At 32.5% G+C, this 144,179-nt stretch overlaps 14 protein-coding genes, 1 non-coding gene and 1 pseudogene across 15 annotated transcripts; 5 read left to right on the forward strand and 11 right to left on the reverse strand.

The window, feature by feature from the left end:
* Nucleotides 1-3,910: 3,910 nt before the first annotated feature.
* On the reverse strand, nucleotides 3,911-12,155 carry LOC131851867 (uncharacterized). Its single transcript, XM_059202430.1, has 2 exons — nucleotides 12,025-12,155; nucleotides 3,911-4,556 (listed from the first exon to the last, which is right to left on the reverse strand). Exons 1-2 carry the CDS (start codon nucleotides 12,110-12,112, stop codon nucleotides 4,414-4,416), a joined length of 231 nt encoding a protein of 76 aa, XP_059058413.1. The 5' UTR covers nucleotides 12,113-12,155; the 3' UTR covers nucleotides 3,911-4,413.
* A 2,492-nt stretch (nucleotides 12,156-14,647) lies between these two features.
* LOC131851866 (uncharacterized) lies at nucleotides 14,648-16,130 on the reverse strand. The gene is made up of 3 exons (XM_059202429.1): nucleotides 16,073-16,130; nucleotides 15,860-15,935; nucleotides 14,648-15,163 (listed from the first exon to the last, which is right to left on the reverse strand). The coding sequence occupies exons 1-3, from the start codon at nucleotides 16,073-16,075 to the stop codon at nucleotides 14,652-14,654; spliced, it is 591 nt and encodes a 196-aa protein (XP_059058412.1). The 5' UTR covers nucleotides 16,076-16,130; the 3' UTR covers nucleotides 14,648-14,651.
* Nucleotides 16,131-17,156: 1,026 nt separating this feature from the next.
* Nucleotides 17,157-18,164, forward strand: LOC131851865 (uncharacterized). The gene is made up of 2 exons (XM_059202428.1): nucleotides 17,157-17,369; nucleotides 17,683-18,164. The coding sequence occupies exons 1-2, from the start codon at nucleotides 17,204-17,206 to the stop codon at nucleotides 18,132-18,134; spliced, it is 618 nt and encodes a 205-aa protein (XP_059058411.1). The 5' UTR covers nucleotides 17,157-17,203; the 3' UTR covers nucleotides 18,135-18,164.
* A 7,560-nt stretch (nucleotides 18,165-25,724) lies between these two features.
* Nucleotides 25,725-40,377, reverse strand: LOC131851821 (uncharacterized). The gene is made up of 6 exons (XM_059202385.1): nucleotides 40,308-40,377; nucleotides 39,207-39,932; nucleotides 32,519-33,363; nucleotides 29,194-29,249; nucleotides 27,778-27,884; nucleotides 25,725-26,458 (listed from the first exon to the last, which is right to left on the reverse strand). Exons 1-6 carry the CDS (start codon nucleotides 40,375-40,377, stop codon nucleotides 25,755-25,757), a joined length of 2,508 nt encoding a protein of 835 aa, XP_059058368.1. The 3' UTR covers nucleotides 25,725-25,754.
* On the reverse strand, nucleotides 32,489-34,029 carry LOC131851836 (uncharacterized). Its single transcript, XM_059202399.1, has 2 exons — nucleotides 33,960-34,029; nucleotides 32,489-33,363 (listed from the first exon to the last, which is right to left on the reverse strand). The coding sequence occupies exons 1-2, from the start codon at nucleotides 34,027-34,029 to the stop codon at nucleotides 32,489-32,491; spliced, it is 945 nt and encodes a 314-aa protein (XP_059058382.1).
* On the forward strand, nucleotides 38,264-38,996 carry LOC131851837 (uncharacterized). The gene is made up of 2 exons (XM_059202400.1): nucleotides 38,264-38,391; nucleotides 38,505-38,996. Exons 1-2 carry the CDS (start codon nucleotides 38,313-38,315, stop codon nucleotides 38,948-38,950), a joined length of 525 nt encoding a protein of 174 aa, XP_059058383.1. The 5' UTR covers nucleotides 38,264-38,312; the 3' UTR covers nucleotides 38,951-38,996.
* A 2,407-nt stretch (nucleotides 40,378-42,784) lies between the features above and the next one.
* Nucleotides 42,785-43,649, reverse strand: LOC131851878 (ATP-dependent RNA helicase A-like). Its single transcript, XM_059202441.1, has 2 exons — nucleotides 43,577-43,649; nucleotides 42,785-43,443 (listed from the first exon to the last, which is right to left on the reverse strand). The coding sequence occupies exons 1-2, from the start codon at nucleotides 43,647-43,649 to the stop codon at nucleotides 42,857-42,859; spliced, it is 660 nt and encodes a 219-aa protein (XP_059058424.1). The 3' UTR covers nucleotides 42,785-42,856.
* A 6,183-nt stretch (nucleotides 43,650-49,832) lies between these two features.
* LOC131851877 (uncharacterized) lies at nucleotides 49,833-50,908 on the reverse strand. The gene is made up of 2 exons (XM_059202440.1): nucleotides 50,839-50,908; nucleotides 49,833-50,131 (listed from the first exon to the last, which is right to left on the reverse strand). Exons 1-2 carry the CDS (start codon nucleotides 50,906-50,908, stop codon nucleotides 49,833-49,835), a joined length of 369 nt encoding a protein of 122 aa, XP_059058423.1.
* Nucleotides 50,909-51,791: 883 nt separating this feature from the next.
* Nucleotides 51,792-53,067, reverse strand: LOC131851822 (loricrin-like). Its single transcript, XM_059202386.1, has 2 exons — nucleotides 52,998-53,067; nucleotides 51,792-52,864 (listed from the first exon to the last, which is right to left on the reverse strand). The coding sequence occupies exons 1-2, from the start codon at nucleotides 53,065-53,067 to the stop codon at nucleotides 51,792-51,794; spliced, it is 1,143 nt and encodes a 380-aa protein (XP_059058369.1).
* A 2,167-nt stretch (nucleotides 53,068-55,234) lies between these two features.
* LOC131851886 (uncharacterized) lies at nucleotides 55,235-56,454 on the reverse strand. The gene is made up of 2 exons (XM_059202453.1): nucleotides 56,385-56,454; nucleotides 55,235-55,533 (listed from the first exon to the last, which is right to left on the reverse strand). Exons 1-2 carry the CDS (start codon nucleotides 56,452-56,454, stop codon nucleotides 55,235-55,237), a joined length of 369 nt encoding a protein of 122 aa, XP_059058436.1.
* Nucleotides 56,455-57,535: 1,081 nt separating this feature from the next.
* Nucleotides 57,536-88,106, forward strand: LOC131851824 (ATP-binding cassette sub-family A member 17-like). Its single transcript, XM_059202387.1, has 32 exons — nucleotides 57,536-57,636; nucleotides 58,693-58,922; nucleotides 61,194-61,300; nucleotides 61,641-61,814; nucleotides 66,625-66,780; nucleotides 67,465-67,681; nucleotides 68,135-68,314; nucleotides 68,433-68,602; nucleotides 68,732-68,842; nucleotides 69,029-69,152; nucleotides 69,549-69,709; nucleotides 70,387-70,560; nucleotides 70,661-70,726; nucleotides 71,044-71,179; nucleotides 73,191-73,449; nucleotides 74,096-74,178; nucleotides 74,619-74,734; nucleotides 75,350-75,454; nucleotides 76,041-76,126; nucleotides 77,604-77,679; nucleotides 78,285-78,392; nucleotides 79,246-79,398; nucleotides 79,634-79,747; nucleotides 80,844-81,000; nucleotides 81,599-81,721; nucleotides 82,166-82,360; nucleotides 82,621-82,896; nucleotides 83,592-83,833; nucleotides 84,286-84,433; nucleotides 85,535-85,745; nucleotides 86,532-86,733; nucleotides 87,637-88,106. Exons 1-32 carry the CDS (start codon nucleotides 57,536-57,538, stop codon nucleotides 87,985-87,987), a joined length of 5,112 nt encoding a protein of 1,703 aa, XP_059058370.1. The 3' UTR covers nucleotides 87,988-88,106.
* Nucleotides 63,696-63,768, reverse strand: Trnaf-gaa (transfer RNA phenylalanine (anticodon GAA)). The gene has a single exon. It is a non-coding gene; the product is annotated as a tRNA-Phe (tRNA).
* A 1,223-nt stretch (nucleotides 88,107-89,329) lies between the features above and the next one.
* LOC131851858 (BLOC-1-related complex subunit 8 homolog) lies at nucleotides 89,330-91,685 on the reverse strand. Its single transcript, XM_059202421.1, has 3 exons — nucleotides 91,513-91,685; nucleotides 90,341-90,518; nucleotides 89,330-89,858 (listed from the first exon to the last, which is right to left on the reverse strand). Exons 1-3 carry the CDS (start codon nucleotides 91,562-91,564, stop codon nucleotides 89,573-89,575), a joined length of 516 nt encoding a protein of 171 aa, XP_059058404.1. The 5' UTR covers nucleotides 91,565-91,685; the 3' UTR covers nucleotides 89,330-89,572.
* Nucleotides 91,686-94,086: 2,401 nt separating this feature from the next.
* LOC131851857 (putative nuclease HARBI1) lies at nucleotides 94,087-96,204 on the forward strand (annotated as a pseudogene).
* A 607-nt stretch (nucleotides 96,205-96,811) lies between these two features.
* Nucleotides 96,812-99,290, reverse strand: LOC131851825 (uncharacterized). The gene is made up of 4 exons (XM_059202388.1): nucleotides 99,285-99,290; nucleotides 97,874-98,059; nucleotides 97,575-97,760; nucleotides 96,812-97,059 (listed from the first exon to the last, which is right to left on the reverse strand). Exons 1-4 carry the CDS (start codon nucleotides 99,288-99,290, stop codon nucleotides 96,835-96,837), a joined length of 603 nt encoding a protein of 200 aa, XP_059058371.1. The 3' UTR covers nucleotides 96,812-96,834.
* Nucleotides 99,291-101,467: 2,177 nt separating this feature from the next.
* LOC131851804 (epidermal retinol dehydrogenase 2-like) lies at nucleotides 101,468-113,060 on the forward strand. The gene is made up of 6 exons (XM_059202364.1): nucleotides 101,468-101,594; nucleotides 101,937-102,021; nucleotides 102,773-102,976; nucleotides 110,824-111,153; nucleotides 111,731-111,975; nucleotides 112,681-113,060. The coding sequence occupies exons 2-6, from the start codon at nucleotides 102,019-102,021 to the stop codon at nucleotides 112,871-112,873; spliced, it is 975 nt and encodes a 324-aa protein (XP_059058347.1). The 5' UTR covers nucleotides 101,468-101,594; nucleotides 101,937-102,018; the 3' UTR covers nucleotides 112,874-113,060.
* Nucleotides 113,061-144,179: the final 31,119 nt, after the last annotated feature.

Raw genomic sequence — 144,179 nt, forward strand, 5'->3', positions numbered from 1 at the left:
AATATAATACAGCCTGTGTATTTTCCACGCATAGACAGTACGTTATTCGTAGCGCGTGCGCTTCTCATTGTAATGTACGTGCGCGTCTTTGTCTATGAATAGATTGAATTAACACTTTTTCATCTGTTTTACACCGACACAAATTTGGAGCTTTTACATGTTCAGATTAATAAATATTAAGAAAGATTTTTTTGTTTATTTAATTGTATTAGCAATGGCAAATAAGCAAGTTTACCCTGCATTATGGTTTATGGTCTATTTAGTTCAATAACCCAATAGACATCACGTTATCATGTAACATTCATGCGTTGCCATTCCAGAGGATATCAAGCTTTTTATTAATTATTTACTACCTAGTCTTATCGTTGCTTTATAAGATTGAGCTACCCCCCACTGACGACTTCTTATAGTCTACCTCTAAAATGTTGTATTTACATTATCCCAACTCTTATTCATAAAAACTACAAAATCATATAAAATATGTTTTATTTATTAAATTGTTTATCTTTTAAAATAAAATGGGGAATCACAAAAATAATATATTGTAGTATAGTATGTCCTTTTGTTTAGTTTATTTTCTTACACTTTATCTTATTCTTCATAGGTATTTTTGATCTCAGTTAAGCGAATACAACAAGCGAACACAAAAGATGCTGAGAGACATTAAGAGACGAAAAGAATGGAAATGTATACTGTTTTTTTTTATTTGAACAGGTACATCATGTATAAATATGGTGCTAAATGCACAAAGCACAGTTTTATTGTTGTGTACATTAAAACGTATGTAAATCCTAAATTAAATATAACAGATGTTGGTGGGATCGTACATTTAGTCAATTCCACTGCCTTCCTTGATATTATCTTGGAAGAGAAATAAGTAGGTATAACCTTAAGAGCAGAGTGTTCTGTTACTCTTCTCGGCTGTAACTAATTTCCGAACTGACGGTATATTTGACATCATAGATTTTAAAACTTTTTTTTTAATTTAATTATATGTTATATGATGTAATATGTATGATGTATATATGATGTATGTAATTTAATTAGATTATTACGTATTAATGTTAATTAAGTAATCATCTTGATAATAAGGCAATAGCTAATATTAAAGCAATTGCATAACACTGGTTATATTGTCGCGGATAGTAATTAATTGCTATTAAATAATTCACAGGCGTATATTCTTAACTCTAATATAATATTTTAGTATATTCTTTTTTTTATATATGTTTAGAAACGGGTCCTTTATAACTATTATTCCTATATAAAAAGACTGTTGACTAGTTACAAAAAAATATCTGCATAATTAATGTCGTACTTACATTAACAACTAAATTAAGATATATTGTAATATAGTTGCAATATATCTTAATTTAGTAGCTTTTAAAAACACGTTCAAAGTGACCATTATATTAGCTATTGAGATAAACATCTGCGCAATAATACTAATTCACTTTGTGATTATAAATTCTGACTTTATTGTACAAAATGCATAATTAACATTGCGCCTACGATGCTTGAATAACAATTATCTCTATAAGCAATTATGCTGAAGTTGGTTACATTTGGCCATAATTTAAGATTTAGATAAAAAACGACTTCAATTACCTTAAAATCCAAATGTGACCAATATAAATGTTAGAGACAAATTTTTACTCCGACGATATGTCAAAATTTAAGTAATATATTATAAGTACCACGTAGGTAAGGTAAGTTGCATATGATCTATTCTCAGTTCTACTACCATCCTTATTTTTTTTAATTAGGGTTTTGTGATCCAAATACTAAGATCTATAGGACTGCGACCTACGATAGATCTATTGCACTCACCTTTCAAAGTTACCTACATAGATTCGTCTGGGACAGGAATTGAAGAATATTCTTAGGAGCGATGGGTTTTTTCTCCTCAGGATAGAGTATACATTTTCTAAAAGAGATATTTCGTTTCGTTACGTGTATGGACTACAACCACATAGGATGTGTAGTGGCGTTTCATCTTCAGCTTGGCAAAATCTGCAGAGATAACCATCCTTAACAACCTCACTATAGAACATGAGTGTCTTTTTGTAAGGTTTACTAGTTAATTAAAAAGATTAATATTTTGGCTTTATTGCACTGGTTCGGTAATTTAGCACACTATATATATTTGTAAATATAAGTTCTAAGCAGTGTGCAAAACAAACCATGTATGGTTGGTTTTGCACACTGCTTTACTACTTATGGTCGTGGGTTCGATTCCTCGGACGGTACAGACATTTGAAGTCATGAGTATGATTGTTTGTGATCTGGGTGTTTTCTATACATATTATGTATGTAGTAGGTACTAATAGCACAAGTTTTGCTTGGATTGTGACTAGATAGCGCTGTGTGAATTGTCCATGGATATTATTATTATATTGTTTTAATAATTCTAATTCAGAAAAGATTTACAGGATAAATAGCATCCTTGGACCAGAACTTGGATGGATTTAAAGGGAGAGGACAACCAAAAAAAAGATGAATTGTGTGAAAGATCATCTTATATATAAAATTCTCGTGTCACAGTTTTCGTTCCCATACTCCTCCGAAACGGCTTGACCGATTCTCATGAAATTTTGTGAGCGTATTGAGTAGGTCTTGGAATCGGCCAACATCTATTTTTCATCTCCCTAAATGTTAGGGGTAGTCCACAAAAAAAGCCGGGACAGCTAGTGATATATAAAAAGAGAGTAAGCTCACATATGACGGCTGTTAGGTAGCAGTAGAAGAAGAGAACATAATGCGCCGACCCCAAAAAATGGATAAACGCAAGGCAATGATGATAAAATAGCACCGTTGTGTTCCTACTCCGTTATCACACGGAGATTTTGTATTTATTATTATTTACCTGCAGTAACACTCAATTGCCAATGTGTACAAGTTTATAGTTCTATCGACCTATCTGAGGCCTATTGCCAAGTGCGCCAAAAGACCAGTAAATCACTCAATATTGACATATGGTTAGAATACAAATTACAGATATTTATGTTTCTTTAATTTTTATCATATTTATATAACAGCGAAAGTGTGTCTGTCTAACCGTCTGTTTGTATTTCACGACTAAGTAAACAAGTGTACGGATGTTAGAGAAATATTTTATATCTGACTAGCTACTCGTCCCGGCTTCGCACGGGAGTACATGTATAATATGTTTATATATAGATTTTATATATTCCTCTAGAATCGCTCTATCTATTAAAAAAAACCGATTCAAAATCCGTTGCGGTGTTTTAAAGATTTAAGCATACATAAGGACAGAGAGCGACAGCGACTTTATTTTATACTATGTAATGATAAACTGCAGTCAATTTCGGGGAATATACATATATTTTATTTAATCATTTTGCAAAGTCCATTTCATCACTTGATATATTTATATTATTTTGTTTAATTCGCGGTTTAACACACCTTTTACTTCTGATAGTCGCGGGTTTGATTCCTCGCACGATAAAAAACTTTTGTATTCATGAGATTGATTACATGTATCGGTCTGAATGTTTTTTTATGTATTTTCGTACGTATATATACAAAAAAATGTATTTAGATATTCTGTAATTTGTCTAGTACTCGTAACACAAGCTCTATGGTTATTAATATTATCTTCGTAATAGACTTCAAAATAAGTTTTTAGTTTTTGTACTAATGTCGCTGGAGTATTTCATATAAATTGTGTGAAGGACAAGGTAAGGGATATTTTTAAGTACAGATAGAGAAAGAGAGATAATACCTATAACAAAATTTTATTTTTTTGATTTAATATTTGCTCTTACTTTATTACATACAATACATGTATTATTAATGTTAAATAAACATTAATTTCAGGCTTTAATTTCAGAAACAACTAAATATGTACTTTTAGTGTTACAATATAGGTACGAGCAGAGTGCCTTAATCTAGTATTAAAAATTAGATCTATATCAGGGTGATTTGTTATCTACGTAATATTGTCTTCAACAGGTAAGATATAAAGGTAAATTACACATTATTGTAAAACGAAACGGAGTGTATGCTGGCGCATAGTTATAAAACTACAATAATTTAAATATCGAATTATTTTATTCTTCTCTTTCGAATATTTTTTTTTATGAATTAGAATAGCAAAGGAGTTGTTACTCGCTTGATAGTGACAAACGACGTCTACATAAATGACTATGGATACAATATAATCAACCTCATATTATGGTTCCATACCATGTAATTTTAGTGCCACGTTTCTAAATCTTCAACTGAAATTTAGCTTACAAAACAAGCTGCAGCTGTAATAGGTGAAAGAGAGGTATAACACAGACGACTTTGTATAATTTTTTTTCTTAATTTGTAAGTTGTGACAAAACACTCCAATAGTTTATATGGGTTTGTTCGTGATTGTAAACAGCTTCTTCTTTTTATGAACATTTATTGCTTCGACTCTGCGACTCTGGTGCCATCTTGTAGGTTAGTTTTAGTGTTGGTGCGAGCCTGCCGCTCGGTGAGAGGGTTCTTAACATGAAGTGTTGACTCTACGACCACTTCCTCGATGAATGGCTGGCCATCTGAATCTGAAACGAATATTATAAAACATTTAAATATTTTCAGAAGTAATATTGGATCACAAATTACAATATCTTGATACCCTGCTTATTCAAGGAATCTAGCATGATAAATAGTGTGATATCAATGAACATCATAGAATAAGTTTTAATTTAGAAGTGATGTGATGTTTGTATCTTCTTATATGATGATCGCCACAGATTACCATAATCAAACGACAACAATAAATAGAGCAGTTTTAAATTTGACGCGATCATTATCACATTCATATATTATCATTAAAATCATGGGATTTTACCACGTTTTATTCAATAAAAAATAAAAATCACTAAAACGTGGTAAGGTCCCGTGATTTTTTATAATTGTACATGTAAATAAATAAAGCGTCTATACAACGCCACCTATTATTTGATTACTGAATTAATTAATAAAATTGTAGGTCGTATTTAAAGTTTCACAAAATAATTTGAGCGACCCTTTTGGATATGTCTTTTAGTTTTCTTTAGTATAAATTAACCCATATATTTTCTGTGTAAATTTTATCCCTATTCCTACGACCTTTTTTATAATACGCACACAATAAATAGTAAACAAACAGATAGTTTCTTCTCCTTTATGATTTTAAGATTGTATTCTTCTTATTATTGTGTGCATATATAATATTTGCATTGGAAATCCGCTTTATGTCCGATGGAAGCAGGTACGATTCCTCACAAACATTAGTCTTAAGTATGACTGTTTCTTTTGGTCTGAGTGTTTTCTATGTATACTATTTATTTATTTATTTAAAAAAAAAACTATTCTATCAATCTTAAACTAGATGACGCTGTGTTGATTCCCCTGGGTTATTATAGTGTTCACTTATTTGTTATTTATGTCTTCTTGTATGTAAGTTGTTATCGACGTAATATCGGCTCGTTAGCCATAGCTCCACGTCTTTACTCCGCGGCGCTTGCGCAGGGACTCCCTTCCCTCTTGCGCACGGCGGTCCGTGTACGCTCGGCTCGAGACGATAGATAATAAACTGCTAGTGTTTCCACATACACTACATCTCTCTCCTTTTTAAGTTTATTTTCTTTTCAAGCATGAATCAATCCACTCTATTAGGTATTTGTTCCTTGGAGGCATGTGTGCTACGTTACAACGATGGTGGACTCATTTTGACACTATACTGCCACACATAAGCCGAATGCCTCTAGTGCGATTGGCCTTTCCAGCGTAACCAGCACCGTGATTTTTCCTCCTCTTTTGAATATAAATTACATTTATATATTAACTCCAATTTACTCTGTGTTTCACATACTTCACCTTTCTTCTTTTATATTTGTTTTCATATAATCGTTATTCCACTTTGTTATTGTGTAATATTATGTAAGATTAGTATAAAGCACTTCTGAAAAAATGTTGTATGTTTATGACCAGAATATCTTTATCATAGTAGTCACTACTTTATATTTTGTAGGTTTACGGTAAATACTTATATTTTTTTTCCATTCTATCTGTCTCATGCAATGTGTTATTTACATGTAGTATTTTTCTTTATCATGTACATTTGAAAACTGATTATCTAAAACATAATCTGGAATTTCTTCAAAACTCCCCACTATTTATTATTATCATTCCATACAATATTGATGGGTCCTGTGGTGGTATACCAGAATATTATTATTATATCAAGAGTTGCATCAACAATTGCAAACGACTTTCCACTATATTCTGTCTACACATCTGATATCAGTCCATGTAGTATTAATTGGGTATAACTATAACCATTCTTCATCGTACAAAATTATCTCTCTTATCACCTGCATTAATTCAGTGCTAAAATATTAGGAAAGGTTGTCAGACCAGTCTTTGAGCGATCGACATATACCACATATATCACCACAGCGACTCTACGTACTCCAGCAATCGTCAATTATATTAGTTATAGAAATTATATTTTCGACCAAAATTAATTTGTGTACTATGACTTTTGATTTATTATATTTTACTGAATCCGCTCCATTTCACTCCGATAATTAATATGCATTAAAACTGGCAATTTTTTATTACTTATATTCAACCGCAATTTAATGCAACATTCTATCAATTTACCTTTAATGAATAGGACACCATTCATCAATACACAATACAATGCTTGATGACCCCGCCAAAGACAATTTAACACAAACTGGACGTTAATACGCAATTTAATGCTTAACGACCCAGCCAACGCAATTTAATGCAACCTGTCCGCCAATACGCAATTTAATGCTTGACGGCCCAGTCCAACGCAATTTAATGCAATCTGTCCATCAGTTCGCAATTTAATGCCTGATGGCCCAGCCAACGCAATTTAATGCAATCTGTCCATCAGTTCGCAATTTAATGCCTGATGGCCCAGCCAACGCAATTTAATGCAATCTGTCCATCAGTTCGCAATTTAATGCCTGATGGCCCAGCCAACGCAATTTAATGCAATCTGTCCATCAGTTCGCAATTTAATGCCTGATGGCCCAGCCAACGCAATTTAATGCAACCTGTCCGTCAATACGCAATTTAATGCTTGACGGCCCAGTCTACCTTACCTCTGTAGCTCCTTTTTTAGAATATCAATGCCATTGTCACCGTCATTATAATCCATTGAACTTCTAAATTCATCCTCTTTAAGTATTGGTTATTAGTATTATGCTCATTGTTTTTCTTCCTTTGCTAATTTCTTTAAGGTCATCTGAGCCAATAGTCACTTTATAAGCAAATCATGAACTCCTGCAAAACACCAAATTTTATAATTATAGCACAATTAAACGCCACTCTTATCCATTTAATTTTCACAATATATACATTTATGACTACTAATATTAAACATATTTCAGATTTATTTACTCCACAAGAATGTCCAGTAAATAATTCTAATCTAAAGTATGGGAATACTAATAGTATCCTCAGAACTATTTTTTTTTTCCAATAATATATCGTTAGTAATTGTTACTATCATGCATCATGGTTTACATTATTATCTAGTAATAATAATAATAATTGTGCAGCCATAATATAACGCACCTCATTCACAATAATATACCTCGTATATAACGACTTCCTTGATTTAACTAATTCTTTGTAATCCCTTGGATTTTCCATAAGAATCGATGTAAAATATACCTTTACATTGCGACATTATTATTTTTTTTATTTTTTAAATTTGGAAAAACACCTCTTTCTAAGGAATTTTCTTAACCCAAAACCTTTATATAATGTTCCCACCAATGGTATGACTCTAACTCTACTTATCTCTTATCTCATAAAATGTGATTCATGTCAGGACATGTTTCGACGTACTTTTGTTCGTAGAACAATAATTGTTGTTCGATGGAAAGTAATGTAAAGTTTTGTAAACACTGCTGCTCGTCACTATTGTTAAAGATTCAAGTGAAATGAAATGGCTTAGACAGGTTTTTTACCTTTTTATAACGAAGTTTAGACCAACGTACCTTCAACATAGTAAATCTCAGTTCAACGAATTACTTGATATACTATATATATATATTTTTTTTTCGATTTGTTTTATCGAGGTTGCACTGTAGTACGTATGTAAAAGTTAAAACACGCTAATTTGTCTAAGCTACCCTGCAATGCGGCCAAAGTATTTAGAGAGCGACCAACACCAGTACTATGACGATAAACAAATACATGTATATATTTTACAACTACTACAATGAAGCAGGTATCATTTCCTATTAGCTATCTCAAAACTCAAAACCACATTAATACACTTATTTCGCGTATCGCGACACTACACAATTCCAGCCGCAACTGGATTAACTGTCAATTAAAAATGACTCCCCATCGCTCCAACATCCCTGTCAAATTCATATAAAACAGCTGTCAGCGCTGTCTGCATGTGATAACAAAACAAATTCTAACTCCATTCCACAGCTACTAAATGCGGTACATTAATGCAATTATGGCTATTATTCCTATTATTTATTCAAGCTTCTTTAAATAAAGAATATTCATATTCTATTCCATGTTCCCGAAACTTCAAAGAATATAAAAACATTTTTTTTTTCCACTCTAATAACCCCTTCACTCATCCGTATAATGCATTAGGCGAGTAGGTACAATAATTCAGAACTTAATAGTAGTTCTATTTCATGTAACCATTATTGTGCAATTTCTAATTTACTGGTATTTTTAAATTAGAGAGAATCTTAAATATGATTCCATAAAGACATACTCACCACCACTGTACTATACTATAGCTTATTATTAAAAGTTAATCACTGTCCTTTCTGTAAAATAATAGAATAATTCTATATACATAATTAGGTATCCTTTTTCTCGTTCCAGTGTTACTGACTATAGAAACCACACACCGCGTACAGAAACAGCACTCCTGTACCTTACATCCGGCCATAACTAGCGACACACTTCCTCGCAATATAATAGTCGGCATCTCAACCTCTTGACTACGTTGTTTTTTGTTTTTCTTCAACAAATTCATTAGACACTAAATTCACCAAACCAAAAGATTGCCTTCTAGGTCGCAAGTTGTAGATGCGCGCTTCATTTTAACACAAAGCACAAATTGTTAAAAATATGCCATACAAGTAGATAGGCACCTTGCACTACACAACATATATAGTAGACCCCAACATAATATATCAAACTAATAATTAATCTACATTTAAAACCTTCCTATGTAAAACAATTGCAATTCCCACCGGCATCCATTGGAATGCTCACTAATAATTATTATTTATAAATTACATAATCCAAAAGCCAAATCCAATCCAAATAAAACATTTTAACCACACTACTTCGCGGCTCTGCTCGAATACCAGAATAAAATAGTCTGCAGGTATTCCGAACAACTCATCCACATCGAAATGTATGGGACACTGTTACCCAGATACTTCAACACTTGCAATCAATTAAGGCAAATATAAATATTGTCCACCAAGCACTGCTCAAACCGTGTGTGTCACCCCACCTTAGATTTTACTATTGTTGTACAAAACAATATACATATACAAATATAATACCCAACATCAGTACTATAATGCAGGTACAATTGTCAGCTCACCATCATTTGTAATGATATCGTATCACCCGACAACATCGTAATATTATCCCGTACAAAATGTAATATTAGGTTATCATGTGATCATTACAGTTAGAAAGAGGAACTTTAGACCACTTTCATTTGCAGCAATACCCTAAAAGAAAATAGTGACATTTGAACACTAGTCACCACATCTGTATAAATACAATAAGGCGGCCCTATTGCCAAAAGTAATTAAAGTGCATCGACACCTAGAAAAGATAAAGCAAAACAAACGTGTCGTCCGCACAGTGCTCTATTTTATTTCATATCCACAGGTCTATTGCATCACGTAATATGATGTCCCACTAAACATCTCACCGTCACCGTACCCTCATGAAACGAACATGCAGCGGCAACTACAATCATTAGCGATTTTTATTTCAACACGGAAATACGGAAGGAGGAATGGGATTGTTAAAATAATCCCACTGCTAACAATGTATCACGCCAGAGGGACCTCCACGCGGTTCCCCCCAGAAACAATCGCGACAAATTAACACGAACCCACCACGACGGGCCAACCGATCCTATCCCCCCCTCCGCTCATTCTACCATACTCCATCAGTGCCACGCCAGCGCAGGCAGTACACCATTATCATACATTAAAAATAATAAATCACGGATATACGTAAACATATTACTACAATGATTATTAATACGACTATTCCTACCAGCTAGAGACACTATAGGTATAGCAAGTACAATTTATAATTAGGTACCTACTTACTTGGCGCAAATCGATCGTAAACCGATGTTACCCAGCTATTGTTTTTTCTGTATAGGTCTATATAATTCGCTCCCCGTGCGGCCCCACCATAATCCTTCTAAATTTGTAATTACTCCGTACCCGTAGGTATATGTATATCTTATTAAATGATTTTGTACTTATCTTTATTTATATCCATTTTGCCTCGTCGCCACATATAGTGTTCACTTATTTGTTATTTATGTCTTCTTGTATGTAAGTTGTTATCGACGTAATATCGGCTCGTTAGCCATAGCTCCACGTCTTTACTCCGCGGCGCTTGCGCAGGGACTCCCTTCCCTCTTGCGCACGGCGGTCCGTGTACGCTCGGCTCGAGACGATAGATAATAAACTGCTAGTGTTTCCACATACACTACAGTTATTATTATTATTACATCTGTTTGTAAAAATAAACAATTACTATAGACACCACAATGTATTACAGAAATAAAACTACTTTACGATATGACATCACATTAATTAAACTAACCATATGTTTTGTTGTTTATTTCCTCAAATGATCATTATTAATTACAGACAATTTAAGTCTTTAAATATTAAGTTGAACTTATTAAGTATTATGTTTAATATTGCTATTTATTTAAACAATAAGTTGAATAATGACTTATTTAAGTATATATGACTAATATTGCTATTTAAATGTCACAGTTGCATACATACCTACATAACATAATAATTTTATTTAGGTACGTTATGTGAATTAAGCAGTAAGATTGCACTTTCACTTGGAGTTTTACTTTAAAGGCATCTTTTACATTATATTGTTTGTATAGGCAGTTTTTTCTATAATTATTTTTAACATTACTCTTATCATAAAGAAAATATATTCTATACTAGCTGTGCCCGCTACTTCGTATGCGCGCTGTAGTGACCTTGACTAAATACGAAAAAACAATGATCTAACCCAAAAATGCCAAATAAAAAAGTTTCATCGTTCTAGCTTCCAAAAAGAAAAATTTCCATCAACTTTCATCCCCTATTTTATTTTACCCCCGTAAGATTAACATTTTCACAAATTTTGAATGTCATATACATTTATATTTAATCAACAGCCTAAAAAATAAGTTTCAAGCTTCTAGCTTTAAAAATGATGATACTTCCATACAAAATTTCACCCCTTTCAACTCTTTACAAACCTTTTTTCGTATTAAAAATTGCCTATGTCCTTTCTCCAGGTCCAGACTATCTATGTAAAAAAATTTCATTTAAATTGGTTCAGTAGTTTTGACGTGAAAGCGAGACAGGCAATGTTATTTCACATTTATAAGTAGGGATAATAAGATTAATCCTCAAAGCAATTACACAAAACATCTAGTTATCTATATATATAATAAATGTGTAATGATCGCTGTATGTACAAGAAAAACATGAGATAAACAATTATTGGGGGACGAAATATAATTCAAAAACATGATTGTTAGAATTATGCGGTTTTTTCACAATTGACTACTTATTATTATTATTAATATCCTGCCGCAAGCTCGTTTGTCCCCTGTACTATAAAAAAAATCATTCGCAGTTCATTGTATTTCCAGAGGACTTGGATATCGTGTCTCTTATTCTATATATTTTAATAAAATGTTTATTTATGAGTATGTGAGTAATATATCAGGTCACTCACCATTGTCTCCAACTTGCAGGCTAGACCTGGAGAACTGTGGCGCGGCACAGCACACGGTGACAAGAGCGAGTAACAGTAGGGCGCGCATGGTGACACTGTCGCAGCCAACACTGCGAGTGCGCTGCCGTGACGGTTTGCCGTAAATGTGTGTCATTTGGTTGGAGTTATTCTATAATTAAGTTCCATCTATGATTATTGTAATTATTTTTCACTCATTTGTTTCGCTTACACAAATACATCTAAGATTAATTGAAATAGGTGTCTATATTTATCTTACTAATATTATAAATGCGAAAGTTTGTGAGTATGGCTGGATAGATGGATGGATGGATGGATGTTTGATGAAAAGAATGTTTGATGTTAGATGTTTCAAAAACTACTGAATGGATTTTGATGAATTATATTGCTTAGACATCAGAATAATATATAGGTTACAAATTTCATGCGGGTGAAACCACGGGCACAACTAGTGTTATATTTTGGAAAGTATTTTTGTCTGTATGTCTGTATGTTAACTTTTCACGATTGATTGTCTCAACGGATTTTAAAGGAATTAAGCGGAGAAGTAGTAGTTCAGTCGTTTAGTCCTAAAAAAGTTAACAAGACAGACAAAATAGATACACAGAAACGCTTTCGGATTCACAATAAATGTTATATATTATAACTTTCATAAAATAAATGTAATAATTTCATAATAATATAAAGAAATCTTAACCGAAGAGCATATCCCACGCTCTCTTCAGGAACAATTAAGAGACCCAAGATTTTTTTGCACTATACGACTACATTCAAGACATATAAAATAAACTAAGAAAATCGAAAAACATACAGTCATAGCTGTATAAGCGTAGTTTCCTTTGCTTTTCCTTTAAAGGGTAAATAAAATAAAAAAAATCTACAGTAGCAATGTTTTGGTTCAGCAGTAGTATAGAATGACCCTACTCATTACATAAGGTGTAATGTTTATATGGAGTGGGTGTACGATTTCTAAATCTGATATAACCTCCACGTTTGGATATTACCAGTGAGGCAAATAAGGTAGACAGTTTCGTTTATGGGCTACTAGCTGTGCCCGCGACTTTATCCATGTGGAACATTACCTTAGATACCATTATGTTTTACCCCTTTAAGGGTAAAATTTTTACAAACATTTAATGTCATATTTATTTATATTTAATCAACAGTATAGACATAAGTATCAAGCTTCTAACTTTAATAATGACGATACTTTCATATAACCTCACATCTTTACTTTCAACCCCTTACAACCTTTTTTTCGCATTAAAAAGTAGTTTATATCCTTTCCCAGGGTCTAGACTATCTGGGTATCAAATTTAAATTAAATCGGTTCAGTAGTTTTGACATGACAGACAGACAAAGTTACTTTTGCATTTATAAACATATTATATGATGGAATGGTAAATCCGCTTGCCTTGTTGGGGGCCACAATTAGAAGATAGGATAAATAATAAAAATAATAAAAAAGAAAACTCTAACATATAAAATCCTCCTGTTGCAGTGTTAATTGTCATTCTAATCCGAAACCGGTTGACCGATTTTGATGAAATTTTATATATATACTCGGTAGGTCTGAGAATAGACAGTTATCTATTTAATCTACCTCTAAGTGACCAAATAAACGTTTATATGTATAATACATGCGTGTTATAGTATAGAACAAACAGAGAAATTCAAAGATTTGTAATGCACTAAACGAAAATGTACGAAACCGGGACGGTCAGACATAAAAAAAAGAACTTCGATATATTACCTGCCTAACCTTGTAAATCGGTACTAAACATCAGCTAAAAATAGTTAAAATACATACATTTTTTTTGTATTGTTGTTATTATATAACATTTGGAAAAACATATTATTGTTTAAGTACTGTAGTTATTTATAATAGTAAAATATAAATTTATTCCCTTATTTATATTCTAAGCAGATACTTCAAATTTACTTCTAAAGTTGTCAAAACAAAGGTGTTGTCCTTAACTGATCTCAAAATAATGAATTAATTTGTGACATTTATGGCTCGGTTCTTGACTATGATAATAAGATGGCTTCGGTGGTCCAACGTTTAACACAACGTCTTACTGCCGATGGTCGCGGGTTCGATTTCTTACACGATACAAACATTTGTATTCATGGTGACGTATATATTTATATATATTATGTATTTATATTAGTAGTCTAGTACCGATAAAACAAGCTTTGATCGGGTCTAGATGGCGCTGTGTGGATCCTCCGTATCCTGGATATGGATCCTGAGATTTTTCTTTGTGGTTAAGATCAGGATAGTGTCTTTGTTTTTATATACATTAGTAAACAAGTACAATCTAAATATTGAAGGTACATACTTCAATCTTTTGTTACTTGATACTTCTATAACTACTTATAATCACTGTGTTGGTAAAAAATTTAAAGCTACTTTTTACGGATGCATCAAAGAGCAATGGACTTTTTATAGACGATGAATATAGATCACGTCGAGGATAATAGCTTAACGGTTAAACTAGTAAATTAGCTATAATGTATCAATCTTAGTAGATACGTTAGAAGAAAACAACGAGAACAAATAAATACTTTACTGAAACAAAATAATCACAACAAGCATTTATAAATAATTAACGCCATATATTGACAAAAGGATTGAACGTTGGATAGAGCCAATTATTTCTGAAGTGATCAATAGTCGGTGGTACAACAGGTTTAAATATATCCTTAGGAAACCAGGCATCTAAATGTCTCGGAACATTGAATGGTTCTAGATCAGGGTGGTTGAAAATATCTTCTTCGAATGGTACATTAATTTTTCCAGGCCATGGCTTGATATTCGGTCCGTACCCAGATCTTGCTGATACAACTACTGATTCAGGATAGATTTGTATGCTGTTGCTTGCGAATTTTCCATCACTCTCTTTAGAAACCGTTATTGGATAAAAGAATTGCCTCGCGTTACTGTTGCCAACGTTAATTGGTCGGTTCATTGTAGGAAATAATTTGACTCCACTAAGCGTTGAAACTTTTCCGTTTCTTGATGTAACATCAGCAAAGCTAGCTACACCGTTTATCCCATTATTTAACTTAAAAGGTGAAGTGAAGACTTCTTGACGTTTGGTTTTCAGTTTTTGCTCATCTGAAAAATGTAGGATTGGATTATAATTTATCAAGTTTATATCTATCGCGTGTTCAGGTAATGACATCAAATGATAGATATTGTAGAATCTAGTCTAAGCTTGCTAAGCTTCTAATCTAAAGTTGGACACAGCTTTAGATTTGTAACTGTGTTATTTAGTAATTGTTTTAAGTTTTTTAAAACTGTTTGCTTTCACAGTCATGTGATAGTAGATTTTTAGTTGGTTAATAAAGGGAGAGAAGGGTATTTGTAATAAGAGTAATATTTCTACCACGCGTGTTTTTTAGAAAGAAACACTATAAAAAATATAAATAAAAACAAGAAATTGAGAAAGGTTTACTCCTAATGGACATATTATATCTCTATATACAAAGTATCAAAGAAATTTACGTAATCTCAACATTAGTCCCAATTCCCTTCGAGGTCTCTACTGCCTGTATGGAGCAGTCGTCATGGAGAATTTACCAGATCCCAACATTATTTTGAACTGAGATGGTATATTTTTTGTATACTACGAGGTCGGCAGACAAGCATACAGCGCATCTGATGGTAAACGGTTACCGTAGCCTATGAACGCCTGAAACAACAGAGAGGTCACGTAGGCGCTGCCGACCCTTAAGAAACTTAATACTGCTAGTATCTAGTCTCCATTACTAAAAATAGTATTCTAAAATATTTTGTGTTGAAAATACGTACTGTTCCACGCCGCGGTGACAATGGCAATGCTGCAAAACAGCACGCCTCGGGATAGTGTCCTCATGGTGCAAATTCTCTGTTGAAATGCAAGCGGGACAATGATTTCTCACTTTATATTCATAACAAACGGTTCTTAATAAATACAAATGGCAGTTGGACGACAGATCAATTTTCTTCGCGCCCGTCTCATGTCTATAATTCTTCCAAAATTACCATTTTAACACCTGGAATTAATTCCAAATATTTATGCGCAGGCGTTAAAACACTGTAATAACGGTCTTGCAATTGTTTAAAGCAATCATTGGCTTTTTGCACGATGTTAAGATGTTACGGAGTTTTGAATAGCTTAACGGTAAAATAGAATGCCAGGTGTTATATCGGAACCGGCTTGGAGAAACGTGCTTAAGCATTTTTTTCAGCTATATCGACATTGCTGTTTAATTTTAAGTAATCCCAACTTGATTTACGATTGTCTTCATCAATAGAGAGTATGTTAGTATATAAGAAAATCTTGAAATCACTGTTGCAAAAAGTAAAAAAAAAAGATATTTACATCTTAAATTGATTAAAATATTTCGTTATACACATAAGTACGAAGTACTGCAGAAAACTTTACCCGAGTCGCATAATTAAATTATAATAAATAAATACATCTATCAATTAAAATAAAAGAAAATTCAATATTTAAAATTATTAAATGTAATTACTTAATTAAATTATATTTTAATATATTTTTTGCGACAAATACCACAGACATACGATGTGGTGTCTTGAAGTCTAGTCGTGAATTCAAACCAGTCAATTGATAACTAGAGATACAACGGTATATGTATATAAATGTGTGAGTGAGTTGTATGGCTTCGTATGATGTATAGATATATCATACATATAAATCAAGAGTCAGAACTTAAAATATATAATAAATTATCTTTTTTTTTATTAATGATCAGCCATATGTTCTTTTATTTCTACTTAAAAATCCATACGACACAAAAAATAGAGAATGTATTTATTTTATTGAAGGTGACATATTCATTTATTTTACTGTTGAACCCACTGTTGATAAACTGTCAAAGGTCACCACATTAGTCATATTATAATATATTTGCGTTTGTATGTAGGTATTTGGAATATAAACTGAATATTGGATATCTAACTGTAAATGATCAAGAATATAAGGCCTGCGGAATACGATTCAACAGGCAGTTAATTTACTTTATTTTTACAGATAAGTGCAAATAAATCAACACAGCACTTGTGTGATAACATTCAATAATCTACACCAGTCTGGGTTCAGTGATCCCAACAAATGCTCCTTAATTATTAGAATTATAGAGCTGGTCGATGCGAACCTATAAAAAGCTGAGTTTTATACGCTGTAACAGCATTTCTTCAACATTATTATTGAACATAATAGTATCCACTTCAAATATGTTTAGACTTGGTTTAATATTATTTTTATTTGTTACAATGTTTAACATAGCTCGAGGAATTCCTATCTTATTGAAAGGTAAGTATTGCATATAATATGAGTAATAAATGTGTTCTTAAAATTATATGTACTTTATAATAGAAGAATAAAGGAGGATATATAAAAAAATTAACAAATTGTCCTCTACGTGTAATACGTAAAATACTACAATAATTAAAAAAAATCTATCACCAATTAAAGACGCTCTTTTGTCTGATAACATAAACATATTAGTATAGAATCTCTAATGTTTTTTTTATTAAGATTGCTATATTTATTACATCCGTGCTTGGCTAAGGCAAATGACTGTTTACTAAATTATATTGACTATTTATTAATTCATTTGTTTCAGGATCATCACCTTCCGGTGATGCAGTGGTGACGATATCATCTAACGATCCACAAGTTGTAAAATATATTGAATCCAAATATCCATCAAAGCCTGGCGTTCCACGAAATATTGTGACCAACAATCCAGAGGACCTTATAAGAAGCAGCTTCAGTTTCGCCGGGCCAGGACATGCGGTTGCCGGCACTGGCCGTAGCATAGTATCTGCAGCGTCCTTAAACTCATTTGTGCCACCCCTATTCTTTGCACCGTTGAATTTAGATAGTCTGGGACTTGGTGAGTTTGGACAGTTAAACAACTGGTTCAGGGGTGTCAACGGATTCCCAGATACAAGGTTTGGAGGCAATGGAGAAATAAACACAGTTGCAGCTATAAATGACAACGGCCACATATATCGCAATGTGAAAACAGTGACTTTTAACAGACCAAAAAGAATAATTAGTAAATACAATTAGATTATAATATTCTGTAAATTATTATGACTTGCGGTAAAATAAATCTTGTACCTAAAATATACTTTTATTTGAAAACACCTGAGCCTGAGATTTCGTACTTGCATAATTTGATGTAAACCCATTAGAGTAAATCTAAATAAATTTTTCAACAATACTTTAGTGATACCCCATACAAATAGGTATTATAGAGATTAGTGTGCAATAATTTACAGATAATAATTGTTTTTGGTTTTGGTTCTATTACGACGTCAATGTAGTTGTCGCAATAAAATTATAAAATAATAGCTTTTTCTCATGTATCTTCCATACAGGGTCACTTATCATATATATACTAGCTGTACCTGCCTTCGTCCGCGTGGAAATTTACTTTAATTTTCTATAATAAAATATGTTTTTAAAATAAAAGTATCGTAAGTTACCTTATTACATCAGCTACCTGCCAATAAAAGTCCCGTCAAAATCGGTCCAGCCATTTCAGAGATTAGCCGGAACAAACATACAGACAGACAGACAAAAATTGTAAAAAATGTTATTTTGGTATATGTACCATATGAATGTAGTAAAAAACGGTTATTTCTATATTACAAACAGACACTCCAATTTTATTTATATTTATAGATGAAGCAAAAACTTTGTACCCCTTTACGAAAATTGCATGGCATGTACTCCTCGTATGAAATTTCACACACTTATGGTTTATATAGAGAAGTAGTACAGAATGCTAATATTTTTTTTAATTATACAAAAAAATATATCATATCAATAAATAAATAATTACAGACACGACTATCTGTTTGACAAAGGCATTTATACTCTTTTGTTTATTGTTACGACAGTGGTCAAATTTAGAATAGATTAATATTGTTTATATGTAATATTATTTATCTATAGTCTTAGTAAATGTCAAACATAACCATAATAAATTTATTTATTAGAATATATAATAGTTATTAGTTAAATACGGCACGCTCTATTAAAAAAAAATCTCAATATAAAATTATAAATAGATCCTAGTTATAAATATAATATAAAATTTCAATATGAATATTTGTGTACAAGTAGCTAATCTGAATTTGACCTTAATGTTCAAATTTATAATTTAAATTAATTATGGTCGAATTTTTTTATTTTTTTTTATTAAGTATTTTACGGCCCTGGAAATTTCCTTTCAGCCAATGGTCGAATTTAGACCACTGTGTGACCACTACTAAATAATCAAACTTTATACTAGTGTTTTATAAATTTTATTAGGAAAGAATAGAATAGAATAGAATAGAATAGAAAATCATTTATTCAAATAAACTTAATTTAAGCACTTTTGAATAGTCATAACAATTTGTTTTTTATCTACCACTCGTTCGGAAAGCTGTCTCATCACAAGAAGAACGAGCAAGAAACTTGTGTGTTGCTCTTTTAAATAATCCTTGTAAGTTTACATTTACAAGTCGAAACGTGTGAATACAAACTACCAACAAGCACTAATTTTTTGGGTCAAATATAATCATGCAATAAGATTAAATCAGTCGTAGTGATAAGAGCAGACCAGTCCCTACAAGCAGCACTCGTTCACGAGTATGACGGATGAGCCAGCCATCACTGCGCTCGACCATATTTTAGGGAGCCCATTGACCCGGCCCACCACGCCGCCACATGTCTGGACATTTTAGTGAGCATGACTACTCATTCCACACGACCACGTCACAGCTACAAAAATTACTATATGGTAGTTACAGTATTCGCACTTTACATAAGGATGCATGCGGCAATCAATACAAAAGCCGCTACGCTATCATATATCAAGAAAGCAGTATGAAAATTAAAATTATAACGTTGTCCGCAAATAAACTTATTCTTGCTATATATTGCTATCATCTATAAATTCATCTATCTTATAATAGGCTTTTTTACATAACATTTGTTTAATATAAGATTTGAATTGCCTCTCTGTAAGATTTAGCGTAGACTCTGGCAGTTTATTATAGAATCTTACGCAATTACCATAAAATGAATTACTAACTTTGTGTAGACGGCATTTAGGTAAAATTAGCTTATTTTTATTGCGTAAGTTTCTACTTGTACAGTCTTTAAGTTTCTTGAAACTATCTAAGTTTTTCCTTGTATACATAATATTTTCATAAATGTACTGTGAGGCAACGGTGAGGATATTTGATTGTTTAAAGCATTGACGTAATGACTCTCTAGAACCCATACCATAAATAGAACGTATGGCTCTCTTTTGTAAAATAAATATAGTATTTATATCGGCAGCTTTACCCCATAGCAGTATGCCATATGACATAATGCTATGGAAATAACTAAAATATACAAGTTTTGCCGTCGCCACGTCTGTTAATTGCCTTATCCTTCTAATTGCATAAGCAGCAGAACTAAGTCTACTGGCTAATTTTGAAATATGGGGCCCCCATTGTAACTTCGAGTCCACTGTTATTCCTAAAAAAACTGTATCATTAACAAAATTTACTATTTCATCATTAAGCAATAGCTGCGTATTTACTTGTTTTACATTAGGCAGCGTGAATTTAATGCACTTAGTTTTGTTGGAGTTCAATAATAGATTATTACATGTGAACCAATTTAGTATAGCAGAGATAGCATAATTTACATCGTCTAATTGATTACATTGGCGACCAATTTTAAACACTAACGAAGTATCATCCGCAAATAACACTATATCTGCAACTTTCTCTACCATGTAGGGAAGGTCGTTTATATAAATTAAAAAGAGAAATGGGCCTAATATTGAACCTTGAGGAACGCCCATTTTTATATTAGTTCCCTTGGACTTTACACCATCAATATCTACAGTTTGCACCCTATCCTCTAGATAAGTTTTCATTAGACTTAGGTCATTATCTCTAATACCATAATGTTTGAGCTTGTACAAAAGTGTTTCATGATCTACGCAATCAAACGCCTTCGACAAGTCACAAAAAACGCCGAGAGCATCCTGTGAGTTTTCCCATGATTCGAATATATGTGTAATAAGCGCTACACCTGCATCAGTAGTAGACTTGCCGGCAGTGAAACCATATTGCTGACTGTGAAGCAGTCCGTTATCCCTGAAGTATTTTAACATTTGGTTAAACATAATCTTTTCAAATACTTTACTTAGAACTGGCAAAATAGAAATTGGTCTATAGTTGCCTAGCTCAAATCTATCTCCAGATTTAAAGAGTGGAATTAATTTGCTAAATTTCATTAATTGAGGAAACAGGCCATTATCAACACATTTATTGAAAATAGTAGCTAGATAAGGAGCAACAATATCTATGAATGAACTAACTACTTTAACTGACATGTCCCAGAGATCTTCCGTATTTTTTAAATTTAACTGTTTGAATATTTTTATGACATGAAAAGGGCTGACATGTGAAAATTTAAATGTTAAAGAGCAAGGGCTGACATTAGCCTCCAGTAATGTTTTTGCTCGAATTGGAGATGAGTCTAGAGAAGAGGTAATATCAATCGGAATATTAGCAAAAAAATCTTGGAAAATATGAACTATATCTTTTGTTGCTGTTATTAACTTATTGTCATAATTTAATGAGAATAGATTGCAGGCTTTTTCAGACCGTCCAGTTTCTTTGTTTATAATTCCCCAGATGGTCTTAATTTTGTCAGAGGACTGATTAATTTGTTTATTTATAAAATTAGATTTAGCTGCAATACAAACTTGTTTGAAAATTTTAGAGTAATTTCTCACATAAGTCGTAAATTTGTCATCAAATCTATATTTTTTTTGATCATATAAATCAAATAAAATGTTTCTACTTTTAAGTATTCCTACTGTTGCCCATTCTGTAAATTTAGATTTAACACAATATTCTCTTTTCTTGAAAATATTCTGGTATTCTTTTGACAAAAGACTAATTAACTTGGTGTAAAGAATATCAGGATTATTAAGACTGACAGATTGTAACTCTAAGTCTAATTTATATTTAACCGTGCTTTTGTATTTATTAATATTGTAAGCATTTATTTGTCTTTTTGATCTTTTATTATTGGTATTTTTTTTAGTCTGATTACTAAACTTAACAACTTGACCACAGTGATCCGAAGGAAGTTTATTTATTATTAATTTTTCAATATACTCACAGTTACAAAAAACATTGTCAAGACAAGTAGCAGTCGTAGCGGTTACACGAGTGGGTTCCTGAAAGACATTACTCAAATTAAAAGACTGAAATAAACTAATAATTTTTGTACATGTGGGTGTATCACAAAGAATATCAACGTTAAAATCACCACACACAATGATTTTTTTACTGCTATTAAATACTTTTTTTAATATATCCTCCATCACCTCTTCAAATACATTATAATCACTATTAGGAGGCCTATAAACACATATAAGTATATAATTATCTAGTTCTATACATGAGATTTCTGTACAACACTCAATAGAAAGTCTAACAATGTCAGCACGTTCCTTTACTTTAATATTATTTCTTGCAATTATCATAGACCCACCTCTGTTAACTGACTTTCTATTGAAGCAGCTGACAACATTATAATTATTTAAACTGAACATCATATTGCTTTCTTTAAGCCAATGTTCAGTGAAACAGATAATGTCAATATTGTATTTTTCCAAAAATAATTGTATAATTAATTCACTGCCGGGAAAACTTTGTATGTTCTGATGAACAATTACCAATTCTAATTGCTTTCCCTTTGTCTTTGTTAGCAGTTTAAATCTGCAGTCAAATTACTTATATCACTATTTAAACAAAAATTAATAGAATCATTTGTTATGTCACAATTTTTATATTGAAGTTTACCATGTAAACTGTTCATGAAGTCAATATTATAAGCCACTAAAGTGGCTATTTTATTCTTAGAAGATTTAGAAAGATACATTGTATCTTTTGTCAAATAAAAATCACTAATAAAACTATTAGTGTCAAAAAATGTAAAAACGTCACTATGACGACATGTCAATGTATGTAATAAATTATTAAGGTAATGTACCTTATTGTTAATTTTTATGATAATGGCTACTTGTATAAGGAAGAGCGCACAATACAATCTTATATACATTCAATTGTAACAAATATTGAATACCTTTAATTATATCCTGTCTATTTAATTTAATACTATTACCAAAAAATAACACAACTGTGGTCATTTTATTCATTTTAGTAGATTTAATTTTGTTAATAATTTGTGCAAATGATGCCCCTGGCATACAGTAATTTAATACATCACCCTTAAGATGATACTTCAATATAGACCCAAAATTACAGCCTATTCTGTCAGAAAACACCATTGTGCTACTTTTAGGATTATAGTCACTGACACAAATCCCCTGAACTTCATTTATCTGCACAGTTGAAACTGAATTATTATTTGGCAAAGTTGAATGATCACATGTACAATGTTTAGTTAACGACTCAAAACGGTCAGCATTGTATTTACTGACATCAATCAAATCATCCATTGCTAAAATATGCTCCTGGATTTGTTTTTGTGAGATAGTATACTTGTTATTTAAATCATGAAGCGATGATTCTAAACTCTTTATTTTTGAAGTTAGGTAACTTGTATCCATGTCATATAACTTTTGGCTTTCCACTAGTTTATTATTATACTTATTAATATAATCATGCAATTTTAAATTGTTTAAACTAGTTTTTTTCAGCAACTGACCATTTTTGGAACGTTTATATAATATACTCCGAGTCTTAGTTATAAACTTTTTTAATTTTAAATATTTTTTTAATTTATTATGACTCAACATACATATATTATTATTATAGTTGCCCTGTGATGTGTCACTAGTAAGGTCAATCACAACTGGATGGCTGCATGGAACTGAAGTAGAAGGAGGCATACAGTCGACACTAATAAGCTCATCATATAAATTACTAATCTCATTACTTTGTTGAGATTCAAATTTTGTGTCAAGATCATTAATTTTAAGATATGCCTGCTTTAACTCAAGCTCCAACTCAGTGATACGCCTCAAGGCTTGCTCATGTGTATCACTACATTGGTGAAAGCTACTTAATAGGCCTTGAAGCTGATCCCGCTGCTCAATAACTTCCTGATGACTATTATGAAGTTCTGATAATTCAGATTTTAATTGTGTATTTTTATTTATAATTTTTAAAATTTCATCTTCACTCTCTTCTCTCTCCCTGATCAACTTGTCACTGAGATCTTTGGATGCCTGAAGTTCTTGTAGGGCCACTTTAAGCTTCATCTCTGTCTGCCGTGCAGTTGTGGAACGGGTAGATAGTGACATTATTAAGAATATAAATAGTTACTAGGGAGAGTAAAGTGAGCTATTTCTAAAAGAAGCTAAGTATTACAACGAGAACAGCAGCTGAACCTTACTATACAGTTTAAGTGTTAAAATTGTGAATAAATTCTCCTAGGTATATTATATACAAGTTATATTTGATAAATTGATAATCTAAATAAACGTTTTAACTGAATAACGAAATAAATGTAGATAAATTGTGCTCTTTCCCTTTAAATTATAATAATACAAAATATAAAAAGACTTACAATTAAATTAGTGGGTATTTTTTTCCTTCGACGTATGCAACAACCGAACTTCACTATAATTATTATTAATTTAACTTAATATGAATATTTTATGTAAAACTTGCAATGATTATGAGTTTCTTGGGATAAATCCAACAAACAATTGCAAAATAATTTTGAATAAAACTTAGTTGTTCACGAACAGTTTGACAGATGGCCGGTACACTATTTGTAATGTCGATTTTTGCAAGTAATACACCACTAAACTGTACACAAACAACAATCGACACTAATTACACTATTAGATCACTAATAACAATATTGAAAATATAATATTTGTATGATAAACAATTAAAATTTATTTATTATTACGGCCAGCTGAAAATGACAATTGTCGTCGGTGTTGCCAGTCGAAGAAAAGAAGAAAGAAGGTTGCCATGAGATCGATGGATTCCCTCGGGAAATTAAATTACAATATTAATCTGATTAATATTGTAATTTGAATTTTATTTACACGAGATTGTCAATAATTGTGATAGTTAGAATTATAATTATATTTATACCTCTGTACCATTTGATCTCCAGTCAAAGTTAATTTCATTTTAATTTTGCACATATATGTACATGCATATTTGTTGTTTATTTACAAATACCATAGTTACCACTAAGTAAGTATTTCTATATATGTTTTATCTTTTACGTTACATTTTAATAATTGTAGATATTATTACATTTACAACGATGATCGAAATCGTTTTTGATAGTTTGATAATTGCAAGAGTTCACTATTTTTTGGCTTGACTATTAGTAGTAGTAGCAATACAATGATGAAATTTAAATTAAAGAATGCTAATTCTTTAATTTAAATTTTGAACTCTCAAAGAATGCAGAGTCTGTTTGATCTGTGTGGATCAGACAGACTACTACTACTACCAGACTACGAATTTGTTAATAGAATAATTATTTCTTAGAATATTACCGATATTGCATTTAAAATAAAACAAAATGTAATTACTACTAAAAATTTTAATTTAATGAGTTCATTTAAATAAATAATTTAGATAGGAAGATCAACCGTTTTACTTGCACTTCGTTTTACTTTATTCTCTAGTAATATCCAGCGTTGATGGCGTGAGATTGTGCTGATTGTATGCCGGGTGCGTTGACGCTGGTGGCGCCGCTGTGTTGTACCCCTGTACCATGATGCTGAACAGCCTGTGCAGTGCTAGCCTTTAGTCCACCGATGTTCTGAGCCGCAGAGGTAGCTGAGCCGAAGTTTGAGTACCCATTATGCGATTGAGCGTTCGAGACAGCGGAACCATAATCCCTTCCGTTGTTGGCAGCGGATATCGCAGACTGATACCCGAGTCCCTGTTGGTTTTGTGCTGCAGAAACTGCCGACTGGTGGTGATTGCTGTTTTGTGCAGATGAGACAGCTGATTGATACTGATTGACTGGTGTATAGCTTTGTAGCCAACCGTTATTCTGTTGAACTTGAGCAGCGGAAGCGGCGGACGAGTATTGTGGATTGTATTGCCTTGCGGAAGGTCTTAGGTAGTAAGCGGATGGTCCTCCGTTTGTCTGGCTTGTTCCTCTAGCGTATGTATTGCCAGTACTTCCAACGCCGGAGCCGTATGCTTGAGAGTCGCCAGTTGAAAATGAGGAGCTGATGCCAGAGGAATGTCGAACGCCAGCGATATCACTGCTGAATCCGCTGCCGAAGCCAAAGGCTACGTTTGGTGATTGTGGAATGGGAGGAGTGATAATTGGTCTTTGAGGCAGACCACCGTTAGCTACAGCGACACCATCAGCTGTAACAAAAATACTTATAAATACTTGTATATACTTTATGTACCTACGTATATATGCATATAATGAAAGACAAAAGAGAATACTCTTTTATCCATTTATAAATTTACAAAGATTGCTAACTATCGTAATTCTATGTTTAGTGGTCATGGTGCTATTAACAGATTATGGAAGAATTTAACATTTGTTTGGTGATAGTGTTGATATTGCTCTATACATAGCTTATAGCCTAGGAAGACTATTTGAAATTGAATTAAAATAATTTAATGCCAACACACTTAGATCTTATTCTTTATCAATAAGTGACTATATAATAGTGCTCTATAGTACTGTTTTCAATTTAATAAGTGACAATGGATATTCTAAAGCATTGTTTGAATTGTTCTTCAAGATTGTTGTACATATCATAACGGAATATTTACCGGGATTACTTTGTTTATAATCTCGCTATATTTTGATGCAGCATCGGTACTAATTACGTATCGCTTTTGCAATGGTTATTTTCAAAAGTATGACATTAAAAGTGTTGCGTCTGTATTATTTATTATTACAACAGTTTCAGTTGTGTAAAGAATATAACATGCTTTTATATTTATTTTTATTTAATATATCTGCCACTGTTATATGTTACAATAAAACCAAATCAAAATATCTTTAATCATTTAGGTCTATTTGCAGACGCCTATGTGAAGTGAAATATATTTTTGTTCTGGAAGTAATATACTAATACATAATTCGAAAATTAAATTATTTTCTTCCTTTTAACATAAGAAACGATTCAAACAGTATTATATAATCTAGCTTTAGATCAAGAACTCACAATAACCTTATGTAGTTGCAGCATATTATAGATAGAGCATTTATAGAAAATAATGTATTCCCAATAACTTATTAAACTTTTATGATACAACAATTGATTGTAATGATAATGTATTATCTAAAATACTACATGTAACTGTTCCCAATGTGTACAATGTTTGTGAGGAGAAATAAAAATAAAATATTATTATTATTATATAAGAATGAAAAATTGCTTCTAAGCGATTATTAGTTACTTGATTGTGTATTTAATATTTCGACTATAATGAATTAGTGCTAGTTTGTACTTTGTATTCACAAATTTCACCTTGAAAATATAAAGTTACAACAATTATTTAAAAGAGCAACAAGTAATTTTCTCGGTCGTTCTTCTTATGATGAGGTAGTTTCGCGAATGAGCCGTACATAAAAAAACAAGTATGGTTATTCAAAAGTGCATAAATTTAAGTGTATTTGAATAAATAAATTTTTATTGTATTCTATTCTATTCTACGTAACTTACCGAAAATCTGTATAGGTACAGCCTGCGTGAGAGCAAAGGTTGTGAATAGGATCACAAATTTGATTGCCATTATTGTCTTGTAAAGTATTGAGAAGTTGATTAAAATCCTTCGATAATGCTTGTGGATAGCTCAGAAGCATTTCTCCTGACTTATATACTAGAAATGTTCTCCCCCCACTATAACTTGACTAGGCATCCAAAATAATAACGATAACCATAACTGAATCTATAGTTAATTTTTCATTTAAGCTTTTTTGCGGACTTGAAAGGTACTTATGCCAATGATGAGATGCCCGCAAATTAATTTTAACCTGCTCAAGAGCGATTTTTTTTTGTATCCCAGGATCTTTGACTGTTATTTTTAATATCTAATAATATAACAAAGTCGCTGTTTTCGTGTGTCCGTCCGTTTAATTTTCCGTTTATTTCAAAATTATGAAATCTATTTTGATAGGATTTTCTGATTTTTATATAATTTAGAAAGATTTATTTGAATAATACACGTATGTGGTTATATATCGTTACTGCGACCTTCGTCACATACACTGTACGCCCGTGCGAATTCGGGAGTTTAGCTAGTTTCTTTTGTATATGACAATTAAGATTGAAAATAGATAGAATGTATTGTCAGGTGAGTGTTTTAGTTCGATTGCTATATAGGTATTAATTAATGAAGAAAAGATAATCATATTTTGTTAAATGTTAGTCCCGGCCTTACCTGCTGCTAGAACTAGTTCAGTTCGTGACTTCGTATGCATTTATTTTGTCTTTAAAGCGATTAGAATAAAATAAGGATTAAGTTTTAAAATAATCTTACTACTAATAATAATCTTACTAAGTTTTAAAAGTTATACATTAGTGAAACTGCATTCAAATTGGTTATGTTCTTTCTGAGATTAGCGCGTATAAGTGTAAAGACGAAGTGACATACATTTTAAGCATCATTAATTTTTATTGTGTTGATAAAGTCTTCTTATTATAGAAGACTTTACCTTTTGTAGGATATTCGTCCATGTAAACACAGCCATTAGTTACATTTTAATTATAATAATATGTGTTGAAGAAACATGGGTTGTAACTCTAGACTGATTGGCGTATTATAGAGACGAACTTCTAGAATTCGATGGATTCACCGTGCGGGAACCAGATAGGTCCATCGTGTGGCAGGGAGGGAAACTCCGACCAGTTCCCGGGACTTGTGACCCGGGTGTAGATTTACGGGATCCTTACCGACATACATACGTTAACACTCATCTTCACCGCTCGTGCTTCTCTTCCTGCCCTGCTAAATCGGATAAGAGCCTGCTTAGTGTAGCTGTAGACACAGGTACTAGTATAGAATTTACTGTGGTTCTAAACAGGCCAAGATCTTTTATAAGATTATAGATGAGAGATAGAGAGATGTCGCTGATATACCTCTCCCTCTTACGTCGACGTTCTTTGGTTCCTTCTTTGATTTGATTTGATTTGACCTAAATATAAATTAACCAAATAGCTATTTTTAGTCAATTTGTTTATTAGTTCGTAATATTTATTTATTATTGTATAGTCATTAGACATTTGTAGTTTTTATATTAAATATATTACTTTTACTATGAATAAGAATGTATGTATAAATTTTTGCTAAAGAAATTGAATTATTCATATTATTACGTAGTTTTATATTACTTTCTACTTGGTGTACATTTGATTGTTTAGCGTATATTTCATGCATCTATATAATTTAGGTTTTAGGCATACATAGAGATTTACAGAGTTTACAGAGGATACAGAGAGGAAGAATTTTACTAGGTGCGTGTAATTGGGTACTGGATTATTATAATCCAATACGATTATAATATAATGTACTCCAGTACCCAATTACACGCTCCTAATAAAATTCTTGTACTGATTGTAATGTTTGTGTGCTAATAAATAAATGAATGTATTTATTAATAGTCTTAACGATCAGAGACAGCCTGTCCACGCGGGCGAAGCCTTAGTCAAAAGCTAGTCTATAATATGGATCATCTGTGCGCCGGAGTTGATTTACCGTTAAACTTTTTAAATCTGACTAACAACATATCTGAACCTGCAATCATTAATTACAATATTTGTATGATTTAAAGACTTGCAGCGAGTTTGCTATATATATATATATATATATATATATATATATATATATATATATATATATATATATATATATATATATATTATATGTTATCTCAGAAAATCTTAGATAAGAGATATTTATAGCTACATCCAAATTAATTTAATTGAAGGCCGAGGTGGTCTAACGGTTTAGAACACCGCCTTATTTCCGATAGTCGCGGGTTTGATTCCTCGAAAGGTATAAAGATTTGTTTGTGTGTTGATTTGATTGTTTGTTTCGGTCTGAGTATTTTCTTTTTATATTATGTAAGTGTTTACAAAAAATATTTGTATGTATTTGAGTCAGTTTTCTAGTATCCATAACATAAACTCTGCTTAGCTCGGAATCTATGCATGGCTTTTTTTACTATTACTATGCTGTTGGCTACAGCTGGCCTCTAGAAAGAAAGAAAAATATTTTATTCAGTGCAATGTAAAAAATACAATACAATACTCTACAGCTTCACCGGACGAAGCCTGCGAAAGGACTTATGGAACTGTATCTGAAAGTTAACTCCTGCCAAACGGAGACGACTTTAGTCTTAGGGAACCGCTAGGGGTTCGAACCTCGGCTCAGGCTGTCGTAATTTCGATCTTCGTTTGTATTGGACAAGAATTGGAATTGGACATTCGACCGAAGGGGGAGATCGGCCGTGTGAAATTATTATTATTATTATTATTACATTAAATTTATTTGTATCTTTGGCTATAATATTGCTATGCATTTTTAATGACAATTATATTGTTGAATTTTATGTATATGTTATGCTACAATGACAAAGAACAGTCAAGTTTAAATAGAAGTTTAAAAATTATGTTAATTTGTTTTGTGGTAAGGAGTGTGAGCGCCGGCGTTTTAAACTAGGCCCAGCCTAGTCCTTGGGCACACAAAATTTCGGGGCCCTTTTGGAAAGTAAAAAAAAAAACTCATTAGGTATAAGAACATAGGAATAGGCGATGTAATCGGTATAGTGGGGTAGAATTTGCCTTGAAAATGCCTTATGATAACATTACTGATTTGTGAAAAAAGTGTAGTGTGCCCGACAAAAATATTTTGAGATTAAATGTGTGAAAAAACTGTCAATCATTCGGGGGCCCTCCGAGAATGGGGCACGGGCCCCGTGTGGCCTTATGGTAAAGACGGTATTGAGTGTGATATAAATCAAATTTATGACCTCTTCTCATGAATTTTAGTAAGAATTCGGCAGTATTAGTACTTCTAACTCGTCTATTTCAGTCGCCAGACATCTTAAAATACAAGCTATGTTTCGGTTGAGGCATGACATTTTAGTCCTTTGGAATGGTTAAGCTGAGTTGTATCACGGTCATCGCGGATAACGGAGTATACGTAGTGCTAGTCATGTATATAGAGTATACATCATGTATATACAGACGTCGGTTACCACTTACCACCAGGGCTGGCCGCCATTCTATTAGTTACATTAATAAAAAAACCAGTATCCTTTCGTATAAAGGCTGACACATAAATATTGGTTACTGTTTTTATATATTATGACATGCGTGGACATTGGTAGCATGGGTTCGATTCTCTGTTCAGTCATACGAAATATATTTTAAAATAAAAAAATATAGGTATACAGATTTCAGTAAGTTCTTTTTTTTATTATAATTTTTGTAAATACATAGAGACACTTAGATCCATACAAACAATCATACTCATATATACAAATGTTTGTACCGTGAGAAGAATCGAACCTGCAACCATCGGAAGTGAAGCAGTGTAACCGCTTGACCACCGAGGCCGTCATAATTGTACATGGATACTAAATCAAAGGTTAATGATCTTCGATGATGCAATACTGGTTATACTGTATCGTTCAATGACCGTGAAGTTATGACTCTTATTGTAAGCTCGTTATATTACTTAGTAATGTTACGTATACATTTGTTACGTCAAGTTTTGTCATTAATAAACATTATGGTATTAATTGGGATAATTAAAACTTGTGCATTGTCTCTAACAGTCTTTTATTTTTATTAAAGTAAACTTACATACAAAGTATAAATAAATTAAAAGTTCTACACAGTTCTTGCTTATTTCCAATAATCTCTTCAAAGATATTACTGATATCAAAATGTATCAATAGCGTTTTGAGAATGTTAATTCCAGGATTATTCTACACATAATATTATTTTGTTGTACTCCTACATCCAAAATCACATATAAGTATAGATCCCCATGATCACCATCCATTTTAAATACAAGTTGTAATTTTTTAAATATTATTCATATTTTTTATGTATTATTATAATGTAATTTACATGTTTCATTTATTAATTATGAATAAAAAAGCAATAAATTGAAGTAAATATGTTCAAAGTCTGATCATACTAATATTCGTTTAGTCATAAATAGTTGCATTTACAAATATGAATATATCCTGTATTAGAATATCACTTATCGAGGACAAACGAGCTTGCGGCTTACCTGATGGTAAGTGATTACATTCACCATCAAATGCGTTGCCGGCCTTTTAAGAAGGTATAAGCTATTTTCACTTTATAATCATTACATCACAGTAGCAATTCACCACACTGACCTTATCTGACTATATTATTAGTGACGGTAAAATCTAGTATTTATCGCATGAGATTGGGCCGCTTGTATTCCAGGTCCACTGATGATTGTCGCACCGCTCTGCTGGAGACCACCACCACTCCGCTGGATAGCCTGAGCTGTGCTCGCATTAAGATTGCCAATGTTCTGAGTTGCTGAGATCGCAGACCCAAAATTGGAGTAACCATCGCCAGACTGAGCGTTCGAGATTGCTGATCTATAATTATCTCCGTTCTGACTTGATGATATCGCCAATTGATAACCTGGGCCCTGCTGGTTTTGAGCCAGTGATGTAGACGATTGGAAGTTGCCAGCATTTTGAGTAGAAGACACTGCAGATTGGAGTTGACCATTGTTTTGTCCGTAATTTTCGTAGCTCTGTGGCCACTCGTTTGATTGAGAGGGATAGTAGTTTAAAGTGTTTTGCTCTTGGTCATTTGTTATGTAGTTATTATCATAATCAGGTACAGGGTTCCCATAACTATCGTAGCGTTGTTGGGATGATGTAAAAGCTGGGAGGTATGAAGTGGAAGGGGCTGCATTAGCTACACCTATTCCTGAAGCGTATGTGTTCCCAGTACTCCCGATTCCGGAGCCGTAAGCTTGAGCATCGCCAGTCGAGAATGAAGAGCCGATACTGGTGGAGTGTTTGATTCCGGCGATGTCGCTGCTGAAACCGCTTCCGAACCCAAAAGCAATGCTTGGCGTACGAAATATGGAATTGATAGCTGGTCTGATAGGTGTGACGATAGGTGTAATTGGTCTGTTTATGGGTTGGTTGACGGGACGGTTGACTGGCTGATAAATACCATTGATTGTCGGTCCAATGGGCTGTTTCAGCGGTACACCGCCGCTGGATACAGCGACCCCATTAGCTGAAAATAAACATATTTGTAGGTCAAACAAAATGATATATAGAAAATAGGGCAATGACCTAAAATTTCTTATGAAGTTATATAAGACAAATTGTACAGTGTCATTTATTATTAATTACAAAATAAGTAATAAATGGTATCATTATCAAAAACATCATCAATAACTGTTACTTGATTAAGTATACCTAAGAAAAAATAAGGCCGTATTTGAATATCTAATACTAAAAAAACTAATAAACTTAATGAAGAGAACAAGAAACAGCTTGTTTTTGGAAATTTTATAGTCTTGTCACGCACGGAGACAACGATTTGATATTTAATTGGTGTAGCAGATACAGCAGGCACTATAAACCTAATAATAACTATATTATATTTATAGAATATACTCATTATTAACTTAACAGATGAAGTGCATGGAACAGCATAAAAAAGTCGAGAGGATATAATTAGTTTAATATCACGGCATTTTTGCATAAACGCTGCAGATTTTGCCGGCATTTCATAGACACTTATTAACAACTAAAATCGTAGTTTTAGGAGAAAGATTAAATAAGTAATTTGCATAATTGCTTGGTAGATTTACATAATAAACTTACAAAATATTTGTATGGGCACAGCGTTAGATAGCGCGAAACTAGCAAGAAGGACTGCGAGTTTGGTCAACATTGTTGCCCTATCAAGTCTCGTATTTTGATGAGATCACCTCTTTCGCTAATATTAGTTTACGATAGCCCGGAGTCATTTCTCAAACCTTATATACCCAAAACACAAGTTCCCCCACTCGATCCCTGATCACCACAACATCTAAAAAATGCTACCGATACCCATAAAAAATATCCACTATTTTAGCATTTATGATGTTTCTAATGCAAATTTTATGTATTTCATCATTAATGTCGTATACGAACAGTTATAAAGTAAAAATTTTATCTCGCATTATTGGAGCAGAACTTTGTAGATATACATCTAAGGAAATGTCGTATCTATGTGTTAATATGTATAGCAAAAATTTGTACCCCTTCTGAAAATTTCGCGGACGAAAGAATATGAAATTTCGCATACTTGTAGTTTATATAGGCAAGAAGTTCAGAATGCTAATGTTTTTTTAATAATATGCATAAAAGTACATTAAATCTTTAAAAAAAGATATTTCATTTTTGACACACACACACATATATACTCCTTTGATTATTATGAAAGTCTGTGGTCAAATAAAAAAAAATCATAAATAATGTTTGTTTTTAATATTATTTGTCTAACTGAATATCCTACATTACCTCTGTGATTATCTAAATATATAGTACTCAAAGGTGACTGACATAGTGATCTATCAACGCACAGCCCAAACCACTGGACAGATTGGGTTAAAATTTGACATGCAGGTAGATATTATGACGTAGGCATCCGCTAAGAAAGGATTTTGATTAATTCTACCCCCAAGGGGATAAAATAGGATAGGAAATTTTGTATGAAACTTTGTCAATTTTAAACCGATCGGGCTGAGACTTTGCTTGCATAAAACTACTATGACGTAGGCATCCCCTAAGAATGGATTTTGATAAATTCCACCAATAAGAGGATAAATTAACGCGAGCGAAGCCGCGGGCAAAAGCTAGTAAAAGTATAAGTCTTTGACAATAAAAACTTAATAATGTTCTAACTTATATTTTAAATCATTTGTGATCGAATTTCGACCAGTAGTACCTACTTATGATTTTATATTCGACTAAGTTTTACTTACAGTTACTTAAAAAGACTACTTAAAAATATGGATACATAGGTTACGTTAGCAAACTAAATTTTAAATAAAATGAAATACAATCAGGCAAAAAAGATTAATTTATTAATAACTACATGTGCTTTCGACTTCGTACGCGTGGTATTTGTAATGACAATAGGTTTCCGGTAAATAGAGCGTTTTTAGAAAACACGTAATATATATTAAATAATAGATATTTTTTTTATTTACGTATAGATTGGTTTGCAATAACCATGAAATGTTACAGGAAGCTTGATATAATATACCACTGAAAAACTGCATTTAATTATTATGATTTATGTCATTTCTAAGATTATCATGCAGAAACGCATAGACTAACAAAACTACAAAAAAATGTAATCTACTCTTTGATTTCGTTCACATAGAACATGTACATTTCTTTGTTGCTTTATGATTTTGCTACGATTATAAATATAATTCAAATTAAAATTCAAAATATTTTTATTCATGTAGGTCTATTACAGACTCTTATGATTTGACAAATGTACCGTCAGTTCGGAATGATTTCGAGATGAGAACACGTGCTCGTATTCTTTTCAAATAAACGTTAGGTATACATGGTTATGTTTACAATAATACAAATTCATTATAAATTGAAATTTGGGAGAATAGAATGACCACCAGTATATGCTACTGCAAATGCAATGGGTTATGAATGTTGATCCGATACTTTATTTGGTATAAGGGATAAACAAGTTTGGCTCATCTGGTGGTAAGTGATTACTACCGCCTACCAGTCGAAGAGTGGCACACTTGTTAATCGCCTGGTAAAGCACTCGTAACACCAGGGTACGTGCAAGGGCATTGCCGCTCTTTTGAGAAGGAATAAGCTCTTTTATTGAAGGTTACATCGGATCGGTGCAAATTTACTAATCAATTTTAGAAATAGTATAATTTTAGAAATATCCAAACCGGGAAGTAACAGAACAGAGGAAGCCGCCGGATTAGTATTTCGTATTCTCAATTCTAATTAAAAATCTCACATATTCATGCCATTTTTTATAAATTCATAAGCTCCGTTATCATTTGTCAATGAGTTTAATTTCATTAATTATGTTAAGAATTATATACATTGTTCATCGTATCCATTATCACATCATTGTTAAGAGAATCCATATTTCTTTTAATTTATCTTTTTTCTAAATTGAATAAAGGTGTAACTTCTTTCGGCTATTAACCCAACCCACGAAGAGAATTTGGTATACCTAAAACCGCAGTTGCGGATGCAAACCGGAATTCAATAAATGACCTAGGTCTGTGGCTATATATACTATTTTGTGTTATCTACACATAAAAGTGGAAGATAGGCGTGGCACCTACAAATAATAATTTACTGGACATTATTTATGAGCTGCACGATATAACTGTTAGTCGCGACTTTGTTTGCTTATTTACAAAAGATAGCCTTCGTGATGCAATCAATTTTATATTAAATTTCATTAAGATTAAGGTAATAAACAATCAGATATACACTGTGTATGAGATATAATAACGCTTATAAATATTAGACGTAGCAGGTAGGTTTTATAGAGTATAATTATAATTAATATTATAAACGCGAAAATTTACATATGAGTATAAATAAATAAATATTATTAATTATAAATAAACTTGGATTAACACAGCGCCATCTAGGCCCATGATAAGAAGAGGTTGTGTTATGGGTATTAGTAAATTAAGTTTATTTATATGTACATTTTATTTGCTCTTTTTTTTCGTGTGTTGTTTATAAAAATATAAATATTTTTCTTTCTTTCTTTCTTTCTTTCTAAACAACTGTAAAAATATAAATACTTAGATACATCATTTTTTGTACATAATATTCATAGAAAACTCTCAGACCCAATACAAACAATCATACTCATAATTACAAATATTTGCTCCGTGCAAGGAATCGAAGCCGCGACCGTTGAAAGTAAAGCGGTGTGCTTACTAAACTGCTAAACCACCGAGGCGGTTAAAAATGTATAACCCTAGCCTATTTAGTATTAATACCTTACTTATCTTGGATAGCATTTCTAATTATTTAGGCTAATTATAAAAAGCCACAGAAAAAAGTTTTAGAAATGGCGTTCAAAAATGAAGGTAGATAAATAAATTTTAGATAATAAATTTTAATGTCATATTTTTAATGTTATATTTAAATATATAATTAACAGTCTAAAAAATAATTATTAAGCTTTTATTTTTAGGAATGAACACACACTTCCATACAACTAATTAATATCCCCTTTTAAAACTTTACAACCCCTTTTTCCCAAAAAAGTATTTTCTCAGAATCTAGACTACCTGTGTACCGAATTTCATTTAAGTTCAGTAGTTTTAGCGTAAACAGACAGCGCGATAGACAGACAGAGATACTTTCGGAGTTATAATATTGGTAAGGATATAGGAGTATGGATGGATGGATAAGATATTTGTTACTCTTTCACGCAAAAAATCCTAAACAGAGTTTGATGAAACTTCATATAATATAGCTTATAGAATAATACGGATGCTATAAATTTCATGCGAGTAAAACAGTAGACACTGCTAGTGATTTAAAATATTATTATTATTTTACTTTTGTATTAATATCGATATTGACATTAACATCAATTTATACAAAATTTCAATTATATATTACGAACTATAAAATACTCGACATTAAAATTTTGAGTAATCATAGATTAAGAATTTTATTTGTAAACGCTTAGCATGATAATATAAAGAAACAAAAGAGCACGGACGTGTGGAGCAAAAGAAAATAAAATTAAAAACAACATGCTTTTTATTGTAGGTCTTCAGCATGAAATTCAATGTTTTTTGCCCCATTATAACATAACAAAAACTGCCAAAGTTCGCATGATCGCATCATATTGATTGATGACAAGTACATAAAATTTATCGTTACCAAACGCCTCAGTCGCCTGTCAATCAATACAGTAACTTTAGTAATTGCTCCTAACAGTATGTACACTTTTTATAATGTTGTTAGACTCCAACCGACTATATGTACACACCAGTTCACTGATCCCACACATATGCTTATTTAATTACAGGAATTATAGCCCAAGACCGCACCAACCTATATAAACCGACGTAATAAATCTACAGACTCATTTCTTGCAATACTGTCAAAGAGGTCGAGGATTTTTGAAATTAGAATATTAAATTAACAGTAGTTAACATGACCAATTTTTTGGACATTACATTTTTATTACTTTTAATGTTATATACAATTTTAGCAAATCCTATTGTCATAAAAGGTTCGTTATTATATTTTATACTATATTAGACAGAGTACACGTTTTGTTTACTAATATCAGTATAATTTAAGGTATTGTATTGTGTAAGATTATAACAGATAAATTACTTGCAGGATCATCGCCCTCTGGAGATGCAATAGTCGCTATTTCGTCTAATGACCCGGAAGTTGAAAAGTATCTCAGATTTGGATTCTCATCTAACCTCGGCTCCAATCAAGATACTATTGTAACGTCAAGTGTTGAAGATATTGCACAAAAAAGTGCTAGTGTTGGATCTTTAGGCCAGCAAGCAGCTGCTAGCACGGGCCGCAGCTTTGTATCTACATCAGCATTCAATCCTTTCTTGTTACCTTTATTCTACATGCCGTTGAACTTTGAGGGTATTGGACTCAGTGACTTTGGATCCTTAAATCATGACAGGTTAAAAGCTGTTGAGAGTTTTTATGAGCCTAATTTTGGTGGCAACAGTGAAATCAAGGCTGTAGCAGCCATAAGCGATAATGGCCGAGTGTATGGTAATATAAAAACTCTTACTTTCGATAACAAAGGTATTAAATAGATTCATAAGGTTTAGGTTAAGGTTGTTTTATATTATAGACATTAGAAAATAAACAATGAATTTTACAGCAGTCTTTTATTAATAATCTCAACATAGAGTTATATAAACAATGTATGTAAATTTATAATTAAATTATTATAATGACAGTGAGATAAATACCTTTAACTAGTCATCTCAGCATCGTTATATCGTATTGATTTATATTAATATCACTTGTGATTTGACATACTCGGACCGTTGGCAATTTAGTAGTAACCGGTGTTGACGGCATGCGATTGTGCTGCCTGGATTCCAGGTGCATTAACACTGGAGGCACCGCTTTGTTGAAGAGCACCACCGTTTTGCTGAATGGATTGGGCTGTGCTTGCTCTGTATCCTCCAATATTCTGTGCTGCGGACACTGCAGCGCCGTAATTGTTCAAACCATTACGGGACTGAGCAGAGGAAAGAGCAGAGCCATAGTTGTTCGCATTCTGAGCAGCGGATATAGCTTGGCCATATCCGTTATTGCTGTTGGCAGCGGCAATTGAAGAATCATAGCCGAGATTTTGAATGTTCTGTGCGGATGATATGGCTGATTGATAGCGGGCTGGACCAGCATTTTGAGCGGCGGATACAGCTGACCCGTACTGTGGCCCGTTTTGTGATTGAGCGGCGGAGACAGATGCACCATAGTTTCCTCCATAATTCTGGGCTGAAGATACTGCAGATCCGTATGAGCCACCGAAGTTATAAGGATTGTAAGTGCGGATGTAAGGTGATGGAGCAGCATTAGCAATGCCTACTCCGCGGGCATAAGTGTTATCACCTGAACCGCTAATACCAGCCCCGTAGGCTTGACCATCGCCTGTAGAGAACGAGGATCCGATACCGGATGAGTGGGCGATACCACCAATGTTGCTGCTAAAGCCGCTGCCAAACCCAAACGCCACGTTTGGAGAACGTCCGATACGCATAACAGTGGCGGGGTAATATTCACTACCTGAAATTATATTAATATTTAGAATCAATAAATGAGCCATATCTTTATTTTCGTTCTGCTATATAATTAATAATTATGTCATTTTTTATGCGACGAGGATGATAATAAAGCTTACGATACCCTACCGAACATATATACATATATGCATCTTTTGTGGATTTCCAACACTTGTGACACAAGGCTTCTAACAATGCATACTTGAAATCTGCTGAGAAAAAGAATTAACGAAGAAAACAGAAAGAAATAAAGTAGTGTAATAATTAGTTTCTTTGAAATACAGTAATACATTTTCTGATTTAGGACCTTACTTGCACTTAACAAAACAGAACTTGTAATGTGTAGTATACGATTGATTTTAGATTAAAGTTGGCTTACCGGTGATCCATATTGGCACAGCGTTAGCCGCCGCGACAGCTGCTACCAAAACTATGACTTTGAACACCATTGTGTCTTTTATTTTGATTTCTTCAAGATCAACTTACACCTTTCGCCAATAGTTATGGATGTCTGTGAATCATTTCTCCGAGCTTATATACTAGTATAATCATAGCCCCCACTCGGTGCCTGACTAGGTCACTATGTATGGTACCAATAAGCTATTGACATTCATAAATAAAAATTATCTTGGAACGGTAAAATAATTTGATGTGTTCAGGTAATAGGATCTCATAAATTGGCAGTTACTATAGACACATGAGAGGCAAGAAGCGATCGTAGAAGTCATTATATTTACAAGCCTTTACAAATAAAGAAGAAAGATTGGATTAAGACGCATTTATATAAAGATGTTTAAGATCAAATAAAGATCCATGTACATGTTTTCTAAGAAATAATTAACACAGCCTTTTCACATATTCAATCAAATAATTAATGGTAGTAATTATAATAGAATTACTACACTATGAATGGCTGCTTCTAAGTTGCGCTTATAAACAATGTTCTCACTAAATGACTTAATTATTATACTTACTTGCTTATTATACAAACGTAGTTTTAATTACTGAGTTAAAAAAATAGGAATGTTGGTATAATGATATCTATTACTTATATAATAACAATACTAGTTGAACCCGCGACTTCGTGCCGGGTTCTACTTAACTTAATATAATATTACAAACGTGAAACTCTTTCACGCAAAAAGTACTGAACGGATTTTGATGAAACTTTACAGTAATATAGCTAATGTATCAAAATAACACATAGGCCATATTTTACATTGAAATTTAACTCGGGGAACACGCGGGCACAGCTGGTTTCTACATATATGACTTTTTCTCATATGAATATTCGATAAAATACTTATAAGATATCATCTATTTTTTATTGGTTAATTAAATATTAAAGTAGTTGGTGGCATATTGAATATTCACAAAAATAATTATTTCTCCCTTTTTTTATTATTTTTCTCAACTTTCTGTAGCCATTATGTTGCCCATACTTAAGAATATATTCAAAATATATCCTTATTTAGTCGCTGTATTTAAATAAAAACTTAACAATCAAGTAGATATACGTCTCGGTATTATTTTAATTACTTTTTTTTGTGTGTATTTACGAAGATTACAAGAAAAATGTTCCAATTAAAGTATATTTAAAAAAAACGTAATTTCAGTAGGTTATACAGAATTGCAAAGTGAAAAGATTAGTTTTTGATGGGATATGAAGATGGGATAGAAAGACTTTTAAGTTTCATAATCCTAGTTGTTTTGGTTCAAGTTCCAATATATATGGTACTTAATTTATTTTTTATTATAATTTATAAATATGTTTATATTATAAATATGTATTACTACAAATTTTATCACTGTTTCTAACATGTTATACTAATGTATCATTAATATAACATTTATTCCAATATACAAAATTCTCATTTGGTCAAAATAAAAAAAGGTGAAATTATTTGTCAATTAATCAATTTCACATTAAATGTGATCATCATAAAATTTAATAGATACCATTTTTTAATATTGATTCTAAATATTTGAAATCTGAGGTTATAGACCCCAAAATAAATGATCTAAAATTTTTATTACTGCGGAAACTTGATGTCATTATTTAAAAGGTAGGTATAATATTTGTTAGGCACATCTTTGATATCGAATTCGTTGCAAGCAATGTATTTTTCGTATTATGCAAAACAATTTCTTTTCTTCTTTTGTTATTTTTGAAACAATATTTTCCTGCGCTTGGGTAAGGAACATACCCCAGGGTAAAATAACAGTAGGTAGCATAAAGTAATGCTGGGTTATTTTTCTTTTTTTTGTTCTACTTACCTCTATGTAACAGTAGTAGTAAATATATACTACTAATTATTAAATTATAATTAGAATTAGAAGAAAGGAAAGGAATTCTGACACGTTCTCATTCATAAAATCCTTAGCGGCACTTGAAAATTTATATACCAACAATTTACTGTCCCTCTTTTTCTCTCATATAACAGTTATAAAGATTGAGAGATATGAATTTTATTTACAATTGGAAATAAATTACAATTTCAATTAGCTTAATAATAAAAAAAATATTTATAATAAATAATTTATTTAAAATCTATAGGTCACACATTTACTTAAGAATACACAAATCTGCTAGACAGATGAAGCTCACAAAATATGTAAAGATTTAGTATTCAAAATTTATAGACCTGAAGGTGGACTTTCGCTAATCAAATGTGCATTATAAAAAATGATCCGAATTGATAGGAGCTTAAGTGAATAGCAGGAGGTTGGGATTTCCTGAATATACCATTCGTATTATAATGGGGGATAGCGGCGAGTTAATTTATGTATTCATGCTAATGTTATATCATTTATAACTGCAATTAATTTACATAAATATAGCTTTTGTGTAGAATTATCACTGAGTTTAAGCAATGTGGACAAATATCACATTTATATTATTCTGCTATATTTATAGACTACTAAATATTATTCGTTTCTTCCGCCCGCTGCTGCGTAACTTCCTGCAATTGCCAAGTTTCTGGCACCATTGTTTAGTTGTCCTTGATTGTAACCATTATTATTCTCATCGCGTTCATGGTCGTTTCCTTCCTCATCAGGAGTTTCATCAAAGAATGGTCCCGATGGTCCTTGGAAACCATATCCACCTCCGTTTCCACCAGGGCTGTAGAAGTTTCCGTTAAACTGACTGTTGTATGCGCCCTGACCATTGTTGAAGTAACCAGGCTTCTGGTAGCCACCATATCCTCCCCTGTACGGGAAACCATGATTAGGGTAATTATATTGATAGTTATTGGGATAATATCCATTACTATATCCGCCGCCTGCTTCATTAGCCGAAGACTGGGATTGACTAATTGCTATATTTATTGGAGGAACTTGTCCAGGATAACCCTGTTGTCCATATCCTCCTTGGAACCCTTGGTGACCACCCTGGAAACCACCCTGGTAACCTCCACCTTCGCAAATTCCATATTTGTAGCACAATTTCCGCTTAATTAGACCACGTGGAAGCCGCACGGTGCCGCTGACCGCTCCACTCTCGGCTGTAGCATCTGCAAATTTAGAAACACAAAGGGTCCCATTACGCGCAATTATCTAACGGTGCTGATAGAGTCGATATCGCGAATTTATGGCGCGATCATGACAGCACGCTGAGATTATAGAGTAACGATAAAAAATTACAACCTTGGGCCATGGATGGGCTCCATCCCATAGACACGATCGCAAAAAAGAACGGTAACAATCGAAAACTGGACATGTTTTGATGAATATTCCTTTATTGGGTGTGTTGATTTTTTTTCGGATCAAAGCAGTTTTATAGTTTGGTACGAGGCCATCCCCCACGTCTCAGATGCAGAGACATTGAAGTTTTATTTGTTAAAATCTCACGGAAACAAGTCGTAAACAATGCAAATTTGTAAACAATACCGTCATATGGAGTATGCGGTTTCGGAAGTATATTATTCGTTTAGGAAAACGATAGATTTTATTGCCTTTAATAAATAGCGATTTAATTATAAACTTGGACCACGATTTATGGGCCAAGCATAATGTTATCAATTAAATTGGGCGGATGAGCGAATAACTGGTGATTTTGCTAATAAATTGCTTTGGTGAAATGAAGATCTAAGATTTAAAATGTTTATAACTATATAATTGGTGGTTTTATTAAATTCTAACGTTATTAATAATTATGGTTATTTGTCTTTGTAAGTAAATTTAGTACCTACTGTGAAATATATAGTCTAAGTATAGAATTATATAAAAAATATAGAGTAATATAATATGTGTCTATTATTGTAATGGTAATTTTATGTAAAATACTTTTATTTAATCGTCCTGCTTATCTTTCATTTCTAATATTTATTGAGTTCATAATAATAAAAATTTATTGATTACTATTGCTTCTCATCAAAACAGACAAAAGTATTTTTATATTTGGTATATTATCTTAGTTTTATGAAAGAAATCTTATTAAATTGAATTGTTGAATAATAAACCTTATTACTACAGTATGAATTTTAAAATATATAAATTTTGCAGAATGTACGTACATTTATCTTATAATACAGAGGAAATAATAGTTTTCCCATACTATTAACACAAAGTTATCACAATTATTTCGTTTAAAATATTTAAAAGCTCTTATGCAAATTATTTATTAAAAAAAATGAAACTTAGTTTTGTAATAGAGTTATAATTAAGTTTAAATATATACTAGGGTGTATTTCAAAATAAAATTGTACATAATTTTATTAAATGCACAATTAAAACTGATTTTCAGAGAATTATTCTTTTTCTTCTTGTTTTTATTATGTCCAATATTTCCTTCGTACAGCACGATAGTAGTTTGGGACGGATCCGCAAATCTCCTAAGCAGTGATATCTCATTCGAGCAAGTCATGAATATTAAGGGCTTCCTAAATATAGCACTGCAGATCTGGGGGCAGCCTTTTTGGCTTGTAACTTTATTATTACAATAAAAACTAATAATTATTTATTTACTTATAAACTAATAAGCAAAGTCTTAAGAGTTCTATTTATGACTTATTTTCTATATTAATGTATGTGCTACTAAAATACCAAATTCTTACAAAACCTATATATAGTGTGTACACATACTGTGTTTGACTACTTATCAGGTCATTAAAAGATGCATACACTTTGTATTTAAGATGGGCGGAAAATATTTTTTTCGATAATCTATGTATTTTAATTTCGCGGAAAAAATCACGGGCACAGCTATTAATAACCGGAAGTGTAATGTTTTGTTTCCTACCTTGAAATAAGGTTTTGTATAAATTATTCGCGATGTAATTTTTGCCTATAACGGAGATAACAAGGCTCTGTGTGGGCGTAATCTTTATTAAGTTGTTTAACCAATGTCAAGAGATAAATATCTTTCTTTTATATGCTCTTAATAAATAGTAATAGTCTATACATAAAATTGGAGTGTCTGTTTGTAATATTGAAATAATCGTTTTTTACTACATGCATATGAATATAAATACGGTACATACACCACAATATTTCTTTTACAATTTTTGTCTATCTGTCTGTTTGTTCCGGCTAATCTCTGAAATGGCTGGACCGATTTTGACGGGACTTTTATTGGCAGATAGCTGATGTAATAAGACTCCTTATTACATCAGCTATCTGCCAATAAATAATAACTTAGGCTTTTATTTTAGATAAATTATCTAATTAACGTTTTGATTAAATTCCACGCCATTGTCAAAAATAAAGAATAGTCGTCCACTTTTTTATTTTAGACAAAGCAAGCTAAGCTAAGCTTTGCGGGTGAATAAGGTGAGACTGAAGTGAGAAAACTCGCGCTGACGATTTTTTACAGTCTACCTAAAAATAATTAAAATAAAAGAGTAATTGGAAAATTTGAAAGCACACATAGACAGTAAATGATATATAACTACCTGACATATACAACAACCTTTAACTAATAAAGATTTTAGTGATAGGTCCTTTTTTGGGGGGAGTTTGGGCTATTGTCAGATGCTTGGACCTGTAGCACTGCGATCCACATAGATCTATTGTGCTCGCCTTTTTTCAGGGTTGGCTACCTGGACAAGAATTGAAGGATATTCTTAGAAGCGATGATTTTTAGCTCCTCAGGATAGATTATAGACTTTCCAAAGGAGATAATTACGTTTATGCATGAGTGGGCTGCAACCATATAGATAGGATGTGTAGTGGCGTTTCGTCTTCAGTTGGCAAAAATCTGCAGATTTTTGTTGTGCACAAGTCTAGGTTTGTTCAATTTGCAGTGTTCTGTGAGGGCCCTAGTCATGATGCAGTCATAAGAAGCTGAAGTAATTTTTTTGTTTTAACAAAAAACTATGTTGTTTTTATCTTCTTTTAGGTACACATGTGCTCACATTATCTCTAATAAATATTATTACTGCATCCGAGCGTTTGCAATAAAGTGTTCATATAGAAATTGAAAGCATTTATTTATTGAAATCTATATATTATCAAATTGAAGGTGGTCAACAAGCTTAAGTTTGTACGTTCATAACCTTGAGTGTAATGAACTTGAACTTAGATTATATAGTGCGTGGTGCAGTGACGTGTCGGATGTTTTGAGATATTATATTACTGTTGTTCCGTACATATTTATGATCGATAATTAGTAATTGTGTATTGTGTATTGGCCTCAGTGGTCTAGTGGTTTAGCACACCGCTTTACTTCAGATGGTTGCGGGTTCGATTTCTCGTACAGTACAAAAAAATATATTCATGAGTATGATTGTTTGTATGGGTCAGAGTGTATTCTATGTTCAATATCTATGTATTTATAGCGGCATTTAGTCCCAAGACAAGCAGAGCTTAAGTTATGGATATTAGACAACTAATATAAATATTTATATGTAGATTAAACTCTTTATCTTTTATATGTATTTATACATAATTTATATTTTAAATAAGTGATTGATAAATAAATTGTGTTAATTGTTAAAATAAGATACATTCATTTATTATTTTGTAGCTGTGCAGTTTTACTCGCGTGAAATTTAGGTATAGCCTGTGTTGTGGTGGGGTTCTTTTGTGTTGAGAGGATATGTTTACTAATAAATAATATGTACGTTTGCAGCAGAAGAATTGTAGTGTGTTTTAATAATTTCCTTTTACAATAATGTCAATCTATATTTGACAACTAAACTATTATAAAATCGTAATAGGTGAGGAGGCTGTATATACACCTAACATCCTCCCGTAGACATGAAGTGCTATTCGGATAGCCTACAGCAAATGAGCTTCCAATACATCAGAGCTTCCAATACATCAGTTTTGAGTTTGTGTTTACCATGGCTACTCTCTCTATTTCATCCCACAGGGGTACCATCTTTCCCACCAAGCGTAGCATCTTTTCACCCAAGAGTACCATCTTTCCACCCAACCTCCCCTCCACCAATGTTGTGGTGGGGTTCTTTTGTGTTGAGATGATATGTTTACTAATAAATAATATGTACGTTTGTAACAGAAGAATTGTATTGTCTTTTTTATAATATTTTTACAATAATGTCAATCAGTATTTGACAACTAAACTATTATAAAATCGTAATCGATGAGGAAGCCGTATATACACCTAACAGCCTGTGTTATTCTAAGGTACAAGCTATGTTATTGTTAAGTTTTATTAAAATCCATCCAGTAGTTTATGCATGAAAGAGTAATAAACATCCATTCATCCATCTATTCCATTTATCCTCACAAACTTTTGTATGTAAAAATAAAAAAAATGTCAATATAAAAAAAACTGTTGTGATTAAACAGTAAATAATATCGCATAGTCATACTCATAAACATAGTAACGGAAGTAATATGAATACAAAGCAATCTAACGTTTTAAAAATACACTTGATGTGACCTGAGGTGTTTTCAAGTATTGCAATAAACGAATATATTTGCATAGCGGTATGTACTGTTAATTTCATGGTTGATAGTCTGATGGATAGTTTTTTTTAATATTAAGATAGATTGTAACAAATTACTGTTCATTATTAAAATATGCTTGGTAACATGAAAGTGCACTTAAAATTCGGTACCCTCATATGTCATTTTAAAGCATATATTACTTAAAATTTATTTTTCTTTATTCATGTAGGTCTATTACAGATTCTTATGATATGTCAAATCTACCGTCAGTTCGGAGTGCTTTCGAGATGAGAAGAACTAACAAGAAACTCAGCTCGTTTCACATGCCGTCGGCCCAGTAAAAAAGGAACAAAATTATTAATTTGTTTTCACTCCTAATACTAGCGAGCGTACACCGAAAGCGCAGCCGCTGTATTGAAAGGCAATCCAATATACAACCACATAAATAAAAAAAAACAAGGTTGTACATGTTTACAATAATACAGATTCATTTCAATTTAAATTTTGGAGAATAGAATGACCACCAGCATATGCTATTGCAATTTTATCAAAAGCAAATAGTTTATTCAGTGTTCGTAACCCGAATAGACCAGTCACCGCACAAGCAGCACCCGTTCACAAGTATGACGGATAGTATATTTTAGTATCAAATAGGATACAATAATATGTATAATTCTTATTTTGTCATCTAACTCTTCCTAATCGGCTGGACTGATTTGTATGTAACTTTGTATTCTTGTAAGTTGATGCATGATTAGAAAACATCATTGGACCATTTATAATAATTAGTTATAGGTACATATTGCATATAATAAAAATGTAGAGCAATACATAGTATACAAAATCTACTATAATAAAAAAATAAACTAATAATAATGATGAAATCCCTGGATAATCGATATAGCGCCATCTAGTACCAAGCAAAGTTCAGCTTTTATGTTATTAGACAACTGATATTTTCTAACTACATACATAATATACATAGAAAACACTCGGACAGATACAAACAATCGTATTCAAAAATATAAATGCACCGTGCGAGAAATCCAACCCGCTACCATCGGAAGTAAAGCGGTGTGCTAAACAACTAGACCATCGAAGCTATCAAAATCAAGTCGCTTCTATTTTAAACCACTATATAAAGTAGATATTCTAGTGCAATTTGCTAAATCGTGTAGTGGAGATAGAATTGTACAGCTAAGAGTTACCATAAAATAAAAGATCACTTAAATAAAATTTTGTATAAATTGTAAACAATAATTAAATTACAAAATATGATATTTTAATAAATTAATATTACATCTAATCATGTTATTTAATTTGACTCAGTAAATAAATTTAAAATAATCTTATTATTATTATACATAAACAGAAACACAAACGTTTGTGAGTAGGTATAGATGGATAGATCGATGGATTTTGATAAAACTTTGCAGTAACATAGTTTATACATAAGAATAACACATAGGCTATAAATTTCACGCAGATGAAAATGCGGGCAGAGCTAGTAATCTATAATATATTATTGTAAAATTTAATTAAAAGCCACTCTGTAGTTACAGTGTCATCCATCCATCTATACTTATAAACTTCCACGTTTATTATTATAAACATGGAAGTTTATAAGTATAGATGGATATATACATATCACTAGCTGTGGCCGCGGTTTCACTCGCGTGAAATTTATAGTCTATATGTTATTCTGATGTATAAGCTATGTCACTGCAAAGTTTCAACAAAATCTCTTCAGTAGTATCTGTTTGAAAGAGTAACAAACATCAATACTTACAAACTTTCGTGTTTATAATATTACTAGCTACTCGCCCCGGCTTCGCACGGGTGTACATGTATTGGTGTGTATATATAAACCTTCTTCTAGAATCACTCTATCTAAAAAACAACCGTTGCATAGTTTTAAAGATTTAAGCAAACATAGTGATATATAGCATACAGACAGGACAGTGACTGTATTTTATACTATGTAAGGATGATAATGATGATTAAGATAAGATTATAACATTTCTGAACTGTGTAGACAGATGTGACGTCAGTGACCGTTGGCTTTAGCTACAGCGACAGCTATTGCTGACCCTGTGTCGCTCTGAGCGTTGCTAACTGCTGCGCCACCATTTCCACCCCCACAGGAGTCACACGGTGGCTGCTGCTGAGATCCTGAGTTGGATGCTGCGTTGGCTGCACTATATGACTCTCTGTATGGTTGCCTTTGCTCCCAGTACCGGTGTGGTCGATGGCCCCAATGTGGTGGTGGAGGTGGTGGCCAATATGGCGGCGGGGGACAGTCGCGGTAGTAGGGTGAGCGACGTAACCGATGCACTATGTTACCATCTGAAAATGCGGTTAAATTTGTAATCAATTTTTTTGGCTTATATAGTTTCTTTTTTTCAACAGCCAAAGAAAATATAGTGTGTATGCCTTACAAAATACAAGATAATTATTAATTTTTATAATCGACAGATATTCTGGTAAACAGTCAAAAAGTTTTGGATTATTTAAGTGGTATTACTTACACATACCAACATCAGAATAACTTAATCAATATATTTTTTTATAATTCTTTATTGGTGGTAGATACTGAAAAGACAGATGGCTCTTCCAGGTCTACTCTTAAGTCAGTTGATTCCACGATCACGAAATAAATAACTACAATTTTCCATTTAGTTCCAAGACTATAACAACATATAATATCAGTACATTGACAATCTATCGGAATTGGTTTCAAGAATAGACTAACAAGTGACATTCATTTTCACTAAACAAGCAACACCTCAGATGAAATTGTACGTAAATTTAATTGTAGTAATATATCAGTACAATTCACACAACACCATCTAAACCCAAGCTAAGCAGAGCTTAGTTATGGATACTAGACAACTGATACAAACACGTAGATACAACTTTTTTGTAATACATGCATTATATATAATAATGCCGATAATGAAATAAATATTAATATCGAAAGTAAGGTGGTGTGCTAAACCACTAAACTACCAAGGGCGTTAATGTTGAGTTGACACTTCAAACGACATACTTACATTGATTATCGGCAACTGAGTTTTCTATAATTAAAACTACCAGTACTGCAGTTACACCTATTCTCCACATGTTGTTCTATTGATCTAAAATTTTTGTTCTAAGTTACATTTTTATATAGTCCTCCCATATAAATAGCGTGTTGTTTACAAAAATCCTAAGAATCATCTATTATATTGCATACTGGTGATAAATAATTAGGTACACTTATAGAGGTGTCAATACCGTGTAGTAACAGGTAAATCCCATTGCTTTGTATACATTTCCCTACTTTATATTACATTTGTGTGCAATGTAATTTACTTGTGGTTTATGATGACATAATAAAAGGTAATATCTGAATCAATTGTATTCCTTACTCATTAAATAATAATATTAAAACACACTTTATTAAAGTCCAAAATTCTCCATTACAAAGATGCCAAATGAAGGTATCATATTGGCACCAAAGGCGTTTATATAAGCTTTAATCAATGCTCTGGAACCCTGATATCAATGTTGATATGTTTGTTCTGATACTATACATAATATATATATGGTATAAATGCCCGATTTATTCAATTTTCTTACAACTCTATACTACATATTTTCAGGTTGTGAATTAATAATGCGTGGGTATTGTTGTGTTTATGACATATTAAAGAGTAACATATCAATGCAACCTTCAATACATATTTCTAATACGTTATTCCATCTCACTTTGGAGTCAGGAGAGGTAATATGGGGTTTTATCTATATGTAACTTTTCTTAACTGGATGTCCTTTGTTTGTCACTAGTTTAAAATACTCATTGTTAATTTTTGATCCTATGCTTATAGTTGACTAAGTAGAATGATTCTAATTAATTTAGTTAAAGAAAAAACAAAAATTTCTCACTATTTATTTTAATGTAATCACGAATTTTGTAGGAATAATATAATTATACAGACAATAACAGTAATTAATATTACGTACATTATTTACCACCAACGGACACTGCGATCGCTGGGCCACTGCGGCTTTTAGCGTTACTTTGGGCATAGTCATTTCTTCCACAGGTACTGCAACCTGATGTCTGAGATGCTTGCTGGCCTTGAGACGCTAGATCGGTAGCAGCACCAAGCGCTGACTGGGCATCTTGATACGACTGTTGACTAGAAGTACCATAACCCCCTCCAGAAATGCCTTCGCTGCCCACAACGTTTGATCCAGATGCACTTTGAGATTGTGCGCTAGATTTTCCATACGAGCCAGAACCAAAGTTTCCAGTTGAACCACTAGTAGCTGATGAACCACTAGTAGCAGATGAACCACTTCCCGATTCGGATCCAAGCTGTACCTGTTGCTGTCGTTGTTGCTGCAGTTCAGAACCTGCCACACCATATCCTCCTGATACACCACTACCTCTCAATCTTCCAAGTTCTCTTGGGCCACCCGATCTACCTGTATCTCTGGCATCAAATGACGAGCTTTGACTTTGAGAAGATGCACCAAATCCTCCCGAATGGGCTTGTTGCGTGTCTCTGTTATAACCATCATTTGACTGAAGTGATTGGCCATATCCACCATTAGAATTAAAACGACTGCCACCACTTTTTTGGAAAGAATATTGTGATTCTTTGAAGTTTCCACTTGTTTGAAATTGACCGCCGCCAGATCCACCGAAACTCGATGATTGCCCACCTCCACTTGAAAGTCCTGCATATCTAGAAGTGTCACCGTAACCAGAAGACTGGCCATTATATCTACCACCCGAATTACCAAATTCGGATTGTCTGCCGTAACCACCCGAACCACCATTACTTCCTGATGTGGCCACAGAAAATGCCTGACCAGATGCTTGAGCTCCTCCATCAGCAGCAGCTGCTGCACCGCTGAATACACCTTGCTGTGATCCATCATAATTTCGTGCGTATCCGCTCCAGTGGTGTGAGCGGAACCTCGGTGGCCAACGTGGAGGACCAGGCGGTGGTCCTTGTGGTGGTCGGAATCCATCTCCATCACCACAAACATCGCAAGGGGAACGTACTACTCTCTTTAATGCAGCATCTGCAAAAATAAAGTAGATATTCCAGACTAAATCTATAAACACTGAATACAATATACAAAATGATATTATTCCAATTCTATTTTTATCTCTATAAATGTTGAGCAGGTGCTTGATATCTCCCAAAAAACATACCTGCACTATTCTGCACACTTTGAACTGACAATGCGATCAGTACTAATAAGGCAAATATTGATTTAACCATCTTGATGAAGGTTCAGACAGCTCTGAGATAGACAATCCAAAATTGTCACATTTATAGGTAATTGATTGGTGAGATATTAGGCGTATTCCAAGAATAGTAACCTCGTCTGGTGGCGTCCACCAATTGGTAATGTAAACATATGGTTGTATTGTAGCACTTTAGATAATTCACACAATTTTGGTAGTGTGCACACATTCTGTGAGAACTAGGGGTTTTGTAAAGTAGTCGGTACTTAGTACTTTGGTTTAAAACCTTAAATTGAATTATCAATTAATAAACAAGGTGTTCCCACAATAATAACCAATTGAAGGATAACAGATAAATATTTTGAACTGAACTGAACTAAATTATCTAATAAATATAGAGCGGTGTAATGCTCTTAGAAAGTACAAATAGATACAGAAAAAATCTCTTTGAATCAAACTTTAATAGTCATCTTTTTAACGAGAATCAAATTTGCGTGTTACTCTTTTAAATAAATATTGTTCAGCATTACACCATTAAGGTTTGTGTGAATACAAACCGCCAAATAGCAAGATTGACAAAACTAATATAACTAGTTACTGGAGTACAAAATAAATCAGTCATAGTTATCAGAGCAGGCCAGTCCCTACGCCCTACAAGCAGCATCTGTTCACTGTTAATATAGATATGGTATTTTTCTTTATGGTGGCCATAATTACATTTCAGCAAGTCAGGGTTTTGTGTTATTTAGCTTTCCTTTGCTATTCCTTTGCTACGATGTAAGCAAAGGAAAACTGGAAATAAAATATGTATGGTATCCTGGGCCAGTATGAGTACTATCATGCAAGTATTATAAAACGTACCCATCAACGATTGCGAAATACTGTTCAACATCGATCGATCGGAATTAATTCGTAGACAAGAATTATCAGTATTATCCTTGACTCTACACCTTCCTGAGAGTAATCATCAACAGGGTAGTTCTATTTTTGTATTATCATGATATGGTATAGTGCCTGCGTCAATAGCTTATGTTGGCAGAGCACTACTGAAGGATGACAGGGTAACTGTGAAGTTAGGTCAATTAGCCCATCGATTGCAATTTCACCAAAAAATAACCAAAATCTAGACAGGATAATTAAAATTATCACATAACTTTACTTCGTTGGTTTATGGGTTTAGCATACAGCCTTACTTCCGATGGGCGCGGATTCGATTCCTCGCACAGTATTCATGAATATGATAATGCATGTATTTACCAAAAAATATATTTAAGTATTTATGTAAGTGGTCTAGTTAATATAACAAAGCCTATGCTGGTTGCATAGGCTTTGTTTAGTTTGACACTATGTATAAGGCGTCAAACCAACTGTCAATCTCAACTACTCGGGTTAGGACCTCATGGTACTGAGTTGTAGTCTGACGGTTTGTGTTGCACTATATCTGAACAAAAAAACCATGTTCAATATATTGTTTCTCATAATAACTATACAAAGATCTACTAGTTGATAAATTGACTTGAGTATATCACGTAGTATAACAAGGATAGGATCACGTAGGATAAAAAAGGTGCAAATTTTGATGAAACTACAGTAATATAGCTTGTACATCTGATTAACACATAGGCTATAAATTTCACGCGGGCGATACCATAGGTACAGCTAGAGTATACCATAAAATGTCGGAATATCAAATTTGCTCGACACCAAAAATAATTTGTGTCCATTTATATTTCTGCCGATTTTTCCGTGATAGAAACATACTGTTATTTATCACGACGTCACCAATTAACAATGCCCCTGACTCCCCATGTGGTATTACAGTCGAGAAGGTGTATAAAAAAATACATTTTGAATAAAAGAAACACAATTTGGTATATAAAAAAATAACTTTAAATTTCCTTTTTGCACTGTTACAATTAATTCATTTACGAGAGGTTGGTTACAATTACATAAATCACAATTAATTCTAATTATTAATATAATAACAATCAGTTAATATATAAATTTAACAAATTAATACAAGACACAATGGATTCTAATATTCCGACCGAAAATTGAACGTGTTAATGAACGTGTCAACACGACAACATCGATAATTGACAATGCCTCTGACCACTGCATCTGCGATAACAGTCTTGATCAGTATATATGTATAAACTAAATAATTAATATATCTACTAAGCAAGAAGATTATAATGTCTTCACTTCCCTCCCGCAGCAGAATTCGCACTTGACTGCGAGACGCCACCCCGGCTTATGCTAATACTTTTCGATATACTCAGAGACCCGGAACCACCGCCTAATCCTCTTCCATAACCCCTTCCATAGTCAAAACGAGGTGGAGGTGGGGGTGGACCTCTTAGTCTTCCATATTCGCCACCAATAAATCTGGGTTGGTAATTACCACCACCGTAACCTGGTCTGCCGTAGGCACCAGCGCTGGCTTGTGCGTTTGAATTGGCATAGGATCCAAATTGCGGTGAGCGTGCTTCACGAGTAGCTGAAGTAAAAAATAAAATAAATTATGATATGAGTTTCGTTAATATTTTTCTTAAAATTTGGATTCCGTAAAGTAGTTGAAGTGTGGGTTGTATAATTTATTGTTGTTGAATATTGTTTAATTAAGCTTAAAAAATGCAAATTGAACATTAAAAAATTGTGTAAAAATTTGACGTTCATAAGCGGCTAAAATGTCCTACATGAATAAATGATTTTTGAATTTAGAATTTTTTGAATTTTAATTTTCTCGATAAGGTCAGAAAGCCGTAACCTATAGCCTACATTTTACCATCGCATTGATAGCCATCCACAGGGAATTCATCCCCATACAACGTTACCTACGTTGTATGGGACAGTGCGATTTCAGAGGAGCCTCCTCCCGCGTAGGTACACTTAAATTGTGGAATGCAACGCGCACGTTACATCTCTGATTTTCCCGGCGTCAAAGGATACATTAATTATTTATCATCAGAGGACCTGTGCTTGTTGCGTTTGCGAGAATGTCAATTCTCGTAGTAAATTTAATTAAACAAAAATAAGTCTGAAATGTTTTTGACAGTTTAGCATGAAAACTTCTAAAGGAATAATTAATACATATAAAAATTTGGATTTTTTTATACGTAATAAGTTATGTATAATATATGGCGTGAAATTGTTAGGGTAAACTTCGAGGGGTTCCTCCTGGAATTCATAATGGGTTATTCCCGGTCAATTCGCAATGATGAGCTAACTGACCTGACTTCATCTTCAACACGTAATCTTCTACTAGTATCCCTACAACGTACACCATTAACTCCGGGTACACCATATATTATCATGAACTTAAAAATTATCTGTATTATTTCCACTGACCTGCATCTGTTGTAATGAAATTAAGAGCTACTAGAAGAACAATTCCAACACAAACTGTTAGGTGAGCCATCTTGTTCTATTAAATCAAAGGCTTGGGACTGACATAACATCATAAATCATGTCTATATATATTACTCACATAATTATGTTAAGTTCTATTTAGTACGCATATGACAATTTTCGCGTTTCAATATTTAGTTAATGTACTTAATCTTTATTAGAATGTATTAGAGGTTATTTTCCAATGTTTCAGATACATGTAGCTATTTTATAGGTATTGTTTGGTATAGGGAAATCACTTATAACGTCGATGACCTATTATTAAATATTTGACTATTGTATTTGCGTGACTCTAAGGTTTAGGTTGACTATATTGATGAAGGTAGTAAAGGTAATCGGGAAATCATGTTTCGGATTTTTCCTATTTGATTATTCGTCAGGGAGGTTGAAAATGGTTTCTTTGCAAACTCAATGTCTAAATGACTTTCCAGCACTGGTACGAGTTTTTTTCCGAACCGATACGATATTGAAACCTTAAAGAAAATTTATTCCTATAATGCTGGCAACGCATTTGAAATTTCCCTGGAGTTGCGAGTGCTTATGGGCGCCTGAAATTACTCCCATCAAGTGAGCCGCAAGTTCCTTTGTACAGTTCATTCATTTGTACCTTAAGCTACAGAAAAAAAGTCAAAATAATTTATTCATATAGGAGACTTTCGGAAACTTATGCATTATTTATTTTTATCACCATCCCTACCAATCGCAATGAATAAAATATTTAGAATACGCTACTGATTAAAAAAATTCTTTCAACTATTGAATTATTAAAACAACTAATAAATGGAGAGTAATGTCGAATAGGGATAAGGATTAGGTTAGGAAATTATATAGGATATGATATTTACAAATAATATACATACATTTTCTTTGCTAGTTATAAATTAAAGACGTTTCCCCGTTTTGTTGTTGGCGAAATACCCTAAAATCGGGGTGAATGGCATACCACAAGAGAGTAATGTCAAATGTAAGAAAAATATTCGAAAGTAGGTAGGTAATTTTACTGTCATTGTCAACGTCAAAAAATATATTATTTCTTGATAGAAAACTATTATAAGTTTCATAAAACTCTTTAGAAATCTTTAGAATTTGCAATGTTTTCAATCAAGAAACTGGAAGAACCGAAGAAACGTGACAGAAGTCGTTTCCAACGACACTCCAGTATTCTTATATGGAAATGCTACCTACAAAGACAGTATGTCTTTAATTATTTAATATCTCATTTAATTATTACCATCTAACAGCAGTTTTATCAATGTGAAGTTGAATAGAAAGTATTCTATACTCTTGTGATTGATGTCATATCCTATTCTAACAGACGCATTGCAATTAAAGGGAAACGAGTCTATTGTTTCCATTTAATTACGATGACCTGAATGGAAGTTTGAACGCCTAGCGAACTAAAGTCAGGCAGAAGTGTAAGGACCTACGGCAATAGAATAGTTTTAAGCATTTTGTGTTTTATTCAGAATAATCTTTATTTCTCTCAAATAATAAACCATTACAGTTGCTGCTTATAAAATTTATAAATAATAATCGAGACAAAACAGTCTATAACTCAGAGGGGGCAGTGAGTCCACCCTACCCTGCTATTTTGTTATAGCCTTTATTAGTATATTAACACACACAATTTCTAAACTGTCCTATCCTAACAAAGTAAACATACAAATTTGAGAATATGGTCTCTATATCTTTGAATGTATTTGTTATAATAATTCACAAACATTCGAATAACTTGCCAAACATTAACATTTACAAATTACGAATTTGATTATATTGTAACATACTCGTAAACTACTAGCTATTATCCACAATGTAAATAATGATGCTTTGCATCTTTTTTTGATTAGTTTGGCAAAAACCACTAACACGCTATCACAGCTTGCATTATAAGTATTATGAGGTGAATAGATTATTATTATTGAACTAGCTTTTACGCGCGGCTTTGCGTTAATGTATCCCCTTAGGGGTGGAATTTATCAAAATCCTTTCTCAACGTCATAGTAGCTTTATGTATGCAAAGTCTCAGCCCGATCGGTTTAAAATTGACAAAGTTTTATATAAACTTTCATCCCCTATTTTATCCCTTTCGGGGTAGAATTAATCAAAATCCTTTCTTAGCGGATGCCTACGTCATAACATCTACCTGCATCCCAAATTTCAGCCCGATCCGTCCAGTGGTTTGGGCTGTGCGTTGATAGATCACTACGTCAGTCATCTTTGAGTTATATATACTTAGATATTATTTTAGACGAAGATGGAGGCTGCTGGTAGCTGAAACCTTGTTTGCCGGTGTGCTATTTCTCATAGCAGTATTCACAGCTGTACCCGTATTCCTAACGCCATTACAAACAGAACCTGAACCTCCTCTCGCCTCCTCTGATCTCCTGGCATCATCAAGAAACAACTTTATAGGATATGCTCCCAATACAGAGCCTTATATAAGTATCATGTTGAGAGCAGCAGAACTGTTGCAAACAAGTAAGTTTTAATTCTATAATACCGACTTTTTTTATTAGGTACGTATTGTATAAAAAGTTGTGTATAATACCTATTATATACAACTTTTACACAACGTGTAGGGGGGAAAACTGGTTGTTAGTAATGTAGATTGATGACCCTACTGCTAGCAATGTACTATGTCAGGCTGTTAGGCAGGCGCGGTTCCCTCTGGAAACCATCATGACACATTTCTGGTAATTTGCTAACTGACCTAACCTCATATTTATCTTATCATCCTCCGCTGGTGCCTCGCCAGCGTAAACCGATAACACAGGCGGGTGCACCATTCTATTAACATCCAATAAAGAATAATACACTAAAAATATAATACACTAATATATAACACTAAAAAAAGGAATATACACACCGGAATAAAACACAGGCCTGTATGTCGTGACATGAAAAGCGGCAGATATTACTTTACAATCAAATTAAATAAAAAATAGGTAGACTTTATATAAAGTCGTCTATGTACCTGTATCTACTGATTAACAACTTGATTTGTAGCTGCGTTTTAATGGTGAGATATGGAAGTGAAATTACAGAGTATGGAGGCATATCACAGTCCTCAGCAATAGCAACACAAGAGGCATCAGGTAACAACGTGATGTCTACTGTATATATGTGATTATTACCACTTACCAATAGACGGGGCGTGAGCTTGGTTACCATTCTGTTATATAAAATACTAGCTGTGCCTGCGACTTCATCCGCGTGGAATTTAAGTTTATTTTTCTAAAAAAATATTTTTTCTAAAATAAAAATAGCCTAAGTTAGTAATAAAAATAGCCTCCTTATTACATCAGCTACCTGCCAATAAAGGTCCCGACAAAATTGGTTCAGCCATTTTAGAGATTAGCCAGAACAAACAGACACAAAAACTTTATAAAATGTTATTTTGTTGTATGTCCCGTATTTATATTCATATGTATATAGTAAAAAACGGTTACTTCAATATTACAAACAGACACTCCAATTTATATGTATAGACTAGCAAACACGCATAACTTCGTTTACGCCAAATTTTCCCCGTTTTTGCAACATTTTTTACTGCAGCTCCTCTGCCATTTCACGCAATGCGTGATATTATATAGCTCCCTCAATAAAAGGGCTATCCAACACTAGAATTTTCAATTATTGGTACAGTAGATCCAGATATTATCTTCTACAACCTCACAAACTGTGTCTACCTATGTATATAAATATAGAAAAATAACCGATTTAGTAATTTGGTTATCATAATTATTTATATCAACTTGAGTCAAGTCTATTTTTGTTTATAATCATATAAATAGAAATAGAATTGTTAATTTATTATTAATAGATTCTTGTGTTATTGAAAATCATGTTGGTTGCACATTTTATTTTGGTTATGCATAGTATTGTACACCTTTTCTTAATTTTTTTAATTCATTATCTTTCACGTAGGGTTGTTAAACTAATATTATAAATGCGAAAGTAACTCTGTCTCTCTCCCTCCTAACTGTCTGTCTGTCTGTGTGTCTCGCTTTCACGCCAAAACTACTGAACCGATTTAAATGAAATTTGGTACACAGATAGTCTAGACCCTCAGAAAGGACATAGGCTACTTTTTAACGCGAATAAAGGATTGTAAGGAGTTGAAAAGGGAGATCAAGGATTGTATGGAAGTATTGTCATTTTTAAAACTAGAATCTAGAAACTAATTTTTTAGGCTGTTCATTAAATACCTACTATAAATATAACTAAGTTTGTAAAATTGTTACCCTTAAGGGGATAAAAAATAGGGGATGAAAGTTTGACTAGAAAATCGTAATTTTTTAATCTCATCATTGCAGCCCGGAAGACGTCCACTGCTGGACATAGGTCCCACCCAAAAAAACGTCCACGACGAATTTTTTCAATCTATAACGAGGAATCTTTTTTCTTTTTTTGGGTTAGATTATTAAATATTTTTTCTATATTTGGTCAAGGTCACTATAACACGCGGTCGTATGCGATCATAGCTAGTAATAGAATATAACAAATGAAGTTATTAATATTATTATTATAGCGTCTCTTAACAATATTTAAAAAGGGTACAATGTCATACACATGTTTATAGAACGAATAAATTTTGATTTGCTCTCTTTTTAACTTTTTCATTGATCTTCGAGACCTACCTTATTAGTAATACAGATGTAGGTGTTGTTCTCTTTGACATTATTATATTTTAATTATTTACACCGTATTTGTAATGTAAATCCTTATAAATAACCTTTGCTGTTGCAGATATAATGAATGCGGCCACTGAAGACGATCTTAACAATATATTATATAACCTTTCTATGGAGAAGCCGATTAACAACTCAGTTATATGGGTGGTTTGGAAGCCCAAGGTATTTTTTGATGGAAAATATATATTTTTTTATTTCAGGCTACTAATAGGCCTATTTTAGAAAAATAAATTCCACGCGGACGTAGTCGCGGGTGCAGCTAGTATACAAAATGACTTTATATAATTCATTGACATCGGAATATATGTAATATCATTATACTATAAATATATTTAGGTGTTATTTTGTACCACCGAACAGTCAACACTAGGTTTCCAAACTGTATGCTAAAAGAAAAACAAAAAACAATTAGAAAGTTAATTCAATCAAGAAATGCTATCAAAATTGAAATGAAATGCAAAATAATTAAAACTCTTTATTGATCCTTTCAATTTGTTAATAGGATGAGAATATGTGGAAGTTCAGCATAAGGAGCACAGAGCGTGCTCGGTATGTGAGCAGCACAGAGAGCACAGAGTACCCGAATCCTCATCTGCGAGCTGGTTTCCTGGGTGTGCAGACGGCTGTCAGCCAGGCAGTTCTAGAGCACGTTAGTCCCACGATACCTATGTACGAGGTTTGTTTGATACTGACATTCCCTGGTAGTCCCGTCAATTCGTGACCACGGTGAGGTCACCGTGGTCACGAATTGACGACTAGGTAGTCGAAAGGGGGAAAGAGGATTATTAGTAATGTGGATTGATGATCTTATTGCTAGCAATGTACCGTATTAGGTAGATCTCCACGCGGTTTCCCCTGGAAACCACCGTGATAAGGCCCATTGATTTTTTTATAGCAACCGTAAGTACCAAAAATGTAAAGGAGCAGTGTTTGTACGATATATATTTAATTAATATATATGTTTTTGTGCGTAGTACTGATATTAACGACGTATTTATTAGTCCCTTTGTTTGTGTGTTTGTGTACGCTGATCTCAACGTATTTGTATGAGACTCTCATTAATGTATTGTTAGAGGTGACCACAATATTTAGTGTTTCTTTTCTTAAGTAGGTTTACAATTACAGAATTATAAGTTACTGTTTTTTTTAATATCATGCGTACAAAGTCGCGTGCACAGCTAGTATGTACCATTGAGGAATAACGTCTTAGTCCACAAAAATGGCAATCCAGTATATTTTGTGATGTTTATGATGCTGCTCATGAATATAATAGACGGTCTCTGTGGTCTAGGGATTAAGTACACCGCTTTACTTTCGATGGTAGCGAGTTCGATTCTTCGCACGGTACAAACATTTGTATTAATTACGTATTTATAAAAAAATGTATTTCAGGATTAGTATCAGTTACCTAGTATCTATAACACAAGTTCTACCTAGCTTGGGACTAGATGGCGCTGTGTAAATTGTCCAGTTATTATTACTACATAAGCAACAATTGCCATATCCTATCAATTAACCTATAGGTGTCTATGACATTATAAAATAATAAGACTATATCATCAAGGCAAGATAAGATATAATTAATTAAAAACAAAATGTATGGTTTCTAGTAAGAATTTCTCGTATAAAATATATGTCAAATGAGGTGCGGCGATAACACCGCAAAATAATTGTAACAGCGCATCTAATCAGCATGGTCACGTACATAATACATCAATGGCTGACAACCTGTTTACGCGGTTATCATTGACGGCAATGCGTCATCTTGTTTACAAGCAATGAAGTGTAAAATATTTTGCTATATAGTTTATGTCAAGAGTTTAAAATATAACCTGTTTAATATCAATATTTAACAATAAAATAAGTAGATATTGGGCCACGGTCTCTTGTATTAAGATGTATATTAAATCTCAATTACATTAAGTTACATATAACTTCGTATACCTAAGTAAGTATATGCGGTTCTCACATTTCAGTTTTAATATTCATATGTTTATATATGTTCATATCCATATGTTTATACTGTACATGTCTTTATATAATATATGTTTAAAAATATTATTTAATAAAATAAATACTAATTTTACTTCTAAAATAAGGTAAAAACGTTAGTGCTTGAAATCAGGAATAAATTTTTTTATTAATCGACAAAAGAATTATGCAAATCTAAATAATCTACTGGTAAAGGCTATAACAGAATAACAGAGAGGGTGGACTCACTGTGTCCACTGAGCTATAGACCGTTTTGTCTCCTTCATTACTTTTATATTTTATTATTGTATGGGCAGTAATTGTATTAGTTTTTGTTTGAGACAAGTAAAGATGATTATTATTATTATTATATTATAAGTTGTAGTGTGTAAGATAAATATAAAAAAATGCAATCGTATTGAGAAAACCTTCCTTTGGTTAGTCGGTGAAAAAAACAATTGCGTATGTCATGATGTTGATTAAAAAGCCCTAAAATTTCTTATTGTATGTATAATGTTACATTTTATACATGCATTTTTATTAATAACGTTAAAAGTACAACAACAAATTATTTAAACAAAAAGTATGCCGAAACCCGGGATTGAACCGGGGACCTTTAGATCTTCAGTCTAACGCTCTCCCAACTGAGCTATTTCGGCGGTGGAGATGTTACTGAAAATATGAAACACTTCAGATTACGTCACTAGTATCAGCACAGTATGTACTAATAAGTACCTACTTTCTGGCGATCAATCAAAACTTACTATTATCATCATATGAATTCTGGTAATACAATCAACATTTATCATTTACCAAATAATCAGTTCAATGCAACAGCATACCTAACTTTATTTTTTACTAGCTGTCCCGCGCAACTTCGTCTGCATCACACTTACTTGATATTTGTCATTATATTTTGCCCAATTTACATAATATCTTACTAAATTATAGCCTAAGTGTTATTCTGATGTATGAGCTATATTATTGTAAAGTTTCATTAAAATTCATTCAGTACTTTTTGTGTGAAAAAGTTATTATATATACATATATAACAAATATCCATCCATACGCACAACCTTTCGCGTTTATAATATTAGTAAGATAATTATTGCAATTTTTTAAGTTTTTTCTTTTCATTTTGTGTGTATGTATATTATAATGTTTATTGTAATTGTACCTACATATATGTCGTGTGTTTAAGCACCTACCGAATAAATACCATTGCATTTCTTTTCACCTATTAGTATTGAAAAGACATACCTTAAGAAATGTTTTTATTTTTATATTTAGGTAATTGGGAAAATAGCATCGTAATTTGAAGGATTTTAATTAAAACGCCTGCTTTAATTAAATATTACTCATATATAGATATTATTATGTAGAATTCTTATAAAGACTATCTGTTATTGTAAAAAGTCGTATGAAGCACCCAGTCTCATCTTCTAATGTGTTACGGATATATATTAGCTAGTTGACCTGATTTATTAACTAGTTGTGGACCCCTGTCAAACGTCGTTTTGCCATATAAATTGAAGTGCTTATATCGCGATTAAAAAATAGACGTTGATGGTATAAGGGTAAAAACTTAGAGTTGTATTTTTAATACCGAATCATAGAATATATGTAAAAAAATTGTCTAAAACGTGTTCCACTATTATTTGAAAAAAATACGAGCTGAGTTTCTTGTCAGTTCTTCTCATCTCGATATCATTCCGAACTGACGGTAGATTTGACATATCATAAGAGTCTGTAATAGACCTACATGAATAAAGATATTCTGAATTTTGAATTTGAATTTTGAAAAATTGAAAAATTGGAGTGTACCGCCATATTACGTCATATAGACTTGACAGACTTACTGAATTTAGTAAAAATAACACAAGATTGAATAAAAATAGGTCAAGCAATTTCGGAGGAGTTTTGCTACAAATACTGTGACACGAGAATTTTATATACTAAATATATATGTATATACATATATATGTCAATATTTATATGATGAATAGTTTTAAAGCAATAATAGAGAACATAAAATAAAATATAATAAATTATAATATCGCGTTTTAGGATTTGGTCGAGTTTAAATTTATTCAAAGTTAATGGGATTTATATGGCTATCAATGGATATTGGTATAACAGGTGTTCAGTGGGTGAAATGGTAATGGTATATGGTGAATTGTAACGTGTTTATGGCAGTGATAAATAACTTCCGTGCGAACAACAGCCAGTTTTCTTGTTTTCTTAATTAATGTCTGCCTAGCTCAAACAGCGGCCCGTATGTTATACTTAAATTATATTTTTCACCTCAGTAATGTAAGCTGTATGTAAAATCTTATACCTATATAAAATTCTCGTATCACAATGTTAGTTACCATACTCCTTCGAAACGGCTTGATCGATTTTTATGAAATTTGATATGCATATTCAGTAGGTCTGAGAATTGGTTACTATCCATTTTTCATTAAACATTTTTTTTTATCATTGGTAAATCTTTTATTTTTTTATATTGTGGCATTAAAAAATACGTACAACCCTAAGTTTTCACCCATCTATCACCAACCCCTATATTTTTTAATAGCAAAACAAGTAACAATAAAAAAGGCGATACGGTTATCGTATCGATTTGTTTTAACTCAACCATTATTTATTGTAGACCTCAAGGAGAAAGGGATTGTTAGTAATTTGAACTATATGTTTAGGTATGATAAAGTCGAATTCCACGTGGTCTTCTTGGAAACCATCCTGGTCAATTCCTTTTGAATGAAAAAGTCCAGTCGTTTGAATCCCCTCCTCTCTCCCTCTGACCCTCGTACTTACACACCGTGACTGACTACGCCAGTCAGGAGTGAAATACTATAATTGTAAATATAGAATTATACCTTTGTATGTCCAATAATATTAGCCCAAACCCCCCAATAAAAAAAAATCAATTAAATTGTAAAAAATGCACATCATTTTGTCCCGTTGTGTTTAGAAAGACTGAGCTACCCAAGCTTCTATATTTTATGTGTCTCATTTATATGGCATCCCATAAACCTTTCGTTCGTACTAAAATGGTAAGTTAATGTCATTATTATTATAACTGAATCATCAAGTTATATAGCAATTTTATAACAGGTACTGTTACGAGTTACGGTTTCAGTAAAGACTCGCTTTATTAGGTTTGGTCCGAACGGCTCGTACTGGCGCGGCGACACCGTTCGTATGGCGCATTTCTTGCTACTTTCCGTTTTCTTTGAAATGCGTTAATAGAACGGCTTTTTTTGGAACGGACCGTCCGGATTATCTGATTATTAGCCCACTTTTATTTGTGTTTTGTTTTATTTACTTGGAATATATATATGTATATATAAATAAATAAAATTATTGTTCAAATAAAAAAAATATGGATTGTATGCCATCCACTTATGGGTATAAAATTTTAGCAAAATCGATTAAGTCGTTTCGATATATATTAATTTAACTATCCATCCTACACATATTAATAATTATCTCATCCAATATTTATCCATTAGCTAAGCCTCGTGTCAATGCCAGTATCTCCATTGATGCAAGAGTATCAGGTACGAAAAACCATATCCGGGATTCTGCTGATTTTCACCGTGGCTCTCATACCTCCCGTGCTTGACACTCAAGCCCTCGTCGTGAAGGAAACACTAAGCCGATTAAAGGTACTAATGTTAATTTTACAGTTTGAATATACATCTACACATATAACTAAAATTGGAGTGTCTGTTTGTAATATTGAAATAACCGTTTTTATTACATGCATATGAATATATATACGGTACATATACCAAAATAACATTTTTTATAATTTTTGTCTGTCTGTCTGTCAGTCTGTCGGTCTGTTTGTTCCGGCTAATCTCTGAAATGGCTGGACCAATAATCTTATATCAGGAATGTTTGTTATATAAAAGAAGGAGTAAAGGAACCCCAAATAGCGCTCGTGACTTGTGAAACGGGTTAAATGCATTAACACTCACTTTCGCTACCTGCGGCATACTCCTCGTCCCAACTAAATCTGGGAAATATCCGTCAATGCCTCCAATATGCACAATTGCATTTCTCTTATTTATCTGATAATAATCGCTCTAACCTTCAACTCTCGCTACGTCAGGTCAATCCATCCAACACTCTAGTTGTCAATGTTACAAAGATTATTTAGGTACCGGCCTCTGCCGTTCCGTTAGGTTCCGTTCAGGTTATTCTAATGTATGAGCTGAAATATTGTAAACTTTTATTAAAATCCATTCCGTAGAAAAAGTAACAAACATCTATCCATCCACGCTTACAAACATTCGTGTTTATAAGATTTGTAAGTTGAATAATGTTTAATTTCTTTTATCCATTAGCGTGCATTTCGCATACGACACGTGGATTACTCTTCAGTATACGTCGCCTGGCTGGTCTACGCTTATTTGACAGCTTTCCCGATCTGCCTCCTTGGTGCCATTACGCTGATCCTCATATTCAGATGGATCCACCTTGTCTATGCCCTGCTGATACTGCTCGCGTATGTGTCCGTGATGATAATGCTGGCTCTGATCAATGCTATGTTTCATAGCAAAGGTTTGTCTAAGTTTCGCTACAGATAAAATATTAACTTGTACCAAGAACATATTGTGGTAGTCTCAACATAAAGTAAACCCGTTTGATAAGAAAAATCGAGAAAGGTAAGTTGCACACAATAAAGTAAAACTCAAAATTATTTATTAATACGACATAGGACCTTTTAGCACCATTATATTTTGAATCACTAACCCTACCGTTCAGTTCTGCTAGTTGAATTTTTTGCCAGTTCTTCTTAATTTTAGTAGATAATTGTGAAAAACTGGCAACGAATTTAATTGTCATGTTTTTACTCAATTTATAAATATAGCCGAATTGAAAACGTGTTTTGTACACATATGGACCTTAACCTAAATTAAAAAAAATATTTTTTTAATGTTACGTGAACAATTAAAAAAATATGTGAATCACATGTACGTAGTAAGATAATTTTTGAAAACAATTTTGTTTCAGCGTCCATTGCCTGTCTATGGAACATCATGTTTACATTACTGCAGATGTTCCTAGCAGAACTATTGGTGCACCATAAATATAATTTGACGTATGGTCCTCTCGCGTTCCTACTCCACGTGGTGCTTCCACCATTGGGACTTGTGCACGCCTTCAATCAATTCGCACTTTTGCAAACTGGACGTTAGTTTAATGACATATAATTTTTTTTTTCTTTAACATACCCAAAATGTAAGATTCGACTTAAGAACCGAACCGAAAGGCATTCCTTACGAAATAGTTACTATAACAATTGCTACAGGTGGTGCTACCCTCGGCGATAAATATTCGCTTCTATATACTGTAGGCTCTTGGACGTTTATAAATGCACTTTATTTCGCATTGTTGATGATGTTACAACGAACTATTGGACAGGAGAGAGCTATAGGCGGTCAGGTGTCATGGAAGTCTATAATATTTAAGAAAGTTGAGGTAATTACAGTTATTTTCTGGTTCAGTATTTTCTTTCATTAATTTATATACTTTCAATAATAGTATTGCCTTAAAGATACTTGTACATTGTGATATTTTTCGTGCCATTAATAAACTTAATTAATTTAGGATGTCAATAAACTGCACCATATCGAAACACCGACTGGTAGAGAAAGAGAAAAGTTACAAGAAGTAGATGAATTGGTTGCTAAAGCCATAAGTTTCCGCAATGTTTCTAAGGTATACAATATTTTTATTTCCTACAAGGTATATAATAATAGAAATACTCATATGTATATTGCAATTATTAATGGCGTATTGGTATCTTCACATTCACATAGATATAAAAGCCGGTTTGTCGTTGTAACATACTTTATGGAAAAAATAATAGATAATTTATATGGTTTCATTTTCAATGTCTTGCAGAGCATAATGAATGTACCCGTTTTAAAAAAGATCACATTAGATATTTACCGTGGTGAGTTCACAATATTGATGTCGGAACGGGTTGAAGAAAAAATGCTTAACACTATTGAAGACTTGTTGACAGGTCCGTAAAATAATATTATTTCCAAAAAATGTAATTTATAAAGACTGGAAATTGTACGCGTCAGTCTCCCTAAAACTCAATAAAGATGATAAAATAAAACTTGTTTAAAAAATATGTTTAAATTTAGATTAGCTTTCTGTTTTGTTTAGTCCATGTCTACTTTAGGAGTAGGTAGACCTTGAACAAATTATTCTGCATGGATACTTACCTACCAATCTTAGCTTGTATGATATATTTCGGTTTAATGTGTTTGTCATTTTGCATTGCCATGTCTCATAGTCTCGGCACGAAGTATTATCCTGAACTAACGGCATCTACAGCTTCTCCAAAATATTTATTTTCATATTATTCTCAGCTTCATGTTATATAGCGTTATTGACTATATACCTGTATTAGGATTGACACACGCTGATGAAGGTACGATTAACGTACTCGGAAAGATACTGAAACCTGGCAAAAATTACATGATCGCTCCTAACATGATGGGTTATTGTCACCGATGCGATGTTGTTATTGAAGATTTGACTGTGGAAGAGCATCTCATTCTATTTGCTGAGGTTTGAGGTTTAAATGGCTATCCATATGTTCAACATTGATTGGCTGATGTATAAAATTACTATATTTACAAACTGAAATTTTGAATATAGACTAATTTAATGATGTATCTTTTAAGAAAGGACGTAACTTACTCGGGAACAAAATTAAAGGGTTTCACGTGACAAAATTATGTAATAGTTTAGATTCTATCCCACGTGAAGTCATATATCTGTTTCTGCGGTTAAGTAGTTGGAAAGATACAGTAGTGAAATTTTTGTATATAGACGACGATTATCCGTTTCAATTAAGTGGGCCGTCAGCTGGTTTTCCATTATACATACAAAGTAGTTACATTAAAACTCTCTCACTTGAAGGAATGTAATAAGTTCCAAGTCAGAGAATCATATGATTATAATAAGTTATCTCTTAAAGAAGAAGAAATCCATATTATTAACAATCCCATTAATACGAAGTTTTAATCGAATTACTAACAATGTATTCTAATAGATCAACGTCCACGCGTTCTCCCTGGAAACCATCGTCGTTCAATCCTTCTTAATATACCTCGATGAGCTAACAGACCCAACTTCATGTTCATTCTATCTTACTTCACTGCTGACTCACCCACGTGTACCTTTAGCAACAATATTCCGTATTCATCCATTACTTGAAATCAAATTGTACATATATTTTACAGTTATGTTTATGGAATGAGTCGAAACAATATGTGACCGAATATGTACATATGCGCTGTAAAAGTCTATTCGAGGAGTGCCACCTGGATCAAGTGAGGTACGAGTACGTGAAGCACTTGGACGTCTACTACCGTGCACAGTTGTGCTGGGCGATAGCTGTGCTATTGGAGCCACGGGTAAGTATTACTTTAGCTGAGAACTTGGCCATAGATTCACTTTATCTAATGCTTAGCTTCATTTTATCTATGCTTTATTAACACACTTCTAATTGTCTAGGTGATTATTATACCATACTTTATTGACCAACCGCGGTACATATCGGTCATTAAGCATAAAATAATGGTAACTATTTCTGTTGATTTAAAATTATTATGCCATTTTATAATTGAATATTTATGTTATTGTAGCGTGCAAATTTCAAGTTTCATTTCTTTTCGAGCTTGTATAATATTATCAATATAATAATAACATAGTTCTTCTCAACTGAAGTCGAAGTAGACTGTAGGGATGGAGATAAAAAATATGACGTGCCTAAGAAAGATTGTGAATGTGAATAAATTATTTTGTCTTTGATCCAAACTTTGTATCTTTTGTATCTGGCGCTCGAAATTTTAAGGCGTAAAACTTTATACAATAGTTACAAAAGTTAATATTTACAGCAATATAAGAAATATGTAACCATAGTCAAGATGGGACATTCTAGTTTGCAATTAGAATATGCTGACCGTGTGTTTCACTTTGACAACAAACTCCTCGTTTTTGGCGGGACACCAGCTTATATGTTTTTTAAATATGGTAAGGTCTGAACTTCAATATTATATATATATATTTTTCGTGGATGTTGATAGTGTTATTTTAACACTACAAAGGCAAGCCACCTGTGGTAGATGGTAGAATCTTCGGACAGTTACACTCTCGACCCTGAAATCAGGTCAGCACCACCAATCACCAGCAACCATAATGATTGACACTGATTGCACATAGAGAGGCATTGTATGAAACCTCAGAATTTTGGCATAATGATGAACTGACGGGTTTGTCCTAATATTTCTCAAAATATTTTGTTTAAAAATACTTTGTTATTATATCGTAGAGATTAAAATTTTAAAAACATACTCCAACGAGAGAAATTAAAGAACATTCTAAGAAATAGTCAATGTTTCTTAGAATGTTCAATGTTCAATGTCAATATTCTCTCCTATACCCATAGCTAGTATATATATCGTCACAGATAACATAATATTCATGCTATCGCTAAATATCATCTTAATTGCAAAATAGATACTCGTAATATTTCAATGCTGTGTAAATAATAAAGCAATGTCCAAAGTCACTGTCCTCAATTAACAAAAAACACATTTACAAGTTCCCAATTAGTAAATTCTCATCATTCAAGTCTAATAGAACAACATAACAACATTCTGCTTTTAAAAGCCATTTATTTTTCCATTTTAATATGCAACTAGATAATATAGATCAGGGCTATCTACTATGTTCTAAAGTATTGAAAATTTAGAGGTTACAGAAAAATTTTAGTGTGTAAAAGTAAGCTTTGTTAGACAATATAGCTACTCTTGTTGTCCTCAAATAAAACAACGTTTTATGTGTTTGAAATATTTGCAAGTAGTAAATATAATGTATCTATACAAAACTGCACTCGTACTTTGTTAGAGGCTGTTATCGACCCTTTTAAAAAAATAAGTTTCTTTTGTCATTTGTAGTAAGACATTAAATCTATTTTCTGATAAAAAATATCTATTTTCACATATACCAAAACGTAACTGTATATTATTGTTTGTTGACTTCTGGAAATTTCATCACCAGAAAATATTTTAGACTAAAAATAATACATTAAATTCATTATCTGTTAAAATATTCTAAAAAGAATATCACTCTACTTTTGTTTTGTAATACAACAATTTAAAATCTATTTTTAAAGTAAACTTTCCTAAAGATGACAACTTATCAACGTTATATATACTGTATAAAAATAGATAATAACTCTTTAGTTATTATATAATATGGCACAGCCCTATATTTTTTATAAAATAACCGATTTATTTAACATATTTGTAAGCTTAATCAAGATATAGGTATACTAGTATAACTAAACTATAAAAAATGTGATCACTCTTATCGTGTTTCAGCTAACTCGTGAAAAAATGAGGGAAGCTAATATTTTTTGGGTATATACTTGTAAGGAAGTATCTACGAAGTGAATTCGTGGACTTAAGGTGTAGTCAAAACAACTTGATAGATTTTAATGCCTGACATGTCGATAGATTTTCCTAATTGTGACAAATGTCACAGTATGAAGGTAGTGGTCATAAATTATAAAATTCGTACTGTTGGTATTAAAAAAATATTATAAGCTACAACTGTAATGGCCTACCTATAATTAAAATTGATGGCAGTTCCGTTGACCACCTGGTCTATTTATTTAATTATCGTTACATAGTATAACATAAAGTCGCTAGCGCTATCTGATTTTATTACGCAACGGATTTGAATGCAGTTTTCAACAATAGATAGAGTATTCAAGGGAACATTTTTATGTATAATACATGCGTATTATACAGTATAGTATATAACAATCTGAGAAATTCAAAGATTTATAATGCATCCGTGCGAAGCTGGGACGTGTCGCTAGTATATTTATAAACTCTATTGCACCAAATATGTGATACAATAATTATATATACAAAATACTTAAGGTACAAAAGGCGGTCGTATCTCTCAGGAAATCTCTTCCAGACAATCTAAGGAATCGTTAATCAACCCTATCATTTGTATCCCTGCTGTATAGGTCGAGATTACCGTGTACGCATGACGTTCCAAAGTGGTGGCAGCATTGACAACGAAAATATATCTAGTTTGTTGGAGCGCGCTGAACAGTCTGGCGCTACCGTGAGAGCTCATCTTGGATCACTTCTCATACTGCAACTGCCGGCCACACCCACGGCACATGTGGCAGCTTTGGTCAAAGATCTAACTGACAATGCAAATGTATATGGCATGACGTCATTTAGCATCAGCGTACCGGACTCCGAGGAGGTTTGCAGACGGTAACATATTTGCTAATTTCCCGCTTTCTCATTAATGCAATTTGTTAATAAATTGTAAATAATATTTGAAGAGACTGACTTTAAAAGATCATAAGTTGAGTTCCTTTTAAATTCTTATGAACTGTTTCTTAAACAGAACGCAATCAAGCCTACATCATTTGGAATAATAATTTTGGCATTATATTTCGATAACACTGCAAGTGCTTACAAATGTACATATGGTTCGTTCTGATAAGAACAGTAAATTTAAAATTTTGTGACATTAAAACTAAAACTTACAGATCACACAATATAATTTACTTACTATTGCTATTAAGTATTGTGTTTATTCTTCTGATTTAATGTTATATTCTGTACTGTATATTGTACTTATAATATAATAATAATAATAAATACCTATATATTATATCTAATAAGATGAATAATTCATTTTAATTTTTACTTTACTCTTGCTATAGGTACGTATAATATTTAATAAGAATTAAATCCATTTCAAATATAACAATGTTTTGCCATTTTCGTGAAAAATGTTCAAATTAAGAAAGTAGTCAGAAAAAGTCAAACATTTCAATAAATTACGAAAGATATTAAACATTTGTCTTCTTCTTAACTAAGTGGTTATCAATAAACATATTTTATGTATCAGGGCTGTAAAGGAATCGAGATTAACACAGCACGACATTACTGCAATACGTGATGGAAGCTCAGTAGCACTGAAAAATATTTCAGGTAATTAGTTACTTGCGAATATAATCTGAAACAGAGTAAATTAGCCTCGAGAGCAGCTTGCTACGTTTCCGTCGAATAGTGAGATATGGCAGTTTAATTACAAGGAATGGAGGCACGACACGTTAGTCTACGGAGTCACATGATGTTTGTCATTTTCAAACATGGTGGTAGGCCAGCTTGTATACCATTCCAATTACATAAAAATAATCAATTTTAAATTGTAACCTACCGCATTGTAATGATTAAAGGGAAAAACCGCACTAAATATTTGTCTCATACATGTTCCAATAACATGTAATAGTATAATATTACATGTTATATATATTAAATATGTATTAATAGCGGAATTAAACAAAATAATATAAATCTAATTCAATCAAACTGGATAATATGCCCAGTTTTATTTAAGTTATAATTTTAGTCACGTAATTTTATAACAGAACCTCGGCGATGGAAACGAACCAGCACATTGTTTACAAATATAACTCAATTGAGAGCAATTGGATGGAAATATTGCTCGTTCTACATACACTTCAGATTTTATTTGATTGTCACGGTTAGAATGTTTTGGTTTTATTTATTTTGGATTACATTTGTCATAGGTATTTATTGCCTTTTTGTTTTGAGCTAAAGAATTAATAATAGCATTTTGTTCTAGTTTCTGCTTTAAAGATGTCATTGCGAACGAGATTGTTTTCATAAATAATTTAGATGGTTAATAAAAATAAAATCCTCTTATTTCAACTAACATTTACAGTCTATGTTGTATTAAATTTATACAAGTATTTGATGGAAATATTTGCTCGTTCTTTAGTTTCGATTTTATTATATTGATCACGGTTCGAATGTTTTGGTTTTATTTATTTTGGATTACATTTGTCATATGTATTTATTGCCTTTTTATTTTGAGCTAAAGAATTAATAATAGCATTTTGTTCTAGTTTCTGCTTTAAAGATGTCATTGCGAACGAGATTGTTTTCATAAATATATTTAGATGTATTTAATAAAAAAAAATATCTTATGTATTTAACATTTTATCTATGTTGTATTAAATTTATACAAGTATTTGATTTAGTATTTGCTTTTTTAGTTTCGCTTTATTATATTAATAGCTTAGCTTAATATTATTTCAAACTGATAATATTTCTAACACGTAGTTTTTCATATCAGGTAATATCTGCTGTGGTTGCTGGTGTGTTTATTGGATTGTCTTTGTCTACTATGTTGTTTCATTTGGAGAAGAATCGTGGCGCTGAAAAAATGCTACATGGCGAGGTATTTAATTATATGTATAATACTAGCTGACCCGGCAAACGTAGTTTAGCAAAAAATAGGGGTTGATGGTAGATGGTATTTTTTAATCTCGAATCATAAAAAGAAATATATTTTCAATAATAAAAAAAGGGGTTGAACCACCCGTATCATTCAGGGTTACGTAAATTTATACTAGGAGATAGCTAGGGGAAAGTAGATTTTGTGCAAAATTGTCTGATTACGTTTGCAGTTTGCAACCTCTGAAATCAAAATAACTTTATCCATGTAAGTCTATTACAGACTATTATGATATATCAAATCTACAATCCGTTCGGAGTGCTTTTGAATTAGAATTGCTAATAACAACTGACAAGAAACTCGGCTCTTATTCTTTTCAAATGAGCTTGCATAGTTGTTGATTGTTGATTACAAAATACAATTCGATTAGGGAGAAAATAGTGACCACCAACTGCATATGCTATTGCATATTTAACAAAGTTAACATATTCAGTTCAACTATCAAGTTATTGGCTTGAGGTCGCAACAAATATATGAAGTGTAATTCTTTTTTCTGTATTTTAATAATCGTATATTAAAAATTATGTAGGTACTTACTGTAGAGGCATTAGATCGCAAGACAACACTGGTACTACGTGCAGACAATTCTACAGCTGCCAGATCTATTGCAAAGGGGTAAGTTTGTTTATTCATTTTGAATTGGTTACAAATATCTTGGATAATATATATTCAGTAATATTTCGAGTATCCAAATTTAAATCATTATTGAACTTTTTGCGCAGGTACATTTGACCCTAACGATTGTAATAATATCCATCTGGATTCGACTCACTTTTACAAAATCAATCAATAATACCACAGATAAAAGAATATTTATTAAAATATAACTTGATATCTACAATCTGGATTAGTTATAAGTAAACATATTAATACCGTAAATTCAAAATTTAATATAGATATTAATTTTAAAAAATATATACTCTGTATATGTTAACGAGGTCAGTAATATACTTTTTAGAATTTCCTATCTATGTAATTTAGAATCCATGCGTTGCTGTGACAGAAATTGGTATTTTTCTTTTATTATTAAAATCGTAGACAAAGTATTTTTTAAAGAATCATTATTTTAATTTTTTTAATACGTATTACACCTATGAGCACAGATAAGATAATATTACATACATATATGGGTGAATTGAAAAGTAATATAATAAAGTGTTGTATACTGCACTGGCTAATCAGAAATGTAATATTTATTATTCTAAATATGTATTTAAATTTAAAGTTCTTTTTTTATACATTCTTGTTTATACTTCAATGTCTTGACAATCGTTCATAATTTATATATGCGTATCTCCGTATTCCATGTCTTTTACTGTATTTTTTTACCCGTATTCTCGTAGACATAAAATAAAACTACAACAGAAAGAAAGGTCATTGATTTTATAATAGGCGCTCCATATAAAATTATTACCGAGTAACGCAGCCTTATGATTGATGTAATGCAGACAAAAAGAAATTAATAAACGTCATTTTGAAAAGTGCGATGACCATTGGAGAACTCGTGAAATAATCGGTTCAATGACCTTAAACCTTAAATCGTATGACGTATTTTACTAAATGATTACTTTAATACACTCGTAATAAGATACAGACAGGCCACAAATATTCGTCTATAGACATGTGTTAAAATGAGATATCTATTTTTTTTCTTTTGTAATAGCTTGGCACTTGGTCCAATTGCCAACATTAAAGAGAGATATCTAAATAGTTAATTTCACTGAAATTGTATCATTACTCTATGGTAGGTATACGTAATTTGTACTATTGAAGATATTTAACAATGTATTTTAGCAATTTCTGCTTTCCGCTTTATTTTTATCCATTAATTAATTTGTGCTATACACAAAATTATAATCTAAAGAAATAAGTGACTTTTTAATTTATATATGTCTCAATAAGCGATTTTCAGAAATTTTCAAGGCACTATGGTATATCACGTTATTAAGAATTTAGCGCGTAAACAATATATGTACATAGAATCGGAAGCAGAGAGCTCAACCTGATTATGTTGAACTATTGTACCGATTTGTTAGGTATATATTATATTTTAGTTATTTACAAATAAAATGTGATTTACTCTTTATTCCAGTTATGTTTTATCTCAAACAAAAGCGAAGGAAAGTGAAATAGAAGACATCATGTATACAGCTCTGACGCACACTGAGGTTAGATTTTCTGTTTTTTATCTACAACTGTGTCATTTCTAAGATCTAATTAAAAAAATATTACATAGTATAAAATAAGGTTGCTTGTCACTTATGAGTATCTTTTAAACTACGCAACGGATTTTAATACAGTTTTTAGCAGTAGACAGAGTAATTCAACAGGCAGGTTTATACTCGTACGTACAATATTTGTACACCCGTGCAAAGCTGGGGCAGGTAGCTAGTAATATCATAAAATTGGGTTCGATAGTTACGCATATAATTATATATGTAGCATATGTATACCATATGCTACATATATAATTATATGCGAACCCTAAGGACAAGTTATAATTTAAAATTATATTTTTTATATCCTGACCATGCAGGAATAATAATATAATTCCACGCAGAAAAAGTCGCTGGACACAATAAAATTACAATAAGTTAAGGCTTAATAAAATTTGTGATATTACATTGTATTGTGAGGACAGATAAAAGCTGTGTTTTATTTCAAAAATATCTAGAAAGGGATGGAATGAGACATAGGTACAGATGTATTCGCGGCTACCACATTCCGTAAAGATTCTTATAAAAATAATAGTTTTTTTTTATTCCTGTTGCAGAGTCTCACTGAGTATTTAGTTACTAGAGCCATAGACTCGCCCCAGCAGTACGTATACATGTATGCTTATGGTATGGACGTCACAACTGATGCAACTGGCTCATTGATTGTTAGTAGGAAAAAAATTGTCAGTCTGAATAAGTTCCTAACATCTAGAATTCTTTTTTTAACCATTCTAATGCTGTTGGTTGCAATGTTTACAGCTTTATAGAACGATATGGGAGACGATTGCAGATAGCACTCTAAATCTGCGGTAGAACTTATGGAGCGGTTGAAGGGCACCTCCTATTAGACGGATACGACTTTAGTCTGAGAGCATCGCTAGTGCGTCGAACCTTGGCTCAGGCCGTCTAAATTTTGATCCCAGTTTGAATGGAACGGGCGATGAGTTTTTAACAGTAAAAAGGATAGCAAACGGCCAGTTTGATGTTAAATATAGAAATGGACATGTGTAATATTACTTTATTGCACAATCTAAGTTTTAAGATAACCTTATGTTTTTTTATTAACATAACTCTAAAAATGTATATTATATATAAATGGATATTGCGTTTGTTATCTACAAAGTTGCTTGTTATTGCTTATACTTATATTATTATTATATTAAGCAATATACTTAATTTTTTGTTAGTTTATCAGTTATCTTTTTTAGTTACTTTAAATTAATGAATACTCTACCGATCTATCTATCTTTATCTATCTATATAGACAATAAGAAGTTGTCTATGTGGGTACTGCAACCTCACCTATTTCAGTCACCAAGCAACTCAATGTGTAATCTGATTTTAGGTTGTAGTGTGAGAAAAGGCAGTGATTTTTTTTTGGCAAAAAGGGCTTCAATTATAATATTCTAATCTAAATAATACATATAATATAATATTTATATCGTTACTATTTGTTCTTAAAACAGAAAGGTAGGAATACTCTGATTCTTGAAAAAATAAGTAAGTGCTGTCTCTCAGGTTCAAGCACTATATAGTCCAATGCATCACGACCAGGGAGCGGCAGCTCGCTCCCTCTCTCGAGTGTACATGGCTCTGATAAGACACTACACGAACCAGTTGGATGCCTCCATCGAAGTTACTGATGATCCCTTAGCATTGGATTTGACTCCGGTTAGTAAACATTACATGTTTATATATGAAATAATTAGCTCGAGAAGTGTTGTTTTGTCATATAAATTAAAGTACTGCTAATAGTACTATAAGGAAAATAGGTGTTGGTGGTAGAAGGGCTATCATAAACAAAATTTTAATGGAGTTTTTACCAATAGATGATGAATGATTAAAGAAGAAGGTTTATACGTACGAAGCCGGAGCGGTTAGCTAGTATTATATAATTTGTTTTCAGTGGATGATGTACGCCAGTCAGCCGCCGTTGCTAATTCAATTTCTTCTCATAGTGATGATATCCCACATAACGCTTATACCTTCTAAAGAACATGGCATAATAAGGCACTTGCAGGTATTCTGTAATCAGCAATTTTTAACACTTGTAGAAGAAATTTTATTTTAAAACTTATTGTTTTAATTCCGCGGCATTTTAATCGCCGACGAAGTCGGTAACAGCTAGTTAATATATTAATTTTGTAGTTCATGGCCTACCGAAGCGAATTATTTTATATAATTATATCTATATAATAAATCCATTAACTTTTTTATGTAATTGCAACAGCAAACAGACTAACGGCCCTCTTAAGTAAACGATACTCGGCACCTATATACATGAACAACACTACGGATAACACGTTATCACGTGACACCCATGACACTCATGCGTTGCTATTATCGAGAATTAAAATGTTATACCTTTTATCCTATAATGTCTCTGCCTAATCTGGACTCTACAACCGAAACAGCTTATAAGGCTGCTTGGCGGCTTAAAGGAGTGAGACTGAGGTACCCATCTGCACTCTACAACTGTAATAGGTTATAAAGCAAGCTGCTTGGTGGTTTAAATGGGTGAGACTGAGGTAACCATCTGCAATCTACAACTGTAATAGCTTATAAAGCAAGCTGCTTGGTGGTTTAAATGGGTGAGACTGAGGTAACCATCTGCAATCTACAACTGTAATATCTTATAAAGCAAGCTGCTTGGTGGTTTAAATGGGTGAGACTGAGGTAACCATCTGCACTCTACAACCTACAACTGTAATAGCTTATAAAGCAAGCTGCTTGGTGGTTTAAATGGGTGAGACTGAGGTACCCATCTGCACTCTACACTGTAATAGCTTATAAAGCAAGCTGCTTGGTGGTTTAAATGGGTGAGACTGAGGTACCCATCTGCACTCTACACTGTAATAGCTTATAAAGCAAGCTGCTTGGTGGTTTAAATGGGTGAGACTGAGGTAACCATCTGCAATCTACAACTGTAATATCTTATAAAGCAAGCTGCTTGGTGGTTTAAATGGGTGAGACTGAGGTAACCATCTGCAATCTACAACTGTAATATCTTATAAAGCAAGCTGCTTGGTGGTTTAAATGGGTGAGATTGAGGTACCCAAGCACCCAACTGTCTACCTCGTGGAGATTACTGTGATAATATTTTCTCATTTCTTTAGAGTCATGCAATGAACTTCTCTCCAGCGCGTTACTGGTTCAGCTTGTACTTCTATGATCTGATCTTGTATTGGGTCCTTGTAGGCATGGTGACTCTTGTTATGGTGATCATTATGTACCTGGTTTTGCCTAAAGCACATTTCCAATATGGAGACCTATGTGAGTATCTATTACAATATACTAAAAACTCATATCTTCCTGCATTGAAAGAGTATCGCCTTTTTAGTATCTCTCATTGACAGTCTCGGTGTTCTAGAGATTTAGCACATCCCTATCTTTCAACGGTCACAGGTTCGATTCCTTGCGTGGTAAAAACATCTGTCTATGTCTGTGTGTAAAATGTGTCTATGTATATTTATCAGTTATGTAGTAATCCCTTGCCACTAACAAGACTAGGGTACCTAATCCCTTTAGAAAATCTACGTCATTAAATGGAACTTTTATAAAAATTAAGATGAATGAATTTCTGAAATTTGAGATGTTAAGCTTCCGTATCCGGTAATTACTCTTCTCATAATTCGTTGTTTATAATCTTATAATATAAACGCGAAAATTTGTGAGTATAGATGGATGGATGTTTGTTACTCTTTCACGAAAAATTTACTGGACAGATGTGATGAAACTTTACAATAATATACCTTATACATAACACAGAAGCTATAATTTAATAAGATATTATGTAAATGTAATGATAAATATTAAGTAAGTGTTCAGACGAAGTTGCGAGGCTAGTGTTTTGTATTTCTTTGATGTGCAGTGGTAGTACCCTTGCTACTCGTCGTCTACGGACTGGGTTGCATACCGCAAGCTTACTTGTTCAGTATGGGACCACGTGCAGCTCTTAATTCCATGACTTTTGCCATAGTCAACATTGTTTTTGGTTAGTCTTTATAACTTGTCTTTATTTATAATTTCATACAAAATTGGAAACCTGAGTAAATTATAATTAATTGTTAAATAATACAGCAAATAATAAAATTAATTCAAATGTCTATAGACATGTCCATTGCCATTTTATATTTAAAATTAAGTGTTCTATACAAAATCTCTGAATTGTACTTGAAATTTCGCTGGGTGTACTCGTATTTGAAAACAACGTGTAAGATGGCGACGTTACTCGCATAATTTTTTTGATTAATATCGATTATTCCTTCATCTGAGTCTGCCAGATATATAAATTGACACAATTGGCAGAAATTTATATTATTTTCGGTTTTAGGTTAGATTTGAATTCACGATCTCTTGGGTGGATATAAATCCTGGAATCTAATTTAGCTATTTTTATTAGATATACTTGTATATTTATTTACCGTTTTATTTATAGGAGAAACTACGGTACTAACTAAATTATTATATGGGAGTGCTCTCAACTACGCACTGTATTTCATGAGAATATCTCCACAGTTCAACTTTTCGTTTGCTCTCGTGAAGATCAAACAGATATTCCTCTATAACAGCGAATGTATCATATTTAAGACGAAGAAACTCTGCTCTGCGAAGACACTTCATAAGTGTTGCGGTACTTAATTTTATCTGATGTCCCATTGTAATTTTTATTTTTATAAAATTAATGTGTCTAATGAAATCCAATGCTGTAAAAGTCTTCGTTTTGCCATTACAAAGTGACCTACCATTGTTCCTCTACCTTATGAATCGTTACTGTGTAAGGATAAAACGACATAGTGGCCAGGAATTTGGAAGTCAACAAATGATGTTGATCCTTGGACGCATATGAGGTAAGAGATGTAAAAAAATTAAATAGCATTTATTTGCTTTTAGAAAAATGCGGCGTACTGCAGAAGTGTTTCGCTCGGAAAAGTTACCTCTCACAATACCCAGGTATAATGAACGAGTTGATTTCTATAATTGCCACCGGTGCTATATTCATGACATTGCTCATGTTGTGGGAGTACAGACTAATACAGCGGGCCTGTTCTTATGTCATGTCACTTTTGGGACCACCAGAAAAGTGTGACGAGGAAGTAGAGTCATTAGGAGTGAAGCGGGAGAAGGTAGACGTACAAGACAAGATTGCGCAGATGAAAGCTAAAAGATGTTAGTTGATTGTTTGAAATTTTTACAATTTGTTGATAACCCACCTGATTAGGAAAAATTGTAGAGAGATAATGGAATGGAAGACAATAGCTAAGGACCTTTTCTTGAGACAAGCTATGTTAGAGTCTTGTCTTTTGCTGTAGACAATGAATAATTATGAAAAAAACCAAACACAAACGTTCTGTAAATTAAATTGTCTGCTTTTTATTATATACTAATAATAATTTCAGTTATTGACGTTCTCACCGAGCTAGACTTTATAAAAAGTCGCCTGCCAAAAGGCTTGTTTTGGTTATACCAGCGAATTTACAAGATAATCTATTTTAGCCGCCATTAGGTGAAAAAAGCTTGTTTTGGTTAAAATACGTATATGAGTGATGTAGGCAGCGAAATTTACAAGATTTATATAAGTATATGCATATTGATAAATCTAATCTTCCGATATCCGTGGTGGTATTCATGTATAGGCAAATTGTAACATCTAACCTGGAGTTGTACAAAAATGGAAATTAAATAAATATTATAATATTAAAGTAAATTAAAAAAGGCACGGACGAATATGTCTGTGGAAAAATGTATTTAAATATAAAAAAAAAAAAAAACCATTAGGTGAACCTCATTGGCTAATTTACTTTTCCAATTACCTACATGAAGAAATTTCCTGATAATAATCTATATCTTCGGGTATTTTCTAGATGAAAAAATCGACACTTTCGGAGAATGTCTTTTAGTTGCCAATGTAAATAAAAAAGAGGATGGAGTATACGTGGTGCGTGACGTGAACCTTGGTATGGATAAAGGCACCGTCATAGCTCTCTCGGGTCTCAAGAGACACGGACGCCTGGACCTCCTTGAGGTACTAGCAGGGTACAAGATGCCCAGCAGTGGTGTACTCTGGGCGATGTCCCAGTGGAGATTGAATGTTGATCCGCACATGGTACTTTGTAATCTTATCTTTACATATATTTTTTCTTTTTTTTTATTGACAGGCTTGAGCTCGCAGGTCGCAGTGCTACAGGTTTGAAGCAACGCAATATGCTTTAAACCTGTAGCACTGCGACCTACATAATACTATTGTGCTGGCTCTTTTTCAAAGGTCGCTACGACTCGTCAGGGACAAGAATTGAAGGATATGATTAGGAAGGATGATTTTTATTTACTCAGGATACTTTATATTTTCCAAAGCAGATATGTATTTCGTATATGCATAAATAGGCATAACCACATAAAATGTGTAATGAGTAATACATATAATTAAATCGTACAATCGCGATTAGGATCTGTCTGTTTGTGTCTATATGATTTTGAATTTTGTTTCACCTAACCTGATCAATTATTCATTTCTATATTATTGCAAGACCTGGGAGAAGGAGTTTGCTTTCGTTTCAGTATTGTAAGCATATAACATTGAGTTGTGCCCAAAATTCGATTCCCACATGGATGACCGTGTACGATGGTCTAAAATTACTGGCAATACTGCGTGGCGTCCCCAAACGGCATGTTGATGAAGAACTGAGCACTTATATTGACGCACTTGGTGAGTTTTTTATGATACAATATCACACCTGATGTAAGGTAGCATCTCAATCGCCTCTATATATGAACCGTACATCACGTTATATGAACGTACCTACTTATTGAGGCGAACTCATGTGTCGGCAACACATGAGTTCGCCTGGGAAGGGAATTGTTAGTAATGTGGACTCATGACCCCATTACTAGCTTAAATACCATATCAGGTTGACCTCTACGCGGTTCCCCCTGGAAACCATTGTGATAAATTCCTCGTGAATTTGTCACGATGGGCTAACTGACCTGACCTCATATTCAACTTATCATCCTCCACTGGTGCTCCGCCAGGGTAACTGTTAGAGCAGGCGGGTGCACCATTCCATTATCATCCATAAAAAACTCATATGATGCCATTCCTAGTGTTATACCTGTATCATGTAATTTTATTGCTATATCTCACCCTGCTTCTATTTTGAGTAATTGGAATAGCAAACATGTTACTGCCGACCTTATGCTAACTGGTAATCGTCGCATATTCATGAACAGTCCAGGGCTATCATGACATCATGTGATGTCCGTGATATCTTTCAAACACTGCCATTTGGAAGTTCTACGATTGTCATGCCATATACAATAAATTCACTAACTTAGAATGAGCACCCTTCAACCGAAAACCATCTAATAATGCAGGCTACATAGTGGACAGCTTTTTAGGCTTCCTTTTTTTTAATATCTTAATACTAGGCTTAGTATCGAGTCTTATGAACTGGACAATTAAATCAGCTGTATCTAATCCCAAGGAAAGCAGAGCTTGGTTTATGAGTAATAGAAGTTGATATAAATACTTTTTTTTGTAAATACATATAATACACATAGAAAACACCCAGACCGATACCAAACAATGCTACTCATTAATACAAGTGTGAAGTCAATGTGTGAGATATCGAACCCGCAACTATCGGAAGTAAAGCGGTGTGCTAAACGGCTAGGGCACTGAGGCTGTCATTAGGCCAGATTACAGGCCAAATATTAATTTGCCATTAAACTTTATTAGGTTCTTATTACTGTGTTAAGTATAATTATTGTATCACTTATTTATTGCAATAAAGAGTCAGTAAATATATAGAACTGAAGGAGCTAGCAAACACGTTAATTTGCCGCATCTCGACCAACGACCGCACCCGTCTTCATTTCGCTGCGGCCGTTATTGGAGCACCCCCTATAATCATAGTGGATGAATGTACCGCTTACCAGAATTACTCAGTTCAACGGGCTATGTATTACATTCTGTACCATCTGAGAAAAAGAGGACATTCCATATTCGTCAGCTCTTCCAGGTATAAAAAAATATTTCTTTGAGAACGCATTGTAAGTTTTTACTGTGAAGTAGCAAGTCCATTTTTACTGACGGTAGATTATAAAGCAAGATCTTATGCCTGCCAAATGCCTTTTTTTCTGTGTATGACTCAGTAGCGCTAGTATATAATTAATCTACTATGATCATATTACCCTACCGAATAGTTACACCATACGGTCAGTTTCCAGGTAATTGACGTCTGGCAGGCCAGATATCTTATTAAGGGGATGCTACTTCCATCACTGCAATTGATCAATCCCATATATTTTTAAAGTCCCTAACTCAACATAGTCCTAAATGGCTCATTGTACCTCATGAAGATAACCTTATTTGTTGTACTTACACCGTTTGAGAATCCTTGCAACATTATTAGACTATGAGATTCTAATAGCCAATGTCCATCACTAAAAAGTTTTACCAACAGTAAAATATAACTGGTTGTTGGCGCGCCAGCGCTTATAGAGTACGGATGCGCAGACTGCGGGCACCGCGGTGTATTCCAACCGCCATCGAACCCGGTCTGCCACGGCGCCTCCTCGGTCATTCTGTGCATTGGGCACTGCACGTTCTCTCACATCTCTTATATCTTGTAGGTAATATATACGTACACACACATAAATCCTACAGTCCATTTGATAATATCATTTAATCACCCTATTAGGGCCTAATCAGACGATCCGGCTCGAAGGACCATACTAATTATTTCTATTTTATTATTATTAAATAATTCAATTACTAACGCGTGTAATTTTGCTTTTATTCATAGCGTTGAATGCCATTTACCGATGACCAAACAACTCGGTATATTGTTGGACGGTCGCATTTACGACATTGATATGGTAGATAATTTGGTGGAGAGGTACGGCCATAAAGGGTACACAGTTGTGGTCCATATAAAAGATGAGATTGATGCCAATAAAATGTTCGCTGAACACTTCAACAATTTTGCTATTAATGACACATCAGAGGTAATGCTGTATGTGAAATGTTTTTTTGTAATTCTTGTAATGATTTTTGTTTTCGTTTTCTGTGTTTTATTGTATAAGTCCATTTTGTAATTGTGAGTGTCGTATGTTTAAACAGTGCTCGGATGTTATCAGTGTTATGGCGTAGCTACCTAGGGGCTAGGCGGGACAGTGCTGCGGGGCCCTCAAGCTCAGGGGGCCCTCGGCCCTTTCCAGAAAATCTCGATCGAACTGCACTTTTGAAAATTCTCTCATTTTCAAAATAATTCTGACAGGTTGCAACCCGACAATAATTATGGCAACTCAGTTGAGAGAAATTCCCCTAAATTCTTTCTGTGTGTTGGCAGTGTTCAATTTGACGGGTAGCGATGTGCGTTTTAATAATACTGTAATGTAGAGTCTTTCTGCTGAGCAGTGGGGCCCCATTTTTTTATTTGCCCCGGGGCTACTTATGCCAATGGTTGTAATAGGGATTGTTACCTCTTACAAAATACAGCTTCCTTCATTTTAAGACTACTGAATTCTTTTTCATCCTAAACTGTAATAGTTTAGGTTGAAAAAGAGAGCTCTACCTAGTGATCTTATAATAATAAGCTAGAACAGTTCACACAGCGCCATCTAGTCGTAGGCCAAGCATAAATTGTGGAGGTACGAGACAACTGATAGAAATACGCAAATACATTTTTTTTGTAAATATGATAACATACACAAAACTCAGACCAATACTATCATACTCATGAATACAAATGTTTTTATCGTGCGAAGAATCGTATCCGCGACCATCGGAAAGTGGTGTGCTAAACCGCTAGACCACCAAGGCTGTCAACACCTACTATAACATTATTGAACGTTAATAAATAAACTTTATACAAAGAACAGTAATATGAATCCTAGCGACCTTTACAGGTTTTGGTAAACGTTCAAGTGCTTGACGATTTGACTTGGGCGGTCATATTCGAGAAGATGGAAATCCTACAATCGCAGAATCCCGAAGTTAACTCCTACATAGTAACAGCTATACCTATAGATTACATTTACAATTCCATTATAACAAATGAAAGCGGTCTCAAACCAGCTGCGGATTTCTTCTCGTGTTCTTATTACAGAAAGTTTTTCTCACAGACGGCAAGGAAAGTCCCAAACGAAAGTGTATTGGCCGATCTCATACCTTTCGAAAAGAAGTACGATATTACAAAGCTCAATGAATTGCCTTGGTCGGTAATATTTAATAGACAGATGGAAAATGAACTGTGTTAACAAGTACTATGGTATCAAGTGCATTGACAGGACATGTGATAGAAGCCCTTAGTTTTAAACCCTCAGCACCAATCCAGCATTAAGCAAGAATTTTTTTCTCGTAAGCGTATATACTCTTTATTCTTTAATGTTAGACAAATATTAGATTTAGTAATGCCAATAATAAAAGTCACTTATGGTATTTTGCGTTTAATTACTGCATAATTACACATGTTAGTTGGTTATACAAACTTAGCAAATTGCAGTTATCCCTTTCCCACACGATGGCACCCAGTGCGACAGAAACATCACCGGAACAAGCAGTAAGCAAAAAGTAAGCATGCAATTGAAATCGTTAAAAGCTATATGCTCGTAGAGCCCCAATATTAGTTTTTATATTATAGATGTTCAGGATTGTATATATATATATATATAGAATAAATAAATAACCCACAATCAACATGGCGACATCTAGTTCCACGGTAAGCAGAGCTTGTGTTATGGGTACTAGACAACTGTTATAAATATTTAATACTTTTCTTTTGTAAATACATATATAACAAAAAACACCCAGACCGATATAAACATTCATACTTATTAATACAAATGTTTGCACAAGTATTTGAACCCGTGACCATCGGAAGTAAAGCGGCGTGCTAAACCGCTAGACCACCGAAGCCTCGTTTTTTAAAAGCCGAAGTAAATCGTTTTTTAAAAGGCTAATAAAAGGACTGATTATTGTATATTGAATAAAAAAATCAGTCCTTTTATTAGATTTAGATTTTAAAAAACGATTTACTATGGCAGTCGATATATTCCTATCAGAAATTTCAGTAAATATAGAGGCTCTACTTATCTCTAATACACAGTTAAATAAAAAATCAATAGCCAGAAACAAGCATTGCAATTTTTAGAAAAGTTTTACTATTGTTGTCTCCTGATACTGAACCCGATGACTCCTCATGAATGTGTATTAAGACTTACTTGTATTCAATTCATATACCCGAATGCTTCCGCTATCGATCAGGGAACATTATTTAGAGAAAGTTCATTACAGTTAAAAAAACCCCTCCTGTATATGAAATGCATGACCCTTATTGATCAATTCACAATTGATCAATAAGGATCATCTTTAGTCTACAAACTTACATTACAAAATTAGTGTCAAACATGTAATGCACGTATCACAAAAATAAGTTCATGCGATGTTATTTCCACTCTACTAAAAAATTGTAAATGATGAGAGTATTGCATAGCCCTATATGAATAATTAAACGGTTTTTTTTTAAATCATGAGCATATCAAGAAAGTGTTTTCATATTACGACACCAATGTAAAATTTCTTCACCAATGTAAAATCGAAATCATGCCCTGAAATTAGTTTCATTCCTTTAGTTTCATAATGTAAATTAGGTTTTACGCAATTTAATGCTGTCACCTTGTTAGTGTCGCAAATCAATGCAAACATATTTAAATACGTATTACCGAGGGTTTGACATGTATTACCGAGGGTTTGACATGTATTACAGAGGGCTTGACATGTATTACTGAGGGCTTGACATGTATTACTGAGGGTTAGACATATATTACTGCCATCTAGTATAGCCTAATGCAATGTTGTATGCGACCTATGCAACTCGGCAGTCGATCCACGCGCATGCGCCATCATGTTCTCTATTCTATTTGTTGTCTCCCTTACCATAGAGAATTCAGATAAATCCGGTAGGTCTAACACAATGTGAGCAGAGAGACGTTTGTAAACAGAGTTGGAATCTTTTTTATTTCTCCTAGCTTCTTCATATTTTAATTGTTGTTTTAAAAATATAGATTGTTTTAACATTTCTTGTATGTTCTTGAAACTGGTTGCGGCACCATCCATAGATTTCACAGCACTGGAAATAATAAATATCAAATTACAAATATATATTTGCGACAAAATATTACTATTAATTTAGCAAACTTTTAATTTCGAATTATTGACATGTAGGGAGAGCCATCTAAGAAATCATATTCATAGGAATTAGGACAAAAAGAAAGTTAATTTGGCAACCATTACATTTCAATTAGGATATTTTATACTTGTACCACAAAGACTTGAATTAAAACATATATGTTACAAGCAAACAATTCTTTTAAACTAATATAAAATAGGTCTCTTCTTCCGTTTTTTTTAATTTACATCCTTTATAAAATCTTATTATGTACAATTAAACAATACATAAAATTAACTAGATTCATCAAGAGAAAAAGAATATAAAATGTAATATTATTTCCTTTCATATTATGCTATCTAATTATCTTTCATATAACATCATATATTGTACCAATATGTTTTCAATAAGTAATTAAATAAATGTACTTTTTTTAAGTTTACCTTAGAGCATATTCAACATCATAGCAACGACCCTGTAACTCATGCTGTAGCTTTGTGACTTCCACTCTCCTTTCCACCATAGGAGGAAGTGCCTTCCGGACATGTTCCTGCAATCTATACAGTGCCAATGATGGTTCATTGGCTACTATATGCATGTTCTCTGATATACGTTCGGCAGCTGAAAAAGGAATACATTAACATAAAATATCATTTAACTCATGATCATTAATTTCAGTATTTTTAATACAATATCCATGTGTTTGTTCATGGATATTTAGATAAAACTCTTGTCATATCTTATTATTTAAATTGGTCTTAATTAATTATTAAAGTTGGTCATTTAAAAATGTGACAGATACAAATTTATTAATATATTTTTATGAAACATTTTGACAAATAAAAAATGTTTTTTAGCATAGTCCCAAAATGTTATATGTCCTAATATGTCAAATATTACTAAGAACTAAATTACTTAACTGTTAAAGTCTAGTATTGTAATTCCCTAAATGATATCTTCTACAAATTGAATATAAATATTATATGATATGCTTAAAGAGCACTATGTATTGTAACCCAGTGCCCAGTGCACAAATTTTCATAATTCAAAATTCAAAATGAAAATACCCAGATTGTTAAACTAAATACAAAAGTGAGTATCTCTCAATAGTATTTGGTCTCCACAGTGGCCTCAAGAGCGATGTCTGTACATAAGGCTATGTTAGTCTGTCACACGCACAACGGCCCGAATGAGAGGCCAATTGCGGAAAATGGAGTCCAACCTACACACTTTTACTTACAAAATTTATATTGGAAATTTAATACATTATGTGATTGATTTTGTAGACAATATTTTTAATCATAGTATTCAGGTAAGTAGACTAAACATTTTAGGCCTCTGGAATGACACCGCATGGGGAGTACCAGTGACGCCACATGGTGACGTGCAATGTGCTTCTCATGTATATATATACATGATGGTTCATGTTGTTGCCTGAATGTTACAGTTACATAAAAAAAAGTTGGGTCCATCACTTTATTTGCCTTACCATTTATATAAAAATAAATAGTAAACCAATTGTATTTATGGAGAGAGAGCAGATGGCAATGAAAATGAACAATATTGTTAATCTGTTAACTTATTACAAAAATAAAGAAGTAAGTAATTATGTTACCTTTTTTAGCTTTGGACTCTAGATCTTGGTCTCCTTGATACACGAAAGCCATAATAGAAATATAAACTAAAGAACACTGGCGGAAGCTAACAGGGTTTGTTTTAAATTAGTATTTTGGCGGAAATTGTGATAAATATATCATACCCTAACACAATAACATTATTTTTTTATTCTGCTTTAAGGAAAAACAATAACATTAAAATTGTTGACATTGACATTCATGAAATGTTACCTTTTTAACTTTACTTACAAAATGCAGGCAGCAATACATTAATACAGTGGCGTGCGTATAATTTGATTATTTATTTTTATTTTCATTGCTTAATATTTGTAGTAAAATGTGTCAATGCAGTAATTGAAATTAAATACATATATTGTTTCATTTTATAGCTATAAAATACCTATATAAAATATGATAACGAACATAAACATGTGTTATTACATATTGAATTGTAGTCTGTTTGTAACTTGAGTTTTCAAAATATGCACAGTAACAATTTTTTTGTTACAAAAAATATACATGAAATTTATGTATCTTTTGTTTTAGTTTGGCAACACTTGTTTCAATTTGTCACAGAGAAAAAAAAGCGCGGGAACTTTGAGGCGGGAAGTTCATTTTTTCTACAGTCTTTTGATATTAAATAATTTATAGAGTTAATTAAATCCTAGCCCCGTTTTTGTGCGATAAAAATGGGTGCTGACAGTGGCGGCATCCCAAAACAAAAAAGGGATGAGAAATTCTCCTGCTAAACCACCACCAAATAAAAGGAAGAAAGAAGCTACTTTACCACTACCACATGAAGAGGAAAATTCAGATAAAGATGAGGACCCTACATTTTATGCGCCTTATTTAAAACCTAATTATATAAGGAGTTATCAAGAAAATTCACCAAACACAACATTTACTGTATTTATACAAAGCATTAAAGAAGAGGTTAAATTTGGTAATAAAAGTCAGTTTACTTAAATAATTTATTCAGTAGATATGTAAAAGGAGTCAAGGAATTGAGACGAGTAAATGCACTAAAATATGCCGTAATATTTGACAATGCAAAAAATGTAAATTCACTATTACGTGATTCAACCTTTTTAAATGTTCAAGAATTAAAAGCATTCATCCCCGCATCGACAACTGAATGTACTGGTGTTGTAAAGTTTGTTCCCACTGATCTCAGTAACAAACATTTATTTAATAAATTATCTTCTCAACAGGAAATACTTTCAGTGAGGCGATTTATGAAACGGTCCGATAGTGGAATGATTCCACTTCAGACTGTCTCTATAACATTTGCAGGTAACATTTTGCCAGAATATGTAACGTACGAGCTATGTAAATTTAAAGTCGAACCATACATAAAACCTGTAATGCAATGTTATAAGTGCATGAAATTTGGACACACTACAAAGTTCTGTAAACGAGATATGGTTTGCTCAATTTGTACAGAAGGTCATAATTATAAAGAATGTACTAATGTTGAGAATCCTATCTGTGTAAATTGTAAAGGAAACCATACCGCAGTTTCCAGACTTTGTCCAGTTAAAATTCAAAAAATACTTGAAAATAAAGAAAAAATTATAAACAAAAACAGTACCCTAAGTTCACATTTTCCTAATCTGAACTTGAGTTTTGCTAAAGCAGCTCAAAGTTACACACCTAAGAGAAAAGAGAAAGATTTTATTTCAGAAGTTATCAATAACGATTTAATTTTAACAGCTTTAGTACAAACATTAACTTCCCTTTCAAAAAAAGACACTAACTTACCTGTTAATACTTCTACAATCAAAGAAGTATTTCTTAAAAACATCAATCTATAATGGATCAGAAGGTTATTATAGATTCCTTAAATATTGTACAACATAATATACAAAGTTTAAGACCAAAGCTTCCTTTAATCACACATTTACTTGCTAAACATAATATTGACATCTTGATTTTAAATGAAACTTGGTTAAAAAATACAGATACAGTAAATATTAGAGGTTATAAAGTATATCGTTGGGATCACAATGTAAACAAAGGTCATGGCGGTGTTGCCGTCTTTTATAAAGAATTTTTAAAATGTTCTAATGTTACCACTCAATCAAATGATAAAATTCAAACTGTTGCAATTAAAGTTATAAATTCTGGGTTCTTAAATATTTTAGGATGTTATTGTCCTCCTCGAAGAGGGCGATTCCCTGTTACATTATTAAAAAATATTATTCTTTCTCTTTCTTCTCCGGTATTAGTCATGGGTGATATGAATGCACATCACACTATATTTGGATGTCAAAGTAATCAAATTAGAGGAACACAGATCTACGACATGCTAGACGAGATAAATTTATGTGTTTTAAATACTGGTGAAAGTACCACATTAAATCGTCCTAATCAAGCCCCATCTGCTATTGATGTAGCTTTTGCTTCTCCTGTCATTGCTGGTTTATGCGATTGGTCTGTTTTGTCAGATGATACTTTGGGAGCTATCATTTTCCAACTTTAGTTAATTTATACATAACACCACAAATTTATGAATATGTGGAACAACCAGAAAGGTTTATATATAAAAAAGTAGACTGGAGCTCTTATTCAGTAGGTCTACCACGAAGTGCAATTCCGAAATTTCGGATCGATATTTCGTGTGATTCGTACCATGAAAAACGTTCATTCCGAAATCGTGCCCGAAAACGGAGAATATCGTTTCGATCGTCCCAAATCGTACCATGAAGTATCCGTTCGTACGTTATTATGACGTTTTGACAGCACGTTTATCGTGATTTAAAGTGCGAAGTAGACGAAACCTAAATAGTTAACTTTTTACTTTCGTAAGTATGGATTTTACGTATATAAGTGCTGTAATATATAAAAAAGTGATTAATTAATAATTCAGTTAATGTGTTACAGTGAATAATGTGATAAAAGTTAAACTAATTAGTGTTTTTAAATATTATTGTGTTCAATATAACCTACAACTTAGCATTACTTTATTTTGATTTAGTTTCATTATGCCAAGATTGGCTGGAATTTTAGAAGCCCTCAATGAAGAAGAAATTGAAAGACGCAGGTTTAAAAGAAAAATGCGTACTAGGTACCTCTAAAGATCCATTCCCGACTTCGAGTTTGTATCTAAATACAGACTCAGTCGGGAAGTCTTCGAGAATCTTTGTCAGTATGTGGTACGATTATTACCCCTGCCTAAAAATAGTTGAGCAATCGATCCAATAACCAAAGTAAGATCTTATGTACATTTTGTAGATGAAAAAATTTAGTATTTACCTATTATTTAGTATTCCCATATCTATTTTTTTTTCAGATTCTCACTGCATTAAATTTTTATGCCAGTGGTAGCTACCAGGGTGCAGTCGGACAAAATTTAGACACCACTATGGCTCAGCAGTCTGTCTCAAACTGCATCAGGGATGTAACAGATGCCCTAAATACACCCTATATACTAAGGAAATATATAAGATTTCCTCAGTCCAGGGAAGACAGGAACATATTGAAGAGAAAGTAAGTTTATGTATATTAAATATGATTAAGATTTAACTTTATAGAATTTTATGCTCTTTGTCGATTTATAATACATATACTATTAATTTAGTTCAGTCAACTATTTGTAGCTGTAAATTTATAAATGATATTGTTGTTAATTTCAGGAATCAGCATAAGTTAATTGATGTTTAAATAATCAGTAGTTTATATTTCTTTTTCAGTTTTGCTACACAGTATGGTATCCCTGGTGTTATAGGATGTATCGACAGCACCCATGTAGCTATAATTCGGCCAACAGTCAATGAAGAGAGATTTTTCAATAGAAAACATTACCACTCTTTAAATGTTCAAGTTGTAAGTACAGTATTTTATGTAAAATTTGCATAGTGTATAAATAATTCTCAAGTTATTCATATTTGTCACTATCTGCAAATATCTTTATAATGTTTGTCCTATTTTTTAGATTGCTGACAGTAATTTAAAAATTATGAATATTGACGCCTCTTATGGTGGTGCCACTCATGATGCATTCATTTGGGAGCATAACGAGATCAAAGATCATTTGGAGAGTCTTCAAGGAGAAACAACTTATTTGCTGGGTAAATAAATCGTAATTGTTAACTTTGTAGTTGTACTACATATAAAATTGGTGAACAAACAAGAATACAATGTTTTGTCATTCCTTTTCATTATTAGGATGTCATAAAAGATGATTATAGATTGTATTTCAGTATTTTTTATGTTAAATATTATTAGCTGATATTATATTGAATAGTCTATAAGCTATCAAGTGCATTTATCAAATTCCAAGTCTCACAGTTAAGTATGTTTTCTTTTCTTTCAGGTATATAAAGATTAGAAGAGAGCCATACATTCTATTTATGGTATGGGTTCGAGATAGTCATTATATCAAGGCTTTAAAGAATCAAATATCCTCACCGTTGCCTCACAGTACATTTATGAAATATTATGTATACAAGGAAAAACTTAGATAGTTTCAAGAAACTTAAAGACTGTACAAGTAGAAACTTATGCAATAAAAATATACTAATTTTACCTAAATGCTGTTAAAATTGATATTAAACAAATGTTATGTAAAAAAGCCTATTATAGGATAGATGAATTCATAGATGACAGCAATATAATAAGTTTATTTGAATAAATGATTTTCTATTCTATTCTATTAGAAGTTAAGGCATTACTTATTTACAAAATTAAAAACTTTTTACAATAAAATATTTTTATTTTATAATCACATATATGTAGGTATATATATATATATATAGATAAAAGTAAAATCAAAATTGTATATTAAACATTTTTTAAAATAACACTAATTATAAATGATTAAACATTCATTCAGAAAAATGTTGTATAAGTATATGCAAACTAAGTAGTGTAGTTCAAGGCGCATTAAATTAATGACCAGTAAAAAACTGTAGTTTAGTACTTTGTGTCTTTGTTAATACTTATATAAAGCTAAGTAACATTTTTATACTCATTATTTAACAAATCAACAAACTAACATAATTCAACAAATCAACAATGATATATATAAAGCTAAGTAACTTTTTTATACTCATTATTTAACAAATCAAACTTTTTTATACTCATTATTTAACAAATCAACAAACTAACAGAATTCAACAAATCAACAATGATATATCTAAAGCTAACTAACTTTTTTATACTCATTATTTAACAAATCAACAAACTAACGTAATTCAACAAATCAACAATGATATATCTAAAGCTAAGTAACTTTTTTTATACTCATTATTTAACAAATCAACAAACTAACACAAATCTACATTAATCATGTCAAATTAAAAAAAAAAACAAAATTTCATCTATTCAGTCGTCTTAATTCTATTTGTAGACCATCCAATCGATCCCTTATTAATACATTTAATTCCTGGAGTGATTGGCGAATCAGCCCTGACTCTACCACCCGTCGATCCTCCGCTGCGATTCGCCGCTCCTCCATTTCGAACAAACGCCTGCGTACACTGCGAGGTCCAATGGCGTCTGCTCGACGGCGTCGTCGCTCTGGACGTGTAGTAGCCGTTGAAGTTCTAAAAAAGTTTTTTTTTAAATAATTATTATCATTATTGTTTTCGGTATGCATGATTGGTACTAATACCAGACTTGATGTCTAGGAATATACTAGTGATTAGGACTATAAGCCCCCATTACTAATAATCTTAATATTTACAGAAATATTTTCATATAACAATAATTTATTTATGATATAAATTTTTTAATCAATAATAAGGTATAAGTAAGTGTTATTTATTAGTACTGTCTTATCTTTACTTCTTAGTTAACATTGAAAAACTGTGTATATATAAAAAGGTACCAACTCTGTCTCAACTCATATTTCTGCTATGAAGCAGCTGTTCTTGCATAGCTGTATTTCAGTTTGAAAGGTGGGAAAAGGCTATTTAGGTACCTTATATACAGAAATAAAAGGAATGGTAATGCATGAGGAATACTATGGAAGTCACCATGTATTTTGATGACATCCATTATGTTATATATGTCTAGAGATAACAGTTAGCACTATTTTAGTAATGGTTTTACAACATACCTCTGGAAATGCAGGAACATGTGCATCCGACTGAGGTTCTCCAAAGCCCTCTCCCATAATACCCAATATTCTGCACTGTATTGGGTTTAAAGGATCAGCAGATGATGGCCCTACCCCAGTGGCTGTGGCAGACCTTCGAGCAGCAGTAGCAGCTTTTTTAGTTAGATATTTTTTGTCAGCCCATACCTAAAATTTATAAAATTTATAAAGTATCAGTATTGGAAAATTTTATTTAATAACAAAATTATTTAACATTTTAAATGCATATCACGTACTAAAATATCAAGAAAAGTGCTTACCTTCTGCCACTGCTTTACAGTTTTAGTGCATCCACCCAATGCATTGAGTTCGTCTGTGAGACGAACCCATAATTGGGTGGATCTTGTTCGCCCTTCTGCATTTCTACAGTGGCCACGAGCTAACTCCTGGTGCTCTGCTAGGAATGTTAGGAGTGTATGCACTTGTTCCACAGTGGGATTACTGATCTAAATGCATAAATACATTTGTTAGCGCTTGTCATAAATAGAAACTAATAAATAAAATCAAAGTTATTACATGTTCATTTTCATTGATGTTTAACGAACAAATTTAGCAATAAAAAATTATTTAAAAACACTTGTGATGATAATTCTTAAGTTTATATATAAAAAAATAAAAACAAAAATATTTGTAATACGCAGTAACGTTATTTTCAAATATAAATAGAGGTTTGACGTTTTCTTATGACATAAAATACTACTAATTTTAGAAGTTTATAATTTCAATACATTTAAATATAAACGACTGTACATTTTATTTTATCCGGAGTATACCACTTTATTTTTTTCCTAATTTAAGAGTGTATAATAAAAGACCTCTCATCTTTCATTCGTTCACGATCATAGTCTATGGTACCCGTCCGAAATATCTTATTCCGAAGAAACTTCATGGTTCCTTTAAACTAGTATTTCGGTCGTCTTTCGTTTCGTTACGCGATAATCGGCAGTAACTTTCGTGGTAGACCTACTGTACCCTGGTGGAATCAAAAATGCATCGAAGCTGTAAATAGAAGTAGATTTGCTTTGTATAATTATAAAAAATATCCTTCAATAGAAAATTATATTGTATACAAAAAAATTGATGCAGAAAAGAAACTAATTATTAAAGAACAAAAAAGAAGTAGTTGGATTGAATTATGTTCCAGTTTTAATAGACATACCAATATAGGAAAAATTTGGAATTTTGTTAAAAGATTTAATCGTATAAGACGGAAAAATGTAGTAGGTGATGATTCTTGGGTAAATGATTTTTTAAATAAAGTTGCCACTAATAAAGAAACTGAAAACGTTGAAAATATAAATGGATATTTTAAAATGAATGATTTAAACACACATTTAATAAAACCATTTACCTTTGAAGAGTTTATTCTTGCTTTGAACAATAGAAAAGATACTACTCCGGGACTTGATGACATACCATATTTACTTATTAAAAATCTTCATGTTAATTGTAAAATGAAATTACTTGAAATATATAACAATTTGTGGGAACATAATTTAATACCCGACTCTTGGAAAACTCTAGCAATTATACCTGTTTTAAAACCTGAAAAAGATCCGTCTTTAGCTGAATCATACAGACCGATTGCTTTGTCATCTTGTATGGGAAAGATTTTTGAAAATATGGTTAAAAATAGATTAGAAATGTACGCAGAAACTAGAAATATTATACCTCCATTACAATATGGTTTTTGTAAAGGAAAAAGTGCAATAGATAGTCTTCTAAAATTTACAGGTGATATTAAAAATGCTATGCTATGTAACTTACCTCTTATTAGTGTTTTTTTAGATGTACAAGGAGCATTTGACAATGTAGATCTATCAACTCTCGTTCAAATTCTTAATTCATACAACATACCAGGTAAATTTTCAGAATGGTTATTTAAATTATTTTATGGAAGAACAGTTTTTGTTCGATATAATAATAAGCTTTATGGTCCGAAATTAGCATTTAAAGGTGTAATGCAAGGCTCTACATTGTCTCCCCTCATATATTTACTATATACTGCGGAAATTCACCGATTTGTAAATTTGAAAAATGTAAATATATTGCAATATGCAGATGATATTGTTATGTATTCTTCTAGAGAAAATATTTTACAAATACAAATTGACCTAAATCTAAGACTTAGAGAACTGTACAAATATTATAAAACTAAATTGAAACTGGATATTAATCCCTATAAAAGTTCAGTTATGGTCTTTAATAGATGTAATTCTTTGTACAATCTAAATATTAATTATATAAACAATGTAAACATAAATATAGTCAATGAAAAAACATTTTTAGGATTAGTTTTTGATAGCAAAATGTCATTTTCATCTCATGTTACAAAAATATTGAATAAAATGGATAAAAGTGTCAATATTTTGAGATACTTAGCTGGTGTTAGTTGGGGTATGGATCCCAAGTTACTAAATATGTTGTATAAGTCCATTGTTAGAAGTCATTATGATTATGGTCTGTTTATTTATGGAAATTGCATAAACTATACTCAATTAAGAAAAATAGAGGTAGTACAAAATAAGGGTCTTAGAATCATAACAGGAGCAATGTGTTCGACTCCTATTAATTCTTTAGAAATTGAATCTGGCATTCCTCCAATTCATGTAAGACTTAATTATTTGATGGAAAAATATTATTTAAAAATTTTTGCAAATAATACACTGAGTAATATATTAAAAAATAATAAAATTATACAAATTGATAATGAACTATTAAATGAATTTGTTAATATGTATCAATGTGATAAATGGTCTTACGGCTCACTGGATGTTCAAACTACAAAACCTACAATAGTACAGGAGAGAGTGATGGATAATAATGAATTTATAATATACACCCAAACATATAAACCTGATTACAGAAAAATATTTACTGATGGATCGAAATCTGAAGACTCTACTAAAGCGGCATATTTTGACTCCTTTACTAAAACTGGACAATGCTATGTACTAGATCAACATTCATCGGTTTTCACTGCGGAAGCATATGCAATTTTTAAAGCTTTGAAATATGTACAAGACATAGAAAATTCAAGACGATTTCTAATAATAACGGATTCTCTAAGTGTATTGACATCCTTAGATAATTATAAAATAAGCTACAAAGATAATTTATACATTTACTTAATAAGAGAAATTTTATATGACATGAAATTGTACAAAGTTATAGAGTTCATGTGGGTTCCATCTCATGCTGGTATTACTGGAAATGAAGTTGTAGACAGAATGATGAAGATTAATGAACTGGATTGTCATTTGGATTTATCGCCAGTGCCAATAACTGACTACAATGCATTAATTAACAGAAGGATGTTTAGTAATTGGAATAGAAAATGGGCAGAAACCAAAATGATAAAAGGAAAATGGTATGCTGATATACAGAAAGAAATTTTTGGAAAACCATGGTATTTCAAATTACAAGAACCATCTAGAAGATACATTACAACGATTAATAGAATTCGTATGGGACATGGGCAGTTTCCGGCTCATTTGCATAGAATAAAATTGAGATCTTCTTCAAATTGTGACTACTGTACAGCAGAAAATGCCGATCTACAACATATTATAATGGAATGTCCAGCATTTGGTTTGCAGAGACTTATTTTGATAGATGGCTTAATAAGTTTATATAATAAAAAAGAAGTACCCCGCCTCTTGCCATCTATCCTACAAAATACAGAAAGTTATCCATTTTTATACGAGTTTATACACAATACAATAAGAACGCTATAGATTATAATGCTAAAGATATAGTTAAATGTAATTGTTTGGCTGAAAGGAGATTTCCAAGGCCGTAAAATACTTAATAAAAAAAAAAAAAAATTTGTCACAGACGATGTTTTTAAATTATTTTTTTAAATACTTTATATTATCATCTTGCTATCAATATTGTTAAAATGAATAAATGAAAATATATCTCTCACAGGATTCTTCACTGCAGCTCACTGACAGAAATTCTCGATTACTATCTAATGCGGTACTGTATTTTTTAATTTGTTTACATAATTTTTTATTATTATTAATATTTGGTGCTGGTATTATTTTTTACTGTTATCAGTTTACAAACTCTTATCACAATATTGTTTATACGATATCAATTACCTAATGGTTTAATGCATTGCATATTATATGTAGTTATTTATTCATAATACAAGTAAAAACTTTATAACAACCATATGTTCATAACAAATATCTTAGAATCTTCTTTTTCTAGAGGTGGCTAAAAAATTAATATTTTCTTGTACTAAATTTATTAAGGTACAGATAAAATATCATAATTAATATATTAATTTAGTAAGATTTTGTTAATTTATTTCAGACACCTTCGCAAAGTAATTTTTCTACCCACAATCATATATTAATTTCTCTGTTGTTGAATGCAAGTGACATTGCTAGACTAAATGGTAAGATTTAATTCATTATTTTTCGTTACATGTAAATTTACATCATCCCATCTATTTAGATATTTATATTATTCACTTTGATAGTACCAGTAACTGTATAGAAATTATTTTTGATCTAATTAAATTATCTAGACTTGTTATTATTTTAGCTTCAGTGTTTATATGTTTTTAATGTACAGATATGCACCTTAAAAACAAAATCTGTCTCTGTTGTATCCTACAATCTGCAAAATAAAGATTATCCACTCCACTCTTTAAACTCTCACATAATTCTGTCAGAATTCCTTCATTTGCTTACATAATTCTGTCAGAATCCCCTTATTGCATGGAAAATCAGTTTTTCTCAGCATAGTGATTTGCAAGCACAAATCTTTAAGAAAATATATAAAATGCATGGCCTGTGGCTCTAAGTGCAATAGTTACTTCTCACCATGAAAAATAATGGAAGATTCATGGTGTAAGATAAAAAATGTATCGCTATATTTGCTGTAGTCACAGGAAAAATCGTAGATTGTTCATGTATTGCAAAGTTGAGAGATGTGCTGTATATTTAATCTGCAGTTTGACTGATTAATTAAATATACTTTACATACCAGTTACTTCTATTTTGATTTGACAATGAAAAGGGTTATTAACACCAATGACAGTCTATAATGTTCTTTAAATGTATATCAATAAAGTTCTTTATTGCTACAAATTGTAATTAATAAATAAATAAAAAGCATAATTAAACATGTCTTTTTTATTGCAGGAATCTCGTTTAGTGGACTCAGCATTGGGAACATTAATGAATTTTATGTTCCCCATCAAAATGTTGCTGCGTGTGTATTCACTTAGTATTCTGATGGTTGATATTATTTGGGTGGTGGTTAATGCAGTCTATGCAATATTCCAAGCATTCTATGAATTCTTTAAACCACCACCATTAAAATCTGTGAGATTAGAGACTGCTCTGGTAAGAGATATTTTCTTATTAGTAACTAACTTTTACTTATGCTCAAACTTCTATTACCAGAATTTTATTTAAAGTATGCTATATATTTATTATGTTCAGAATAAATTTGAGTCAGATCCGTTCAGCTGCTTAGGTGTGAAAAAGTAACAATCACTTTCACATTTATAATGTTAGTATGTTATTAGACATTAATTTGTCTAAATCTGTATCAAGTGTGTAACAAGATGAAAATTGTGTTTAAAAAGTGTATTTATATTGCATTAGTCCCTTATGATTGTTTTCTATCAACTTTAAATAAATAGCTGTATCATGCAAAATAAACAAATATTCTATATATAGTGTGATTCATTAACATTGTATCAGTTTTATGATTCTTTTTATCTACAAATTTTTCTCACATGGTGATCTAATAGATTCTATTTTCTCATAGTTGAAGTCACTCATGTATATAATAATACTAGAGGGTGCGTGTGTGCGCGGGCCTCAAGAGGCCCGCGAGGCGTTGTCGTTGATTTTTTTTGTAGAATTTTTTTTTTGTAGATTTTGTTTGTGAAGACGGTTTTCTTTTCGTTGTTAGAGTTGTCTGTTTTGATACGATTAGGTGATTTCCTATTGTAACAGTGAATTTCTGTTTCACGTGTACCATATATACCTGTGGCGAAACTTTGTATTGTAATGATCACAATACAAAACCTAACCTAACCTACCTTTCTGTATACTATATTAGTCTGGGGTCAAAGTTTTTAATGTAGAGCTCATAATACGAAACCTACCTTTTTGTTTACTATATTATTCTGAGGCCATAATTTCTACTGTAAAGAATCGCAATACCAAACCTAACCTAACCTACCTTTCTGTATACTATATCAATTTCGGTTCACAGTTTCTGATGTAGAGATCATAATACGAAACCTAACCTAACCCACGTTTCTGTGTACCTTATTGATTTGTGGCCAATTTCCATATTCTCCTATCTATAGACCTAACCTCATCTTACTTTTCAGTATACTAATAGTCTGAAGCAATAATTACTACTGAGTAGCAATACAAAATCTAACCTAACCTACCTCTCTGTATACCTTATATATCTTTGACCATAATTTGGGTTGCGTGTGGGTCGTTTTAGCTGATTTTTTTATGGTGAAGGTTTTCTTTTCGATCTTGGTTGGCAGAAACATGTTTTGATACGAAACTATACCACAAATGTCAATTCCTATTGTAAGAGTGAAAAAAAAACCTAACTCACTGTTTGTATACCGTATTGACTTATGGCGCCACTTTGTATTGTAATGGTCCCAATACAAAACCTAACCTACATTTCTTTACAATATATTAGTCTGTGATCATAGTTTATAGTGTAGAGAACAGAATATGAAATCTAACCTAATTCACTTCTGCATACCGTATAGATCTGTGGCTATAATTTCTATTATAATTGGCCATTATATTACTACCTAACCGAATACGAAATACAAAATCATATCGAACCCTACTTTCTATATACTAATAAGTATGGGGTCGCTATTTCTAATGTAGAGGTCATAAAACTGAACCTAACCTAACCAACTTTTATACCTTATAGAATAGATCTGTGACCAAAATTTCTAGTGTAAAGGACATATAAATCATAACTGTACACTTTTTTACACGAACGATTATCATTTAGAATAGTCACCAAAGCAGGAATGAATTCCAAGATAGTCTCCTTAGCTGGTAATAAACCGTGGATATCATACAATGAAAGAAATGTATGGACAAAACTTATTCTCATTATTTACAATCTGAAAATTTTACACATTTTGCAATCTTCAAATTACAAAATCCAAAGACACAAATTATTCAGAACAGCATTCCTGAAAATAATTTCGACATCGAAAATGTTCAATATTTGTGTGAGTTTTTATGTCACAATCCAAAACTAATTTGATATTTGTGGTCACCTATACTAAGGTATAGGCGAAAAATTGACGTCTTCGGCCGCAGTATTGAATTTTTATTTTTTTTTTATTTTGGCTTAGCTACCAGGGTGGCAAAAACATTTCGTCCATACATTGTCAACTCCTTCTAATAGTTTAGTATAACCAATGTAACAACTTACATCGGTTTTCATAATAAAGTTTTCCAAATAATTTTGATAAAAGCCTTAGGGTTATTATTTATCGTAGGTAAAGGACCTATAATAAATAATAACCACTCATCACTCTTTTAATTAAAATGTCATAAATATTAAAATCGGGGAAAGTTTTTAGCGCTGGCAATACTGAGATTCAATGCCATCCCATAAAAGCGGACTCGCTGCATGGTTACTATGTACCAAAATAAAAAAATCTTCCAAATTTTGTTCAAAGTCAACCTCGGCGGCCATCTTGGATTTTTCCATTTTGATACTTCTGACATATATATTACATTACGACAGATATATTTCGTCCACATATTGTACAGAGACACGGTCCTTTTAGTGGGTCCTTAGTAAATATTACTTTCTACGAAAATCTATGCCTGGTGTTGCCCCCTAATTTTACAAAAAATTGCATAAAACTATTAAGATGAGATTTATAATAGATACCCGTCACTTTTATTTTTAAAAAAATGTCGAAAAAATTTTCCCACATTTTGGGTTTGCTAAATTACCCGAAAATCGGGGAAAATTTGTAGCCTATATAATTCTTCTTATCTTTGCTCCGTAGAAGTCAACATGCTGTAAGGAATAAAATAGTACCCCAAAAATGAGTTTTAAAACGTCCCTAAACTTGTCATCGGGAATAAAGTACCCTAACTCGGCCGCTATCTTGAATGATTGCTTTTTAAATAGTTTTAACATATACACCTTGGTGAGAAACATTTCGTCCATACATTGTACAGAGCCAAGGTAACTCCTTCTAGTTGTTCCTAAGTACTGTTTACAATGGAAATCGATCGATGTATGGTATTGCTAGCACATTTTGACAAAAACCGCCTAAGACCCCTTGGGGATTATTTTTGACAGATCGTCATCATTGTTTGGTCTAAAATGATGAAACAAAAAATCCCACGTTTTTTACTTCTCTCCGATATTACCCTAAAATCGGGGAAAATTTTTAGACCAGGTAGTGCTTCGTACCGAGAGTTTCCACTGCTCCATAAAAGTCAACTCGCTCCAGTGACGATGGGTACATGAAAACTGAATTAAATAAAGTACCCTAACTCGGCCGCCATGGATTTTTACTTCTTAATACTTTTGACGTATTCACCCTAATAACAAAAACATTTCGTCCATACATTATGTAGAGTCTCGATGACTTCTTCTTGTACTATTCCCTAAGAAAACTGATCTAAGATGTTGCCAAATAATTCTGACAAAAACCACGAAAAACCAATAAGGGGATGATTTTTGACAGATATCCATCATTATTTTGTTTGAAATATCGAAAAAAAATCCCACATTTTGGACTTGTCTTCTAAATTACCCAAAATCGGGGAAAATTTTCATACCATTTTTCCTTTTTCGTCCATATATTGTACAAAGACACGGTCCTTCTAGTGGGTCCTTAGTAAATATTACTTTTTACGAAAATCGATCCATGGTGTTGCCACCTAATTTTACAAAAAATCGCATATAACTATTAAGATGATATTTATTATAGATCTCCGTTGCTCTTATATATAGTTTGTCGAAAAAAAAATCCCACATTTTGGGTTTGCAAAATTACCCAAAAAACGGGGAACATTTGTAACATAGGTAATATTTCGAACCGAAATCTACCACGGCTCAATAAAGGTCGACTCGCTGCAGGGAAGCCAGGTAAATTTATCATCAGAGAAAAAATACTCAAACTCGGCCGCCACCTTGGATTTTTCCTTTTTTAAATACTTTTAACTTATCCACTTTGGTGACAGAAACATTTTGTCCATACATTGTACAGATGTAAGGTGACTCTTTCTAGTACTTCCTTAGTACTGTTTACTATGAAAATTAGTTAATACTTCGCACCGAGAGTTTCCATTCCTCAATAGAAGTCAGTTCGCTGCAGGGTTGATAGGTGCCACAAAACTGAATTTACTAAAAAGACCTTAAAATTGTCATAATAAATAAAGTATCCTAATTCGGCCGCCATCTTGGATTTTTCCTTTTTAAATACTTTTAACACATACATTTTGGTGACAGAAACACTTCATACATACATTGTACAGAGCCCAGGTTACACCTCTAGTTCCTTAGTACGGTTTACTATGAAAATCGATGTATGGTGCTGCCAGATGATTTTGACAAAAACCACCTAGGATCCTTTGGGGGATGATTTTGAACCAATGCTCATCACTGTTTTGTTAAAATTAACGAAAAAAAAAATTCCCACGTTTTTTTACTTTTCTCTGAAATTACCCCAAAATCGGGGAAAATTTTTAGACCAGGTAAAATTTTCCACCGAGAGTTTCCATTGCTCTATAGAAGTCAACTCGCTGCAGGGTTTAATTGTACCCCAAAATTGAATTTTAAAAAGTCCCTAAAATTGTCAACATAAATTAAGTACCCTAACTCGGCCGCCATCTTAGATTTTTACTTTTTAATACTTTTGACGTATTCACCTTAGTGACAGAAACATTTCGTTCATACATTGTATAGAGCCTCGGTGACTCCTTCTAGTACTATTCTCTAAGAATACTGATGTAAGGTGTTGCCAGATAATTCTGACAAAAACCACCTAAAATCAATAGGGGGATTGTTTTTGACAGATTTTCATCATTCTTTTGTTTGAAATATCGAAAAAAATTTTTCCCACTTTTTAGGACCTATCTCAACAATTACCCTAAAATCGGGGAAAATTTTTATACCAGGTAATACTTTGTATTGAGACACATCATCTCTCCATAGAAGTCGACTGGCTGTGGGGTTGCCAAGTGTCCTAAAACTACATTTACAAATATCCCAATTTTTCTCCGAAAAGCAAAACTCCCCTATCTCTGCCGCCATCTTGGATTTCTAAAATTTCATAATTTTCCCTAGAGGCCGGGTCCTTCGGCTATCCGACGCCGTACAGTGCGTTGAGCTAGCATACTCGTAGGTACCCTATCAATTTCAGTTTTTGAAGCTAGACCTCAATTTCAAAATTTGTATCATGATGTATGGGTGTTGCCAGCAAATTCTGACAAAATTCCCCTAAAACCCTTCAGGGGACGATTTTTGGTAGACCAACAAGACTTTTTCATTTAAAATGTCGAAAAAAATATTTCCCACTTTATGGGACTTTTCTCCAAATTTAACCCAAAATCGGGGAAAATTTTTAGCCCTGGCAAATCTTCTTACTGAGACTTACCCATGTCAGTAGGTGGCGTTTAGCTACGGGGTTGCCATGTGCAGCAAAAACGCGATTGAAAATATCCCAAAATTTTTCCAAAAACTAAATCTCCCATAGCTTGGCCGCCATCTTGGATTTCTGAAATTTCATAATTTTCCCTAGAGGCCGGGTCTTTCAGCCTCCCAATGCCCTACAATAGGGATCGGTAGCATCCCCGCAAGTACCCTAGGAATTTCAGTTTTTGGAGAGACACCCCTATTTCTATTTTGGTCAAACCATGTATGGGTGTTGCCAGCAAATTTCAACAAAACCCACCTAAAACCCTTTAGGGGATGTTTTTCAATAGGCCTTGATGCCTCTTTTGTCAAAAATGTCGAAAAAAATTTTTCTCACTTTTTGGACCATTTCTCCCAAATTACCCCAAATTCGGGAATTCTTTTTAGCGCTGGCAATACTTTATACCGAGACCCATCATCGCCCCATAGAAGCCGACTCGCTGCGGGGTTGCCCTGTACCTAAAAAATGACTTTAAAAATAATCCGGATTTTTAGGACCAATTTCACACGCCCCCAACTCGGCGGCCATCTTGGATTTTCGAAATTTCATAATTTTCCCTAGAGGTCGGGTCCTTCGAGTTTCCTATGCCCTACAACCGGTGTCGCCAGCACCCCCGCAACTACCCTGGGAATTTCGGTTTTTGAAACCGTAGAAAATTTTCAACCAATTTTTGGCAATTTTTTCGCCGCCATCTTGGATTTTAATTTTTTGTTTTTACGCCATATTCTGGGTCCCGCCGAGACGTGCCAAATCACTCTTTGAACGGAATCGATCCGAGCGAAACTGTAAAAGTTAGCCGCCATCTTTGTCCGCCATCTTGGATTTTCCCAAATTTCGGAATTTTCTCGTGGTCACCCTAGCCAAAGGAACATTTCCCCCATACATCGTCTCGACCCCCGGACGCTCCTTCTGGGAGAACAACTATGTCAATCAGTGAGTGAGTCACCGTAATGCAGCTTTATATATTATAGATTTTTAAGTATGACTAAATATAACTGAAAATTTCTGTAAAAGAACCTATTTTCTAATTTATGTTAATAGAAAAATAACTAAACACAACTTTCAAAATGATAAAGTGACATTTTACATCCTGGTTTGAGTCAATAAAATATTATTACTCAATACAATAATCCTAAGATAGTATAGATAACACAGCCAAGTCTTTTCTTACTAATCTCTTCTAAAAATAATGTACTTATATCTTTACTGACATAAATAATATAATAAAAAAGATTTTGAATATCCATGTTATTTTTAAAAGGAGTATGTTCATGCAATAAAATTACAATACATTCAATATCCGTTCTTTTATCTTTATTCAGAGTACTTAAAAAAATTTACATCTACCTTCACTTTGAAATTTTGCCATAAATAGTTATGTTCTGCTATTTTCGGCTTACTCTGTTATTGCAGGTATTTCCAATGTGTTGCATATTTTTTTATATTTCTATAATGTCTTTGTTTTTTAGTTAAAGATCAAGTTTTTCAGTTACATGTAATTCTAAAAGAAACTTGTTTAAAGACTATCTCTAATTGCCTTATCTTATAGACAAAATGTCATTGAGCTTAATTAGTTACCGTAGAAAGTGTTCATAGTAGCACCATGTTTGGAGAGGGATAGGGGACAAGCCATGCACATGCAGCCTTAATAATGTTGCATATTTTTAATGAAGTGAAAATAATTGATAGGTGTTTGTTTCCATTGTTAAGTAAAGTTACATCCTAGAGAGAAAGTAGAGTTACTCTTCATACAAATATATTTGATTGATATCAATTTTATTTACAAAATTAATATAATTGTTTAGCACCCTGTGTTAATTCTGTTGGTAGTGTCAATACCTGCATATATCATTGAAATATATTTACAACAGATTATACTTTAATCTTGATAATTATGTTTAAGCCTTATTAAGAGTTTATTTTATCTATAATCTTAGTTTTTTTATATGTATTGAAAACTTACTAGAGATAATGTATGTTTGTATGTTGAATTTTATATCTTTCCATTAGAAAGATATAAAATTGTTGGAGGGACGTTTCAAAAGTTGCAGTGGTTCATTGCCCTCAATACACAAATTTTTAAATGTTTGAATTTTGAAAATATTCTGTAAAAGGTACTAGGCCGGTAAATGCAGCGCCTCTACCGAATCCAGTCAGTTTTCAAACCATCCAGGAACCCATTTAAATATATACAGAATATTCTTTCCAAATGGATGTAGCCATGTAGGAGTGTCACACACACAAAATAATTGTTATGTAAAGTATAATGTATAGTATGTATGTATAGATGTATAGATTTCAAAAATCATCGAACGTTTAGTACTCTTCATTAATCTATTGAACCGTATGTAGATATATTTTATAAGAAATTGGTTTATAGAAGATAGTAGAATAGAATAGAATATACTTTATTCAAAATACTTTATTCAAAATAAATTAATTGAAGCACTTTTGAATAGTACTTATAGATAAAGCTACATTACATTAATAATAGTATTTTAATCTGTATATTTCCAGGTTATCGGATCTGGAAGGGGTGTTGGTCGGGAAATAGCCATTCAGCTAGCCGAACTAGGAGCAATCGTTCTATGTGTCGATAAAAATAAAACCAACAATGACACTACCGTTGAAATGATCAAGCATAATGGCGGTTCTGCCGCAGGCTTTACTTGCGACATAACGAAAAAGGAGAATGTAAAAAGGCTAGCTGCCGAAGTTAAGAAGGACTTGGGCTCCACTAGTATGCTGTTCAACTGTTGTGGTATACCGAGCCCAAGGTCATTGATGACGCAACCTCCGCAGGATGTTCATGATACACTTGATTTGACATTGACATCATATTTTTGGGTGAGACTAATTTTTGGGCTTATGAGATTATTACTCGCCTATTATTTTAAAGGTTGATAAAGGGATGGTCCTCTGTTTGCGCTAATGGCTTACGCTGGCCGGGCATCGTTCGATGATTAGATGAACTTGAGGTCAAGCAGTCAAGGAATTGTGGCAAATTCACCAGAAATATGTCAAGATGGTTTCAATGAGGAACCGCGTGGATGTCATCCTAACATGGTGTATTGCTAGTTATGGGGCTATTAGCCCACATGACTAACAATCTCCTTCCCCCCTAAGACCGCCTGTTGTTAGTAGACTTTGTATCTGTCTTAGTTAGTTCCACCACCATCAATCAGCTTGCTTTGTAATGTGTTTCAGTCTAGAAATATTATGATAGTACTAACTGTGCCCACGGTTTCACCCACATGAAATTTTTAGCCTATATGTTATTCTGATGTATAAGCTATATTACTGTAAAGTTTCATTGAAATCCGTTCAGTAGTTTTTGCGCGAAAGAGTAGCAAACATCCATCCATACTCACAAACTTTCGCATTTATAATATTTATAAGATGACTATTTGTTTTATATTTCTAGCTCATTGATTACTTCATGCCAGACATGAAAGCTAAGAACCACGGACATGTTGTTGCACTTACATCTGTGGCTGGCCTGAGCTACCTAAAAGACCAGATGCCACTGAGTGTAGCCCAGTTTGCTGTCCAGGGATTGGCTGAATCCCTCATGGAGGATCTTAGGATCAACAAAATTGATGGTGTACATGTCACACTTACTCATATATACCCATTCATAGTTGAAGAGGACTCAGATTTGAGGTTGAAGTAAGTTAAAATGATTAGTATTTTTTTAGTGGATGTGTGAGATAGATCACGATATGTGTTGGCAATAGCTCTCACTGGTCACAGGAATTTACCACGATGGTTTCCAATGGGAACCGCGCGAAGGTGTAATTGATAGAATACATGACTATTGGGCCACTAATTGTCATTACTAACAATCTCCACCTCTCTGCATGTTAACCCTCCGTACAGACCCAGTATCCTAACAGATATTACATAAACAGCCATATTTTGCCTATATATTTGTCATAAGTTATAAACCATCTCATATAATTTCTGTATTATCGACATTTTAGTACAATATTCTAGAATTTGTTTTTATGTTAATATTTGTATTTTTTGCAACTCTGCAATTTCATATATATTTTCATAGCAGAATTATAGTGAATGAACTGTGATAACGATATACAGATCTTACTCTTAAATATTGTTTGTTTGTAATTTAATTTAGTTGTAATGTTGATTAGTTTTATACCTAGTTGAGCTGGAGCCTGCATTAACTTAAAGTTTCTATACTCAAAGATATTAGATTCTTGGGATACAAGCCTTGAGTTTAGTGCATTGTTGTTTAAACATTTTATCTATATTCATTAATATAAAAGTGTACAACTAAATGAATAATTTTCGTTTGATAGCAAACATTCCGAAAAAAGTTGAATATCAACTTTTATATTATTTTTCTTACAGGATTTCAAGTTACTTCGGCACTATTACGCCTGCCAAGGCCGCCAAGTCGATCCTGGACAGCGTACGACGCAACTACCCCGAAGCTTCAGTACCTAAGCACCTGCTGTACCTAGGCCACCTACTGCGAGTCCTGCCGCGGAAGGCGACCGTACTCATCAGGGATCTACTCGATACCGGAGTGGACTTTGCATAGATTATAAGTGATAAAAAAGGGATTAGGCAATAAAGTGTAAGGTTTTATTTTTAATTTATAACGGAAAACAGGGAAGGCGTGTGAGTGATTATATATATAATTTTAAAATGAAATGACCTTTGTTACACAAAATTTCAACTCTCTCTATTAAGATATTTCCACATTCCATGAAGTGCACTTTAATCATGAACTACATTATTTTTATATTTTATGTATTATTTTATATATAAATGTTTAATTAGTGTGGTAAAAAAGCATGCCAAAAATTTTATATATATTATCTTGTTAGATTGGTAATTAATTTTAGTGAATTAATAGATTTTATACATTAGGTTTAATAAATTTCTTTGCTCAGTTATTAGATAGGTTTTAGTTAATTGTTACGTATTTGTTTTTTATTTTGTTGTAAATATTTATATATTTAAAAGATGTAACTTTGTAAGCTTTGTCGCAATATTTATATGCCGTCCGCAATATTTAGAGATTATTAGAGATTTTGTAAATTCGTAATTCATATTCTTAAAGTAATTTTACGACATTATTTTCCTAAAGATTTTCACATATAAATCTATAATTTAATAATCTGTGTGCATGTAATTTTAAAATTTTGTGTTGTCAGAATATTAAACCTATCTTCAGTTCACTAAACATAGTAAACAAGAATTATACTTAATATTTATGATTAAAATCAATCTAAAGCAATTACTAGTTGGTTTTAGGCAGTATGATTTGTCAAAGGTATCAGAACTTAGTTCTCACCTTGAAAATCTTACTATTTTCACTACTTCTGTGATACGTCATGATTCTAAAAACAATTATCTAAAGGGTGGTACGTATTTTATATGGTAAGATGTGTATACAGTACTATTTTTCGGCACTGTGTTGAAAAAATAAAATGTAAATAATTTTATATAAAAAAAGCTAAAATTTTATAATACTAGTTACATTTACATTATATATATTATTAGTATAGTTATTACAGTGGCAATGTAACTAGTTTATTTTGTAATTATAATACTTTCTTCACATTTCTTACCAGGTAAATGTGAATAAAATATATTTTATAATGGGATCACTAATTCTTAATGCATTATTTGTATAAACGTGGACTGACTTGACCACTAATTTATCTATAAAAGGAATAAAATATATTTTCCAATATTTAATTAATGTAATAATGAAATTCCATGCGTTCAAGTGATATAGAAATTTGTATTTTTTGTAATGAATATACATTGTACTTTTTAAACAATTGACGCATAGTTGTTTTTTTTTATTGTGCGTACGTCTAGGGTATATTGACTGATTTATTTACAAAGTATTAACTATTATAAATTATTATATTCAAAAATATTTACAATGCCAAGACAGTTAAATAAAATATTTTTTTAAAAAAGCTACAACACCGTAATTTATCTCTATTTACTGGCAAAACGATTGTAAGAGATATTGGCCACGCAGTTTTTCATCATAATTTGAAAGAAATTGAAACGTATTGAGATACTGAGTACATCAATTAAAGATCAGACGATTCACATAACAGAATACCATGCATCCATGATCATGAAAAAGAAAAAAGAATATTACTGTCAATGTCAGTCAGGTCAGTATTAATCAGTATTAATTCAGTATTGTCGTAGAACTGTCAGCTTATCTGTCAAGAATTATGTTGAAAAAATCTAAACCACAACAGCGCCCTCTTTTATTTTCCGTTTTCGCGAATCTTGAATAGTTTCTTACTTGTAAATTTTGCATTACAAAAACAAAAAATAAACCGTTTTATACAGTTTAGTGTTATTGTACTGCTGTGATATTTATTTGTGAAACGGGACAATTTAGTGTACGTGTATTAAATAGGTGAAACCGAGGCTATCGGGAGCAGGCAAGTAAAGCAAACCTGTTTTATATTGCATGCACATAGAACGGACCAACAGCCGATCGATATTATAAACAATTGTTTTATGATCACAATAATTTAACATATATTGTCCATTCATAACAATATGCGTTTACTTTCGTATGCACCAATAAAAATGTAACACTCCATTTATAAATCGGAGTTCTTCGTCAACTTTCTAACACCTACATACATCTGCTCGGTAATTTGAATATTCATAATTGTTTTCTTTACTTTTAAAATAACTATGGATGCAAATAATACACATGTACTTTTTTTACTTAATATGGATTATTAAGTATTATTTTATACTGTGGTATGAGTGTTATTCTTTTAAATTTAAATGTATTAAAACTTGCGATAAATATTGTTTAAAAATTACTTTAAATATCATATGCGATGTTTACGCTTAAAATTTATGATAAGGGGACTGTAAAAACATCTCAACTGCCTCTTATTACCTAGACTTATATTGGTGTAGCTTATATTGGAGCAGTAGTGGCTATAAAAGTCTAATATTAATTTACATCCTCTCCATTTCTGGTCATGTACCCTCTCAGGTTAATATATATTATAAAGAAGGTAGTATATAGCAAACACAGTAATTTCTGATGAATTTGCCATGTTGGCTCAAGTGATGTAATATTTAATTATATGATACATTTATATTGAATGGTATATGAACTTAATAAATTTAGTAGCACTTTTAGTTCTAAATATTTAGAAAGATTAGTAAAGTAAAAATTAAATAAATAATAATTCTAAATTGTCAGTTTAGTCTCGTCTTAGCTCAGGGTTTATTTATTTAACCTCAGGCTTCGTTTGCCACTTTAATAGTCATATAACTAAATTATATAAATATTTGTGAAATTCTAAATTTATATTTTTTGTTTCCAGGTCCTCTCCTACCCTGCTTTCCACCCATCCCGCTTAGCCTATGAAACCTTAACCAATTCAAAAAATATATATTGTTTGTCTATGGTATTAATATATTTTACTTAGTATGTACTACTAAAGTAAAATATGAAAAATATTGAAATTTTATTTAACCCATGAATATATTTGACTTTGTTGAAGTAAATTACTTAATATAAACTACAAAAATTCCTGTGGATAGTAAAATAAATAGTTTTTAAGTAAAAACTTTACTTTATACTATGCACAGGAATTATTTCAATGTCCTGCATGGTTTTATATTTTAATCATAACAAATTAGCAGTATTTTACAGCTTACTAGCTGTGCCCGCAGTTTTACCCGCTTGAAATTTATAGCCTATATGTTATTCTGATGCATAAGCTATATCATATTAAGTTTCATCAAAATCCGTTCAGTAGTTTTTGTGTGAAAAAGTAACAAACATCCATCCATACTCTCAAACTTTCACATTTATAATATTAGTATTGTATTATTATTTGCACTACTGAATATACACAGTTGGTCTTTTGGTTATTACAACTATATCGTCTGTAGAACATTACACTGCTTTCAATATAAATATGTTATGATATTCGACCTACATTCTGTCCAAATACTAAGAGATGGAGGTAAAATTAATTTGTATCCCAGTATAACAAGCACACTATTCTGTGAAAAGTAATTATAGAGTAGTGTCCTTTTTATACAAAAAAAATCAGGAGAACGGCGGCGGTTATTGTAACGGCGTTACATTTCAAAGTGCGTTGCAAGAACAATTATCTCTCGGAAAGATGATTTTTACAATTGAAGGACCACTAGGGCTTTATGTAACTGCTGTATGTATTATTAAGTAGTTGACCCCGAGTGTACAGTTGTAATGATCGTAATTACCTCTGTATGACGTCATCCCTTTGTTTGATTTATTAATAAATTCGAAAATTGCAATAGCCAATTCCACGTCACTCCAAAATCGTAGATTTTTATTACTATATGACTATTGTTAGTATGTCATATAATAAAGGGCCTTGTTAATTGTAGAAAGAAATTTATTGTAATTTTGACGGCCTCTATGGTCTAGCAGTTTAGCACTCCGCTTTACTTCCGATGGTCGCGAGTTCGATTCCTCATACGGTGCAGACATTTGTATTCATGGGTATGATTGTTTGCATGAGTCTTGGTGTTTCTATGTATATTTTGTATTTATTTACAAAAAAATATCTAAGTAATTATATCATTCGTCTATAGTATCCATAACACAAGCTCTGCTTACCGTGGGACTAGATGGCGCTGTGATAATTGTCCAGTGTTATTTATTTATTGTGTTCTAATACATAATAATAATAATAATACATTACGCAACAGAGAAAGAAAAATATATGCTTCGTTGTTTTTCTTACAAAGTGCATTTTGTTTCCATCACCTCCTTCATGATATTCTAATGCTGAAAAGTGTTGCGAAACATTGCTACCGGAGAGAAACTACTATTTTTTTTATAACACTTTATTCCACCGACGTAGAAAGGACATTAACAAAATAAAAAATAAAACAACACAAAAGGCTGTATTATCGCTAATATAATCTCTTCCAGACAAACTTTGGAAAGATAGTATTTACAAATATAATATATAAATAGACTAGGCGCATGAGTGGAAATATAGAATTGTATACATATACGATTCCTAATTGTACATAGATTTCTATAAAATATTTAATGATGTTTATCACTTTCCGGTTATTTTTTAGGCTTTCATTCTTCATTTTTGATTAATTGCTTCTTAATGACATCAAGCATTAGCGAGCCCTTAATTTATTGTTAATTTGATGGGAAACCCTCTTCGCAGATTTGATCTTATTTACCGCGGTGGATTGAAATCGACAATAGTCGCGCTCCATTTGTGTCGGCATCGGTTCGTCTGTCACTCAATCATCCTGAACTTAACTTTATCTTTAACTCCATAATTGCTTAATGGAGTATTAAAATTTCTAAAGAATCCATTATAAAGGAATTTACGCTTTCAGCTATTATATTACATTGGTAACAGAATTAGTCATAAAATTTTTGCATTTTCGTTTTTTTTTATGATAATGGAATGGTGCACCCGCAGGCGCTATCGGGTTACGCTAGCTGAGAACAAGTGGAACATGATTAGATGAACATGAGGTCCTGTCAGTTAACATTTCGTGGTAAATTTACCATGAATTTATCACGATGGTTTCCTAGGGGAACCACGCGGAGGTCAACCTGACATATTACAATGCTAGCCATGTGGTTATTAGTTCACATTTTTAACAATCCCCTTCTCTTCTCTCTCCTATTTTTTGCATTTGTCAAAAGCGTTTGTTAATGCAAAGAGAGGGAATAAAAGACGAAATAGATGGATCAATATTTATAAAAGAAAACATTAGGAAAAGGCAAAGCTGAGGTGTGTAAGCTTGTAATTTCAAATATATAGCTTATCATTAAATGTATATGAAAGTACATACAGTACTAACATCAAAAAAATTGTTCTGTAAATGCTTGTTTCTCTGTTTGTTCTTGATAATCTCTGAAACGGCTGGCGTGATTTTGACGGGACTTTCACTCGTAGATACCTATTATTTTAAGGAGTATTTTAGGCTACTGTTACTTCTATATCTAATACTTTTTATTTACAATATATATAACTAGCTCTATCCGCGGCCTCTTTCGCATGAATTTTATAGCCTCTGTGTAATTCTGATTTCATCAAAATCCGTTCAGTAATTATTGCGGGAGAGAGTAACAAAGTCTATCCTTACATCGATACATCCATACACACAAATTTTCGAGTTTATAATATTAGCAAGATTATAATAAATGAAAACTAACTTCGACGCGGACCAAGTCGCAGGTAACAGCTAGTAGGTAAATATTTACAACCACTGGACTCGTAAAACAACTCAATCCCGCTTTCGATTTGCCTGAGATTATTTACCTTAAGATGATGGCGTTGTGGAAAATGTTCCAAGAATATTATGATACCGTGCGTAGGTACCCCGGGCCGTTGTCGGCCCGAGATGACTTCGTTTGCTTGGGAAATTGAAAACGAAGATAGTGCCTCATATTATTATAACATATATGCACATCAACGTTGTACGTAGGTTTTACAAACTAGCTTTTCATATTATTAGGTACCTCCGATGAAAAAGGGGTTAGTGTAACGTGTATCTTAAGGGGTTTTAAGAGATAATAATGGAATGTTGCACTCGCCTGCGCTAACGGTATACGGTTTTACGGTATTGGTGATGGATTAGAATTTTCTTCTAAAATCAATGTACCTAATACGGTCCCTTAATCCATTAAATTTAAGACACTCTACATCTCTACATTTAAATAAAATATATAATATAAAACAATATACAGAAGAGTAAACAACAGAACAATAGTATCAAAAATAATATCTAAAATTAGACTTTTTCTTCTAAAATCAATGTGCCTAATAGATAATGCATAAATGAAATTAGATAATAAGTTTACCATGCCAAATTCCACAGTATTTAACTAACAATATTTCTAGACTAATCTGGTACCATATATTGCTAGAAATAAGGCTCGATTACTGACAACCATTCTTCCTATTTGTGTATTCCTACATTGATTTTATGTTTTTTTATATAATAGTAATGGCAAACAACCTGACGGCCTACCTGATGGTAAACGGTAACCGGTATTTACATGAACAGCGTTACACCACGTTCTTATGTAACCCGTCATTCGTTGCTATTCCAGAAGTCTAAGATGTCAAGCTTATTTATTATAAATTCAAAAACTTAGACTCGGAGTAAGCTTCTTTGAGCTTACGGTAGATAAAAAATATGCAGTCAGGACATCTATTTAAATTCACGTCTATGGTGCCAACTCAACATTTTGTGAGTATCATTAAAATTCTCTTCACGGCACGGTCTGTACAACACGCCGGGCTGACTTCGTGTCGCCGAAAACCACTTCCGCCTGACTTTATCAGCGCCCATCCTAATTTTCTTGCGATATATAAACATTTTCCATGAAATACCTTAACAATGTATATCTTTGTTAATTATGACTTTAATTAACATTTAATTTGAAAATGGAATTGGGGCGTTAATTTTTAACATAATGTTATTGTAGGGTTGATAAGTACAAATTTAAAAAACCAGGACTATCCAGTTAAAAACAGGACGCAGTAATATTGTTGCAATAGTTATTTAATATGTAGTAACATTCAAGTAGTCAATACAGTTTTATAAAAATATACAGTTGAAAATCAGTGATTAAAAGGCGCGCATACTTTAAATACACAGGACGCTGCCAAATAACTATTCAGGACTTCCCAGGACGATTCAAAAACTAGGACATGTCCTGGGAAAACAGGACGTTTGGCAACTCTATGTTATTGGATACTACGAAAGTATTATCTGTAATATTTGTTATGTTTAACTATGTAACTATATTTAATATAAATTCTTAGAATCTCTTTATGAAACTAGGGACTCACCCACCCGTACAATTATTGTAGGAATCACAACAACAAAACATAATTTCAGCTAATGTTACTTTCTAATAATATAGTTATTAATAGCAGAACAAAACTATATTTAGTTCATTACAGAAGAAAAATCTATATTATTTATAGCTAAAAATTGCTTCGTTCAAGCAGTATTCACTTAAAACAACATTTATTTTAAGCAACACGCAAGTTTCTTGCTCATTCTTCCTGTGATGAGTTCGCATTCATTCGGAGCGCACCGATTAAGTGGTATAATTAAAATAATATGACTATTCAAAAGTGTATAATTAAGTTTATTTATTACAAGTTTTCAATTTCTATAAACAGAAAAGAAGGTTGAAAGTGGTTTAACCGTTTCGCAGTTATGATAGCACAGACCGATGTACAAACACGTAGAAAAGCCAAGCTTTGGTTAACAATTACAAATGAAATTTGAGTACAAATTTATGCATAAATATTTGAGCCGCAGGTGTATAAGGTTTTTATCGTTTTCCAAACTACGGTTTAGCGGTAAATTTGAATAAGCCATTAATTCTATGGGTAGTGGGTAGCCTTATTGTGACAAGTCCTACGCTGTACCGGCTAGTACTATTTTACAATTTGCTGCTTTTTATTCGTTATTCCCGTTTAATTTATTTTAACCCAATGCGATTGTTCTTGTTAATTCTAATGGAGTTTATATAATTTCGAGTGTAGGAAGTTTATGTAATTCTAATAATTTATACTCAAATAGAGAAGCTTTATTGGCTTAATATTTTTATGTATGCTTCCATATATGAATATTGAAAATGTAAATCCTGAAATTATTCTAAAAATTACGTTGTTAAGTTTGCTAAGTGTAATAAGTAAGAGCACGATATCGTATTTTGTGAACCTCACACGATATCTTTTTTTTGTGATGGTAATGGAATGGTGCGCCAGGTGACTGCGCTAACGGTTTACGCTGGAGGAGCACCAGTGGAGGATGATAAGATGAATATGAGGTCAGATCAGTTAGCTAGATAGTTTGTTTTCAGGGGAACCGTGTGGAGGTTAATCTAACATGGTAAATTGCTAGCAATGGGCACTGCTGACAGTTCACATAACTGACAATCACCTTGCCTCCCTCACATGACATTGTAATACTTTTATCGAAATGAAGTAATATCATGCAGATTATTGTGAAAATCTGCAGATCCTGCATTTAGATTAATGTGAGGCCTGGCATTTCTGTCCGTCCATAACTCCCACTTGACTAACGACTAATCTCGCTATCTCCTATCGATAGGCCTGTTGTGCGCAATAATGTAATTATAAACAGTTAGCTTTATCTAACTTTCCACAGATCGGAACTACAGCGGTCGAGTACACTTCATTTGCAGTAGATAACGCTATAGCCTCAATGTAGGGGACGCTCCGCTCCGCGTAGTGGTTGACCCAGATTGCGTCATTGTTTTATCTCGTATAATATATCCCCTGATAATTAAAACCTCAGCATAGGCTACCCTTTATTTTACCAGCTTTTACCTATTTTAGTATTTATGCAGTTTCAGGGGCAATTATCATTTAATGTTCATAAGTTATTTCTAAACTTTCGTGTTTAATATACATTATTTATATTATTAAATAGGGTCTTAACACGAATAATTTTAAGGTAAATAAAGGTATTTACCTCTCTCGACGTTATGTTCATGTTCATTAATTTGGCGCTTAAATAATAATAATAATATATTAGAATTACTTGGTCAGTATAACCCGTAATTCTATAATACCGAAGAAATTTGAGAATATAAAATGTATGAATAAATAATAATAACAATCATCTTTATTTGTCTCAAATAAAATCTAATATTCAGGATAGTTAGTAGTCGTATATGGATAGTAGTAGACGTAGATAGTAGTAGTCAGATTATTTAATTCAGGATAGTTATTGACCCCTCAGACTACCCTATTTCAATCGCCAAGTAGATTGTTTATAAGCCGTATTTCGATTGTAGGGTGCAGATTAGTCAGTCAAATTACATTTACTGGTGTTACATGATATCGTGATGTTCTTAGTGTTGCTGTTCATATATATAGGTGACGGGTACCGCTTGCCATGATCTGGTTCGTCAACTTGTCTGTCATACCAATGGGATAAAAAAATGCAATAACTTCCATTATATCATTGTTACTAAATTATCTTCCATACCACACTTCTTCCCAATCACGGAATATCTCAATCCTCAATTTTGGTATTAAAGGGTATATGTTCTTTAAAGCTCTCATTCTTAAACCAAGATTAAAGTCAAACATGTGCTCGGTACTGTTATAAAAAAGGTAACTACTAAACAAAGTGCTTTTATAGTTGTTAGTACATGTCTTTCAGAAATAAAAGTAGTTTGTATCAACTTTGTTCATAGACCTGTCGAACAATGGACTAATGAAGATAGTTTTCAGAAAAGAATAGTCATGTAAGTGAAGCTTGTACAACTTTTAGCTCGCAAACTAATTATAACTAACGAGTCGAACTTTAAAGTCATTAACTCTGTGGATGATAAACTGTACGGGCAATAAACTATTACGAGAGTTTCGCCATGGCTATGTTACCAAAACACGGTTGAAAAGCAAGTTCTGTGCGCAACTTTAATTGCGCACACATGACTTGGGAAAATAATTAGTGGACTAAAACGGCCAATGAAAGTCCCATAATAGTTACTCTATACGCTTAGCCTGAGATGAAGTATTTGTTTGACTCACCTGAGTAAACACCATGGGTATGTGTTGCGAACTACATGGTAAGATCACATCGATTATATCTGACGTACTTACATTGAAGATTTAGGTTTCTTAAGTTGGTGGTGAAATGCAAACGAGTCTGCGAATTAAAACTGACAGGTCATATTCGTAATATCGATAATTTCAGCGAGTCGCTTTGAAAAGTGTTGGTATAAAATTGAGAAACAGAATAGGTATTAGCGCTGATTTGGGCTTGGGATATGTCGGATGTATGATCCCGGAAACGAATTAATGGATATGACAAGAGTTACAAGATAAGACTATAGTTTACGAAAACGGTATGTATCGAATGTATGCATGAGATGAAAGTAGACGAGAAAAATGTGCCTATTATCAAATAAGCGGAATTGTTCTTATTATGTTAATTTTAGAAATGCCTCATTTAGTCATTTTTTCAATTCGAGGAAATTATCAATGGAAGTAGGAATCATTTGTGGTCTTATTATAGAACATCCAAACTGTCAATGTCACCTGGCCGTTATCAAGCGGGCACTGGGGAGAGGGATTGTGGGAATCGCACCAAGCTCTAAGTTGTCTAACCTGTTTATCATATCATCATCCAGTCTTTGTACACCAAAGAGGCCTTTTGTAACCGAATACAATACTCCAAGCATTAACACTCTTCGATCATTTGTTAACATTTGAATGTACGTGGACCCACCTAATCTTCACGTTACAATTTGCAAAGCCCATGGTTAGCGTTCCTTTGTTATAAATTGTTTTGGGAAACATCCACAAGATTAATAGTTGTAGATGTTCCGAAGATCTTGACATGTGCTAAGTGAAATCCGCTCTTAAGTTCTCAAGTAAATTAAATGGAATTTCCTCCGGTCATTCTTTCGGAAACAATATATATTTTTTGCCTTATCGCATTTAGGAAGTGCTTGTCCTTTAGATATTTTCCAAATGGTGTGCCATCGTGAGCGCTCTGTATTCATTTTAATGTCGTTTGAACCGCACCAGATATTACTGGAGGCGTACAAGAACGACTGCAAAAGCTGTTTATGTTTTCCGGACAACGGCACTTGAATGGAACTCTAGGCATAAATTATTGCTCGAAATAACGATAAGCAGATGTGAGGGGAAATGTTTCTTTTTATTTCAGCCTTTTAAACTGCGTTTTACCGAGTTTCGCCTCATTTGGCGTTACCTAACAACTTTGTTAGTAGGGACTAAATATTTCACTTCTTTTAATATTGTGTTATAATGATGAATAACTAAAATGAGATTACTTACCTACTCGGTTATCTCTGATTAGCATACTTCTACTATCACAAAGGATTCATTATATCACAAAGGATATCATGGTACTATACGGTTGTGCTTTCAAAGGGACATTCCTCATGAGTTTTGGGATTGGAGACAACACCCTACTGTTGATTTAAGTGACATACAAAAATATTTTTCAATTGCATTCTTAATGGTTCTAATGAGATGTTTCTAATATGTAAAATAATTGAATTGATAACATTTTAAAGTAGCCAATATTGTAACATAGGCGTACTCATAAATAATAAGCAAGCGCAAGCCAGCAGAAGATATTATTTTATTTTCCGAATATTCATTCGCTTTATATCTGAACAAAACGAATAGAGCTTAAGCATGAAGTAATTGTAAAGAAATATGGGAGCAGGTGGCGTCGCTTGAGGCGGATGACGATAAATAATGTTTTAAATAGACCTCTCGTAAAAGTTACACCAAATAATATTACTCGGCCCAAACAAAGAGCCCTCGTCTTGTGCATGTTTTTTAAAATATTGCAATTCATACATGATAATATCTCTGCGATTGTTATCTCAGAAGAGTTAGAGAGCTGGATTCGTACTTTAGATTTTTGGAGTCTAAGGGTACTATTAGGCTAGACACTAAAATTCAACGATGCTTGTGTTAATTTCAATACGTTATAACATCGCAACTTGTTTAATCCCAGACGGTGTGGGAGTTTGAGATGGATTAATAAGAATCCCTATAGCCAAAGTAACATTACTAATGAGATTAGGCAGATTTTTTATCGTATCTCCCTATTAGGAGACGACGTTAACGAACTCTTGGTATTAACATTTCGTTGGAATGAAAAGAAGTAAGAGGTCGTTAGAATGAGCTTCATAATTAGATTGGATGATCTAAATCAAGAAGAATTGACTTCAAAAGTTTATTAATCTATGATATTTTTTATCCTTAATTAACAAATTAAAAAAACAGCAGCTATTTGAAATTTATGTCTAATTAAAAAACGTTTACGAAAAATTGATTATCGATTTCAATATCATAATTATATTTAAAGTGAACATCAATTTTGTCTTAATTAATAAAGGCCACTATTATAATTATGTTTTTCAGTAATAATGATTGAAGTACGAGATTTATATTATATATAGGACAGACGGTTTAACATTTTTCATTTTAGCAATTTTAATTATCCATGCTTTCAATTCAACTAATATTATAAACGTAAGCTTGTGATAATGAATGGACGAATGGGTGCATGGCTGTTTTTTTACTTTTACGGACCAACCCTACTTTGAATGTAAAAAGATTTTGAATATTTTTTTAGTAAGGTCAAAATTGCGCCTCAGGTTAAGTTATATTAGATTTACTATAGATTTTCTAACAAAATAGCCTTAAATATGTAAATGTAAACAATAACACATTGTCATAATATTTATGGCTATTTTGTTAGAAAATTTATAGTAAATCTAATATAATTTTGTCTCTATTAAAAAAAATATTCAAAATCTTTCAAAATCTCCACGCTCTCTCTCTCTCATCTCTCTTTCAAAATCGCACGATACATATATATATATATTTACACTACATTTGTAAACAAAATAAAATTTTCGAATGAAATAAAATATGAGAAGAAAATTTGTTTGTGTAATTTGGTTACTTATCCAAAGATTGAATACTATTCATGTTTACAAAAAAATCATTCATAATTCACGTAACAAATGTACAATAATCAATTGCTTTTACAAAGACAAAATCAATAACGATAATTTTGCAACGATATCTAAGCGACTAAAATTATAAAGATATGGCACCTTACCTAAAGGTTTGTTTAAACATCCTGTAATTTCACTGCATAATCGCACCCTACAACCGAAAGAGCTTACAAATCAGCTTGCTGTTTGACGTCTGAAATAGGTGATATTGAGCTACCCACGCAGATGTTTTTATACTCTCTGCCTCTGGTGTATGTTTGTATTTGTACAAAATATGTCGTAATATGTCTCTTTAACATGAACGCTATTCAAGACGAATACTAAATTTATTTCATATTCGTAATATTTTCATCACGTACTTCTCAAATGGATCTCCCGTATTCACTTGCAGGAAATAACTCGTTCGCTTTATTAACATGTAATTTTTCTGTGAGTATATTATATTAAATTTTAGGTGTTTGTAATATGGTATAGTAATTTAATATAGCATTAGTATGTAATTTGTTTTTAGAGATATTTATTCTACTATCTGGTTATGATGAAATGAAAGATAGAACAAAGTTTGCTTACTTTCATTCATATATTAAATATATAACAAGAAATTTGTCGTAAAGCTGAGATGTACTGTAAGTACCCTATGTATGTATAAGAAAAGGTATATAAACCAATTAAATGGTATATTTATTGTGTGTATTGTGCTAAAAAGAAAAATATAATTAAATATTTTCTAATATGATCGGTCAGGTAGCCTGTTACTGAGATGTAATATGAGAACTCAATTATTTTACGTCTCGTCTCGTTTCTTTTATTCCACTTTTCTTTGAAATTTGTCAAAGAAAAATATATTATAATGTTGCTAGCTTTGCTTTGAAGATTCCATACTATTGTTGTAATATATTTTCTTGTTTTTTGGAAGAATAATAGACATTGACACAAACACGGATAGAAATGTAGTCTTTGATAATAGAACCTTAATAATGTTCGAATTTATAATTTAAATTAATTATGATCGTATATCGACCACCATTTAAAGTAAAATGACATAAAGGCCAAGAGAAAACATCGATGTTTTCTGACGTTGATGTTCCTCATTCGATGTTTATCGTATGAATCGACTTTTAAATCGATAAACGATCGACATCATGATTTTTCTAGAATCTATCATACCCAATTATACCTACATATATTACCCATCTCATAATCATTTCCATAGCTTTCTATATATCTGTCTAAGCTAATATTGTGCTCTACTAGATCATTGTATGTGAGTGAAATGAAATAACAGGGTTTCGCACTCAACTAAGAATGATTAATATGGAGGCTTTGGAAATAGAAAAGTAGCTCACATATTCCTTCCGTATCAGAGCGAGATATATTTCTAACTGACGACCCTTCTATGGTCGTAGGTTGTATACTAGCTCTATAGAGATATGTGTATTTTCTGTAAACTAAGTATAAATTTCGAAAATAGTTTAGCGTTTAACAAATAGTTTCTGATTGATGACATACCTATTACATATTCGCATATGAATACTATATGTACCTAAGTCTCTTTTTCTGGACATATACAAATTTGATAATAAAAAAAGATATTCTTTTCATAACTAGTTCTTTAACGTTTCAATCATTACAAAATTAAACAGCATGGCGCTGTTCACTTGAAAATATTACAAAGAAATATATACTAATATTACAAAGAGGTCAAAAATTATGTGTTTGTGAGGTTGTAGGGGTAATCTCTGGATCTACTTAACCAACTTTGAAAATTCTTTTAATGTCGTTTAGCCCATTTATAGATGATGGCTATATTGGCTATATAACATCACGCTACGACTAGATGGAGCTGGAAGATTTGTGCAGAATTCCTTAATTATTTAGAGAAAAAAAAGTATTTAAATATACCTTTCTGTTTTTTAGAAAAGCTTTATTAGCATTTGAGAGTAACTGGTGTGGAATATAACCTTTGTTATTTAAATCTTTGCCATACAACATTTTGTAAAATTAAAAAATAAGTTGCTCTACTGATCTCCTGCTGTCCCAGATTGACCAAATAAGATAACTACACTTCTATCCGTGTTTGTGTTAAATAAAGGCAATGGCAGTGTGAGTAATTTTTTTAATGAGGTTATTTTTTTTAAATATTAGTAACCTTCACTCTTTCTCTTTATAAACTATAAGTTTAAGTGTGCGAAATGTCATACACCTCCGCCCGTGTAACTTTCGTAAATACAGGTGTAAGGAAAATCTACATACTTCATATACGTAAAGCAAAAGCTACAAAGTTTTTGCTTCATGCATTTATGTATAGATTTCGAATTATATCTTAAAACCCTAATAATGTATTTAACAACAAATGAAGTAGATCTTTGAATCGCTCTCAGGGGTGTATCCTTTACAAGCAGTACTATTAAAAACGACATTAATATTTGCAAAAGCCTGCGGATTCTCACTCCGCGAGCAATTCAAAACCTTCAATACTTGTTAATGGGATTAACGCTGAGTCCCCATTTCAATAATCGAGCTGAGTTTTGCTGAACGGCTTTGCTGCACAATGATTTTGCAATTGACACCCCCTTATAGGGAGATTTATTAAACATAACAGTATCTATGTACTATTGCATACAGAAAATATAAAAGTATGTGTATAATAATATAAGCTTTAACCCATAACACAAGCTTTAGCTAGCTTAATTTGGGCCTAGATGGCGCTGTGTGAATTGTCCTGAGATTATTATTATTATTATTAATAATAAGTCTGGCACAAGCTATAAAGCGTAAAATACCAGCAATAACTGAGAAAATGAGATAATAATAATAATCTCAAGACAATTCACACAGCGCCTTCTAGACCCAAGTTAAGCTAGCTAAAGCTTGTGTTATGGGTACTAGATAACTAATACAAATACATAGTTAATTTTTTTTCATAAATACATACATTTTATACATAGAAAATACCTAAACCGATACAAACAATCACACTCAGGAATATAATGTTTGCGAGGAATTGAACCCGCGACTATCGGAAGTGAGGAAGTGTGCTAAACCGCTAGACCACCGAGGCCGTCAATAATGTATACAATTGTTACTTATATGCGTACTAACTACTTGTATGAACTTGTATGAACTAATTTTCCCGTTAGATGGCAGTGATATAAATCATTTCTTTTGTTTTTGGAATAAGAATTCTGACGCCCTACCGCTAACCATAAGTTAGCGGCAAATGTCATCTATATACAAGAACTACTCTGTGGACATCACGTTATCATGTGACGCCCGTGACACCGCTTATTGACATTCTAAGGACTAATACTATGCTTTCTATTTTCTGTCTTATTTCATCCTTAGCTGTGCCTCAGTTCAGCCTATATACACGAAGAGTGCCGCCAAACGTCACGATCACGATACAAAACGTTAGTTCCAATTGTCCTTAAGTTAATAAAAATATTTCACATTTTACAATTAATTCTCGACTCAACGAAATTTAACGAAATTTCACTTTCATCCAATCACTTTAGGGGTATTCCAAATATCAAATTATCATTGCGGAAAACATCTGCGACAAAATGTCTATTCATTTCACCCATGCCTTGTTTTCTTTGTTTGAGTACAGTATTGAAACAATAGTTTAACATATTAACACATATTGTAAGAAACAATATTTCAATTACTACTTGTATTAATAATTATAAATAACTAGGGCCTGTCCTGCTCTGATAACTATGACTGATTTATTTTCTTACTCAAGTTTGTATTCACACATAATTCATAAAAATGTTGTGCTAAACAATTTTTATTTAAAAGAACAACATGCAAAGTTTTGTTGTAGTAATAAGAAAAAAGACTAGGCAAAAACGGAGAAAATATATTAATATTGACTACTGACAATTGACAACAGAAAGAATGAATTGAAGTATCAAATAAAAGAATCTAAAAAAGGAACTATAAATTTCTAAATACAAATTTTAGAATATAAAATACATATCTGATTAGCCAGTTACAACAAGTTTCTTACTCATTCTTCTTATGATGAGTCTGTGGTCCGAATGAGGGACTAATAGAATCAAAATATGACTATTCAAAACTGCTTATATTTAGTAAAGTATTTCTATTTCTAAAATTTGAGTAAAGATTATTTCTATTTCTTTGCTTATAAAATAGTCTTTCTTCCAAATATACCGTATTCTCTTAGTATAACATTGTACAGTCCTGTCGTTTACACTTAAGTGCAGTCAGAGTCAGGTATATTTCACACCGGCGTAGTCCTGCTGAATGTATTAGTTTCACAAACTTAGTACAAATTAAGAGCATTGTTTACACGAACCTCTGGCTCAGTTGCCAAGTTTAAGGCGGTTTCCTACAGTAGAGATGTATGAAGTTAGGCTTGTAGAGTACACCAATGAATTAGTTCAGAAAGGGCGCTGCCAGAGATGAAGTTCGTCTCTAGGAGCGCTCTTTAGCTAGTTGCTAAAAAACAAGAACACTTGCGGGAAATAAATTATGCAGGTCTAGAGGTTGACAAGTCTATTGTGTTTCTGACTCGAGCTGGGAGTAAATAAATTAGTTTGGAAGAGCTTTCCCAGAGATGAACTTATCAGATCGTAGTTTTTCACTCTTTAATTATAATAGTTTGATAAAATTTGCTAAAAAATAAGAACACATTTGCTGGGAAAAATACTTATAGGCCTAAATATCAACCAGCCTACGGTGTTACTCTGATTTGAGCTGGGAGCGAACGAGTTACTTCATAAAGTGAGTTGCGAACTGAATTGAGAAATCCCAGCCAGGCACATGTCTAGAAGTTAGGTACAAACTTGTGAGTGAGAGCTGAAGTTTCTCTTGATATAATCATCTGGCAGCGAAACACGTTATTGTGTAAGATTTGAAAGCAGAACTTTCATACTTAATGAGATTACAGATCGTGTAGTAACAATTTTTGACATGAAAACAAGGTAGATAGACTAGACTTTAAGTGTAATTATTTTATGAGTAATGAACAGACATACCTGTTAATTTGTTCTAGTACTAAATACTCTATAATATAGGTAATAATGTTTGTTAGGTGTTAACAGTAATTTCAGATATTTTAAAAAGCAATGGGGACTGCCTGATTACCACCGCAGTATAGGTACACCTCATCACGGTCTGCTTATATGTCTATTTATAGACATCTCCTTATTGAGAACTACATGTTTTTTTTCTTATTGTGAATATACTTGGTAATCTGTTAATGTTGGCAATAAAGGTTTTATATATCGCTCCATTTTCCATCATGTGGGTCGCCATCTTGTTTGTTATTTTATGAGTTTATCCATATTAAAACAAAAATCCATATCATTCTTTTGATATTACTTTAAATAAAAATAAAAATTTATATTTAAATTTGTATGGCTTTGATCAATGTACGTAGCTTGTTATATTTTTTTTATAATCTTATATCAGGCCTGCCAGCGGCCCTTCCCTCCCCAGGATAATGTTCCCTTTTAACTGCAAACAAGATTGATCAAAATTAAAACAGTATTTTTTCTTTTTATCGTTGTAAATGCGATAATTTAAAATGTATATCAGGCAATTTAAATGTTAATCGATTGTTTGGTTTCATTCAATTTTCTGTAGACCTTCGGATACGTAATGAACCGATTTAATAATTCACATTTCATTTGCATCGTTAGCGCGGTACGCCGACATTTTGTTTTTTGCTATTATTATTTATGCTCCTGGAAAATTTTTAACAAATAGTTTGTAAATTTAATATAAATTCTATTTTTAGATTTATTATTTATTAAAAATTTAAGAGCTTTTGTGGTTAATCTAGCTCTTATACTGTTTTGTCCATTTCGAGAGTTATTTTCTCAATTTGAAAGTGAGAAATTGCTACTAGGGTCTACTACTACTCTTGCGTCCTTATGCCATTTTACTTGGGGTCGTCTCTTCTAATCATTCGCCTCCAGAGGCTTTTCTGGTTTGGAACGTCATTGTCTAAATTTTCACATGGTAGATCTTTTTTGGTGGCGGCTATCCATGTAAGTTGAGGTCTTCCACTCTGTGAGAAATTGCTGTAATATATAAAATGACTCTGTAAGTTATAGTTATATATATTATATACAGACACACAGAGTTATATAAACTGTCTAAACCATATGACACCCCTTATTGGTAAACTAATAAAGGGGTTTCATATTATTGAGCGTCCAGTGGAGGATGATAGAATGAGCATGAGGTCAAATCAGTTAACCCATTGTAGCGAATCAATCGAGAAGTAATCACTATCGTTTTCAGGGTAAGGGATTTAAGGTATACCTGATAGGACATATTCTAGCAATAGAGCAGTACCACAGGAGTTTGGAATTCTTATGTATTTGATATGTAAATGCATCCTGCCGCAATCTGCTGCAATATTGACAACCGTTCCTCAAACGTGACCCAGTTCGGCAATGCTTTGACATTCAATGGGAGGTTGAAATTCTGGTTTGTAATAAAGCAAATGCACCGTTACATTCACTGGAGGGAGCTTCCGGCAGAGCTATATGCATAATTGAAGCTTCTATAACACCCTGTCTTTCACTAGAGTATCCCAAAATTATAGGTTGTAATGATAGAACTAGTTCTGAATCGAGTCTGAATTGCTAACGGTTATCAGCTCCGAGATATAAACCTGTTATGGTCAATCCGTAAACTATCACGTTCAAGCTTTTTTTTTTATTTTTATTACCTACCTTATTTGTATTTTGTAGTGAAATTAAACATATATATGGTGTCTTTTTTCTATTCTTATTTAGCTCATCCCTAGTTCATCCAGTCTGTTGATTAACTAAATTTATAATATTTTCGTTGTTAATTTATATTTTTAATATATGTTAATTTATCTTACCAGAATATTATTTATATTATGGAAATTGATTAATGTCTCAGCATATTTAATTTTCATATTATTTATTGTGAAATGAAGGGTCCCTGTATAAATAAATTTTTCCACGAATTTGTATAATAATGGAGAATTGTATTTTTAAAGCAAATGCCAAATCGTATTTTGATTTGAGCTATATATATATACTACATATATTAAAGTCATTTTATCGTTGACGGAAAGTTAAAAACGTTTATACGTCCGCATATAATTGTTTGCTTAATTAATTTACATGTAATCGAAGTCTGACATTATATTGAACAATTTTATCGTCTTGATTTAGGGTACAAAAATGTAGTTGTGTTCTAATTTTGCGTGGACGATAAATGCACAGGTAATATCGTAGACGTCCCTGATTTCACGTTTATCGTGCTATATTATCGTACGGTACATTATGAAAGCGCCCAATAGGATACTCTTAAAATTCAAAGCAGGAAGGACGTAAGCCGCTCATAACTGGTATTAACTAGCACATTGAGATTAAGTGTGGTAACCAGGGATGTCAACGGTACGAGGATTCTCCTAAAATACTTGATGTTTGGCCTTTGGTATTAGGACTTTTTCGAGCTTGTACACGTTTATACGGGATTTTCACTTAAGAAAGTACTAATGTACGAGGTTAGAGAGTCAAATTAGGCAAACATATGAATTTTTATTAGATTTTTTTATTTCTTCTTATGAGGTATCTAATGCGTAAGAAAGAAGAGACTGTTTAAAGAAAGTATTATATATTAATGTGGATGGTTATAAGGATAGGGAAAGGCAAAAAAAGGGATGAATGGACTGTGTATAAGAACGGGTGTGAATAATGAGATGGCTGCGAATATGGATGAATGGAAGAGAAAAACCAACCGACCCCAAATTAATGAGCTACGAAAGAAGTAGACGATGAAGCTAAGTATTTTAAGGTTGGCAACCCTGACGGTAACCGGCTGGTATATTGGACTTGTTATTAGGGCTCCGGCCAGCTTCCTGGAAAATTGGATTAATTTCGAATCATACAGTTATTGTGTAGTTATTAACATGGTTACTTACCATGGTACACCATTACACAATAGAAGATGTTATACTGTGCAGTTAATTGCTCTTTTTATATCACGAAGGTGGCAAACAAGCGGCGAATTTACTATAATCGCGCGGCAATACCGTTGCCTAGCTAAGGACTTGTATCCAGAGCCGTAAAATATTAATAAATAAAAAAAAGCTATGACAGAACAATAAAATAACAAGCCTGTCATTCCAGACCGAATCGCCTTCTTTTATTCTATTGTAAATATTTCATCAATACGTGTAATGTACATAGCCACAACCTGGTCTCATTCTATTCACCTTCCTCTTCTTGGTACTGCAGCTGCTGCTATAAGGAACACACACTCAATACACAAATAATAGCGACCCTATAGCCGCTAATCAAGTATACAGCCTATATTATACGAAATGGTTACTGTAGCCTATTGACTATAGTGTAGACACACATATAGACACATGTCTATAGATTATACAGATTATATTTATGACAAATATATGAAGTTTATTTCTCATAAAAGTTCCTTCTTCCTGGAAGATGACAATCTTATTAAAGGAGTATCAGTTTATTTAGTTTTATTCTCTTCAAACATGTAAATATGGAAGTTTAGGAGGATTTTCCCTAATGGTGATTAAAATCCGTCGGACTATGAGTCTAAACCCACATTGCGACACATGTTTCTTCTCTGAACGAGGTGACATCAAGAATTGAGCTTGAAAGCCTAGTATTGACTGTTCGGCGACTAATTAGTTAAATAGAAAAGACTTTGTAGAAAGTTATCTTCATGCCATATCATCATCTAGCATGGTTGTCTCTGTTTCATCTATTTCTATCGCCAAACATGTTGTTTGTTTATCAATCAAGTTACCCACATCAAATACCTTTTAGGTAAAGGAAATAGATATATTTAGTGTAAAAATTATTTAAATTGAATGCCGTCGTAACAGTCAATTACATGATTGTATATTTGCAAATTGAAATTCGACCCTATCCGGAAATTGGAAAACCATTGAAGTTAGTGATTGACGGGAGCCCTCCGAAATTGTTTCCCAACTCAATAGCTCATTAAGCCTTTTAATTTCAACGCCTCCGATGCCTTTGTGGTGTTTTTTACATCAGTTTTTTCGCTTGAAGTGTATAAAAGTTGTGTTATTTAAGGCGATAATAATATGACAAAGATTGTAGCATAGGTCTATTAAGACAGATTATTTATTAATGTTATGGTATAATTATGTGAGGGGTAACGATACTTCATTGTAAAAATGCATAGATTCTGTTTGAATATTATCCATCCGCACAGTTTGTATACCTGATGAAAAAAAGCAATTAAAAAAATTGTGAAGTATGTGGTACAATAGAGGATGTATGTCAGGAATGAGACACAATAACGCCAGACCATAAAATTAATATATTGGATGTTGGTGTCATCACAAAGTGTTTTACTTGATTCTTCAGAAAGTGCGGCTAAGGAAATTGCTTGTTAGTTTTAGGCTACAATGGGACTGGCATGTACTACATTAGTTTGCTATTTGGTAGTAGTTAGTTAGGTGGCTTTTTAATCTATGGAGACTTCTGTAGTTGTGGTGCTAATAACAAAATTTATTAATTAATTATTAATTCAAGGAGTGAAGTGCTTGCATAGCCAAATAAATGACGATATATTTTACGTGTGATGTATGGCAATTAATTTATACGATACGTAGTTGTTCTAAAATGGCAATGTTTGAGTGGTACCGTAGTTATCATATAGCTATCTGATGTCCGTAGTGTTGAACATTTATATCTATGTATATAGACGACTATTGAAATTTTCCATCAGATGGCATTTCTGTTACATAAAAAATATTATTACCACATCTTAGCTATTTTTGTCATTTGTTGATATGGAACACTTGAATGTAGGTAATAACAACTCATCATTTTAGAAGTCCTTTCTGAATAACAAGGGAGCCATAAAATTATTCATATTCTGTGGTTTTTCGGTCTTGCAATTTAATAGGGGTCTCGTAAAACTGCTTTTGTGTGGAATCACATAGTTTGTTAAGTACTTTAGTAGATAGAGTTTAAGGGCGTTACGTACTTGCTTTGTGTCGGCCGCGTATGTACAAAACTGGTTTCAAACTTGGTAGTAAACGAGTGGAAATGGTAGGAAATAGTGTGACGGTATGCAGGGTTCCAAAGTATGTTAACTGCTTTGATCAAATGTAGATCTAGAAGGTTACAAAGTTCTTAGACGGAACGGAATTTAGGCTTGCATAGTGGCATTGTAAATTTGTATAATGTTTGCGTTGTTGGCAAGTCAGATCAGTAAGACACAGAATGAAAATTGTCTGTGATCCGATTTTTAAAAAAATAAACAACGGAAGTTATACAAAATTAGAGAAGTATATTTGTAAATATGTACGTTGTTAAATAATATTGAATAAATATATAAATACCTAATCTATTTTATACGAGTAATTAATTTTTGTAGTTGAATTTATAATTTCACTAGCTGACCCGGCAAATATTGTTTTGCTATATACATACATTAAAATCGCTATTAAAAATAGGGGTTGATGCTAGAAGGGTGAAAATTTATCGTTGTATGTGTTTTTTAATGCCACATTATAAATAAATATAAATAAAATTTTTGCCCAAAATTAAAAAAATAATGTTAGGGGTGGACAACCCTTATCACTTATGAATAATAGATGGTAGCTGATTCTCAGACCTACTGAATATGCGTATAAAATTACATAAAAATCGGTCAAGCCGTGTCGGAGGAATATGGTAACTAACATTGTGACACAAGAATTTTGTATATAAGATAATAGAATTATTTGAAAAATGATTCAGGATGAAAATATTGTGTTAAAAACCAAAGAAAATACGTCAAAATTTATTTGAGTGTCATTTGCTTTTAAATTGCCTTACCTTGTAATTACCGTAGCTAAATGCCGTTTAAGAAAAGTTAGTAGTTCGTTGTAGGGAAATTGCGTAAGGTTTTACAACAAACTGTCAGAGTCTGTCCTAAATCTGCCTGAAAAAAGATTCAATGTTGTATAAAACATTTTTATTATAAAAAAGCTTATTATAAAATTGAAGAGTTTGTAAGTCATAATAATGTTTTTGTAGAAAATACTTGGTAAGTTGGATAAGTTCTTGGTGTTGACAATATTATCTGATTGCCCCAAGAATGAGTGCGTAGGGGTTTCTATGTTGATCGCATGTCTCCTATTTCTTAAGGTGTATTTATTAAAAAATAAAACATTTATTTAAAGCAACACATAAGTTTATTGTTTATTCTTCTATTATATTTTTTATTATACCATTCATTCGGAACGCAGACTCATCACAGTCTGCGTTCCGAATGAGTGGTATAATAAAAAATATATGACTATTCAAAAGAGCTTATATTTGAGTGAAGATTATTTCTATTGTATTCCTCATTATTACATTCATGATTCCATGTTAATCCGACGTGGAGTACACTAATATTCAATCGTTTAATGAATGAATAATCTATATGGAAAGTACCTGACTACATTATGTAGGTCGACTTCTATTCTAAATTGTACGAATTAAAGAAAAAACTAGACAATCTAGGTCACAACAATTTAGAGCAGTAGATTCTCTAAACGACTTCTTGAATCGGTGTCTCGGGTACCAGGGTCTTCATTAACGTGGAACATTTACAATGACAGCCAAAATATATTGTCGCTTACAAATCGTGTTTCAGTAAATTTTGGTGCTTAAGCTTTCTTGTAGGTTATTGAAATTATTTTCGTATTATGTTGAATCTGATCATAAACCGGATTTAAAGAAATCGTTTATGGTCTTTTAAAAACTCCAAGCGTCTGTAGTAACTTTACTTAACTTTGACTTTCATTCCTCGTCATCATACGAGGCCTAGATAGATGGAGAGAAAAACTGATAATTTGATAATGCCGCTAGAAGGCGGTCAACTGTCGTGCTGAACAAAGAGAACTCCGTGATATATATAATTGTTTTCTATATATATATATATACACATCATACAGGTACAGATGTTAATGCCAACATATGTTGTATACTTTTTTTTATTACCCTTGACTATTACATATTGTCATCTAGTACTAAGTTAAGGAGAATCTGTGTTATGGGCATCAGAAAATTGATGGAAAACTTAGATACATTTTTTTAAAATATCGCGGGATCGATTCCTCGCACGGTACAAACATTTGTATTTAGTAGTATAATTGTTTGTATCGATCTGGGTGTTTTGTATGTATTTACAAAAGAAAAATAAGTATGTATGTATTCATATTAGTTGTCTAGTACCCATAAAACAAGCTAGCATAGCTAGCTTAATTTGGGACTAAATGGCGCTGTGTGTATTATCCTGAGATATTATTATTATTAAATACATACAAAACACCCAGACAGATATAAACAACAATGTTTGCACCGTGCGAGGAATCGAACCCGCGACCATCGGAACCGAGGCGTTGTGCTAAACTAGGCCATGCAGACCGTCAAATATGGTTGTAGTTATATTGTCTACTCAATACTTTAGCTACTAATTCATAAATTTTAGCTAGTCTTTGTATGACGTCACTTGCGGTAGGTTTCATAACTTATTCAATTGTCCAACGTCGTGAATGTAAGGAACAGCAAGTTATACGGCGCGTGGGACTAGACGTACCTACTATATAACCCCTAGTTATTTCTGCCAAGTCTTTTATAAAAATAGATCTATATTTTGTCTTTACGAGTTATCGTCAATGTATTATACTCATAATACATTAAAAATATATATGTATCATCTCTGTAAGTAAAAACCTATCTTTTAGTTCTAAAATATACACTTTCCTTATTAGTAACAAATAAATCAAAGCAATAAACCAATTTAATTAATCAAAGTTCATATATTTGTTCTCTGCGATCGATACCCCGTCAAATTCAAACGATCCACGTTTTTCCCAGAAATTACGATACTCTCGAGCCGAAGTTCGAACCCCGAGCGGTGACCTCAGACTAAAGTTGTCTCCGACGGTAGGAGGGTGCCTTCAGCAGCTCCATAAGTCCTTCTGAGCGGTGGAGTGCTATCTGCACTCGCCTATCGTTTGGTGAAGCTCTAAAGATCAGTTGTGGCCAACATTGGAATAGTTCGAAATAAAAATCTATATATTTGTGTTATTCATACTGAACTTAAATTAAAAACACCGCAAACTCCATACAAATAGATAAAATTCACATCTAAAAAGTTATTTTAACACCCTTTTCCTGCTTCTGTTCGAAGTCGAAGTCTCCGCGACAGAAAATTCATTAAAAAGGCATCACTTTTATATTAAAATGTTTCTTTTTGTGATAAGGGGAGCGAGAAGCAATATTGAATATTGGTTGAATAGTAGTACGTATTATAGGACGTGTATTGCTGGCTGTTAACCAAAGTGTCCGTGATTGCGACAGGTACTCGTGCAATATGAGGTAGAACATCGATAAGATTACACTATCTTATCGGGTAAGTGCCATGAAACTTTTTGTTTATATTGCCGTACTTATTACCTTAAAGCACTTTACACGGAAGACGGGGTTTGATGACTAGATGGATTGTAAATGAGCAAAGTGACGAAGTCTGAAGACAGACTAAATAAATCCGCATCCCTGATTTTTTTAAAAGATGATAATGGAATGATCTGCCTGTCTGGGCGAACGGTTTACGCTGGGGGTCATTATGATGACACTATGAGACACACAGGAGGATGATAATATGAGCATTAGTTAGCTTTTCGCGGCAGATTCACCAGGAATTTATTACGACGTTTTCCAGGGTTTTGCGTGGACCTCCATGGTCCACCTGACATGGCAAATTGGTAGCGATAGGTTTATTACTCTACATCACTAATATTCCCTTTTCTCCCCAGCATCGCTAGTTGTACTCTCCCTTCATTATTCAAAAACAAACTCAGATTAGTAACATCAATACAGAGGTTATCATGTTAGTCAGAGAGAAGCATATTTACTATTTCTGCTGCATACTGCATCCCTCTGCATTTTATTTGTCAGAACTAATTCTACGACAACGAGCAACGCCTTACACTTTAGGTAGAATCAAACATGTACATACATTGTAGGCAAAAGCAACACATTGTAATATTGTCGATTGAAATCTATGTATAATTTAATATCAGTAAAGCTGTAACTCTCACATCGTTATAGTTAATTTACATTCAGATACTCAAATCATCTAAATTTTAGATTGTGTAGTACGCAAAATATTATTCTAAATTTAAATAAATAAACAATACATTATATCTTACAGCACATAGCGTGAATACTAAAAAAACTGGGACCTTCCATTTTAGATATTGTTGTTTGCAATTTTCTTCAAATACTCAGATTCATAATACTCAGACAGGCTTGAGTAAATATTTTAGACCGAACTTCGGATGAGAACACTTCAGACTCCATACCATGTAGACAACCTTTTATTTCCAAACACTTCTTTCCGAGTATTTGTTTCTTTGACGATGCGACGGCGAGACTCGACGGTTCGCGTGTTGAGACGAACTTTTCTGAATTCGCGCTGCTTTGTGTTCTTTGGTGCTTCTCTCTATATTTTCCTTGTTTAATTTTGTATCCTACTTATACTGACCTACTTCGTAATCCTACATTAGTAATGTAAGAGTAATTCGCAACAATCTGTGTTAAAAGTAATATAATTTTAGACACGGGGTTAAGAAAGGTTTTTTACGTATTTGGAATGGCAATTAAGCTGATAATAAGTATTATGAACTGATGGTATGTGGTAATCGTCGGCTGTGTATCTCAACACATTGGTGTTGAGGTAAATAGCCATCTACGTCAAGTTATGATGTGACGGTTACGATACTGCTCACACGTGTGGTGTTGTGTTTCTTATCCTTTAATAATTTGTTTGTAGCTTTCAGAAATTTTTTTGGGAAGTACAGTAAACCCAATATATGTTTAAAATAAATAAATATAATTAGGTTCGAGATGCGTAGATAGGGGTATTAAGAATAGAGAAAGTAAAACATTTAAAATTCACAATTGAAATTTTTTTTTCTTATTTAAAAGGTAACAAGAAAAGTTTTTTTTATATATAATTTTCTTTTACGTGAACAAAATAGTTCTTAACACCAAGAAAGTTATTCTTATTCCTGTTCTAATTTAAAATGGTGCCTTTAAAGTACCCACTATAGTTAACATGAGATGGGACACATTTGGTCTTATCATATAACGGTTTGCTACCTTATTACCTCGTGGTATTACATGATACATCTGTACTGAAACATGGATGAATTCGGAGTTCAGTCAGCTTATCTTTATGGTGTATAGGATCCGTCCGGTCCCTTTTACGTTTCGCTGGAATACCCATCGTGATTTTTGATAAGAAGAAAAATATGTTACATAATATATGTGAATGTTAAATTACGTTATGTAATTCAGTTTTTAAAATAATGCATACGTCAAATATCTGCTGGATTATATGGTATATCATTAATATATGAGGTATTACATACCAATCCCATATTTGCTTTTAAGTAGCGCAACAATCATTACCCAAAACAGTGGCATAGATGCCACTGTTTTGGGTTGACTGGAAATGATCTCTTCTAAGTCCACCTTTGCTTACATCGTCTTTAAATTATTATATTACTTTATTATCTGTGCAATAAAGTATGTATATAAATGAAAAATTTGCAGGATATTAATGATTAAATTTTCTTTTAAAGACATTTATAGTAATGGATATGGAAGAGCGAGATTTGCCTGACACAAGCCTTGTTATGCTAACTAGGTCACTGCATTGTAGAAACGAAATTGTTTTTAAGGATGTGAAAATTATACTAGTTTATAAAAATGGAAAGAAAATTTATAAAGAAATTTTATTTCCATTTTTATAAACTAGTATAATTTTCACATCGACATCAAGTCGAAAAATAAGCAGAATTTGTACTATGGATATTAAAGAACTGATAAAAATATTAAATATTTTTTGTAGATACACGTATTCATAGAAAACACCTAGACCAAAACAAACCTTTATACACGTAAATATTTTTGTATGGCGAGAATCGAACTCGCGTAAGACGGCGCAAGTGTCAATAAAAAAGAAAGTATGATATGTACCAACAACAATCATACGTTTAGATTGATGTAGATCAAAAGACAGAAAGAAAAAGAGGACTGTTTTTTTTAGATTGAAAATAAACCTTTTTTTATTTATAGGCAGTTTTGAAGTGCCACGACATCAGAAATTATTCAAAGAAAAAAGAACATTCGAAATATAAAGTTAAGCTATAAAATTTAAGTTTGGTTAGCTTATGGTTCTATATATAATCCTTTTTATTGCTGTTACAGATAGCCTGCGCTGTTCGTGCTGAGGGTGGCCTGATTATTCACATTTTATGAAGTTGATGTAAGTTTCTCTATATATTTTACTATCTATGTTTTTATTATTAATAATAACTTATATAATAACTAAACAACTCATAGAGCGCCTTCTAGTCCCAAGCTAAGCGGAGCAGAGCTATATTACTGTAAATTTTCGTCAAAATACGTTTAGTAGATTTTGTATGAAAAATAACAAACATTCATCCATCCATACTCGCAAACTTTCGAATTTATAATATCTGTAAGATGTAAGATACGTTTTCATTTAAAAAAATAATATTAAAATACAGTACAGACCCTAATTATGTTGAAATGGTAATTACTTGTTCGCCTGACCAGCAATATAAAATACGCAAACGCTTAACATAAAACAATTTATAATGTTCAGCCCAATGGTTTTTTAGTAAAAGATTTTATGAACACCAAAATTAGTAATAGGCAGTACTAATAACGAAGACTCGTTACTAACGTTTGTAAAAGAAAGTCTTGGCGGCAGAAATACATAGATTTTTTTCGAACTATTCTAATGCTATTGGCCGCAGCTGGCTTTTATAGCTTCACCGAACAAAATATTGAATAACTATGAAGAAATATTTATATAAAAAAAGAACATAAAACCATTGAAGAAACACAAGACTACCTAAAATTGACAATTGATAATTTCTGTTTAGCAGAATCTTTGGTTCTTCGGTCGAAAGCAGTCGTTGTCAAGTCTTTAAATTACTTCCGATTATTCTCGAAGTTCGACGAAGGTTGACATTATCAATTATAATACAAAGAAATCTGTGAAGTGTGAAGGAATTTATCTGTGGTGGAACAATAATCGATTTTGGGTCAGGAGAGGGAGGGTCGAAATAGCCTTGGCGATTATATCACGTGCGTGTCATTACTCTTCATTCGAAATTATTGGAACAAGTATACGTACTTTATCATTCGAAAGGAAAATATTAAAGTCAAATGGACTCAATATTTGTAGCCGATGTCGTAGATTTATTATGATTAATGAATTTCTAAAGCAGTGCAAGCTTATAATTCTGAGATATTATTGTGTAATTTATTATCGTACTCACCAACATTTTTATTTCTTGATATATCTTGATTAAAGATATAGATTTCGTGTACCCCAATATTGTCCCTTCTGGTTTTTTCATTATTAATTTCCACTTGCAGCGGTTTCCTTGTTCGGCGACCCTTTAAAGAGGGTCCCCCGTAATAACCGCTGTGTCTTGGCAATTTTAATGACACCTTTTAGTAGTAGATACTTCAGGCTGTGCTATTTTTGGTACATACTGTAATCGATAAATCCCATTTGTGTCTATTGATTTACTTATATTGTGCCGTTGGCCATTCATCTGCCCATTCTTGAGGACGATCGTCGCCGTTTCTTTTGTTTCACTTGAACTTACCTTATTTATATTGCCATCTCCTCCGGCTATTGTGTGATTTATTGTTTTTGTGTGCATTCTCATACCTTTCCATTGATATTTATTAACGGCTATTTCCCCAACGGCAGCTGTTTTGTTTTATCCGCAGAAGCGATTGGATCTATATCGTAAATAATCTCCTCTCCGCTATCGCATATATTTTATTCATGCGATATCATCTCAAAATGCTGTGTATTTTTTTTTATCCGAATATTTTACTAGTGTTGGGTATGATATATTGGAATTGAGAAATGGTTGCTGTTTGAAACTTGACACATCAGTTTATAAGTGTTATACTTACTAATGTAAATATGAATTTATCTGATTATATACTTCTTCAGACCTTAAACTAACGTTACTATCGTTAACTTAGTATTTACTCGTAGTTTTTTTTTGTCTTCACGTACAAACTAGTATAAACTGTATCTTTATTTATATTTATTACTATTTTATTTTTTAAGTTGGGTAAACACAAAGAGCTATGTTGTGAGTAAAATAGTTTTGTTTTGTGTAAAGAAAGTTAGCCCAGCGTATAAACCCCTATAAAAACAC

Source organism: Achroia grisella, unplaced genomic scaffold (genome assembly GCF_030625045.1).
Source record: "Achroia grisella isolate CSIRO2021 unplaced genomic scaffold, CSIRO_AGI_Agris_v1 utg808, whole genome shotgun sequence".
Classification (NCBI taxonomy): Eukaryota; Metazoa; Arthropoda; class Insecta; order Lepidoptera; family Pyralidae; genus Achroia; species Achroia grisella.

What these genes read in the sequence shown, in the direction of transcription:
- LOC131851867 (XM_059202430.1), bottom strand. Translation starts at nt 12,112, where the DNA reads ATGCGCGCCCTACTGTTACTCGCTCTTGTCACCGTGTGCTGTGCCGCG. An exon ending in CCTGCAAGTTGGAGACAATG is followed by an intron (nt 4,557 to 12,024) that starts GTGAGTGACCTG and finishes TATTCGTTTCAG; the next exon opens with ATTCAGATGGCCAGCCATTC.
- LOC131851866 (XM_059202429.1), bottom strand. An exon ending in TGTCACCGCGGCGTGGAACA is followed by an intron (nt 15,164 to 15,859) that starts GTACGTATTTTC and finishes TACATTTTTCAG; the next exon opens with ATGAGCAAAAACTGAAAACC.
- LOC131851865 (XM_059202428.1), top strand. Translation starts at nt 17,204, where the DNA reads ATGCGAACCTATAAAAAGCTGAGTTTTATACGCTGTAACAGCATTTCT. An exon ending in AATTCCTATCTTATTGAAAG is followed by an intron (nt 17,370 to 17,682) that starts GTAAGTATTGCA and finishes CATTTGTTTCAG; the next exon opens with GATCATCACCTTCCGGTGAT.
- LOC131851836 (XM_059202399.1), bottom strand. Translation starts at nt 34,029, where the DNA reads ATGTTGACCAAACTCGCAGTCCTTCTTGCTAGTTTCGCGCTATCTAAC. An exon ending in TGTGCCCATACAAATATTTT is followed by an intron (nt 33,364 to 33,959) that starts GTAAGTTTATTA and finishes GTTTATTTTCAG; the next exon opens with CTAATGGGGTCGCTGTATCC.
- LOC131851837 (XM_059202400.1), top strand. Translation starts at nt 38,313, where the DNA reads ATGACCAATTTTTTGGACATTACATTTTTATTACTTTTAATGTTATAT. An exon ending in AAATCCTATTGTCATAAAAG is followed by an intron (nt 38,392 to 38,504) that starts GTTCGTTATTAT and finishes AATTACTTGCAG; the next exon opens with GATCATCGCCCTCTGGAGAT.
- LOC131851821 (XM_059202385.1), bottom strand. Translation starts at nt 40,377, where the DNA reads ATGGTGTTCAAAGTCATAGTTTTGGTAGCAGCTGTCGCGGCGGCTAAC. An exon ending in CGTCGACGTAAGAGGGAGAG is followed by an intron (nt 27,885 to 29,193) that starts GTATATCAGCGA and finishes GCATTATCGAAG; the next exon opens with GATTTTAATCAACTTCTCAA. An exon ending in TGTACCTATACAGATTTTCG is followed by an intron (nt 26,459 to 27,777) that starts GTAAGTTACGTA and finishes TTTTTGTTACAG; the next exon opens with CTGATGGTGTCGCTGTAGCT.
- LOC131851878 (XM_059202441.1), bottom strand. Translation starts at nt 43,649, where the DNA reads ATGTCCAGTTTTCGATTGTTACCGTTCTTTTTTGCGATCGTGTCTATG. An exon ending in GAGCCCATCCATGGCCCAAG is followed by an intron (nt 43,444 to 43,576) that starts GTTGTAATTTTT and finishes CTAAATTTGCAG; the next exon opens with ATGCTACAGCCGAGAGTGGA.
- LOC131851877 (XM_059202440.1), bottom strand. Translation starts at nt 50,908, where the DNA reads ATGTGGAGAATAGGTGTAACTGCAGTACTGGTAGTTTTAATTATAGAA. An exon ending in CTCAGTTGCCGATAATCAAT is followed by an intron (nt 50,132 to 50,838) that starts GTAAGTATGTCG and finishes CCGCATTTTCAG; the next exon opens with ATGGTAACATAGTGCATCGG.
- LOC131851822 (XM_059202386.1), bottom strand. Translation starts at nt 53,067, where the DNA reads ATGGTTAAATCAATATTTGCCTTATTAGTACTGATCGCATTGTCAGTT. An exon ending in AAGTGTGCAGAATAGTGCAG is followed by an intron (nt 52,865 to 52,997) that starts GTATGTTTTTTG and finishes TTATTTTTGCAG; the next exon opens with ATGCTGCATTAAAGAGAGTA.
- LOC131851886 (XM_059202453.1), bottom strand. Translation starts at nt 56,454, where the DNA reads ATGGCTCACCTAACAGTTTGTGTTGGAATTGTTCTTCTAGTAGCTCTT. An exon ending in TTTCATTACAACAGATGCAG is followed by an intron (nt 55,534 to 56,384) that starts GTCAGTGGAAAT and finishes TTTTTACTTCAG; the next exon opens with CTACTCGTGAAGCACGCTCA.
- LOC131851824 (XM_059202387.1), top strand. Translation starts at nt 57,536, where the DNA reads ATGTTTTCAATCAAGAAACTGGAAGAACCGAAGAAACGTGACAGAAGT. An exon ending in GGGTGGTTTGGAAGCCCAAG is followed by an intron (nt 61,301 to 61,640) that starts GTATTTTTTGAT and finishes ATTTGTTAATAG; the next exon opens with GATGAGAATATGTGGAAGTT. An exon ending in AGCACTGAAAAATATTTCAG is followed by an intron (nt 74,179 to 74,618) that starts GTAATTAGTTAC and finishes ATTTTATAACAG; the next exon opens with AACCTCGGCGATGGAAACGA.
- LOC131851858 (XM_059202421.1), bottom strand. Translation starts at nt 91,564, where the DNA reads ATGGCTTTCGTGTATCAAGGAGACCAAGATCTAGAGTCCAAAGCTAAA. An exon ending in AGAGTCCAAAGCTAAAAAAG is followed by an intron (nt 90,519 to 91,512) that starts GTAACATAATTA and finishes TTCCTTTTTCAG; the next exon opens with CTGCCGAACGTATATCAGAG. An exon ending in GATGTTGAATATGCTCTAAG is followed by an intron (nt 89,859 to 90,340) that starts GTAAACTTAAAA and finishes TATTATTTCCAG; the next exon opens with TGCTGTGAAATCTATGGATG.
- LOC131851825 (XM_059202388.1), bottom strand. An exon ending in CTGTAAAGCAGTGGCAGAAG is followed by an intron (nt 97,761 to 97,873) that starts GTAAGCACTTTT and finishes TATAAATTTTAG; the next exon opens with GTATGGGCTGACAAAAAATA. An exon ending in ATGTTCCTGCATTTCCAGAG is followed by an intron (nt 97,060 to 97,574) that starts GTATGTTGTAAA and finishes AAACTTTTTTAG; the next exon opens with AACTTCAACGGCTACTACAC.
- LOC131851804 (XM_059202364.1), top strand. An exon ending in TGAGATTAGAGACTGCTCTG is followed by an intron (nt 102,977 to 110,823) that starts GTAAGAGATATT and finishes GTATATTTCCAG; the next exon opens with GTTATCGGATCTGGAAGGGG. An exon ending in GACTCAGATTTGAGGTTGAA is followed by an intron (nt 111,976 to 112,680) that starts GTAAGTTAAAAT and finishes TTTTTCTTACAG; the next exon opens with GATTTCAAGTTACTTCGGCA.